At 40.6% G+C, this 116173-nt stretch overlaps 9 protein-coding genes across 14 annotated transcripts; 3 read left to right on the top strand and 6 right to left on the bottom strand.

The window, feature by feature from the left end:
* Positions 1 to 802: 802 nt before the first annotated feature.
* Positions 803 to 7357, bottom strand: f11r.1 (F11 receptor, tandem duplicate 1). Of its 2 annotated transcripts, XM_034551184.1 has the most exons (11): positions 7225 to 7357; positions 6981 to 7089; positions 4120 to 4179; positions 3421 to 3537; positions 2856 to 2999; positions 2517 to 2719; positions 2324 to 2426; positions 1962 to 2069; positions 1507 to 1519; positions 1285 to 1351; positions 803 to 1123 (listed from the first exon to the last, which is right to left on the bottom strand). In XM_034551184.1, exons 2-11 carry the CDS (start codon positions 7030 to 7032, stop codon positions 1088 to 1090), a joined length of 903 nt encoding a protein of 300 aa, XP_034407075.1. In that variant the 5' UTR covers positions 7033 to 7089; positions 7225 to 7357; the 3' UTR covers positions 803 to 1087. The 2 variants fall into 2 exon arrangements, with proteins under 2 accessions (XP_034407075.1, XP_034407074.1); XM_034551183.1 differs by having other exon boundaries at positions 6981 to 7226.
* A 10256-nt stretch (positions 7358 to 17613) lies between these two features.
* si:ch211-215c18.3 lies at positions 17614 to 20627 on the top strand. 3 transcript variants are annotated; one of them, XM_034550584.1, is made up of 5 exons: positions 17618 to 17701; positions 17849 to 17998; positions 18107 to 18221; positions 19155 to 19502; positions 19602 to 20627. In XM_034550584.1, exons 3-5 carry the CDS (start codon positions 18152 to 18154, stop codon positions 19706 to 19708), a joined length of 525 nt encoding a protein of 174 aa, XP_034406475.1. In that variant the 5' UTR covers positions 17618 to 17701; positions 17849 to 17998; positions 18107 to 18151; the 3' UTR covers positions 19709 to 20627. The 3 variants fall into 3 exon arrangements, with proteins under 3 accessions (XP_034406473.1, XP_034406475.1, XP_034406476.1); XM_034550582.1 differs by lacking the exon at positions 17849 to 17998 and having other exon boundaries at positions 17614 to 17701; XM_034550585.1 differs by lacking the exon at positions 17849 to 17998 and having other exon boundaries at positions 17672 to 17701; positions 18059 to 18221.
* Positions 20628 to 25944: 5317 nt separating this feature from the next.
* LOC117742401 (forkhead box protein O1-A-like) lies at positions 25945 to 40477 on the bottom strand. Its single transcript, XM_034549707.1, has 4 exons — positions 39630 to 40477; positions 30284 to 30475; positions 28729 to 29914; positions 25945 to 28620 (listed from the first exon to the last, which is right to left on the bottom strand). Exons 1-3 carry the CDS (start codon positions 40224 to 40226, stop codon positions 28751 to 28753), a joined length of 1953 nt encoding a protein of 650 aa, XP_034405598.1. The 5' UTR covers positions 40227 to 40477; the 3' UTR covers positions 25945 to 28620; positions 28729 to 28750.
* Positions 40478 to 42431: 1954 nt separating this feature from the next.
* Positions 42432 to 44539, bottom strand: mrps31 (mitochondrial ribosomal protein S31). The gene is given in 10 exon segments (XM_034550519.1): positions 42432 to 42682; positions 42762 to 42902; positions 43138 to 43214; positions 43293 to 43307; positions 43309 to 43437; positions 43582 to 43734; positions 44012 to 44094; positions 44096 to 44277; positions 44280 to 44307; positions 44309 to 44539. Coding segments are annotated over 10 exon segments (1086 nt in total). The 3' UTR covers positions 42432 to 42635.
* Positions 44540 to 45306: 767 nt separating this feature from the next.
* On the top strand, positions 45307 to 51035 carry taf6 (TAF6 RNA polymerase II, TATA box binding protein (TBP)-associated factor). Its single transcript, XM_034549763.1, is given in 17 exon segments — positions 45307 to 45541; positions 46889 to 47046; positions 47196 to 47282; positions 47421 to 47574; positions 47664 to 47720; positions 47822 to 47941; positions 48074 to 48195; positions 48426 to 48503; positions 48608 to 48709; positions 48792 to 48950; positions 48952 to 48975; positions 49070 to 49144; positions 49235 to 49360; positions 49547 to 49592; positions 49595 to 49719; positions 49925 to 50116; positions 50469 to 51035. Coding segments are annotated over 16 exon segments (1914 nt in total). The 5' UTR covers positions 45307 to 45541; positions 46889 to 46890; the 3' UTR covers positions 50760 to 51035.
* Positions 51036 to 52049: 1014 nt separating this feature from the next.
* sat2b (spermidine/spermine N1-acetyltransferase family member 2b) lies at positions 52050 to 55850 on the top strand. The gene is made up of 6 exons (XM_034549766.1): positions 52050 to 52204; positions 53164 to 53215; positions 53420 to 53503; positions 54064 to 54165; positions 54297 to 54337; positions 54435 to 55850. The coding sequence occupies exons 1-6, from the start codon at positions 52142 to 52144 to the stop codon at positions 54612 to 54614; spliced, it is 522 nt and encodes a 173-aa protein (XP_034405657.1). The 5' UTR covers positions 52050 to 52141; the 3' UTR covers positions 54615 to 55850.
* Positions 55851 to 56504: 654 nt separating this feature from the next.
* Positions 56505 to 59213, bottom strand: LOC117742427 (claudin-15-like). The gene is made up of 5 exons (XM_034549765.1): positions 58997 to 59213; positions 57393 to 57557; positions 56949 to 57030; positions 56699 to 56809; positions 56505 to 56604 (listed from the first exon to the last, which is right to left on the bottom strand). Exons 1-5 carry the CDS (start codon positions 59211 to 59213, stop codon positions 56505 to 56507), a joined length of 675 nt encoding a protein of 224 aa, XP_034405656.1.
* Positions 59214 to 65066: 5853 nt separating this feature from the next.
* grk1b (G protein-coupled receptor kinase 1 b) lies at positions 65067 to 68337 on the bottom strand. Its single transcript, XM_034549764.1, has 7 exons — positions 67639 to 68337; positions 66848 to 66975; positions 66468 to 66625; positions 66109 to 66192; positions 65892 to 66016; positions 65568 to 65769; positions 65067 to 65480 (listed from the first exon to the last, which is right to left on the bottom strand). Exons 1-7 carry the CDS (start codon positions 68335 to 68337, stop codon positions 65197 to 65199), a joined length of 1680 nt encoding a protein of 559 aa, XP_034405655.1. The 3' UTR covers positions 65067 to 65196.
* A 3692-nt stretch (positions 68338 to 72029) lies between these two features.
* Positions 72030 to 100911, bottom strand: LOC117742424 (cytoplasmic polyadenylation element-binding protein 4). Of its 3 annotated transcripts, XR_004611030.1 has the most exons (11): positions 100407 to 100911; positions 98357 to 99594; positions 91165 to 91255; positions 85861 to 85911; positions 81169 to 81339; positions 80859 to 80948; positions 80341 to 80459; positions 80120 to 80234; positions 78998 to 79179; positions 76620 to 76899; positions 72030 to 73101 (listed from the first exon to the last, which is right to left on the bottom strand). XR_004611030.1 is itself a non-coding variant. In XM_034549761.1 (10 exons), exons 2-10 carry the CDS (start codon positions 99545 to 99547, stop codon positions 76672 to 76674), a joined length of 2238 nt encoding a protein of 745 aa, XP_034405652.1. In that variant the 5' UTR covers positions 99548 to 99594; positions 100407 to 100911; the 3' UTR covers positions 74267 to 76671. The 3 variants fall into 3 exon arrangements, 2 of the variants coding, with proteins under 2 accessions (XP_034405652.1, XP_034405653.1); XM_034549761.1 differs by lacking the exon at positions 72030 to 73101 and having other exon boundaries at positions 74267 to 76899; XM_034549762.1 differs by lacking the exons at positions 72030 to 73101; positions 98357 to 99594; positions 100407 to 100911 and adding an exon at positions 97375 to 97482 and having other exon boundaries at positions 74267 to 76899.
* Positions 100912 to 116173: the final 15262 nt, after the last annotated feature.

The following is a 116173-nucleotide window of genomic DNA, read 5'->3' as shown; positions in this document are numbered from 1 at the left end:
ATTGTACCCAATAAGATTATATTAAGCCATGATTGACATCTGACCTTATCAAACCACTTAAATACACGGCCTGAGCATGTGTAGATGCCAAGGGAAACAAATGAATAACTTTAGTCTCTGGGGAGGTAGAATTACTTCATATTAGGACCATCATGTCACAACAGTGTGGGTAATTAATCATCAACGATAAGGCTACACACACACACACACACACACAACGGTTTATGAACGGGCTGGTAATCATTTAAAAACTTGTTTTGCACATTAACTCGCAACCCCTCTTCCAATTCATGAAAAAGGTGCAGCATCATAGCAGACGTCAGTGAGTTCCATCAGGACTTTTACTGATCCTCAGTCTTCGCGGTGTTAAACACCAATGTGCTTCGCTGTGTGGTTCAGAGGTTTAAACGCATGTCCAGGCTACCAGATAAATACATTACTAGTTCAACTAGAAATGATGTGTCAAAGAGAATGTGCACCTAAAATGCAGGAGTAGAGTATTAAATAACAAATCTATAAACAGTATTGTATTTACAAAAAAAACAAACTTTATTAGAAATAAAGAAATATTGTACATGACGAGCATTTTGTGGTTTGTTTAAAAAGAAAAATACCTTTGAGAAGCTAATGAGTACATTTTCCTTCTAAGAATTTACCTAGATTCCCTATACTACTAGTACTGGGAGTATCTGTACTTCATTTGATTTGATATGTTTACATGCAGATGCGTATTTGGACAAAATAAAAAATTAAATAAAGTCAGCACAGAAAATCAGAAGCTCACAGAAACACACACTGCAAACATGAAGATGGAAACCCGTCGGAGGCTAAAGGGGGTCTCCCGTAGCCACATCTCATGCTATTAAAATAACCTATCAACATATGAAAGAGATCTCATAACCTGCCTGTTGTAAATGTATCCTAGAACCTTTTTGCAATGGAGACAATAAAGTAGACAATTCAGGTCAACAATCACACTGGTCTATAAAAACTGCAACTTGGGAGCAAATAAAAAGAAAGACGTCAATAAAAACTATCACGCCAAGAGACATTTTAAACCAAGGTGATCTCCTGTCGTTGATGAAGACTATACCACAAACGATGACTTCTGTTTGAATTCCCCCTGAAAGCAAACATATCAAACATCAAGTCCAACATTTTTTTCCTCCAGCTCTCAGTCTGAAGTAAAAACACTAAACTGAGTATTTTAGACTCCTTAACTAACAGAAAACATGCCTGAGTATGATATAAATATCTTGGAATAACATCACCACTCATACTTACATCTTCATCTTCACCACCATACAATGATGATCCTGCTTGCTGGTAGACCACGCTGGGCTTTGGTTTTCTGCAGGGAGAATAAAAAGAACGCGTTGAGCTCATCGCAGAGAGAGAGCGCAGACCAATTAAACCTCCATTTCACAGAGGAAACAGTGCAAAGTCCATCTAAAGATGACCTGCTGAAGTCTAGAAAGTATTAAAAAGAAAAGAAAATCCTCTCACCTTTCAGTCTTCTCTGTAAAGGAAAGAAAAGAAACAACGTTAGAGGGATAAAGTACTTGGAACATATTAATAATGTGCAACTGACATGCAAACGTCTGCCCTTTTTTGCAACTGACGGGTAGTGTATTAGGTTTCTATTATATTCTGTTGATCTTGGGATGCATAGCGGGGGTCATTTTACATTTGCATTTTATCAGCGGTAGTTAGTGTAGTTATGAAGTTTGTGATTTTAATTGTTTTGGTCGTTTCAGCTTGTAGTCAGTAGAATAAAGATGTTGCATCATAGTGAGTTTACGACCAAAATGTTGCTTTTTAAATAAACCTTTTGCCGACAACACGTGGGAGTTGACAACTTTCTCTGACTTAAGAATATACTAAAGTGTCTGGTAATGTCAACTATGAATATTGAAGATCACAGTAAATGCAATGATTTTAATGTAATGTGGAAAACTCACTGGGCAGATATCCTTTCTTGTGGGCATACCAAATGCCAAATACCAGCAGGACCACTAGCAGCAGAGCCACTATTACCCCAGCAACAATTCCTCCAGTGTTCACGTCACCTTGAAGGAAACATCACAATTTGAGGTTCATTAGCTGAATTACAGTCAACCACCATGGTGTGGCAAAAAACTGTTGCAACGCCCAACTGAAACCAAAGTAGTATCTTAATGAAGAGCATATTGGCTCCTTCAAAGCTGCCAAACCTGTTTACTATCCTTTAAGTGTTGGCATGCAGCGGCTGAAACTGGTTCTTGACAGTCTCTTGAATTTGAAGCTCAGGCTAAAGCATGTTTTAAAAGAGAAGAGTACTTACGGACTTCCATTTTCATGACTTTAGAGCGCTGAGGAGGCCCAGCATCATTGAAAGCCTCACAGAAGTATTGACCGGAGTCCATCTTGGTTGCAGCGGGAAATACCTAAAAAGACAGACGCGGTATATTTTTAAAGGCCATGGGGACAATAACTGTCACAGCAGAGGTGGTGCAAAGTCATAGGTTGAAGCTGACCAGGTCTCCATTATCTGTGTTTAGCTTGTAGGTTGCATTTTTGAAATCAGTTGTCTTGCTGGGCTCAGGCGGCAGAAGGACGCTGTTTTTGAACCACTTGTATTTGGGCGGAGGGGAGCCGACTTTGTCGTGGCAGGTCAGCGTGACCTTCCGGCCCGTCGTCACCGAGGTGGGGATCCTACACAAGGGTGCAGATGGAGGCACTGTGGGACATGACATTGAGTTTTCAGCTGGTGTCCACATGTCCAGTTGTACACAACCTCCATCACAATACACAAACATACAACGTATGGTCGGGACATAATAGAGACGTGTTTGATCATTACAAAGGATCCTTACCCAGAGCAGTCATCGTCACTTGCACTTTCCCAGACTGGCCGTTGGTGTTGGCCACCTCACAGTCGTACACTCCATTATCCTTACTGGTCACTTTGGAGAATCTCAGAGAACTACCGTACATCGTCACTCGGTTGGCATATGGTGCTGTGGAATAGTGGCAGCATTAAAAACCCAACTCAAAAGCATTCAGAGCACACATTTAGGAATTGTATGTCATATGATGTTATGTGATACAGTATGGGACACAATAACTAAAGAAACCCTCTTGTGGAGATATGTAGTTTGTGTTTGATTTTTCAAATCATTCAAAAATATGTACATATATGTATGGGTAGTTCCCTTGTGGATACTGTGTTGGACTGGGCAGAAATAGAGGAGAGATATTCTTTTTCCACATCTCATCGCTCAGTAGTATTTCAAAATGCTTTAGAAATGGTGAGACTGCTGTTGGTTCTGTCTTGATCCAGTTTTCCACCAAATGTCATTCAAATCAAGAAAAGTACTTCTCTAAATAATATTCTGACAGAGCGACGGGCAGACAGGATCAAAAAGTGCATCTACTTACTTGTTGGTTTATTATCCAAATCACTAACAATCTGTGAGCCCTTCAGGTTCGTAAATTTCCACACAACTATGGGATCTGCACCAAAGTCGGCTGAATACGAGCACGTAAGGTCAGCGTCTGAAATAACAAAGTTCTTATTACAACCAAAATCAACACATGACTACTGTGAAGGTTTCCCCTTAAATTGTGTAATATGACATAAAAAAAACTAAATATTACAAAAAGTAAAATTAAATTCTTTTTCCATCTCAAATGTCAGCCTTACTGCATGCTTTTAAAAACAACTTCTCATTAAACACTTAAGTAAAATCACAAGTATTCTTTAGTTCACTGACAAGATATGGTAAAGAAACTTAACTTTGTTTAACAGGTCATATGAATGTTGCGACGGAGCCGATGCATTCGCCGTAGCTGATGTGCTCCTCTTTAAAAAACATTGAGGCTATGGCAGCTACATTTTTTTTTAATACATACGTAAGCTACGGACATCATGAAAACATATGACCCGTTCGAAGGCTCAATCTGGTTCTCCCTTTAAAAGCAACACAATTATCAAAGTCTTTCCAGTGCAACGGTTCACCATCACAGAGAGCATAAAAGGCCGTGAGCAGGAGTGCTGCACGGCACTGGTCTCTTACGGAGTACCGAGACCAGCCAACCGTCCCATCTTTGCTCTTTAAGACACGGCTAATGACTCACCGTCATTCTCCTTCACCCGCACATTTGGGTTACTGGTGGTGACTGTTAGGCTACTCGCACCTGGACATAGAGTGAAAGAAAACGCGTAAGAACACTTTGGAGTTACATAACATGCTGCTACTTCAATACATCCCTGTGATTTGCATTGGTGAACAGATAGTACAGTAGACTATACAAACTTTATGAGCACATATTCATTATTTTTACACATTTTAAAATGTATTACTTATTTTCATGAGGGTGTAACGTTGCATCAAATTAAAGACTAATGTGTATTCCATAAGTAGGAAAACTGAGGAATGCCTGATTTTTAAAGTGGAATTGTTATAAGAACAGCGGGAAGCCTGTTTTTGATCTCCCTCATTTGAGGTTAGGGCTGATTGAGGAGGAAGATAAAAGGCCTCTGTTGAAATATTCAGAAGCATGAACACATGAAGCTGCAGCAGACATGAGGACTGGTTGGGCTGAGGCGTATTTAGTTAGGATGGAGAGCAGCATCAGTTCTACATTTAGTTTCTTCACGAGAGAACAACACCTGAGGTCGGAGCTATGATTTGAAAAGTGGAGACACGTATTCTCGTCAATTCCCTGGAAGAGCTTTATGTCAAAAGATGATTGAGAGGAGAAACAGGTGGCCATCATGCTTCATCAAGAGCATCCGTTTCAGACCTGAATATGTGCAGTACTACATAAAGTGTTTTGATAAATCAATTAGTTGTTTTCAAAATGCCAAAGATTCACTGGTTCCAGCTCCTAAAATGTAAACATGTATTAGATTTCTTTATCTTTCATGATGGTGAACTAAATATCTGAATGAATAATAACCATTTCAATTTGTAAAACTATTTTAGTTTTGGACGGTTTCTTGGATAAAATTAGCAACTTGAATGAATCAATTTGCCAATCAGAAAATTGCAGTTCACTACTTTTTTTATAAACTTAATTAATTGATTGAGGAAATAATGGGCAGATGAATTAATAGTGAGCAGATCATTATGTCAACGATCACACTCCATAAACACAAGCCATCAGGGTGTGGGCCACAATAACAGGTCTCATTCCTGTCCGCTGAGTCAGAAAACTCCCAGTGAAACTCTCAATGATCCGTCTGAAACTATCTTTTCAGTCACAGCAGTTCTGCTATATTATATGACAGTCGTATAATATATGCATCTATGGCAGCACTTTACATTACACCACACTGACATTACTTTAAGTGTCGGGATTTACACCATTTAACGACTACATTGTTGTCTGACAAGCCTGTGTTGTACGAGAAGCTTTAACTACAGGGAACAGCAGCAGGAGCCAGTTAACCATTAACTAAGTGCAAAGTCACTCATTCTACACATCACCCACATTTACTACAAGACAAAATATACAAATAGCGAAACTTTAAATTAATGTCTGTATCCACATCACGACTGTTTACTAATATTTACAAATGGATATTTGTATTGCTTAAATGACAATCAGACTTCCTCAACACCTTGCAGAGGTTTCTCATTGGCCCTCTCAGCTGAGATAAGGCAACACAGTCACAGTTTTGGTTTGGAGATAAGCCTAGAGTGTAAAATGAAACTAGAGCACTCCATGACTTCTTTGTTTGCATACTTTGGGAGTTTCGGGGTTGGGGGAAAACTCAATTAAAAAGTAAATTCTTCTGCTCAGCGCAACAATTTGAAAGCATTAGCGTCCGTTTTTATACAGTAGAGTGTGCTGTGGATGCACTGATGAAAGAACAACTTTCAACTTGTTTTAATTATTATTAAACCCACCAGGTATGTTAACTATAATCGAACCATTTTGTCTCAAGGCATGCAAGAGTCCTGTGATGTCGGTCGTTTATGCAAAATGTTTGTTGTTCAAAAAGTGTTTTGCATTAGCACCGAGTAAGGGAACTAAATATGCTGTAGATTTCTTGATGTTTATGGAAACGCTTACACGTCAAGATTGTGATTGTAATGTTGCAAATTTATAGTTACCACATAGTTTTGTCTTAAGAATTATTGATTCAGAGGATACTCACTGGAAATAAGGGTCCATCCACCCACAAATAAAAATGCAAATACCTTGATCACATGATGAGTGACTATTTACTGTGTTCACAAATCAAAGTTAAATTTGGACACAAATGTATAGAGCTGGGATATATTCACACACACACACCAATAGTACTGTATGATTCTCTTCAGGGGCCTTCGGTGTGCTCATTGTTGATCCAACGTGGACCTCAGTGAACCTTGTTCTGTAATAAAATGAGGCTACTCTAATATTCTACCCGTATAAAAGGCCATCAATTACAGGAACTGAAATGTGGAAGCACAGGTTGTATTTGTAGAGCATTCTTCCTAAATTCGTCATACACTTACAATACAAATTGTTACTGAACCTAACCATTTGTATTACAAGGAACTACTAGGTATTATTTAGTGTGGTGCGTTCAGGGCAGAAGCAGGCCTGCTCTATTGCTGTCATTTTATTCTAAGGAGACATTATTAAAATGTTTTTAAAAGTAAATATCCTGCAAATTGTGCACTTCAAAAAGGCAGCTTCGCCTTGTCACCCTGAGCGGAGAAAAACAGGCCAACATTTTGTTTGCAGGACCAGGCCCGAGAATTATTGGAGGATGATGAGCGACAACAAAGCTCACAACATTTCGTGTGACGTTTAGGGACCTCGTATAGCTACTACTGTTGTGTTTTTCAGTTACACTGCGCAACAAGATATACTTTTAAGCGACTTTCTTTCAACTTAAAACAATATATATATATATATATATATATATATATATATTATATATATATATATATATATATATATATATATATATATATATATATATATATAAATTTCCTCACCTGTCGCTGCGATCAAGAACAAAGCCACCGAAACCAACCAGCTGACACGCATGTTGACCAGTTGGCTCGTGTTTGTGCCACACGACGACGTCCCTTCTTAACTTTACTCCTGGGGGGGGGAAAGGTCACAGATATTCGTGAAAACACCTTTCTCGAACCGATTAAACAACCGGGCGATGATACTTCGCAACTATTAAGTCACCGCGTCGACGTTTCTGTCTGCAATAACCGTGTGCGCGCTCACCTGAGGAGTCCGCCCAGGTGACAACAAGCTCGGTAACTTCCGGTAACAGGATCCTCTCAGGTGCTGCTCGTGACGACAGAGTGGAGAAACAGGTTTGAGTCGAAGGAAGCAGGAAGGCGAGAAGACGGTGACAGGTCTGTCGTTTATGAGCCGGAAGGTCTTTGAACCCTCCGCCACTGTGACACGCATCATAAAAGGCCTTCAGCTCTTTCTTGACCCTTGGTTAACATTTTTTCCACGATGAGTCAGATGAATTATGTGCTGAAAGATATGTTTTCTATCGTGTGCGCACCACATTATAATATGTTAACTGTCCTGCATCAAGAAGAGATTTCAATGATGTGACTTTCTTTAAATGTTTTTAAAAAAAATCAAAATTAATCTGCGATAAGTAAGATCATATCTGTTGGAAACGACAAAGATAAGTCAATATATCATAATGACTGCTGTGAGCTGAGATTAAAAAATAATAATTTATCAGTGTATACCAATTATGTGACATTAATGGCAATGCAACTATTATTAGACTATCATTTATATTCTTAATTAACCATTATTGGGTTAAATTGCCATAGCGTATGGTATTATAGTATACATCTATCATAGTTACACAGCACTATACATTGATGAAGAATGTGTGATACAGTGGATACATGCAAAATAAAACGTTTTTTATGAAGGTTCAATAAACTTCAAGGAAGTAAATGTGATGCATTTCGACTGTTGCATGACATTTGATTTAAACTTTAAAGTGTTCCACATACATCAGAATCAACCACAAGGGGAATACAAACCTGACCTGATGTGAACACTTTTACAGTTGGTCTGTTCACTCCTCAGCAATAAGTAGTGTCACTCCATCTTATGACTCTGTAAGTGTAGATTACACCATGTGTCAAAAATGAAGAGACACCGAGACACGTATACTTTTGAGTGCTTTTTATTTATTTATCTGTGACTGTTTATCAGCTGTTCCCACTAAATCTTAACATGACAATGCCCCCGAAGAGAAAACTATTCAGAAAAGCTTCTCTGAGTTTGTTGAAGAACTTGGCTGGCCTGCACAGAGCCCTCGACCCCAGCCAACATATCCTTATCACCCAATCACGAATGCCTAAAGCTCACTCGAGTGCTCTTTGGGAGTAAATCTCAACAGCCGAAGTGCGGAGGATGTTTTAGCAGCACAATAATGCTCATAGTTGTAAATGAGTTGCAACATTCTGGCGTTCACACTGCATTTAACTGTCCACATATTTTTAGTCATATGGTTTATGAAACCGTGATACAGTAACAGTAACCAGTCATGAGACTGAACACGTGGACAAAACATTTGCTCTTCACAGAGAATTCTACACATATATTGTACATTTTAGGATAGTTGTGGTAATGCAGCGCTCACATGAAGGTGAATTGTTTTCAGGATTTTGTAAAAACACAGACCAGTTCTTTTAGCCTGTATGTGCAATTAAGTGGATTTCTCGCTGTTAATCCCTAAACGTCCTGCTCAGACACGATACTCTACTTTGCATATATTTTAAATTTGTTATTTCCTCATGATTGTTATCCCTGTAATGGTGATACTTTCAAGTACAATTCAATTCGACCCAGTGCTTCCCCCTACAGGATACCACGGGCACCTTCACCACAATACACACTAACTGTGGACATTCATGCTACAGCTCAAACACATGTAATTGGAGAGAAAGACCGATTACTGACAGTGGCAAGTCTGTGGCAGGTCTGTGGCAGGTCTGTGGCAGGTCTGTGGCAGGTCTGTGGCAGGTCTGTGGCAGGTCTGTGGCAGGCGTCAGTAAAACACAGTAAAGCAGCAGGAAAGCGGCAGGAAAGCGGCAAGTGAACGGCACTCGTTCGGCACTCCTGGCTTGTTAGTTTAAATATATTTAAATATATTTTGCTACCACTTATTGACACTATATGAACTTGTATATGTGCAATTGTTGATTTAAAGAATACAAAATAGTAGCCACCAGTAGTCAGAGACGTGCCACCAGTAGTCAGAGATGTGCCACCAGTAGTCAGAGACGTGCCACCAGTAGTCAGAGATGTGTCACCATGTGCGAATATCAGAACAAAAGTCCTCTATTCACATTAGGTAAACCATAAATGATCTCACCAAAGAGTAAAATTGTGGCAAAGAGCACTTCTCTCCTGCTCTCTCTCCTCAAGGCAACTCTAGAGGTGCGTTGAGTTCCTCTCACAGAAATGTATAAATATTACTTTAAGTACAATAGAGGGAGTAAAATGAGTCATCTCTGAATTATTAAGGCAGTAATATTAAGAGTATCAGGAAACTGCTGGTCATTAATTGTTACCGCTCGTCTGCTCTCCAGCTCGTCCTGTGTTTGATTGCTATTGCAAAACAGAAGCTCATACTTACTTTTTTCATCCAGAGTAAGATGAGTTAAGTGAGAACAAATGGTTAGTAGGGCAAACCATCTTTGACGTATTGAATATTACTAATAATTATTTATTTTATATACTTTGCCTTTTTTGGCCACATTAGGCCAGTTGAACCTGTGGAGAAAGACGTTCTGGAGGAAGATCTAACAACCAAAGAGACAAACCTGGCAACGTATGTTAACATGAGCTTTAACAGGGGAGCAGGAGCAGCATGAGGAGCAGCTTGAGGGAAAGATTGAGGAGCAGCAGGTGGGGAGTCAATCCCACCTCGGCCTCTTCACGACAGGCTCCTCCCCGTCACTCTTCCATGCAAGGAGGAAAAGCAGGAGGAGCAGCCAAATGATGATCAGAGGATTGGTGGTTCGATCCCCGGCTTGCCTAGTCGATGTGTCCTTGAGCAAGACACTTAACCCTGAATTCCTCCCCGTAGCTGTGTCTACGGTGTATGATTGTAAGTCGCTTTGGATAAAAGCGTCATCTAAATGAAATGTAATGTAATGATGAGGAGCAGCATGTGGGAAAGCAGGAGGAAAAGCAAGAGGAGCAGCCAAAGGAGGAGGAGCAACCAGAGGAAAAGCATAAGGGGTAGCGAAAGGAGGAGGAGCAGCATGTGGGGAAGCAGGAGGAGCAGACAAAGGATGAGGAGCAGCAAGTGGGAAAGTAAGTGGAAACGCAGAAGGAGGAGGAGCAAAAAGTGGGGAAGCAGGAGGAGCAGCCAAAGAATGAGGAGCAGCAGGAGGAAAAGGAGGAGGAGCAGCCAAAGGAGGATGAACTAGCAAAGTATATCTCAATGTTATGACACAACCAACATGCCAAGTGAGCTCCGAGAGATGACTAATTTAATCATCTGGCATCTCCTTCAACCAAGCTTTGACTCTGTTGATGCCTGTTCAATATGCTACTAATGTCAATAAATACTTGACAAAACGCTCTTGTTTTTGTGGTGGAGCAACATTTCCTGGGAACACCTATTGTTGTTACGACAGGTCAGCTGCCGTAAATCATATTTATGCTTTTAGTTGAGTCAACTGAGCCTGTACATCTCTGTATACATCCTGGTGTACTGTATACGTCCTTCGAGCAACCTCGTTGTACTTTTTTGGTTTCTCATTCATTTTGATGAATGATTTTGCTGGTTTTGAAACCAAAAGGAGCAAAATATTCCATTCCATTCGATTATAGACAGACAACCATACACGCTCACATTCACATGATGACATGATATGGTGAAAATTGTAAAAATAACATAAAAAAGGCTGGTACATTATAAATATTATGGTATATAAGTGTTATATAATATGAAGTGAAATGTACAGTACAGCAGTATTGTATATTGTAATTATTAAGTCTACAATAAGGCCAACATCTATCTATCTAGCCATCCATCTATCTGTACACGTGGGTATATTGACAAAAGAAAGAAACGCAGCTCCTCCTTGACTGAACTAAAATCCATACGATAATCATAAAACTGATTTACGGCAGCTCACCTGTCGTAACAAGAATGGGTGTTGAGGCTCCACCCACTCAGCTTCTTGACGGGTGTTGAACGAGTGCACGCCGCCCGCTCGCCACCGTCCTGAAGCCTGCCACTCGCTTGCCACTGCCGTGCCAGTGTCACAAGGAGGATCTCGGCCTTGCTGTGTAATTGGTTGGTCTTTTTTTTTTTAATGAGCATTATTCTTCTTTGAAGCCATTAAGTTTAAATTCAGTTTATTGTCATTATACAGTACATAGTACAGCAGTGCCTCTTAGTGCAATTAAATGATTGTGCTTTGGCTACACACCCTCTACTCAACTATGATACATTCATACAAGTAAAAATCCTTTACATTATCAGAGAAAACATTGCACCATATGAAGCATATTCAGTGTCCATGTATAAATATACCCATGTGCATCTGACTAAACTATAGCACTTAATGTATATGTGTGACAACAAGCCTCGGCTGAACATGGATCATGTGTTTCAGGCACAAGTGAAAGGCAAAGAAAAAACAGAGTTTGTGTTTTGGTTTTTCTTTGTCACAATAATCAAGGGACTTTATACATCCTCTCCTCCGAATAGAATAGAATAGAGACTTTATTGCTCATGCATCCATAAGTGGTAAGTCAAAAACTGTTTTAAAGTTTTTGTTTCTCGGCTTGTCATTAGATTAAACCCTGCCAAAGCTATCGCTGTTGCCCCGCCCAGTTTTTATAGACTAAGAAAACGCAATCTTCCACCTGTGGGGCACAAGGTCACCTCTGTCTGCCCTCGTCGTCTGGCCATGAGAAGAAGACACAGGGGACAGATTTCAGTCAGGCGAAATAGATTGCTTACCTTCATGATACTCAGCAGTAATGTCACATTGTCAACGTTGCATCCCTTTTGAGCTGAGAAAATTGTAATTGCTTGATGGTTAAGCAGTGTTCATGTTTCTATAAAGTCTCTCTTATTATTTGCTGATAGTTCCCCCTTTCTTGTTATTAAGACTGAATATCTTTCATTACATTTAATGAAATCACTAAAATGACTGAATGTAAATATGAAATATTACAGAATATAGACTTTTAGTTGAAGACTCAGTCACATTCATGCGTTTCGCTCGTCACCCAGTTAAACATGTCTGTCAGAAATCAACACGGATCCAACAGATGTCTAATGCATTTCAATAACTGTTTATATGTGAGAGTACTGTAGAATATAAAGTGTATGTAGTAGTATGTGTGCTTAGTATTGAGTGCATGATGCAGAGTTCGCAGGCCTGTGACATACCAAATATAAATTGTATTAATTTCAACTCTGTGCACTTTGTGCATACACACAACTTCAGGAGCGTCTCACAGCCGTCGCCCATGGCGACGGGGCGCAGTGTTAATGTATGCAGCAGTTTGGCGCCTTGTTCACAGCCAGTGAATTTCCAGTAGCATGGGAAGTGTCATCAAGGTCAACAGTAGGCCACTGCAGCTTTGTAATAGGACACTCCACCCTGAGCACGGGAGGAGGAGCTCTGCAATCAGACACAAATCATGCAGGTTCAGGAGGAGGAACATTTAGTCTAGCAGTCACTCAAATGATGAAACAAAGGACGTGCACAGCTGAGGTAAACAATGACCATGAGCACAAGCAGCTTACTTTTCTCAACCACTGAGGTTTTGGATGACGTAGCTGAGTCAGCTAGTTTGATGTTGCAGGTGAAGTTGGACTTGCCTTTGGGCAAGTTTTTAAACAGCAGGCGACAGTTGTTGCCGGGGAAGATGCGGACTCTGGCCCGCTTCTTGAAGGGAGCGTGCTGCTCCTCGTCTGGGTCGGTGGTGTCAAAGAGCCTTTCGCCGTTTGTATACTTGCAAAACGGTTCTGGTGACTCAGCGGGAATCGCATATTTGCAGTCCATTCTGAGTGTATGTTCATCTATTGAGCAGTAGTTCAACTGAATCACCTTCTGGGCTGATGCAGAGCCTATGAGAAGTATAAGAGAGAGGATTAGGTATTTAACAAACACACTAATAAAAACTAACTCAGATGAGAAATTCATTCATTATGTAATTTTGTTTTTAAACGTGCGAATATCAGAACAAAAGTCCTCTATTCACATTAGGTAAACCATAAATGATCTCACCAAAGAGTAAAATTGTGGCAAGGAAGAACATTCTCCTAAGTTTCCTGCACAAAAAGAAGAGATATTGAATAAAACAGTCAGATCAGATATTACTAATTTACTATACATCAGAAGTAAACCGCTAGCCTATTTATTTAGCTGTCATGTCTTTACATTATTGAGGTTCAAATCTAATAAAGCTGACTGTTCCGAGTGGGGTCAGATTTCACAGACATTAGTGCCACACTTCTGCAGAGGTTACTGGAGAAAAGTCGCTGGACCGTAATACTGAACACACTATAGCTCCACTGTTGTTAGGCTGCAAAGAGATGAACTGCAAACTTCACTGGTAAATTGCCAACAATGACACATTTCGGTGCAAACCTTTGTCGAGTGCACATGCTGATTGTTTGCCTATATATGCTTAATATGCCAATAAAATACATAAAGCAGTTCAGCTCTATTTTGTTTCTCTCGATGCAAAGCCACTCTCGCCTTCATTCAAATATTTGCTTTAGTGCTGACTCCAGTGTTAAACCTAATATTTCATCCAGACTAAAAGAAAAGCATTGTGCAGAGCGCAGCTCAATATTTTACCACAGCTCATATGCAGCAAGTAATAGTGCATGAATCATTCTCACCTTGTCTGATGCAGTTTGAGCTTTCCTCAGTGCTCTGCAGTGTGATGCCAGGGGTAGATACAGTAGAGGTCGGCTTATAGAAGAAACAGAAGAGGGAGGGATGGGAGGAGAGGGGAGGGGAGTGGGACAGAGAGAAAGGGGAGTGGGGAGAGAGAAGGGGGGAGAAAATGCTGCTCCAGTGGACTTTGGGGACATTTATCAGTATTGAATAAGAGTTTTATTGATTTCTATCCTCTGTTTTACCACAGGACAGAGGATCGCATGTCAATACACAAACCTCTGGCCTCATATTGAAAGATTGAATTCTGGCTGAATGAGAAAGAAAAAATAAGTGATGAGGGTTTGATTAGCTGAGACACCTCAGCAGCTGTTCTACATTTCCTCCTCATTCAGTGTGCGGGTACAATACGGATGGCGGCAGTTTCTCAGCTACTTTTGCAAACATATTGTATGTAAAAAATATTTACATATTACACACAAATATGCAGATAATTACATATAACTAAGATGTTGAAGATGTACACTACATTTACGTCTACATAGAATAAAACACAGAACACAGAGGAGGCTATAATATATGTTTGAGTGTGCTGCTATTAGGCTTATCATTTCTAGTATATTAACATTACAATAAACAAGTCAGAGGGACAGAATTAGACTATAAAGAGGGCTATGTAAAAGCTACCACTGATCTCGAGTATGTTCACACTAACGTTGCCTGTTAAGCACAGTGTTATTGTTTGTGACTAAGATAGGATGATTAGGAGATCTGATGTGTTTTAGTGTGTATTATTTTTTACATATCTATGTTTTTAGTGTGTATTCTTTTTTATATCTAACACGCTTTGCAGTTGTTTGCCTCCACCGATCAGCCAAGTTGCAGTTAACATCCATGCCTGTCCAAGATGTCATCCTTTTATCATTTATTTACTATCAGGAAAAGAAGATTTCGTAATTAGCATATTCTTGTGTGACAAAAACGTGTTTGTTAGGTCACAGTGACTAACATTTAATTAGTTTATCCTTCAGTCGAGGTTGAAGTTTGTGCCAAGTTTGAAAAAAGATATTTAAGTACAATATTTGTTGGGACATTTCACTCAGAATCCCACACCAGAGTCAACAGCATTCGTCCTCTGGAGATCATTCCTCTCTCAATGACATAATCCATCCAATAGCTGTTGAGATGTTTCAGTCTGGACCAACGATGCCACACCACTAGAATGGCTCGGTAGCTCGTCGCTGCTCGGCCAGTGCTAGTAAATGAGAGGTATATAGTCTACATGTAACGTGGCAAAATGTTTCTCCATATGTTAAAGGACATGGATAAAATTATATAGTATTGTTAATGTTTCCTAAAACAACAACCAGAATTCCATCTTGTCAAATTTGCTGAGCTAGGCCCACTGGATCCTCTGTATCCTCTCTATCCTCTGCAGCCTATCCTCTTCTTACTCCTCATCCATTTTGTCAAGGTCCTTCTTGGACAGTTGCTGAACAACTGCCATCCTGAAGCAGTCTCCCAGGACACTCACAGAAGTGTTGCAGAGGTCTCTAAAAGACACAGTCCACAGCAAACACCAAAGGCAGAGGATATCTGTCCCTTTGCACTGTACTCTATTTAATATGTCAACACTGTATTCTTTTACAATGTTGTCTCCTCTCTTTTCACTATAAAAAGCAGATAAAGCAGGTGTAGTGATCACTGCCAAAAGTATTCATTAAAGATTCTGGAGCTGTGATCCCTGCTGCTCCTCTGCTGACGCTGCTGTTGATACACTGCAGATGAAACACAGAGCCTCGGCAATGATGTACACTATACTATACTATAAGTACTATCAAGCTATACTTCTATTTTACTAGCAAACTGCACCAAGTATTGATTTAAAACTGTCTGGTATAGTTGGAATTTCTGTATTTGTAAGAAACATATTTTTAAAATATTAGGGTTGACCGACAAAAACATTAATAATGCTCAATTTTCTGCACTATTGCTTTCCTTATGTAAAAATAAAGCTTCTATTTTGAAGGAAATTACCCATAAGCATCATGCTGCAGCAGACTTTCTGTAATGTTTGTAGAAAGTTTGATGGTCTGGACCGCAGACTAAAATGGTGCACAGAGGTGAGCAATAACTGATATCATTGATCACTTATCCTAATGTGTGTGTGTTTGCATTGTAGCCAACACAACTAATGTCCTTTAAGTACCACGACTGCACTGTTTCGCACAGTTTGTCCTTGTACTGTTTATCCCTGTCAGAGCTCATTAACAGCACACTTCATTTACCGTAAGCAGGGACACTGGAAACGTAGAATACTGTCCCATTGTTACACATTACTACTATATACGGTATCCATCAGACATGTCTTACACATGAACAGAGAGCACACAGCTGGGTCCTTGACATTCAGCTTCAATCTGCACAGCAGACTTCCCGAGCCTCCACACACAACAGCTGGGATGCTTATTTAAGGAGCATCAATAAATTACTGTTGAAATGAAACGCTACAGACCATCTTTCCTGTTTTTCAAAATATGCATGTTTTGATTCATCTTCCCTTTTAAAGGATAATATAATGTTCCTCAATAGCAATACCATCCTATTCATTCTTCTTTAAATATGTATACTGAGTATTGTTATCCAGGTATATGCTTAAAACGTCAGCATATACATACCAACTGTATAACAATACCAACACATATTGTATGATATATGAATATAAAAAGTTATTTTCTTTTCCAATAGCTTGTTATACGTCCCACTGACCCAGTACACAGGATAAAGACACAGCGTGGGTGTAGTCTCATCTGCAGCACACAGGCCTGCTGTACTGCACCAGTTGGACACAGAAACATTCTGTGTGGTGTAGTTTGCACTCTGGAGCAAACAGACACTTACTTCGTGTCTCCATGTGGATTGTAAGCATCTTGTGTTTTTCCTTCTTTAATCATGCTATTTTAGTGCTGCATGTCCAACAGTGTCACGATGTCCCATGTTGCACATTACAGATCATTGCAGGGCTATGAAATTCATTCACATTTGAAGGGAAATCCCCCCCTGCCGCTGCTACAGCAGATATTAAATAAACTGCAATGCATTTGTGTGCAGCTACTGGACAAAAACAACAGTAACATGTGTGTTATTGCAGTGGAGAAACGAGCCAACTGCAGAGGTACAGGTTATAACTGTGTTACCTTTTAAGAAGCTAAAACCCCCCACAGGCCTGGAGTGAATGAGTATCAACACATTTAGAATAAAGTTAACTCTCAAACACTGTGCTGTTGAATCAATAGGAGGCTTTAGTGTTCTCCATTCGTTGACCATATTAAATGTGAGGTGGTGTTCCAATGTCTGTCCTGCAGAGGGAACTATTCTGCTGCATCGAGATACGACAGCTTCCCAAAACGAGTGATGTAGCGTTAGGAGCACTATGACATCTAAATTAGTTGCCATCATGTCTAAAGTTTCAGCTCATTCACTTTTTAATGTCAGAACTGCAAAGACTTCACCTCTTCGTCAAGCACGAGTCACACGTGGAGAACTAATGAGAGCATCATTAAATCTCTGAACAGAGCTCCCCGATGAAAGGAATATTAAAGTGAAATGAATTTCCCTGCTCCTGGATCCCTACTGTGAAATGACGATTTGGTATTTTTAGGATGACAACCGATCTATGTATGAGTGCACGTCTGAGTGACTACGTAGAGACCACAGAGCAATACCAGTGTCCTCATTCCAACAGTGAGCGCCGCTGTGCTGATGCGGATGCTGCTGCTGCGCCGCATATCGCCACATCGGCGCAGCTCAAATCCGGGACGAGGACCACATCCCAGGTAAGACCGATTGTCTCCTCTGCAAAGAGTAGAAATAGTGTTCAGACATTTTATTTTTGTGATCGGTTTGGCGTGTGTGTGGAGCACGTCTTGCATGGCCGTCGGGTTTCTCCACCCGCAGTGAAGACCCAATATGCGCATAAACAGTGAGGGGAGATCGGCCGCTTGCTGCAAAGGGGAGACACCGCATGGGCGTAGTCCGGTATCTGCATGAGGGCTGCAGGCAGAACCGCACATCCAGGCCCGCAATCACTGCGCTAGAAGATACAGTGTGCTGCAGCTGGAGGCTACTGAGAGGTTGCGTGTTTACTTTGTGTCTCGAAAGGGTTGCGCTAAGCATCGTGTGTGGTTTTCTAGGGTTGCATGCGCAACTTCCTCATGCTGTCCCATGTTGAACTTTGCCAGGCCCTGAGGTGGTGTGAAGGTTATTGATCTGACCATCCAGTCGCCATGGAGCTGCACCTGTTCGCCACGGCCTGTCTCCTCTTTGGCAGGATAATGATAACTCATCAAACTCACAGTATGTGTCCGTTTTGTTTTTGTATTTGTCCATTTTTCAGATCGTTACATCGAGGCTGGACTCGTTGTAACCAAAGATAGTTTGACGTTGGGCACTCATCCATTTGAAGTTGGCTTTATAAAGGCCTATAATGATTATGACAACAAAGATTAATACAGTTGCAAAAGAAAAATCTAGTTGCTAAACTGAAAAGTTATACAATGCATGTTTTGAAGTAGGCCTAAGTCAATTTGAGATCGTGTCCATATTGTTCACGACAGACGGACAAAACAAATCAATTTAAAAAATGTCACCACAGAGATCAGTAAAGTTTCATTAGGATGATTTTTATCTTAATGCAGACGTTTAAATAGTCTCCTGACTTTATTACAAACACAAGTTATACTTTGAAACTGAATCAGAAGATGGGAGGGGTTTAAAATGCCTCTTTATAACAGTGACATCATCCCCTTGGACCTTTCATGTCCGCAGCAGAGACCTACATTAACATTACCATATATATGCAATAGTGCTACAGAGCCTCAAAGTGTTCAATATTCAATAAACACATAAATAGTGTTACATTTTTAATGAGTCAGCATCAACGGGAAGGGCCAGTATTAACAGCAGCAGCTAATGTTTTAAAGATGTTCAAGATGAAACAGAAGAAACAAACTGAGGACAAATTAGACACAGGTTGAACCAATCAGGGCGAGGCAAGTGATCACAAGGACGGGAACAGAAAGACAGGAAGTAAAGCCAGACAAGACCCAAAAGGAGACAACTTTCAAACTAAGGAAACAAGCAAAGGACCATAACAATGACCACATACATCATTTACATGGTATAAAAATGAGTTGCATTTTAGTTATTGCTTCCTTTAATTTGATACATTATGCTTTACACACTCTATTCATATGTTTATTCATTTCATAATGTGTGCATCTCTTTCAGTGAACTCAGTGTCCACGTTTCTGTTCACTCCTCGCGGGCCCCAGATGTTTCCGTGTCTAACATACCTGGAGCGAAACGTCAGGGTGGACTGTGAGTTTCCACCTACCTACCAGGTCCCCGGCCCCTACTGTGAGTATCGGCAGGACAGCCGCCTGGTGGGCAGCACCTTCCCCAACACCGTCATCTACGTGTCCACAGAGGACCGCAGGAGGAGCAACGTCAGCCTGGTCACTCCGAATCTGTGCCGTCTCACCTGGGCCCCGCTGGCTGATGAGAAGCCTTTCACCTACACCTGCAGGGTTTACCAGGGCAGCAGCTGGAAGGAGAACAGCATGGCGGTCCATCACAGTGAGTAGAGTTTGGATCTTTCAGGGTTATTTGGGTCTTCGTTTGTCCTCTAAACATCAACCGAAACAATATCTCAATTTAAATTCTGCTCTATTACAGGGATTCTTCCAATCTGCTCTGCAATCAGTGTGATGTTCAAATCAGCGCCATGGTTCTTGTCTCTGGTCATGTCACTCCCCATGGCTGTGGGTCTCCTGAGTCCGTGAACTCTCACTTTCACACGGTACCGACTCAATGGACCTTTCTTACATGATTTGTGACTCACTGTGATTTGATGGTTGGTGGTTGACTCTGTGTGGGATGATTTTATTTTCTCTTATTTTATTTATTCAGGCTCGGTGTCGAAGCCTTGAAACCCCCTCTAAATAAATCAGACTGGATGAAATCAACCTTCAATTGAGCATTGGGCTATTCTTTAAAAACATACCTTTTGTGGTGTGAAAGATTTTATATAACATGTCAAAAATCATTTTCACCACTGTACCTTGAACACCATTGTTTCATAATGATTTCAAAATGGGAAATAAATCATGACAATATAAATTGAAAGACATTGAGAACAAATGCAACAGTGAATGAACACGTTTTTAATCCGTCGTGTTGATCGGGTTACCTTTGTAAATAAGATGAACTGGGACTTATTCATTAAAACAATCATCAAAGTCGTCAATGGCCGAATAAATATACATTTTGTGTTTTTTGTAGAAAAAAAGAAAAACAGATGCTTCCTATAGATTTATATTGCGTCGTATATTAATGCTCTGGACACAAATGGGTTTGATTATATACACTGGCATTAAAAGTGGAGACCTTCCCTCAAACACTAAAGGAACACAGAGCTTTTTGATTGGATTTATTAAGATACCGACTCATGAAAACGTGTCGGTCAGTTCACCCACTTCAAAAAAAAAAGTGGTTTGCTCAACTATAGATATATACTATGCAACCCTGACAGGTATTCAGGTGTCTGACGTGGCTATTGAGTAAAAGTAATGGATATCCCCTCAAACACTGTCTTTCCTGCTAGCGATGCTAATCTCTGATACCTTCAGTACCTTTAAGTAGAATTAAGACATCTGTATACTGGACCCCCCCTGGAGGGGGGGTTCACCTTGTCATAGTCTCTTGTCTACTCCCCCTGGACAGCAATAAGGCAAATACCTGATTGGGAAGAGCTTCGGGGAAAAGACTCTAATGTCAGCGCTCCATGTTTCAGTCAGTGCTTTGATGCTAATCTGCCATGCAGCTTCAAAAGACATGCAGATGTGTGACAGTTTAAATTGCTAGTTTGCAAAGTTTGTTTAATGATGTGGACGATGTGGAGGTGCGCAAGCTGCAGTCTCGTACTTATAGTGATACTGCGGCTGAATAACAAAGTTGTTTCTTATGCAGCTTAAGTAATAAACCGGTTGACAGACATCGCCAAGATGGTGTGTGGTGAAAACAGGTGCGATGTTTCGCACAGCAAATATGATTTGTTTAAATTAGACATCGCTCACCTACTGTATAAGTACGCATGTATTAATGTACACAGAATATGTGTTGTGTGACAGAATATTGAAGCTTCACGTCTTTTTTTCAAAGCTGCTACCATTTTAATATGTTATGTTTACAGGGCATACACACACAAACACACACACACATTCAATTATGGCCTTTGTGGGCTCTCTTTATGCTGCCAATTTAATTTGAATGCTATTTTATCTTTTACTTTTGATATCACACTTTTAACAATAATTGTATCCGCACTGCCTTTTTGTTTTATGTATTATTTGCCAACTAGTCCTTGCAATAAAGATGTCTTTATATTTTTTTAAATAGATAAGTCAGCTTGTTTTGTTTATTTTCTTCTACCACCCAATGCTATAGCAAAACTATGGTAACTAACTATAGTAACTAATAAAGGGTATGCACAATAAAAGTGTACTCTATTCTCTCTGCACAAGTCACTATTTCTATATAGAATACATTCATGCTGATAATACAATTACTTGTTATGGCTTAAGATGATCAACAAGATCTCCACACCCAATCAGCATAAGAAATGGACTGAATTAAGAGGTCTGAAGCTCTGATTGTGTATCAAGCACAGCTCACCTCCCTCTTGCACTTGATTTACTCAAAGCATGTGTAGTTGCTGTTTTATTATTTGACCGTTTTGGTTACAGCCTTTGGCCTGCAGGGGGCGCCCTTGTTTAGCACTAACGTTTGACAGCCCCTGAGAACACACAGTATGTTCACGGTGTTGAAGTTGAGCCCCGACATATACTTCATGATCGAGTGATCTTTTTAAAAGAAATTGATCATCTTTGTCATTAGTGAATAATGAAAATGGTTTTGTTCTATTCAGCACGGTGTTTGTACCGGGACATTTAAAACTGAACGGAGCCATCATTACATGTCATACACATAAACCGACCTTTCAGAGGACAAATGTGTACTTTTTACCTCACTAGATACCTACAGTAATTACTGGTTACTTTGGACAATTTAAAACATGTGTTGCATTGTCATTTATCAATCAGCCAGCAGTATATAAAGACATTAAAATAGATCAACACACGGTTGTATTGCTGCTTTTAATTTCAGTAAAAGATCTCCACACTTCTTCCACCAGTGCACAAAAGTAGAACGATCTATTGTGAAACGCCTATTCCTGAATAACATTGTGTGATATCAATTTCTGGATGACTTTGATGATAAATAAGCATGTCATGTTGAAACCCCCGAGTTATGCAGTGCTTGATATTTTCCAAAAGAACACAGTCTCACGCTGTCTTCCATACGTTGTCTCTCATGTGTTCATGAAAAGAGGCACGAGCCAAAAACTATAATCGTGGCCATCAAATCCCACAGTTGGTTTATACATATCTAACTTTAATGTGGGACATGTTTCAATTGTTGAGGGACTCAGTGTGCATAAAAAGGCAAATACTATGTGGACTATGGAGTAACATTTTATTTATTTTTTAGTTGTTGTAGTGTTGGGAAAGAGTCTAAAAGGACAAAAGTTGAAGACATGTTGCCCTTCAGTAAGAAGAAGCATTTCGTCCCTTGAAGACGTCGTCTCAAAACTGTGCTGCGAAAAACAACAGCGTCACTAGCGGTAAAGACAAATAAAAGAATAAGATAAAGCAGCTGCAGCTGATGTCACTTCCTGTGATAATAAGTATCGTGCAGATGAGAGAAACCAGTGGAAAAATTGTCTGCATGGAAATGACATGGGCTCTTCGTACAAAGGAACAAATGAAAATACTACGTTTGGCTTCCTGTCCTTATAAATAACCTTCAACTATCCATCATCAGTCAGTAACAGACAAAAAAGTGCTAAAGTAATGCAAAATGTACAAGCTGCGACCGTAATCGGGGAGTAAATACATTTCCCTTGAAACGTAACTGAGAATGTAGTTTAGTTGTATGAGAACATCATTTTGTTGGAGACATCGATGCAGCTACAACATTCAAAACGGCAAAGGATATGAGTGTAATTAACATCAGTAACAAAAAGATTATGACAGTGGGTTTATAACCCAACAGTAACATGAGAGATGGCACTAACACAATACTCCATTAATGCTAAATTGGGTCAGTATTTCAGATCAGTGTCTTACTTTATGAAAGTGTTACCAAAAGGCTGGAGTGCCCCTTCAACAGAAATAAATAACGCCATCTACATTATTCTCGACCATTTCCTCCTCTCAAAAACACTTACTTGTTACTGACATTGTATTATATTGTGCCTGAAAAATACACTGTAGCATCTTTATGTAGGAGCAGTTTATTGGAGCATTTCTTTTAAATTTTCTATTGCAAGCAACTATGATTCTGTCACCCTGTGCCAAGATGCAGCCAGAGTCGTGTGCCCTCATAGGACCTGCTTCCTGTTCAATTATCATGTGATGGGACTTGATCAGCTGCTGCAAGGTTAATGTCGTCATGAATTCTTCTTCCTCTGAAAGAAACAGGGATGCATTGCAGGTCTGACGCAGGGTGTGCATGTGCATATTGTGTTGTACATTAGCAAAGCTCCAGTGGCCCAGACCACCTAATCACCTGGCTTTGCCTGGGCGACACAGATAAATTAGCCCGGCCCCAGCTCAGGCCACAGAAACATGGCAGGAATAATCAGGATCAGCTCTGAGCATTACACAAGCATTCATCTTCCCCTGCATGCAGATGTTAATAGAGGTTATGCTGCTTTTTCTATGAGTCAATTAAGAGCATCAACCAGGAGTGTTGACGTGACGTGTTAACGCACGCAAGTCCTTCCGTCCATCTGTCCGTGTGTGTGTGTGTGTCCATGTGTGCGTGCGTGCGCCAGGAGGACACCTTTAAACCACATCTGTGTCATGAGGTAATGATTGAGTTGTGTGTGTTGTTCTGTAGAAGAATCTGTGCCTTCAAGAAGTCAAGAAAGACGAATGTTAGTCGTTGTTAAATAAATCATGAGTGATACATTTGTGATAAATTACAGCCACAAGTTACTCACAGACCAATATAAAATGAGAGCAAGAGTACGGATCTTTTTTATTCCATAAATAAACGGAAATGTAAAAAATCAGAAGTTGCTGTCTAAACACCCTCTTGGCAAAAAACTAAACAAAATACTTTTCCTGCAAGTCTTCCATACTTGATCCTTATTGTAACTTTAGAGGTGGGTCATACGTATGTCAGAGAGCATGTTCTGTAACCAATGAGGCTGACAAGACCCAGTCAAACAAATAAATGACAGTGGGTGTCCCTTTAACCCCACTCAGCCACCCACCTTGCTTCTACTAATAAACTTTATTGACCAGTCAGGCAGGAGAGGTGACCCGACGGCTCTGGAAACAACAACCACTTAAGGGGTAGAGGCTTTGTGATCTGCCTCCCTGCTGTTGAATGGCTCTCATTATGGGATACATTGTGTGTGAAGCAGGCTGTGTATGTTAAACTGGCTACTAAGATGTTGGAGGAACAGAGTGATGAAAGAAGTACCTTTTTAGATTACATAAAATTACAATAATGCACGTTTCCTTATGATAACAAGGCCGTTGGGATGTGCTGCTGTGTGCATTGCAACTGATCTTTTTAACTGATTCTACTATCAAAATTGATAAACAAAGTTGGAGACATTAAACAATGCTTTGTATTTTTTGCTGTAACGTGGCTTCATTTAAGGAAACAAGCATGTTATCACCGATGTCAAGTGTGTCACTTTTGACAGAAACCATAGTGTCACAACATCTGCTTTCTGTCCTGCTCCATTTGCTTTATTAATATATGCTTCAATATTTCCCTTCCTCAATGAAACCAGGCTCGAAAGAAACGCTTCAGGTGGCAACAGGAAACAGACCACATGGAAGATGACTAATGATCAATTTGTTTGCTACCATAAAAATCGGTTTCCAGGAAGCAGCCAGTTCATGTGAATGCTCCACAGTTAGCCACCATCTAAGTTTCACAGGTGTTCAGTGACAACCGCAGGATTTCAATCTGGAACTGATTAAGAATCCTTATTAGCACCTGTTGATAAAGAAAAGGTGACAGATTAATCTGCTGATCTACTCCTGTTTTAAGATTGTACCTCAAATGTCTTGAACTTTTTCTTTCTTATAGTTCCGACACATCTTTTGAACACAGCAACCAAAGACTTTTCTTTGGTTGCTGTGTTCCCCAATGGAAGCAACCTTTACTTGAAGAGCTTAGTGACCTGTGCGACCTGGCATGACCTCTGACTATCAGGACGTGGGCTTAGTGACGGGTGTCCATCTTTCTCGAGTCTCACTCCTCACAGCCAGCTTCACTGTTTGAGATGCTCGGGAGTTGCGCAATAACTTCAATTCACGCCGGGTTAGGGTGTCAAAGGTCTCGTCTTCCCTTAACCACTAAGCAATGCAGTAAAGATCATCCAAAACACTTAGACTGAAGTAAGAGTTGATGTCTGTGGGCAGCAACATAAATAAACTAATGTAGATATTAGCTAGATATTAGGCTATTATAGTGAAAACATTTCTGGATACAACCTGTGGGGCACTAACAAAAGGCAGTCAGAGCCGAGGGAACAGAAAGAAGCATCCTGAAATGTTCCAGAAGTCTATAGGAACACTAAAATGCTACACAGGGACCAAACTAATATATATATATATATATATATATATATATATATATATATATATATACAGTATATGAGCAGACAGATTCAACTTAAAATGAATACAGAACATGTAGAAAGTTAGATGCCGTTGATGTACATTAGGTGTCATTATGTTGCCTTAAAATGCTCCTATGAGGAAGACACACAGATCACATTTAGTTTTTCTTCCTTTAATTGCATGTGCACATTTATTCACTGAATGGGTTACATAGATAACTGCATTATTTAAAAAAATACCTGAATGTGGATATCAACGATAAAATATGACTGCATTTCATTTTCCCTTGAAAAATGTGTGCACATAAGTGGGTTTCAACATGTGTTTAATGTCCAAGATTACATTGCACTCTCTCTATTAAATCATAAATCTCATTTGTTCAAGGTAGCATTTTGAGCCATTATAAAAGTTCTCCCGTCACACATTTATTTCTGATAAGCTTTCACAATTGCAGACGTAGTAGCATTATTCTGAGATATAATTATCTTCTGTTTACTGAATTCCTTTCCTTGAGTTTTGTCTGAACAGATGATTTCATGTTTACAAAAAAAACTTTAAAAATGTATAATTTCACACAAATAGATATTCTGATTTAAAATGACTTACTGTCACAAAATATTTACTAGAAAATAATGGCTATAATCCTCCAACACATTAGAAATACCAAGGCAGATGGTGCATTACTCAGGTCTAAACACTATCATTCAAATACATAAAAACAAAACAAAAACTATTTACAAAACAATTTGTCAAAAATGAAGACAAACTCAATACATTACTTACTGAGGAGAATGGCAGGAAAAATCCCTTCAACACTTCAGAGGTAAACTATTTTGAGGTATGAGTGTTCGTATATTTATTGTTATGGTTTGGACTCATATATGTAAACAACCATTTCTGACACAATCATACATACAGTATAATACTTCAATATAATCCGAACAAGTCATTCAAACCCCTCATATATAAAAATGTACGACAAAGGAAAATAATATGTACAGCATTATAAGTCTGTGAGACTGTGTGGGTGCACGGTCTTTACTGTGTGTGGCAGAGTAGAAACTCTTTGGTGCATAAAAACAGCTGCTGGGAGGTACACAGCATCAAATCGTGTGCTGTGTCAGCGAAACTTTGAAGGCCATCATTTCCAGTCAATTTAGGGATCTCTATCTGCTAATTCTCCCACTGTATCATTCATCTTCAGTGAGGTGAAAATCTCTAAATTCTACAAAATGTCCTTTTTTCAGAATGTGACAAAAAACAACTTTGGTTTCAACTTGATCACCGTTTTTTTTTTCCAGTTTTTCATAACTTCCAGTGTAGCAGAATGTCCTAATGTCAAAGACGTTAATGTGAGTTGGGGAGATGTCCCCTGATAGCAACATTGAGTCCCAAAAGGCGAATTAAGATGTTTAGGATTATTCTTGACAGCCACGTTTTCTAAACTGCATGTAGACACTATTAATGTAAAAGGGAGCATTCAAACTTATCTACAATAAAGGATATTGATCTTAAATCTTAATATTTAATTTACTTCTTCAATGTTAGTTTGACATAATAAAACAAATACAGCATATCATGTAACTCAAACACAGTATATACATTGTACACATTTTTGTACAAGCAAAGTACAAAGCAAGAATCCAATTATAAACTACAATTAAAATAAAAACATAAATAAATACCTTCATACAGTGAATGAAAATAAATTTCAGTCAGAGATGCAGCTTGTCTCACGATCTCTAATGAAATCTAATGGTGGGGAGATATGGCTGATATTCAATTTGAGTTGTATTTGATAGCACTGTACCAAGATATCTGTGAATAAACATTTAATCTATGTACACACCGATGAAATGTTCTGGATTTATTGGTGTTTGTGTCATAGTATGCTATGTGATGTTGTCTATTGCTGGACATGTCCTGTTCTCAGTCACCATTTTAGCTATAAAAGTTAAAGGTCCTTGAGCATACAGTCAAATGAGCGCCAAAAGGTTTAAGCTGATGGGTCCAGTAGTATATGAGATCAGCCTTGGAGACACACACACACACACGCACACACATGCACAGGCTTACGCCTGGCGGAGATAATAAAGATGATTAACATGTATCAATATGCAGATGATACACTGATCTTACTAGATTACCACTCATTTGCCAGTATGGGCTTTTCATTCAACCCTCAAAAACTCCCATATCAGACTATATAGAACATATCTAGCAGGCTTTTGCTCCATTAGAATGTAATATCAACTTCTCCTTTAAAGATATGGGTGCCATTTTAGACTTAAAACTTGACATTTTAAGCACTGAAACAAAAAAAAACACTGCTTAATGATTCAGCTCAATATATCCCGATCTGTTGGCCCCAAATTACCCCAAAAGTGGCTCATTTCACTGGGTGGTTGCTAGTAAAGAACTGATTTTAAAACTTCTTGTGTGTGTGTGTGTGTAAATAGCTATAACTGTGTTGTTGTGTCCTTACTGCAATTTCAGGTCCCACAAGTATGCTCAGCTGGGCCGACTGGCTGCTGCAAAGTTCATTCCTAAATCACAAGGTGTTTGTGCAGTGTTGGTCTAATGTTGGACTGGCCACAAATCATACATTTTGAGAAATTAATTTTGCGAGGCACTCTTCTAGGTTTTGTCTTATGTAAAACATTGTAATGTATATGTTTATATGAACACAAATCAGCAATAATAAACAAATATATTCATGTTTAATTATGTTCAGGTAATTGAAAACGAGGCTAGTTTGATAATGCTGGCTTGTCTCTCATTAAACTTCTCTCTGCAGAGCTTATGTTCAATGCAGTTATCAATTAAACTGTATGTATTGTTATACATGGAGCTGCAACTCAAAACAAGTAAAACATTTTTTAATTAGTTTTTGCCAAATGCTCTGCGGAACGTGACGGCTGTGGCTGATTTCCATTTTCCAGTCCCTGAATGAAGGTGAGCGGTGGCGGGATGCTGAGAAAAACCTGTGAGGGAAAATGGAAAATGTTCAGGGATGAGAAACATGGGCAAGAAAACGAGACATTTTATTGGTTATAGTTTATACTCACTGACAGACTACTTGTTAGTCTCACCTGTTGTGATCCACCATGCGTCCTAGCCTGACACCCAGCTATGTGTGGTGGTCTTCACCCTCTGGGGGTACCCATGAGGCCCAGCTGTGGGGTCAAAGTTAAAGTCCAGTGCTCCGCCATCCATGAGGGTGTCATGGAGGACAGTCTCCATGTCGCATTCAAACCTCTCAATGGACACGTTGTCCAGGTCACTGGGCAGCCGCTCCTGGTGATGACTGTGTGGGTGAATAAAGTTGAGTTCCCTGTAGCCGCTGTTGCTGCCGTAGCTCGCCGAAACAGCGTTATTGTGTGTTGGGTGTCCACGCGGGAACTGCACGAATGTCCTCAGGCTGGTCATTCGAGGAGGGGCCCCTGAAAGACTAGTCAGGCTCGTCAGGGGGATCATGTTACAGTTATTCAAATCTTGTGAGGTTGAAGGACCCTGGCTATGTATATCTTGTGGATTTACATGAGGAACTAAATGTCTTTGAGGAGGAGTCATCATTTTTACTCCATTATGACACCCCATGTGGCTCTGGCGGCTGTAAGTGGGCATTAGACAACCTCCCCTCCCCACTTGAGACACCTGTGTATCTCTACTGGCTTCTGCGTCTGAGGTCAGCAGCTCTTTGAGGAGGCCAGCAGGACAAATATACTGGTTTTCATAAACCCTAAAGCCTGGCTTGGTCTCTGGAAGCATCTGCATGGGAGCAGGAGTCAGGGAGTTCATCCTCACCTGGCTGTACATGCACTTACGGTAGTCCTTCTGTGGGTGCGGGGTCAAGCCAGTGGAGCTGTAGGGACTCTGAAGCATGGCAGCATTTGATGAATGTGGGGAGTCAGACCCTAGCTGGGCTTTAGGAGACAGCACGCTCAGGTTGTCCAGCAGACTCTCCATGACTCTCTCGGAGCCATGTTGGCCCATGGATCCAGCGACCTCAGACAGGCTGGGCAGGGTGGAGGTTATCTTGCTCCCCGCTGCCCCAGGGTACATCATGTGACCATCAGACTCCCCCAGGTCATCCTGTTCAGAAGGAAAAGGTGAATGGCAGCTACTCAGCGTGCTGGCGTCAGAGCTGGTGCGCGTCCTGAAGGAGCTCCAGGCTTCAAAGTCCTCGTTACTGTGGGAGTTTGGGCTTCCCAGCCAGTTAGAGTACTGGGATCCAGGGCTGCCTGCTCCTCCCTCATCTGCTTCCTGTAGAGACATCTAAGGACAGAAAAACATTAAAGGTTACACCGGCTGACATAAGAATTACCAGTGTATTATTAACTTACATCAAAATGATGGGAATAGTTTGACATTTTGGGGAATGCGCTTATTCGTTCGCTTGCCAAGAGTTAGATGAGAACACCGACACCACTCTCATATCTGAAGTTACCACCACTGATTGGTTAGCCTAGCTCAATATTATACTGGGAATCTCCTGGCTAGCCGAGCTATGTCCAAAGGTGACAAAATGTCCGCAGTAACTTAACATAAATTAAATGTTAAAAATGAGAAGAAAATATTGCCAACCTTTATACCGATTGATTGTTTGAGTAAGTGAGTGTAGTGGTAATACAAGGGAAAGTTTACCTTTTTCTTTGTGGCCCTTCCTCTGCTCTTGGTGAACTTACTGTTGTTGTCCATGGAGGCAGCTCTGCGGCGAGGTGACTTTCCGCTCTTACCCCCCTCCGGGTTCAGCATCCACCAGGAGCTTTTCCCCGTTCCCTCGTTTTGGATGCGCACAAAGCGGCTGTGCAAGGAAAGGTTGTGTCTGATGGAGTTCTGGGTGGGACACAAGGGCATCATGTGTAAGGTGTGTGGAGGCTACAATGCAGCTAGAAGCATCAACATAACTCCACAACTATTTTCCAAAGATGAAGTCTTTCTTTTCAAAGGTTATTATTTTTCTCATGAATTATTCTAGTCTATAAATGATGTTGTTGTTTAAATATTACATACGGACCCTTTGGTGCAACAATGAGCAACTGTGAGTGAAATAAGGTGTATTGCTGCAGAGGAAATGTTTGTCATTTTTCATACTGAATGGAGAAGAAGATGGTAGTCAAAGCCAGCAGATGAACAGGAAGTATGCATATGTCCATATCCTCCGTCAGCAGTATTATGTCTACTGAGCCTTTTCCAATCCCTCTTCACGATCTCCAGCAAAATGCATTAGTTACTTTGGCATGAGGGAGCGAGGGATGGACGGGATGTGTGGTGTCATTTATTTTACACTAAATAAACATCTGTTATTTAGTACAGCTGGAGTACAATATATCCGTTTCTGAACTTGATGGCGAACCAACAAAGTAAAAGATGGCATCACACTTAATGCGCAATAATAGAACTGAAAAGATCTTTCTCCAAACAAAAGATATATATTGAAAAAATATTTACACAAAGTATAAACAGTATGCCATGATCAGCTAGGCAAGGTTTATTCAAAATTAGCGTTAGAGCATTTTCACTAATATATATATATTTATATACATACTTTTAAAGTCGATGTTGTTTAGCTTTTGTCCTTACATACTTTTAGTTGAAGCTGTGAATTTATTATTTAATAGTGGTCATCCTACTCCTTCCTCACTGTCGGCCATAATCATATGTTTCCTGTGATTTACAACAAGCAGATTATTTTTACTGAAAGAGCAGATTAAAAAAAAACTCATCCTAAATAAGAAAGGCTGTATTACTTTGGGTTTAACCAACTTTTGTATGCGGTCACATTTGTCCTTGTGCCAACATGTATACACCTAAAGCCTCATTCAGTACATTTTCTCTAATGCTATGTTATGAACTCTGAAAGAGACGCAGAGGCGCCTCCTGCGGTACTTCTCTCAGAAAGAAAAACAACGATAGAGAGACGGTCACTCTCACACAGGACACAGATGTACTGTCTAGCCTGGTCTCTCTGGACAAAACATGTTGGTTTGGGGTTGAGGGCATTCAGTGCATATTAATCATCCGAATGTGACACATTCAAGCATATTAATAGGATTTATTATATATTGAAGATGGCTCTATAAAGTAATCTAAATAAATAAATGTGACAAATGTAGCTGCTTACTTAGACCGGAAGGACACTTCAAATAATTGTAAGAATAGAACAAGCTGAAGAATATTGTTTTGGCTAACTATCCCTATACGAAGGCACTGAACCAGAGCAACTTCAACCTCAAACTATACATCCACTTGTAAAGCCCGAGCCTCAGAGTGGAGGCAGCGGGCTGTGCATGAATGAGACATTTTTCCTGAAAAAGAACTCGAGGGAGGTTACAGGGTTCGAAGTGAGGATGGGGAGGGCCTGACAGAGGGAGAGGATTTTTGCCGGCAGAGCTGGGGTCAATGAGTTCACTGTGTACTGAACACAAACTCTTTAGCTGGCGCTGACAGAGACATGCAAACAGGTTGGATGGAGTAGGAACAGAGAGTGGAGGAGAAGCATCAGATGTGACGTGCTGCCGGGTCGGTGTGTTGCCCCCCCCCTTGTGAACCGGACTCCTCCACCGACTGTTTTAAATAAGGCTTCCTGCATCCTGCACATGCAGACTGGCGCTCACTGCATGGCCTCAAAATGCAACGCTCAATCTGACTCGTGTTCATTTGATTCGTGACCTTTTCTCTTCCTTTTTTTTGTAAGAGGAAGACAGGAAATGAGTCATTAGCAGAGAACCTGAGATCTGAGCAGGGTGCTGCACAGACTCTGTCTGTGAACCAACTTATATTCCACCAACTAAAATGACATGTCTTGCTCACACACAGTTGAGATCACTAGTGATATGCAAATGTCTGTAGCCTCTGATTAGTGCCTACAAAGAATCATGGACTGCATGACTGGGCCCTGGGAAGGGGAATTCTCTACTCCGCCAGAGATAATCCTTGTCTGAGACAGACCTCACCTCAGCCCAAAGAGAACAAAAGACATCCCTGCCTCACTAATTCAGGAGGTGCCCCATTCACACATTATGTCTGTGAAAGCCAGACCCATGGTGGCCTATATGTTTCATTGTTGCTAAAGTTATTTATAAAACATAATGTTAAGGCCCTCATCTTTTAACTTAGCTTTGAAGGAGGGAAATTTGTGCACCTGTAACTGCATGGCAGCTCATGTGAATTAATTGCATTAAGAAATCTAGACGCTCTCTATTGACCTTCCATGGCAACCAGGGGAGTTCCCATGCACAGATTATGAAGGCCTCTAAGTGACATCAATGTGTAAGAGAGTAGATGTATTGAGTAATGTCAGCAGGAATCCAACACAAGCTGGTGCACAAGTTAAGATGCATTACATACAGTGTATCTCATTTTAAAGTATTTTAATATAATGCTAATTGGCAATTAGCCAATCTTGAGTTGAGGTACACATATATTGCATTGTGTTTGTGTATGGCAATTGATTTGTATGTGCTTAAAATGTATTTTCAAAACCAATTCTGCATCATACTTTGCTTTATAGTGACCGAAAATCTATTGGCCTTCAATTAATCTTATGTGCTAAGAAGAAATATATTATAGACTATATTAGTTTATATCAAGCTTTGTGAAGGAGACGCAACAAAAGGAAACAAACTGTCTCTCCACTGAAGAACACTTGAGCGTTACCCTCACACTGACCCCAGGTCAGCCGGTGCAGGGAAGCCTGACCTGGGAATGCTCTTCTTGCTTCTGACGCAATCTATTTTCAGTTTGTCCACGCTGTAAATGCAGTGCAGCGGAAAGCAGTTGTCTCTCAGCAGACTGAGTCCACCTGCCGCTACTGATAAAATAAATGCTTATATATTGTTAGAATGTTATGCTTTTGTCAGGCCTACTCAAATTCAGAATAACACATAGGGTGAAATTTGTGTCTGGGAATGTGCGGCTGTCTCGTCTTGGAAACAACACACCCGAATTGACTAGTCTCATCGAAATGTTGACTGGCCTTGCATGGCGCAGTCCTGTGAGATGAAATCAACGATCTCTACATCATCTGTGATCAATGACCCCGAGACAAGCTGCATGAAGCAACTCCACAACAATCCAATTGACACAGCTGCTGTGTCTTGTGCAGTGAAGCATGAGGCTTGCAGTAACGGTCTCGGGATAAGTAAACAAACAAGGGCCAGTTGCAGGGACAGGTGCAGCCGCAGTGAAAGTGGCCTCACTTGCAACTGGTCCCAACGTTTTACATACAGTGCAGCGCCAGACACAACCACAGCAGAGAGGATCCCCCAGGAGACCCACTGCTGGGGACCAGATGCTGCCTAATTCAGTAACTCAGTATTATATAAATGATGAGGCCTGATATTGAGTTTGAGATGAACAACTGTAGGGAAAAAGAGAATCACTTCCCATCTACGTGCATGTGGCGGCATCATGCCGCTACAGTTAACACGACAATAGTGAAGTGAGATGATGTGACTTTGATATGACATCATTGTTCTTACTTCTAATCAGAGCTTCAGTGACCCTCAATTCCATTGTTTTTGTGGTTGCTTCTGCCCAAAGGTTTTGAAACAAAAGTTATGGTGAATGAGGAAGCACGTGAAACAATTGCACATAAATCAACATCACATTAACAGTGAAATAAGGAAGTATGCGGATCTCTTTGGGTGCCATTGACTACAAAGGGTTCAGCTGTGGTACACTTCATGAGCGGTTTGTTGGAGTCCCCTGAGACGTCCAACTAGTTGATTGTGTAGATCACAATGTCAATGCACAGATTGACTTCCTATTAGTGATAATAAGTTGATATATTTGAACTCAGTACAATATAATGTGTTTTTTAAGGTGATAGATAACACATTATGGGACAAATTAAGCTCATGTTCATTGTGTTCCCATTCACATATGTAAAAAATGTTAATTCATATTTTAAATTGGTTGGACTCAAAATTATGAAACAATATGTTGGTATCATACCGATACAATTCTGCTAAAAGATAGTACTGCAGCCATATTTCTTATTCCTGTAAAATGACAATGCAAGACAGGCACACGAGGTATTCTGTTTAGAAGCAGCTATATCTGTAAAGAAAAAAAGAAGGGGAAAAAAAAATCATATTAGTAAAAAAGGCAAATAATTATCTGGTGAGACAAGAGTTGACACTGCCTGACCTAAAATGAGTATGGTTAACGTACTGCTTCTTGATCTTATACCGTGTGATGCTCTGGGTGCAACAATACAATTGCAGAAGACAATTAATCAATGCTGTTATCTTTAATAACTGCCGTCATATCACTACCTCCCCAAAGCAAGTCAGGGGGTGTAAATAAGAATAGGAGAGCAAAGCACTTGCAGAGATTGCAGTAAAAGGGCAAGCCACTTCCTGGCAGTGTCTTCCTGTGCACCCCTCCCCCCCTTTCCCCTTTGACCCAGGAAGTACAAAAATGAGCATGCGGGACCTGAGTTTTTCTGTGACAGGGCGGTAAAAAGGCATGCGCTGCTGCAGAAGGAGAAGAGCCCTCCAGCTCGGCGTGGAGACCACGTCGCCTCTTCGTGGCTCCCAGCACAATGCAGGCTACTTCATTAACACTGAGCATCAAACTGAGTGACCTACTTCTGCGATGGCTTCAAAGTGGGACTATGAAAAGGAATGGGGAGCTTTGTGTTATACGCTCAGCGTTAGATAAACAAGGAGAGGGGGGCAAATGAGAATAAAACAGTTAAACGTCCTCACGTGACGCGCGATTGATTAAGAAACAACCTCCTACTAAATATTCAGACATACTAAGCTTATTGGAAATTTGATCTCTAATCTTTCCCAGCCTAATCTTGAGTGACACACATTCTTTGCACACTTTACCGTGTAAAAAGGCCAACTGTTACTTCTACAGGATCTGACACTAATCTCAGCTACCTCTGATCCCGTTTCTCTTTCTTCACACTATATTTCTTCGCCTCCCTCGGCACCCGTGAATATTACCCTGCGCAGGACTGCAAGACAATGCAGAAACCCAAATGCCACAGATTCCACAGGCTCAAACACGTGTAGACAGCAGACTGTACTCAGGCCTCAGCCCACAGCCAGCAAGTCAGCTGACTGCTTCCCTCCTTCCCTCAAGCCACGGTGGCTCCTCTTCGAAAGCCCCTGCCCCGAGCCTCCCTTTCTTCATGGGGTTACTTGAAGCTTTCAGTGGGCCTATTAAGTTAAGGACAGTCCTCCCTTTTTAACCTTGTGATCCCAAAACAAATAGCTGGCAGCGATTCGGTTCCCACCCGCCTCCTGTTAGCCGCCTATTTTCAGGCCTGTGTCCCCAATTATAGCTCATAAACCAACCATTAAACTCCTGATTGATTAACAAAAAATTACCCTTTGCTCAACAAGAAATGGAAACTCAAGAATTTCCTTTCTCTGATTTGATAGACCACTGTGAATAATCTACAGCCGTACTTAAAGGCACAGTGGTGCTTTGAGCTAGAGGTCAGCATGATGACACAAGTCTAAGTCTGGAAACCGTGTTAAATATCTTAAATTACTGCATGAGCATACTAACATTTGCTACAGTAATTAGAAACTAAACACAGAGTCTTTTGAGGCTGATGTCATTGGTTTTCAAGTATTTGGTCATAAATCAGTGTTCATAAATCAAGTGTAGGACAAACTGACATTTTGACCTCATCATAGCACTCGATGAGAAGTACATTTCACACTGAGGGGAACACACATTTTATTAATCCATAAAGCACTGGTCCATAAATATCCAAACTGCCTTATATGTGTGCAGCACTACAAACCAATGGCTTGTACACACTTCATAACCTTTCAAAAGTTCAAGTAACTGTTGGTAAAATACTTACAACCTCCGCTTCAGTTAAACTCAGGAGTGCGACTTCCTGTTCCATTATTTAAGGTCACAGTTCACTGAGAAAAACAGTGGCACTGCCAGTAAGATGGTAAAGTACCGTGTATGCTGCACACTGCACTCATAGACCCAACAATATCCCAGGGGAACCACGTCTGCCAGTTGGCAGGGGCTCTCTCTTGTGGTAAAGGCGTGATGAGCACCACACCATTTTTAGAGGGAAAACAAAAAAGAATCTCCATGCCATGAGGGAGACAGGAAGCTCTCGCTGCGGCAGCAGCGTCGCCCTCGTCCTGCCCTCCACCCACCTTCAGTTTTCTAGGTGGAGCTGTATAATCACTGAGATTCAAACACAACGCCCTCCACCCACCATGAGGTCTCTGGCTTATCTCTAACTGTCATTACAATCACGGAACCTCATGCATGTGGATCCCAAAGTCAATACACGGGCCAGGATGTGGCACAACACAGAACACCAAGCAGGCTGAATATTTATTTACGCCTGTGGCAGGAACGTTGAAATGGAATAAAATGACTTTGCGTAGAATTAGATGCACAAACATGATCCATGTACGGTCTGTCCCATTAGTTCCTTCTCTTTTTCCAGCCCTGACCCTCATGTTTTGCAAGGCGGGGATGTTAACACATGGCACTGTTTTCCATCCACTCCGCAGGAAATGCATCATAGTTCATTGTGAGGGGACCGTCATGTTTTTTTAACAGGAAAGTGTAAAAATAACTATAAGCCGGTGGATCCAAGGCCCAGCCAAGCATGCCAACATTTAGGAATGCAGAGGTTGAAGTGGTGATGTGTTGGTTTAATATCAAAGATAAACAGGCTGGTGCTATTGTTATTGAGGCATTGCTGCTGCTGTGATTGGCACACAATGAAAAAAGGGGCTACAGTAAAAAAATATATGTTGTTGATTGTTGTAGCTATAGAGAGTTTATAGACATTTAAAAAAAAAAATTAAAAAAAAGTAAGAAAGACTATTATTTACAGATATTGGTGCTGAAAGGACAGTTTGGCTATGAAAACTCTCTGAGCCCCTTCAGCTGAAGGCCTGAAAGAGGGCAGGGAAGGAAGTGTAAGGATAAAGAGCAGCAATCCCTTTCTCCAAGCTGCAGCATCCGCTGAGGAAACTCTAGAAGACAAGGACACAAAGATATGAGCGCACAACTCAGGAATGGAGGAAGTTTGACGTTGTTCCCAGCATTCCCTTCTCCCGAGCCCCTTCCCCTCTGACACACTCCCCAACACTGATTGAGCTGTTTGCGTCGCCTCCTGTTATTGTTGGGGGGGCTCCGAACACTTTACTCCACGCCGCTTCTTGGCAAAAACCAGTGCATTCCCACTAGCCAGTGCGCCCGCTTATCCATGGGACCGAGTGCAGTTGAAGAACTGCAGAAAGACTCAGAAAAGGAGGAAAGGGAGGTTTAGCAGAGCCATAAAATCATTATGGAAGCTGCGATCAAGCTGCAATCAAGCTTTTCACAAGCGGGTGTTAGACAATGTGTCTTCACAAAGGCATTTCTTGACATAACTTTAAAATGATGTCTCATGGGGATACCGGGGTTACAAGAAGGGCTGCAAATATTAAATATGAATTGGACTCAAATTGTGTGAGCGTGTGCAGGTTTTAATTAGCATCTACTTTACTTTCTCTGTCTGCTTTTCCCCGCTTAATTTCTATCCCTCACGGGTGAGTAACCTCCTCACTCGGCGAGACAATATTAGGAACTGGATTAGCATGTTTGTACAGGCATTAGGCTACCGCTTTTCCCTTGTGCTAAATATTTCCAATACATTTCCAAGCCACAAAGCACAGCTTTGTAAACTGTACCAGTTTTTCCATGGGAGTGGAAAAGCTGCCTAGACCATGAGTCAGCATGTTTTGTGGTTATACTGGGTTGAGTGTTGCCCACGGAAGTTATTTCTCTGGAATAGCAAAATGTATAATCTGAAATCTGTGTTGATCCACATTGTTGTCGCACATTAATCTCATCCGTCAAACCAGATTTCAACCGTTGCTCAGTGAAGCCAGCATCTAGTCTCAAACCCCTCGTTGACAGGTGTATAATAAAACCTAAGATTGCTTTTTTTGTGTGCATTTTCTGATGTACCCAGTATTCTCTATACTAAACAAGTCCAATATTGTTGCACTGTTGGACTCCGGGATTGTACAGAGAAAAACATCCTCGAGCTCATGCGGGGTGTCAGTCAGGCTTGCTGGCTGGTCCTCTGCTGCCTCGGAGCTGTGTGTTTCCTCACTGACACAGCAGAGAGGCGTGCAGTGCACTGACAGAGGAAACCGCTCCACAACTTCAAAGGTTACTGACGTACCAAAGTTCAGCAGACAAACTCAAGAATAACTATTCAGCATTTTGAAACCCTGTTCATGGATTGTATAATCTTTTTCAACAAGGAAGACATATTTTACTCTAGGAGATGGGAGATAGTATAGTTTTCCAATTACTAATCTTTTCTGATGAATGACCATCACTGCCACTGAATGTGCACTCAATATTGGCCAGTTAGTGCCCTCTTTCTCTCTGTGGGTTCAATCGCTCAGTCATGTCCAACTGACTTGAGGACATCAGTGATGTCACACAAGGTATATTTGGCTGACGGTAGCAGAGAGAGTTGTTTAGTCGGTAAAACACAGGGGAAATATAAAAAGTCCAGCCATTATTTATTTTAATTATTGTGAGTATCAAATTGTTTTTAAAAATGCCTTCCTATATTTCCTATAATACAACAGTATGCAGCAGAATAGGATGGAGCCTGTTTGTATGCTGTGTTGAGGATTGAAGTGATTTAAGAGACCTTATGTTCAACTAAAGACTCAAAGAAATACAGCTTCTATAGAACGTTGCTCTCTCTGCTCACTTTAATAAAAAGTGATAAATCACAGCAGTCAGCCATCACAATGTTTGCCTGCTGGTTTCTACACGTTCAGATTAGGCTCTGGATAATATTCTGCTGCTGCCAAACGCATCGAATTACACTTGTCGTTATTTTATGTTGGTGTTTATATTTTGGGATTTGCGTTAAAGGGGTTAATGGTCACATCTCGACCATCAAACCATCCCAAGTGCATCCCCCTGTCAACGTGATGCTTGTATTCACGTGCACGCATGCACTCACCTTCCAGCCCGCGGAGCTGTTACTGTCTCCTTTATCCTTGAAGTAAGGCACATTCTTCACCATCCAGTCGTAAATCTGAGACAGTGTCAGTCTCTTCTCGGGTGAGCTGTCTATCGCTTTGGTGATCAGGTCCGCGTACGACATGTTGCCCCAGGCGTTGCGACGGGACGAGCTGCTCTTCCTCTGGCCGGAGTTGCCCAGGGGTGCGACACCCGGAGGAGGCACCTGTTGCTGCGGGCCGGGGAGCTGAAGAGGAGGAGGAGGAGGAGGAGGAGGAGGAGGAGGATGGTGGTGGTGGTGGTGATGATGATGTGGCTGCACACAGTTTCCCTCCCGACACTGGAACTCATTGCCGGGCACAGGCGGTTTCTGGTCGGCATACTCTTCGTAGTCCTCCTCTAACAAGCCGAGGTTGCTGATGAACTCGGAGTTTCCTCCCGGCTCCTGCTGCAAAGACGGAGCCGGGGACGACGTGTTGGAGCTGGCCGGGTCGCTGAGCTCCGGCCGGGGCAGCGGCCAGGTGCAGGACCGCGGGCGGGAGAGAGGCTCAAATTCCGGGTCTATTTCGACCGGCTGTGGTGGCGGTACCTCAGCCATGTCTGAGTCGCTCTCACTTTCACACAGACACTCACATACACAAAATAAATAATGAATGGGAAATCAACAGGTACAAAAAAAGAAAGAAAGAAATCTGGCGTTATCACACCAGATTCCAGTTCTAAGGTAGAAGATATAAAGAGAGGGTTGCAATGTCAGAGAACTGTTCAAGGTCTTCACTGAAGTTCAAACCATCCCGCACCGACTATCGCAACTCTCAAGTGTGCCGCTCTGTCAATAATGACACTCGTCCAGAGTCTGATGCTGCATTCAGGGTCCACTAACAGACTCGGTCTTTTGGGTTATACAACTTCACGGTGCGTTTGAGTGCTTTTTTGGTTGGTAATTCCTATATGGACCCGGTTTCAGATTAAATGTGTATTTTATGTGCAATGTATTTCTTTATCATTTTAAGTTTAAGTAGAAACTCATTAATTAGTGGTCTAGTCTTCATGGCTTCTCAGATTCACAAGAAGCTGTGGATTCTGGAGAAACGGGAGATTCAGGAGTTGAACATTACCAGACATTTGAGTTACTGTGAGATGCTGCCACGGTGACCGGCATTACAACCATAACACAAATTAAAGTTTGTATCGGCTCAGCAGTGAGTGAAAATACAGTAGGTATCCTTGTTATTAACACCAGGTTTTGAAACATATAATAAAAGTTGATCGATCATTATAGCTGCTTTTCAATCACTACATCGTGTTCAACGCTGTCATTGCACATTCTTGGATTATGTATTTACACATTTTGAAGGCACCTAAATGCACCATACTGGCACAGGAACATGCAGAGTCCCTCTAGTGCTTTGAGAGATATTGTGCCCACCTGATCACAGGGAGCAGTTTCCCCCTGAATAGCACACTCGACCCCTTGTGGTTTTGACAGTAAAATATAATTACACATGTGCTAGTTTAAGAACAATGAAAGGTTTATAATGTGGAGTTTCCCCTCAAATGGTCTTGTTTTCTTAAACAGGCCAAATACTTATGATTCTGATATCAGAAACTCTGCCATTACATCACAACACGTTTACACCATATCCAGTTTTATCATACTGGTTAAAACAATAAATGCAGCACATTTACTGCACTGCAGAGGCAGCTTTTTGTTGAAATATCTAGTTCTAGGGTCTCAGAGGGAGCAGAGATGTGAGTAGTGCCATCTAGTGGTGTATTTGCATACAAGTTGTTTCAGAGCAGAACAAAAACACTTAGGAGGGAAGTGTTGCCAAAATCTTATCGTGACAATCATGTGTTTAAGGAAAAGTGAACAAAATGTGGAAATGAGGCACTCAACTGCCAAGCTCTCATTTTCCACACTTTCTCAGACAATAGCTTGCAGAGTGTTTTTAGACCAAAAGGAATCCAAGTGGCACATTGTTAACATGTTTTTTTTGTTTTAAAAGCACTTCCCTTCCAAAGGTCACCCGGTTCATGGTCTCGTACCCTCCTACTGTAAACCTGATCTGAGGTCCCAGATGCTGCACATAAGTTAAATTTGCCTTGGAAAACACTATTCATCACTATCACAGGTGTTTGGGTGACCTTTTACACAAAAAGAATAGAACAATGTTTTCATCAACCTGTTTTCTTTGAATGTGAAGGTCTTCAACCATCCATCCAACTAAACAGTCCACTGATGTTCTTTAATGCAACCTGATATTCAAACCTGCCTCGTTACAAAACTAAACCATTTATTCATAATTATAGTATAATATGATGCTTGCATATCACTTAATACTTAATACCATCTGCGTATCACAACAAACATTGGATTTGATATGACAGCTATTTCTGGGACAAATTTGGTAACTGAATCCAACTGTCTTTTTCATGTATTTGTGTCACTATTGAGACATTTATTCAGTAAATAGTCTGCATTGGATTAAGCAAAAAAAAAGGTTCAAAGAATTAAATGATCCAACAGCCAAGCCTTTGTTGTTTTATACTGTCTGTATTCTTTGTACAAGCAACTTTTCAACAGTTGTTCTGTAGTCAGATCAACATTTTAGAGACAGGACATACTGTTCAATGTTTGACACCAGGACACAGATTGATGCCAGTCCACTCCAACAGACTGCCGGGAAGACTTAAGAAATCCAACCTGCACGAGTAAAGATTATCACAGATGCAAAGTCCCACTGAGTAAACAGGACTTAGTTTAATGTGTCCACATTCAACAAATGTTGAAAACTTATGCAATTGTCTTTTGCTCAGTTGAGGTAGACTTCAGCCTCCTTGAGGGACTTCCTCTTTCTGGTGGAAGTAGTCTCTGAACCAGGAAATGTGTTCCCTCTTCTGATGGACAGTCAGATAGGGGGTTTCTGGACAGACCAGCCACCACGAGCTCCATGAAGTGACGCACTGGTCCCTGACGGGCAAAACCCTCCTCCAAGTGTTTCTTCTAAGAAGATATGCTCATGGAACGGGACACTGGCTTCCTCTCAAGGCCTAACAGAGCAAGGAGACTGTCAGAGGGTATTTTGTTCTTCTCTCTACATGTAGCTAAAATATAGCATGCTTTACTCACCAGCTTCATTGTTGACTGGGTATTGCCACATTTTCCCCTCTTTGGTCCACTGGATCATTTCCTCAAGCCCATTGCGGGGTGTTTGGTTGGTCGACAGAGACAACTGATTTGCAAAGTCCATGTCCCATAGGGTTGGCCGTGCTGAAAATATGACAGTGGCATTATGAGCAGATGTCCTGATGAAGTTAAAAACAAGAGCTTTTGCAATGTCACATGAAGGAGAGAGAGCGTCCGCCTACTTGACAACATTTCATGACAATAAGCGATAACGAAGGCCAAAAAGGTATCTATCCAAATAACACCATACGTCAGCCACTGTAAGCAAACCGTCAATAAATACAAGTTGGCTTATTACAAAATCCAAATTCCTTATTACCAAGTGTTAAATCAACTCCAGCTTCATCAGTAGTCGGAGAGAAGATGTTAAGTCTTTTTCCTGAGAACAAGTTCCTCCTAAAAAAATGAAAGGCATATTAAATACATTGTCAATCTCAAAACCTATACGAGTAAAAACATGAAGGAAGTATTTACCTCCTCCGAATACCGGTCCAGCTCAGCGGTGATTCCTCTGTCATGCGTGTATCCTCGCCCGTCGTCATCAAAGCGGATCTGATTAGCTGGCCGAGCATTCTGTCGGTTGGGATTCTTTCCTACTTTCATGTCAGCGATTATTACTCTGAGAAAATATTGTTGGATTAACGTTTATTACATGTGAATTGTTTTTTTAAATCTTTCCATGATACAGAATGAAAAAGCAGATAAAAACATCACAGTCTCGTTAAATATCCAGCCCATTAACATTCCTTTATTTGACACATACCCAAGGTTGTTCACGTCTCCTTTCTTCTGGGCCTCGGTGATGTCTCGTGCTGCCATCAGCTGCCTGAGCAGCTCTGACTCAGCCTGGCTGCGGTCAGGCAGAGTGGAGGCAGCAGCCGACGCAGCTTCAACTAGTTTAGGATCCAGTGTCTCTCTAAAGAAAACACAGTGGATGAAGACAGACGGGGCTTCAGACATCCTCTCAAGATTAAGGTGTAAAGTGAGTAACAGGTGTACAGGCACAAACTACAGGTGAAACATCAAACTCGCAACAGTAATCAATGGCAGCAGTAACCGTGTGGTCATCTCATCATGTTTGTGATGAAAGTCAGCATTTCTTTGCTAATGTTGTGATACAGAATACAACAACAAAAAAACTGCTCATTAACAATGCAATGCAGGCTGATGAATAACTCCACACCGCCTCTCACCTCTGTGATGAAGCCTCCACTGTAGCCTTCTGAAACATGCTGATAGTGCTCTCCATCGCTGCTGGCTTTGACTTGGGTGTAGACCTCATAACTTGGCTTCATGATGTTTTTGAGCTTCCTCTTATTAGTTACTTCTACCTTCATGGCTCCAAGAAGGTTGAGGAGACTCTCTTTCCCACTCTTGGCTGCGTTAGTTTTCACTTGTTTTGGCGTTGCCACGACCTGCTCAATTTTAAAATCCAGCTGCGGCTGTGTGGTACTTCCTCATCTGTCTTTAACACCACTGGCTCCTCCTCCTCTATGTTCAGTCATCTTGATAATGTTGCTGTCATCTTCAGCTCTTTGTGTAACCACAGTTGGAGTTTCTGTTGGCTCACCGTCTTTATCTGCATTTGTTTTCTCAACTTGATGAGAATTGTCAACATCGTTTTTCTTTTCACATAGTCTCACTGAACTTGTGCTGAGGGCTTTGACTCCACCTCCATTGACAATCCTATGTTGATAGAAGACAACAGAGTTAGTAGTCATAGGGGTCGGACCCAGAAGGGATCCTAGAAGCTTGAATAATAATTATAACACTATTATTACAAAATCAAATACAAAAACACAAGAATCAGTTTTAGAGGTGGGCAGAAACTACTTGCTCGTGATGCACCTGAATCTCTCAAAGAAATGTCAATCACGATGTCCCACCGCATACGTGCAGGTTAAGAAGGCTAATAGCCAACATTAGCTGTCCCCAGTTTTTAATGGAAACAACATATTTTCGAGCTATCTCGAACGTGCATTGTTGCACTATACACACTTTGTATTCACCACAAATACACCCACAATTTCAGCCCAGTGAGTAGCTGACGTTACCATCGTCACTTTGTGCTTCATGTGTCCACTCACAGACAAACTCACCTTAAACGGGAACTGCAGCTTTGTCACATCTAGCTGGAAACACACACGACTCAAATACACCGACTGAAGAATGTCGCGCCGTGCACACTGTCCGTAATAAAAAACCTATACATGGATTGCTTCTTGAAACGTCCTTCCACGCTCCTGACATTTGTATCCGTTGCTACATCATAAGGTCCCCCGCAGAAACTCGAGGATGACATTGGTTCCGGACGCATCCATGGTCTAAAGAGTAGCTAACTGGCATTTAATGAAGTTATACTGTCAAACTATTTAATTGTGGTATTGGCTATTTTGCCATTTAAAACACATATTCCGTAATTGATTTTGGATAAGTTACTTTTCGATAAACGACTGCTCTGTCTAGATGTCTCAATTATAGTCTCGCGATAGCTCAACCGAACGTGACTCAAAATGGCGACGGAACATAAGCGCTAATTCACGAAAGGAGGTCCCAGCTGCAATCCGTGAATTAGTTAAGCTAGTTGTTTATACCGAAAGATGGATATTCACAGAGAAGAATTAGCTTTGCGAAATAATTATTGTTGCAAATCTCAACATTGACGGTTTTTATTCGCGTAAGTTCCTGTTCAAACTCAGAAAGGAGAGGACAACTTCACACAGGTAAAATGTCATCGGAAGCTAGTTACTAGCATGCAAGCTAAACCACATCATATGTATTCACATGTAAGTTAATGTTAAAGAACTCTGCAGTCGTTAAGCGGCTTTAAATCCTCACTGTTAGTTTTATAATATGAAGTCGCTGCACGTGCATGGATATACCGGTACTTAGAAGTGGCTCGAGTAGTGTATGTTGCTGGTTGATCGTTTTTTCGGTCAGTGGAGAGCCCGCTTTCTGTGCAGCTCGGTGTGTTTATTTACGAACATGAAGTATACAACCTTTTTTAAAGTGTCTATTCATGGAATTTGTCTCGTGTGGCGTTGTAAACAAGATTGAACCTTACGATCAAAGTTGAGGTAATCAGGATTATAAGTACGGTATTAAATATCGTAGCGTAACGAAGTCAAGTCGATAACGTTATTTCCTGAGGCATCTGCAGCAGAATGACTGCCTCCGTCTGAGACCTGGATGCACGTCCTAACACTCCCCGATATGATTACTTTTTTTTTTTTTAAAAGCGTGCATAATGATAATGAACTGCACTTGTTAAGGTCTGCCAGCTTATTGTTGTTTTGCCAAAAGCAATTCACGTTATTTCTGGACTTCTGCTTTATGTTTGCGGTCGTTTTTTCGTTGCATTCGCGTTACCACGTTAAACATTTGTTTGGCTTATGGCGAATGTAACATTTGTTTTATACAAGTGTAAACTAGTTTTATTCTCATAGACCATAGAGCCTTCTTGCACTTCGTGTTGAGTTTCCCCTCTCAGGCAAACACTAGCTGAGATGTCATAAGTCCTTCGTTCTTAACATTGACTTTGTAATCATCCCACATAAGCTGCATTGAAACACCCAGTGTTATGCACATTGTCTCACATTGCAGCCCTAGATACCTGTAACTTCTTGAGTGGTGTGATTAGCCTACTGAAGTGGTTGTTTTTTATCATGTACTCCCCAAGGCAGACAAATAGTAAAGTCCTTTTTGTCGAAAATATCTAAATGATGAGCTGCAATTCTCCATTCTAATATTTACATTTGGGGAATTAGAGTAATGATGCAATATAAGTAAACTGTTGGCGGTATACCATGTTTGCTGAATCATCACACAACTGTATCAAGACTGCCTTGTTAAATAATATATCAAGATTGCTGTGTTTGTGGCTTTAGACCCATTGAGTGGTTATTACTGGCGGTGAACCATTCACATTTTTTTAGAACTGAAATGTTTTTTACCCGCCAAAGATAGGATGCAAAACCAGTGTCCCCTGAATAAGAGGAGTACATCTGTTCGAGTTACATTTTAATTGTGTATGTGAGGGGTTATATTCACAGACCTGTGTTCTTTGTTAGCCATGGCGGAGGAACGTCGACAGAAGCAGTGTTCGGTCACCCTGCCCACAGAGTCCATGAAGGCCATGGCAGAGTCTGTGGGAGTGGGGCAGTTACAGGAGGAAAGCTGCGCAGCCTTAAGTGAAGAAGTCAGCTACAGAATAAAAGAAATTGCACAGGTAAATCATGGCTGATAGATGAAGATATTTTCATTGTGGGTCTGTAAATTGCACTGAAACTACATTCTTGATTGTCGTTGGCATAACTGATAAATTATCTTTATATTTGTATTTTCTGTTTGGCCTCTTTCCTTTCTCCCTTTACTTAGGATGCTCTCAAATTCATGCATCATGGGAAGAGACGTAAATTAACCACCAGTGACCTAGATAATGCTCTCAAACTAAAAAACGTGGAGGTAAGGGAAAACTTTCATTCTTTTTAGCTTTTATTATAGCACTTGATAGATGTTGTTTAAAGGAAAAGCTCAAAGTGGATCTTTAGCTCTGGTTTCTTTGTATCTTCTGTGTTCCAAGTAAGTTTCCTTTTGTTACAGCCCCTGTATGGGTTCCAGTCGCAAGACTTTATCCCTTTTCGCTTTGCAAGTGGTGGTGGAAGAGAGCTTCATTTCTATGAGGAAAAGGAAGTCGACCTCAGTGACATTATTAACACACCGCTTCCCAGAGTTCCACTAGATGTGTCTCTCAAAGGTACGCAGATGATCAGTATTACATGCCGTCATACTCCAGCATGTTGTTTTGACCCTAAGCTCATACACAATGTTTGTTTAAATCCACAGCCCACTGGTTAAGCATTGAGGGGGTACAGCCTTCTATTCCAGAAAATCCACCACCAGGCGAGCCTTGTTTAGATTTTTTTTCTTTTCTTTAAAGACCCAAACGTATATACAGTTGCAGAAAAAAATGTAATATTGGGTTTTATTTACTGTTTTTTCAGCACCAAAAGAACAGCAAAAGGTTGAATCGACAGAGCCCCTCAAAATCGTCAAACCTGGTCAGGAGGAGGAAAGTACGATTCCAGGCAAGAGTCAGGGGGCAATCACTGCTGATGGCAAAGGTCAGTATCTTGTGTTAGAATCAAACATTTCTCTATTGAACATTCCTGTCCCCCTGCCTTCCTCCTTCTCTCCCTAATCCTTTATGATTAGGTGTGCCTCCATCATACTATGTTTACATCTGTCTCTTTCAGGAAAGGAGAAGGGTCTCATAAGGTTGAAGCCGCGCAGCACTCATGAGCTGTCTGTGGAACAGCAGCTCTATTACAAGGAAATTACAGAAGCGTGTGTGGGCTCCTGTGAGGCTAAAAGAGCTGTGAGTCTTGCTTTCCTGTCCTTATATATGGTTTATTTTCTACATGCTGAGTAACAACCTGATTTATTTTTATCTTGAATCATTTTGACTAGAAATTACATTGTGTTTCATTAATTGGCTAACAAGTAAAGAAATGGCGAAACATTGTAGCCAACATAGAATTTAATGTGTCCTTCTGAAAAATGATCCAATGGTAGTTTAAAACTTTTTTTGATTAATGTCTCCTTCAGGAAGCTTTACAGAGTATTGCCACAGATCCTGGACTGTATCAGATGCTTCCAAGATTCAGCACATTCATTTCTGAAGGAGTGAGCATCTTTTCCATCATCTCCTAATGTTCTGAAACATTACTCACCTTATTAAAAAAAAAAAGCACTTGTGCTGAAATACTGACTTCATGTTCTCCTCAAAGGTTCGTGTGAATGTGGTGCAAAACAACTTGGCACTGCTGATTTATTTAATGCGGATGGTCAAAGCTCTAATGGACAACCCCACCCTGTATTTGGAGAAATACGTGAGTGAAGGAAACAAACAAACCGTATATTATTTTTTGAAGGGTTATCTCAATGTTTACGTTTCTCTATCTGTATTTGCAGCTGCATGAGCTCATCCCAGCTGTGGTGACATGTATTGTGAGTAAGCAGCTGTGTTTGCGACCAGATGTTGACAACCACTGGGCTTTACGAGACTTTGCTGCTCGCCTCATGGCCCAAAGTTGTAAAACCTTCAGTACTACGACCAACAACATCCAGTCCCCGTATTACCAAGACCTTTACTAAGGTGATCACTTTTAGATTGCCTTATTGAATTTAACATTACGTCACCCTTTTTAAAAACACTTCACATACTAAATCAGACTTTCATGCGTCTTCAGAGCTGGTTGGATGAGAAAACGCAGTGGACGACACGTTATGGCTGCATCGCTGGTCTTTCTGAGCTAGGACCTGATGTGAGTGTGACTCTGTTTTCTTTATATAGGTCTTTTATAATTGTGATCTTAACTATCGGCACCAACCTCCTGATTTCTTTCCCCCCGCAGGTGATTAAGACATTGATCCTTCCTCGGCTTACTATAGAGGGTGCTCGCATCAAAGCAGTGATGGAAGGACCAGTAGTCTCCAATATTGATAAGATAGGAGCTGACCATGTCCAAAGCCTGTTACTGGTAACACGTTTGTGATTTATTATGCACTGAAAAGTAGACGACTTTACCACAGAATACTAACTTTGTTTACCATTACGGTCAACGCATTTCACTAAAACAACATGACATTTATCAGTAATTGTTTCTTACTTTGTATTAAACCAGAACATATGTTTAGTATTAATAAAATGCTTTTTGTTTTTCAAGAAACACTGTGCAAGTGTTATTGCCAAGATCCGCCCTCAGCCTGACAACGTGAACAGTATCGGATCGACTACGGTTACCTTGGACCCATGCTGTGCTCCCATGTAATGAAGGCCAGGACCCAAGCAGCACTGCAAGCTCAACAAGTCAACAGAACCACATTAACAATCACACAGGTACATTTAATCCATTATTTTTTGATATAAATATATTATGTTTCATGAAGTAAATTGTTTGTTAGAAAGCTGGAAGGATGTCAAAAAAAACATTGCTATATTATGTCTCTTATTTACGTTGCACTCACAGTCCAGAGTTGATGTGAGGCGTTGCAGAAGGACGTGTAACTAACCGGCTGTTCCATGATGAATTGTTTTCTTGCAGCCTCGTCCCACGCTTACTGTGTCACAAAGTGGGTTATGTGGGTCGGTGGGGCAGCGCACTCCCAGCATCATTAAGGTCCCAAGCTCCCTCACTCTGATGTCTCCACGACCAGGGACCCCGTCGCAGCCATCTCCCCCGGCAACAAAATACATCGTCATGGCAACCAGTGCTGGAGCTTCCTCAACTCAGCAGGTACTTTGTTTTTTTATTCAGTTTTACACAGCGCCGCCACCACAGGAAATCTCTGCACGGTACCTTCTCTTGCCTATATTGATAAGATAGCAGCTGCAATAACAATGTAAGCATCATGAGTGATGACATTTTATAACAACATATATCTACTGTTACATTATAAAGACAACAAACACAAGTAGTATTCAAATGTATATACAGCCATGAAACATTCATATATTTTAAAGTAATGAGTAATGTGAGTGGTGTGAAACTTAACAGGTCCTAAAAATTGAAAGGGGTTTTACTGAAACCCTTTTCTTTAAAATCATAAGAGTGTGAATTTATATCTGTCTTTTTGTCTTCCCTCCAGGTAATCACCCTCAGCTCTTCCCAGTCAGCCTCACCAGTCACTAGCACTGTTCCCAGTGCCACTTCGACCTTGCAGCCTTTGGTAAAACTGGAGTCTGGCAGTGGCCCTGGACTGACAGGTTCACGACCTATGCAGAAGTACATAGTTGTATCTCTGCCCTCGTCTGCTTCTTCCTCTTTGGAGACGAAGAGCTCCGTGCTACCAACTTCAATTTCTTCAAACCCACTCGAAGCGGTGATGAAGCTCGACCGGTCCGAGTCTCCTGGAGCAAGCACGCAGTCGCCACACTGAGACTTGTATAGATAGTGGATATCTTTACCATGTTGATGCAGCTGAACACACAAAGTGAATTGTTTGGGCTGAACATAAAGGGGTAAACTCTGGCATGGTATGAAGGGGAATATCTGAACTCTTGGTGGATAAGAGCAAATGTGACTAGACATTGTAAATATGTTAATGCCCAATGAAAACTCAGGTCCAGTTGTGAGATCTGTAATGTTTCAGCTTATATTCTAATTGATTCCATGTTCTTTTTTTACTCTAAAATAAATCAGATTTTGTATGAAATCCTTGTCTGAATGTGTTTTTCTTTTGTTTTGTTTTTTAAATGTCCATTATGTTTTTCTGCCATCAAAAATGTCCATGGTCCAAACAGCTTTTCAGCCCACTCGGCACGTTTTCGAAACTAGCAACCCGTAGCTCGGTGCCATCAGAAAAAGCCAGATAGCAAAAAGCAAGAGGATTTAACACCGATTCTAAATATTTTCAAAATCCTTCTGCACCAAAGCATCACCGAGATATGAGCCAAAGAACACAGCGACATGAAACGCTTTAGTGCTTTACAGTCACAAATGTTGCTTATCTTTGGCTTTTTAAAAAAAAAAAAACATTTTTCTTCTACTCAACAAAGACTGCTGTATTTGTATGTATTGAACACCATAAGTAATATACAAGTGAAATATATGGTTTGGTACATGAGAAAATTCAAATTGCACGGCCTAATTAATCTGTACTAAAACCTCTCTAACGTTGTTCTGCTTCACTTTTTCAAAGTCAAACTTTGCAGAGAGACTGTTCACATATGTTGCTATGATCTCTGTGGTTTCTGACCTTTGCTCTGCATCCTTCCAAGAGATAATCGTCCTGAAAATTCAACTTTGGCTGTCTTTCATCTTTATTTACTCTTAACCAGTAATAAATATACTAATATTTACACATCTGAACAAAAGCACACATGGGTTGCCTTTATTGTAACACCAACATTATTCAAATAGCCTTTGTGATTGCTGAGATACACCTTTTTTAGTTTGGGTATGTTATTTTCAAAAGGTTAAAGAAACTATTATTCTCTGCAATGGGCTTTGGTGTCAGCACTGAGTTTTACTTGAGTAAAAGTAACACTACATGATAAAAGCTCTTTAGATTTATGTCGCTGAGTAAAACTGAATACATGGCATACCAATAAGATTTTTCCTAGTAGGCCTACAAGCATACAATAATGAACTACGACTCCCACTTAGCATTGCGGCCGTGGAGAATAGATGTCTTTTATTTTGGAGGCAACATTTCAAAACTGGAACCACTTCCTGTGAATTCATCGTCGTCAACAACGCGGTTATCTGACTGGAAGACGGCCTCAGAGTCAAGTGCGGACTGTGGTGCTTTCTGCAATCATGCTTTTCAAAGTGCGGCCCGCAGCGAAGGAAGACTGCAAAGAAATATCGAGAATGATATTGGCGAGTCTCAACTTCATTAACCTAAAACATGTGCTTCTCTTTACAAATACCGCATGTGATAGCATTACTGTGAGGTTATGTTGTAATATTTGCATTTGTCAAATGACTGTTAAGTTCAACCGAAATTCTGAGCTTCCCGAGCTTTGAAAGACGTCCTGAGACCAGTAATTTAAAATATAAAAGTATTTAATAAAAGAATAGGGATCATAAGCATATATTTCTGTCCCAGCCGGGCGCGCTCACGTGTCGTTGGGTCCACAGGCTATAATAACGATTTATATGAATAACAATCAGTTAAAATAGTTAACTGTCTACCGCCTTCACGTGAGAGGACAAACGCCTTACAGAGTTTCGAAATGTTAAATACAATCCATACACTGAGCATAAAGCTTCTCCATTGGTTAGTATCAGGTATGCATGCTTATACCTCAACTACACAGCATGCTATTTGCCTAACAGTACAAGGAGGCGGACTTCTCTAAGCAATAAACCACAATGCTACTTCCCTTATCTCTTCCCTTTCGGCCCTAAACAGTAAGATGGGCTCCTTCCAAATAAATGCCTCTCTTCCAGTCTCTTAGGGAGACCACTACTTTGACTACGCCTCCTTGGATCATTACATTCCATTCATACCTGAGTCATCTTTATAGTTATGATAACTATAAAACATAAAACAATCAGCATACAGTTACAATAATACTTATTCAGTGATTACACCTTTACAGTAACATACTTATACAGTGACAGTGACTTTTCTCCCATGTTTCCCAAACACATTCCTTCAGAATATTCTTTATAATATCCCTTATTGATTATCACATCTTTCTTATGTATTAATTTAAAACATGGACTTTCCTATTTACATGTGCAAGTATATATAAAAAAACATTACAACTCTACATGACACAGGTTAAATGATACATTCACACATAACGAAATAACACCCCCCTTTCCTTCAGGAGTTGGCGAGTTATGAAAACATGACGGATCAAGTGAAGATAACTCATGAAGGTAATTCTGTACTTAACCAATTACTCCTTTTCCTGCCATCGATCTTAGTTGTTAAAATCAAATAAGAGCAGGGAAAAGTAATGAATTCATCTTCCAATGTTTCAATGTTTCTTGCACTTGTGTGCTGAGGAATACAACTGTTACTTAACATGTGAACATGTAATGCTGCCATTTGGGTAAATGGTCTGTCTTGCTTTACTTTAGAACTGGAGCGGGACGGTTTCTGCCCCAATCCTTTCTTTGAATGCCTCGTTGCTGAAGTGCCAGAGGAGCATCAATCTAAAGAAGGTAACTTGTTTTTATTGCACCCCTCCCTGTCAGACCCAAGGGCGTAGGTTTGCATATGGTCCATAGGGACTAGTCGCGACCAAAGTTTTGAGAAAGACACAATTACAATTGTCCCCACCAATATTTTGTTAATTTGAAAAAATAATTGTGCACAATATATTTGCAAACTCATTCGTATTATTATCTATATTATGTTCGTCGCCCAGAAGAGTGACACGTTTCCAGTGTCCCTACCAATGCTGAGACCACACCTACGCCCAGGTTTGGTCTCAGACTGAGGGGCACCTCTAACAGGGAGGGGCATCTCTGGCTGTGAGTGGCACCTCATACATCAACGGTGTCAGATGTTGTTTATCGGTTCCTTTTCAGAGCTGAAACTGAAGGGACGTAAAGGGGCGTTGCACAATAACTGAGCATCCACAGACTTAAAATCAATTCACCATTTTTTTTTATGCAAGACACACAATTCAATATTCCTTTTATATTTGTAGGGATTTAATTTGTGTTGTGGTATTCTGCCTGTTTGTCATTTTGATTGCTTGTACCTTTTGTCCATGTAGGAGTCACAATTGTCGGATACGCCCTTTACTTTTACACCTACAGTACATGGAAGGGGCGCTCAGTGTATCTGGAGGACCTGTATGTGATGACAGAATTCAGGGGTAAATTAAATATGGATTGAGTTGTTGCGTGGTTGTGCAAATCAATATTTCTTAACGTTTCTGTTGCATCTTTTTCTGTAAATGTTTTGTCCCCAAGTAAAAATATTTATTTTATTCATTTTCCTTTGCAGGAAAGGGCATTGGCAAGGGTTTACTGAGCAAAGTTGCTGAGGTAAGCATGTCTTTCTTGACCACTAAATCACAGTTTTCTAGGAGAGATGTCCCGTGTGGCGAAGAGGCAGCAGTGCGTGTCCGTTTTGGCTCCTCAGGTGGGGAAGAAGAAGCAGTGTGTGCGGCTGCAGTTGTCTGTGTTGGACTGGAACGCCCCGTCTCGAGACTTCTACGCTGCTAAAGGAGCTCAGGACCTCACCGACAGCGAAGGCTGGCACATTCTACGTTTTGACGGACGAGACCTGGACAATTTAGCAAATGAAGCTCCTGAAGATTAGACGTGTGTCTTACTGTGCATAAATATGGCTGTTAACATTCAACCTGAAGACGGCGCTATAATATGCTTCAGTGTACCCAATTCCTCACTAGCTTTTTTAAGCATCATTCATTTTGCCGGCATGCATGCATCTTGTTCAGCTTTGTCAGTGCAGCGTGGACATTAATTTCATCTTGTACATCGACATTTGTAAATCTATAAAGAAACATAAGATTGTCTTTATTAGGAAATTAAACACAGTCCAGCCCATGATGATTTTATTTTTTGCAATATCTGACGATTTTTGGTGAAGATGTTGGCAAATTTACCAGCAACACAATAAGATTTGACCTGATTCAACCAATCCCAGATGTGATACCATATTATTCCAGTAGGTGACATATTTAACCAACTGAAAATGAGCTCTGAGTGGCCAGTCAGGCAACACGGCTAAATGCACCAAACGTTATGCTGTTTGTTCTTGACTGAAATGTAAACTGAGTATTTGTGGTTTCTGGTTAAAGAGTCAGAGGAGAGGATGACTTGGAAACTAGTTCTGTAACTAAAACCCTATTCATGGAATTATGTTTGTTATGTTCGTTATGTTGATAATCAAAATCCCTCATCAACACTTCAGTCGGTGGAAAGAATATTTATTTTTTGTATAAAACATACTGAAATTCAAAGGACAATGTACAATCAGCCGAAAAAGAAAGTGTGACATTACATTTGAAATACACACGTGTGCTAAAAAAGATTTTTAACACACACAACTTACAAAGGCAATGTTTATATGAGTTTTAACCCTTTACTCAAGTGTGCTGGTTCAAAGATGAGCGTCAACAACAATCACAGTGTGTGAAAGTCCTGGTGTAGATATTACTGGTTACGGTTGAAAGTTAAAGTAACACATTTCCTCCATGACTTTTGCACCGTCAAGTTACATAATCAGATTTACTCTGTTACTGATATATTTTGATAGACATTAGATCATTCATTAGAGCTGTATTTACTTAAAGACCAGCCAGATTATTGATTCAGCAGATTTCAGACATTTCTGGAATTGACATTTCATTTCTGATTGGGAAGAGCTTTTGAGCTTTTAATATTTTGCAGACAAATTATTCTGAATTTGTAGCACAGCCCCAAGAAGTGATGGTTTTTGTGGAAGTGAAGCAGCTCTCATCTTTCTTGACCATTACACCTGATGGCAGGTTTAATATACAAGATACACAGATATTACAAAGGATTACCACACTTTATATACGAACACAAACTTCATAGACTTTAACTCAATTTTAAAACAGTTGAAGGTGATCTGAGGATTATACATTTCTGATTGTCGCATTCCAAGTCCTAGTGAAAGTGATAGAGAAGATTTTTTTTTTTTATAATCTTAAAACCTTCAAAATAATGTCGAAGTAGCACACCCTCTATGGTCAGAGGATCCACACTTTCATGGAATATTCAACAGCTTTCTTTATGATCAAGTCACCCTGTAGCAATCATTAACATAGAGGAAAGGAAAAGTGATTTGGTGTATATGTGTGCTTATTTAAGGCTGTTATACTTATAGTGGTATCGCCACCACACTCATGTAGTCTATCATATAATATGTTATATGTGATCAGCTTGTAACAAATGTTTATGTTCACCCTGTCACCGTTTTCATTATGTTGCAGTTTCTCTTGGTAAGGCGACAGCAAGCTAGTAAGGTCAATTGCATATATATATATATATATATATCAAAAGGTTTAGATTGGTTAAAGTCTGAATAAATCAAATCAAGCATGCTGCTCCTAAACTACTAGAAAGTGATCATGAGGATTTGTAATGGTTTCCATGGTAAATCCTGCCTTCTTTAATCTAGTGACTTGACTTCAAGTTGGCTTTCCCTTCGACACATCTCCTCTCAGACATATGCGTTTCGACCATAGTTACCGGGGACAGACTGGGACATTGCCACAGGCGACTGCACATGTCCTCTGGAGGACGGTTGGTATGGATATGGACTGGAACACAAATGACTCCTTTCAGTTTAGAGATTGTGCAGCATATACCAAATACTAAACCCAATGATCAAACGTTTCAGCAACACATACTCACATTTTTTCCTCGGGTGTGTTGACTTTGCAAGCGCACATCAGACATGCACCTCCACACATGGCGAGTGTGGCTGAAGACCAGCCGATATACAAACCCTCTCCGATCTCATACCTGTGACACAATGACATTGAACATATATGTTCCGGTGTATTAATAATTAATCCATAACAGCAATGCTGCTCTGTGCCATTCGGCTCTTGTTCTGTCACTTTTCAACCCGGTGACCTCCTGATGCAGAGTATTGACTCACTTTGTCCCCGGATAAAACTGGTCAAAGAACTGCTGTGTGATGTTGGCAGCATACCACGATATAGCAATCATGGTGGACATCCCTGCAAAACACAAAACATTGTTTACTTTAGACAAAGTGGGATGTTTTTTTCAATGCAAACAACACACACACAGTAACAAGCTAAGATCACATGAACAAGGTCAAAATGGGGTTTTATAGGCCGGAATAATAACTAGTATTTTGTTTGTGGACACAAAAGGTCCCTGAGATTACCAGCGTCCGCTCACCGCAACGCGCCTCGTGTTTTACATCTTGAGACATATTCTCACAATGCAAATACACCTTATGCAACGGCAGGTTTGTGAGACTAAGGATAACCTTTTGTGCCAGATGTGATTTAGCTTTCTTTGTGTTTTGTGTTGTGTGATTGTGAGGCCATGACATCCATCTTCAAGTCTTTACCCTGCAGTAAAAAGAACACTCCTCCAATGGCAGCGATCCTTCCCTTCAGGATGTAGTTTTCTCCTCCTATTTTTGAGCACTTTATTCCAGCGAGAGTCGCCACGAGCCCGAACGTCCCGAACACAATGGCAGCGATCATGAGCGCCCGGGAGGCCTGGATGTACCCTGTGTGAAAAACATGAACGAAATACCAGGATGAATGCACTTGGAGTTAGCATACAGGATTATATAGCTCACAATAGGTTGAATGTGGGGAATTTCTATTATCGGGATAATCAGAATAATCGGGAATATTGTTGAAAAAGCTGTCTCGCCCTGTATTACGGTAGTTAATTGGAAACATATAGCTTGAATAAAAGAAATAATCAAGAATTACTATGTAGGAAAGAACAGATGTGTTGCTTGATCTATGCAGGGGGGCCTTTTATGATTATCTCATTTAAGATTGTTTGATTGTTTGTTTTTCACTAAAAACATTAACCATTCAAAAAATAGTCATATTCTATGATAAATGGGATACTATTGTGAATCATAATTATTTTGGCCCGGATAATTGTGAAATCAAATGTTCGTATGGTCCCATGCCTACTTGTCAGATCATGTTACACATCAATCTATAGATGTAACACATACACAAATCAAATGCATAGTTGCATTATAGAAAGCAAGCATCAGATGTTCTGCACGCTTTAGCCACAGAGAGGACATCCAGTGTAGGTGGGGGGCCCCTAGAGGCCCCCTGGCCCCTAGAGCGCAGCAGGGCCCCCTCAGACAACGTTAGAGGGCCAATCCGGTGCCAGATTAACACTTAACACAAGATACTTTCTTCAACTGATCCAAACATCCAGCATTTTCCAACAGATGAACCGCAGTCTTAGTTGAAGATACCTCTGTAGCTTCAGTTGGCTGAAGGAGAGCCACACAGGTTTGATTCCTCACTAACACGCCAACCTTTTCAATCCCTCTCTTGACGAAACAGAAATGTAAATGTATGTGTGAACTGGAAAGCGTGTTTATGCTGTGATGGGTTGAGGGCATGTTATACCTCAGGGCTCCAGACTAGGGCGTGTTTCATGCGCTATGCAGCGCTTCACTTGATGCCGTAACAGTAGTTTTGACCAAAGCAGTCTACAACACTGGCCATCTTAAAAAGGATTATTTATTATTTTATGGGTATTGAGTTTGTCTGGGTTCACTGTGGTTGTGCTTATCATATCTCATATTCCCCGCCTTTAATACAGATTATTATTATTAGTACAGTAGATTGCTCCTGATATGCTTTTAAAGGTACACTAAGATTATGTCTAAATCAGAGTAAACGATAAGAACAGCCATTTCTTCCAGTGGTATAAGATTTCAAGGAGAATTATTTTGAGTCAAACAGTTTTATTGTACATAACATTCTCACCTTTTTAGACATTGGAGATGAATTACAATGTATTGTTTGTTTCTCCCACATAACGTTTATACTATAATGCTTGAGGAATAAAGTGTTTGCTTGTTGCCGTCTCCAAAGTCCTGATTCCTTAAGTGGGTGGATTAGCGTTTAACCCAGATGAGAAGTAATCAACACAAATACAACTATTTCTGTGTTGGCTACGTACCATTAAGTGCGAGCAAAGATGGAAAATCCCGGCAGTTGTGAACTCCTGTAGAGTCAGTTGCACAGGACATCCATAGGTTTTCATAGATGGTTGATGTGGTGATAACGTTACCGTCCACTGTAGAGACCTTCCAGTAGCGATTTGGAATGGCGATCCCAACCATCAGCCAGGCCAGAAACCCCAGAAGGAAGGCCAAAGCTTCCACTGTTGCATTCATGCTCCCTTGTTTCGTCTGTCCAACCGTGCAGTTTTATCCAGAGAGAGAAACGCTTAATTCAGACGCTGATTCCAAGCTATCGTCCAGCGCATACGTGTGGATTTGTTGGCCCCAAATTCTCAGTTTGACAGACTAATTCCAAGCAACCAGAGCGAAAACGTTACAAAAACCTCACAAATTAATGATTCATTCCAAATAGTCCACTTATGATGGCATCTTTTATTCTCAACTCTATTGAACCTTTTCAAAGACTCCAAATGTTTACCCAACTTAAGGGACCAACCTTCAAGCCTGCCTGTAAGCGACTATAGACCTAAAGCTATTTGTCACCGTTTGACGTTTTTCTTTGAACACTGTGTCAATAATATCAAACCGTTATTGATGGGATCCGAGTCACGTTTTGGCTGCTCACTTCACCCGGTGCATGATGGGTATGTGCGAGGCATTTAGGGGTGACATACCGAGCTGCAGACGCCCTGGTCTGTGGCCCGGCAGATGAATCAGTTTGCTTGTCTGACAACTGAGCCCAACAGTCTTGTTTTCCTTTGTTTTGAAAATGTAGTGCCGTTATCAGACCACCATCATCATCATCATCATCATCATCATCATGGTGATGAAGTACCACTGAGGCCTTTGGGTCACACATGAAGAAACCCTTTGACTCGACTATTACACATTCGTTACAACCTGAACACAAGAACTGCTTTACGGCAAAACTTTGTGGACACGTCTCAAGACAGTTTCAGTGGTTTTGTAATGAATGTCCTAATATCACGAGGAGTAAACTGTCTCAACAAGAACACAGTTTCACAAGAACTAAGAACAACTTGGTTTGACTGCTTATGAATGCAGTTCCCACTGCACACTGTATTTACTGTATTTAAAATGACTTCCACTTATGTTGATTTCTTTGGCTCGATGATTATGAAAAACTTGAGTTGTGCTTCAGGAAAGGAACCTTTTTTGTAACAGATTTTATTTTGTAATTGAATGAAACTTAATAAAACGTGTGTTCACTGCAACTGTATTTGTGGTGTCATATAAACCCATGAGGTTTGGGCACATTATGTGCATAACATGAAAATAAAGATATCTATCTATCTGTCGTTCCCACTCGTCAGTGCTCACTGGCACCTGTACAATGTAAGGATACTCTTTTAATGCTATAGTGATGTGTGTAAGGTTTATGAGGTTATTTTGTTTTATTGACAATGTTCACCTCAAAATATAATGCAGTCCAGTACAATATGTTGTCATAAATGTTCATAAAGTGGATATAAATTCTTTATGTACAACTTCAACTATCAGCTTTACCGAGCTATTGTGTTGGATTGCACAGCTGCTGCTGCTGATTACAGCACGGGCATTACATTACATATGTTTATTATTTCATTTATTTGTCTGATTATGTGTGTGAAGCTCATATTAAGTTTCTAAGAAGAAGACAAAGACAAGCCATAATCAGATACCGATTTCTCTCAGTCTGACAGAGATTATAAAATGTGTCAGCTGTTAAATAAAGCAGGATCATCAGAGAAAATCTGAAAGCATATATGGTAATGTCCAACACAATATTAATAGAATTACCAGTCACGGTCACATTTAATTTATTTTTACAGCAGCTACAAAAATAAGTGACTTTTCTAAGATCTTGTACTGTGACAATCACGACTTCTACTTGAACTTACCTGGGAGAGCAAAAAGAGACGGAAAGTCCCGACAGTTATAGATCCCTGTTGAGTCACTTGCACAAGACATCCAGAGGTTCTCATAGATTGTGGAGGTTGTAATTACGCTGCCTTCTGTGGTGGATTCTTTCCAATACTGATCTTGTAGTGATATGAAAATCAATATCCATCCTGAAAAACCTAGGAAAAGTGCTATAACCTCGATGATCTCTTTCATCTTGAAAGTAATCTTTGATTAATAATTAGCAGAACTAATAGATAATACCTCTGTGAGGACCTCTATTCCCAACTTCTGTATCTGATATACATTTTGGGAGCGTGAGAACTGAACAGATTTTTTTTTTACCCTCATGCACTCAAACCTGGACTAATTTGAACATTGATTTGTTGGCTGTAGGTACATTACAAGTCTGCTATTCCCGCCCAAAATTCACGACATTTCACGTGTCTGGCATGTGTACCATAGAAATGTAAGTATACAATGAGCTGTTTTTTTTTTTTTTTTTTCCCTCTTTTGATTGGCAGTGGAGTTATAGAGAATCTCTTGTAAAATAGATATCACGGTTTCAAATCCATAGGCCAAATGTCTGAAGTCATTTGGCACTGATTGCCTTGATGTGCCTTTGAAGCTTCTCCAGGAGGCAGTAAACAGGACAATCTATTGTTTTATCAGTAGTAGTGTTTTAAGAAGCATTGCCGCCATAATTGCAAGGTATATTGTAACTATATGATCAGGACGATCAGAGGAAAGTATAATGATGTGATCTGTGAAGTGATAGTCTTATTGTGTTTAAGGTTTATCACTCTGTGGGTATTGTTCATCTGCTTTTTGGTGTTTGCTCACATCATCTCCTATTCCCCTTTTGAGGAATTGGGAGCTTGTGGTTTTAGTGAGGTCATTTAAGGTTCTTTAAGCAAACACTAATGTGAAACACTGAATAGAGAGCAAAGCAAACAATGAAAGCGGGGCAAGGTGGGTGATTTATTGGAGGCAGAAAGTGTCTATTTTAGTACTGGTTAAGCATTAACGAGTCTGCTACGGGACAAAAGATGCATTGAAATTCTTGCTCTTTGTCAGTACATTTTTTGAAGTGTAGTATATAAATGTAACCCTGTTGAAACGTTGTGTTGACATCATACAGTGCTGTCGTCTATAGAAGACCAAACCTCTGCTCTGACGCACCCTTATAATGAATTGGTTGTTTCTATACATTAAGCAACATAATATGGAAGGAAGCAAACAGTCAAGATCTGACGTAATTATGTTCAGTCTTTACAAAACTTTTAAAAGATGACTTTAGTCAACGCTGATTTTTACCGTTTGGAAGTCGAGCTACTCTTTGTATACGAGAAACTTCACGTCAGCATCTTATCAAATATGAATTCTCTTTTGCCAACTAGTAATTAGAAGCACAGGTCAAAGTACTGTCATATACTTATAGTATTGAATAGACATGCAGCCTTTAAATCATAATCTTATGTCTGTTAATATTTGATTTCCTCGCCCTTCCCTCAGTCAGCTGAAAGATTTATATAGTTTTGTCCGCATTGACCTCCCGGCTTAAAGGGAAAGTTCAATGAAACCTGAAGGTTCGTCAGGTTGTCACATCAACTACTTTACCGAGAACACTACGTGTTTCTATCGGGGTCAGGATCATTTGATTTTGAACATTTGAACAAGTCAATTGTTGAAAATTGGCGTCGATAATCTTTCAGTTTTAAATGCTAAACTGCATTAAAAATGATTACCATTTGTTATAACAATTTAACTTTCATTAATTTGTATTCTTTGTCTGCTGTGAATCCCCTGGTTGTAAATAACTACTGTATTCTCACCGAGAGGTTTGATCTTGGAAAAAAGTTTAAATCTGTCCCATTGTATTTAATAGAAAAATGTATTGTCGAGACAGTGAATACACATTTGTTTTCCCAAACACATAAACACACTAGTGCTGTGCTTTAACATTGTAAACGATTTTTCCTTAAATCTCAACTGAAAATATGTAATAGCAGTTTGAATAATGTGATATTGCCATGTACCTGTTTCATTACCTGGTTTTATTGATTAATATGACCATGAACTCTCTGTGTCTCCGTCTCTCTCTCAAACACACACATGCACAAAGAAGCTGGACAGGTGTTCGGTGTGGAGGGCAGAGCGCAGGAGGTCCTAGTTTGTGGTTGCTGGGATGTGGAAAGGAACATTTCATCTGATTTACAAGAATAGCTTTCAGACTCATCTTGGATATGAATTGAAATGTCGGTCTGTCTCTCTTGACCACCAATTTGGTTGAGACTGGAATATCTCAACAGCCATTAGATGGATTAATGGTCCCAAGAGGGTGAACCCTTATCATCTGACTTTTCCTCCAGTGCCAGCAGGTTTACATTAGTTTCTTTGTGTGTGTTTAAGAACAAATACTTGTAAAACTAATGACATTCCCTTTGTCTACTTTGAGTTGTTGGTGCAAATGAACAAGCTAAACTAATGTGGTGACTTGCTACAGATTGCATCCCTGCATCAGCATGTGAGCATCCTGATGTTAGAGCTGTGCATGGCTGTACACTCATAGTCTGGTTCATAACTGTTTTCATAAGTAAAGTCTGAACTCACAGTTAATAGTAATCATTGATGCATTTCACTGTATTATTTCAATCTTCATAAAAAAAAGAAGAAATGTGCTGGCAGTAATTAGAGCAAAATTCGTTGTGAAATGGTGTTATAGTTTGACCATTCTTTACAGTAGACCTGACAATGGTATGTAATAAAATGTAATCCCACAGTCACTTTTACTGCTGAAGTGTTAATTTAAGATTAACTTTTGAAGTGAGACCTGAAATGCTCTTTGGATTAATAATTTACCGCGAGTGTAACCCAGGAGATTGAGACAATTTAAATAAACAAGTGTGCTGGAGATTTATTGTTTGACCAAATATGAAACTTTGGTTTAGTGTTATCTAAAATAGAGCATCATAGACTTAAACCCTAGCCCATCACGTATGTATGTATATATTAAAAAGTGGTTTGATCCTCAAACTGGATATGTAGTCTTAGTCACTTAATAATATGATAATGAAGATAATGGTTAATATTAAGAACATGAGGTAAATCCTCAAAACAGTGCCATATTAACATTTTGTGTCATTTTCAAATGAATAATAATTACTCATTAATTTTGCTGATATTTAGAAACAATAAACCATCTGTATAAAATACAACACATGATACGTGTAAGATCCATTATGACATTTTTAATATGGCTGGATGTGATGAACAGTCCACTATCATGGTACCACTATCTGGGGTTGTCATGGAAACACATGAGACACAAGACAGACAAGCACCGGGCGAGGGGAGAGCGGGTCGTCTGCTGGTGCGATCTCGGCTCCTCTAGTCCACATGTTAAAGTGTCCTCGGGCAAGATACCGAAGTCCATAATGGCTCACGAAGGTGTGAGTGAATGTACATGAGTTGTGTTAATGTGTGTGAGAATCGGTTAACGTTGACATGTAGTGAACAGCACTTTGAGTAGTCAGAAGACTAGCAAGTCCATTTACCATTTACCACTATTCTAATATACATTAATGGTCAAAATATTGATTGGTCAAACTCAAAGAAGTAAATTACTAGTAACATTTAGAAGGTCTGTGTAATATTAACGTCCAAATATAGATATTTAATTTATAATTGTTCTTCTCTCTCGTCTGGTCGTCATTAGCGTCAGACAAACACACGGATGAGGACAGTAACGCCGGGAAAAGAAGACAGAACACATTTGTTTGTGTTTTGCAAGATTTTATTGATTGCTTTAACTCCTCGTTCTACAATGTTTGCCATGATAATAACTTAAATACTATTTGTGATATAGTGAAAAAATAAAGAATGATGTAATGTTAATAATATGTTCATAATAATAATAATAATAACAACAACAACAATTTCAATACTTTCTTGTATGTAACATTGTATGTAGTTTCTACTTTTATTCAATTAGTTTGTAATTACTAAACAAAAATATTGACGTGTGTAGTACGTCATTATTTGTGCATCCATATTTACATTTTGTATTCCATATGTTATTGCACCATAAAATATATGTTTACCATGCTTCCACCTTTACTTTAACACTATACATATTACAATATATGATAATAATATATAAATACGCATTCATTACAACAATGACAGATTATTGTACAAATGACAGATAACACAGATTACGATTAAGTGGCACCGAATGAGCACAAAATATGTTTAATTTAAGATATCCTTTGCTCTTTCCATCTGTTTCTGCTCAGAGGAGCACACATCCTCCGCCTTTGGCCTCGACATAGTTAGGATCGAGGTCATTGGGCAGCTTGCCGTTGTCTCCCCAGATATTCATCTCTCCAAACACACCTGTTTCGATCATCTCGTCCTGCCAAGGGATCGGCACGTTACCAGAAGAAAAGTCATTGTAGAACTCGGTGTCCTTGTTGTCCAGGACGAGGCCTTTGATCGAGCTGAAGGCGCCCACGTCATCGATGTCTTTGGCGTAGACCATCTTAGGATCGGGGACAAATGGCGGCGGGAGCATACCTTCAGATGGAACACATGAAACAAATTCAATACCTGTTCTAGTTCACCACGGTTTGTGCCATCTGTATCCAACGTTTCCCTCTGTACCTGCTTCCAGACGGCCCCAGTTTATTTCTTTAAAGAATGGCTGATTCTTGAGCTCTTCACACTCATTGTTTTTGAACCCGAGGCGTTTTGATGGGTCCTTTTGCATCAGGCCTTCACAAAGATCCTTGCATGCTGCGCTGAAGTTTGGTGTATATGAAACTGGATCGTTCAAGATTCTGCGAGCGACCTCGTCGTTCTCAACCTGAAGAAAGAGACCATTGCATGTGTATGATTTAGCATCAGAGAATTGGCACTGGACGAGAGCAACCAGGGGAATTGAGGATATTATTTTCCATAAAAGTCTGTTCTCCACGTGTTCAGTACCTTCTCTCCTCGTACCCTAAAGGGCCCTTTGGCGGCGATCATCTCAAAAACGGTGACTCCCAGCGTAAAATAGTCCACCGAGTAGTCATACTGCTTCTTTTCCAGCAGCTCAGGAGCCATGAAGCCTATATTTATGGACAATATTATTTCACACACAATCGACTGCTGAGAGAAACATGCTCTTCATTTCACTTAATATCAATCTGTTGTTACTCACCTGGAGTTCCTGCATATCCAGTCGTTGTGTCTGTTCCAGGTGGAAGTTCAACAGCCAGACCCAAATCTGACAGGCGGACGTGTCCTGAGTGAAAACAGTGGTAAATCATTAAAAAAAGTATTAAAAAAGTTATATGTTAAAAAATAGTTATTATAGTATGTCAAAAAAAGTCATGAGAAAATCAGTTTAGTAAGATTAAAAAAGTAATAACAATGGCATAATATAAAAACAAAAAAAGCCAATATAAAATGTAATGTAATAAAAAAAAAAGAGGAATAAAGTACGTTGTAAATAAGTAATGAAAAATAATATTAAAGAAGTGGTAGTATGGCATGTCATGTGGGGACAGCTGGGCTCACCTGCGTCATCCAGCAGCACGTTCTCTGGTTTCAGGTCTCTGTAGACGATCCTGTGCTGGTGGAGGTGCTCCAGCCCACAGATGATCTGAGCTGTGTAGAAACATGTTCTCTTCTCATCAAAGCCAGGATTCTTCTCATCCACATTGTACATATGAAACCTGGAAGAGAGGATGTTATGTTAACAAGCTACCACGCCTAGAGGAAGCCTCTGAAAAAAGTACAGACGGAGCTGCGTGTCAGTTTATCTCCTTTAGGCTGATTAGATGAGATGAGGGGAGCGAAACACTGTTCCCATGGTGTGAAGTACAGACATCAGTGCTATAGAGGTGCAGTGATGAGGTCAGTGTGGGTGTATATAAAGCTGGATTCAGATAGAGCACCTGAGGTCTCCACCATTCATGATGGTCATGACTAGGCAGAGGTCAGTCTTGGTCTGGAAGGCGTAAGCCAGCGTCACAATAAAGCGGCTGTGAACTTTTGCGAGGATGCGTTTCTCCACAATTGCTCCCTGAACACAAATCAAACATCAGAACATGATCAATCCAACAAAAGCAATAATTAACAATGTCAACTATTAGGAATATTTAAGGAACTGATACACTTACTGTCCAGACACACAGGCGTTATTTGCCTGTTTACACTGACATGTCATTTAATGTCATTGTATTTTAAACGCTGTCTCTACTTGAAGCGAAGCTAATCAGGTGTCTTTAGTTTTAGTTTAACAGGATTAACGGATTCGTGAGTAGTCACACCTGTGCTTTCTTTCTTTTACAAGTCAAAATGTCTATTTTTAAAAGATGTCTACAAACCCAAAGGGAACAGAGACTAAACTGATGCTACTATTTACGTCTGTGCTACGAGAAATGGTCGACTCTTGTTAGACTTTAACATACTGTAGCATGTTTAACTGAGTGGACGAACCTGAAGATCTTTGTCAGAAGCAGTAGGCTCCAGTGTGTATTGTCTCTGAGCTGCTCAGCGAGGTCTTAAAGAGACTCACAAGCTTCTTTGCATTGAGCCTTTTTCACCAAAACAAAACCTCTGGGTTTAATTATGTCTATTTCCTGCTGTAGTTCGGTACGTGGTTGCTAGGAGAATGGCTTCACGTTGTGTTGTTACTCTTTTTATTCACACTAGGTGGGACACAGATGCCACATCCTCGCTTTACCTCGTAGCCTTTGCGCTTCTTCAGCCTCTTTTTTTCCAACTTCTTGTTGGCGTACATTTTGCCCGTTGCCTTCGCCTGACAAGCAAACACTTCCCCAAAGCCTCCTTTCCCCAGGACCCTGAAGTCCATGAACCACTCCTCGTCAAAGGGCTGGCTCTCCAGCCACTTGAACTGAACGAAACGCAGGAAGAACACGCTGTCCTTGAAGCCATCGGTGGCCTTCTCCTCCAGGTGCTTGAGAAGCTGCTGCTCGCTCTCTTTAAACAGGTCACCACGGGCGTTCTTGAAGTCCTCAACCACTCGAGCGACGGCCTTCTCTTCCAAGAAGCTGCACAAACTCTTTGAAGTTGACTTATAGTATTTATTGACAACATTCTGAGCCTTCTGCACCCTCTCTGTTTCTTGACATATGGTGTAGTCTTCGATGTCTTTCCACAACTCTACAGCATTTTTATGGCTCGGGTCACTCTCCAGAAACTGCTGGAACAGGCGCTTGCCGACGGGCTGTTTGACACACATGCTGTCAAAAGTGGCGTCGACAGATGTTTTCATATGTTCACAATCTCTGATGTGTGGGAGCTTCACCCTGGCACGCATCTTCTTGTCCCGCATGGACGCCGCTGCCGTTCCGTCCAAGCTGCCGCGAGCCGAAACGTAGGCCGAGTTTGCCACCACCGTCTCCAAACCACCGATGTCCATGACGGCGCCTTTGTCTGGCACACACAAATCCAGGAAGGAAGTTAACCAGAGTGATTTGAAAAATGCCTTGTCTTGACATTTCTTATGCTAAAAAAAAAGGTATTTTTGATTAAATCCGCTGTGATATTCTATTCTTGAAGTTGCTACTCTGATTTGATTTCATCTGTCTTGTACGGTTAAACGCTTTTTTGTCCACCATGTTATAATCTTATTACATTTTCATAGTATCATTAAAATGCTTTTTTTTACAACATACATAAGAAGAGGCACGGATTTGTATTTATTTTTTCGTAGTTAAATATAACATTAAAGTATTATAATGTATGGCCTCAGCCATCCATAGTGAATATAATCCACACAGATTATTTCAGAATACTAATTCCCCCAGTGTCTTCCTCATACACAGAGCCTGCTCCAGGGCATCATAACAATAACCATTACTTTTCCCAGGTAAGAGGACATTGAAGTTGTGATATGCTGCACCCTGCTGTCTGAAAGGCACAAGTCACGGAAGAGGACTTTCTATTTCAGATGCTCCAGACAGGAAACGGAGCTCAGCTTGCACTTGCATCTGCAATGAAGCATCATTTTTATATCCTGAATACTGCGCCCTTCATGTGCAACATGTAGAACAAGACATGCAGCAACATGGGACAGGACATGTACAGTGGATCACTGGATCAGTGTGTTAAGTCTTTCTGGGTGTGTATTTCATGTAAACTGCTCTTGAACTGGTACATGTAGTACATAAGTGATACTGTTGGCTGTGGTGCTTTCCTGGCTTTACATAATCCAATTATGAATGACTGCTGATACCAGGGTAATTGGACAGGTAATTGTCCTCCTTGTTAATTAACCTACTTTTATCGATGGGTTCCTAAATGTGTTTAAACAGGAGGAAGACTTAACAGCTTAATGCAGATACAATGTCATTATTGGTCCTGTAAAAGTTTGTACATACTACCAACCATCTTTCACTAGTAAAAGCACTTATTGTGCCAGTGTGATATTTTTTAAATTATTATTACTGCAACACATTCATATCAAACCAAAACAAGGATTGTGCACTTGGAGGGCAAGAGAAGTTCAGCTATGCTCGTGATGTAAATATATTACTATTGTATTAAATCAGGCTTTATAGTCCAAGAGGTTTTCAAATAGTTTATTTAGTTTAGGATGAAGGAAAGTGTTCTCAACCTCTAAAAGAAGAACACTACTAAGTAAAGGACTTCAAACTTCACTACAGTACTTGATTAAATGTCCTTAGTGACATATCATCTCTGATTAGTACTTAGGAAATGTAATTGATGTCAGGGTTTAGTTTTCAATTTTGAATTCTGAAATATAATTGATTATAAAACATCTTTAATGAGGGAACATTTAATGTATAGTATGTTATGGCAAAACCAATTAATAATGCCTTCAAGAGACAGTATTTCACACAATCCATATAGCAGCACTCACCGTGTACTTATTTGCACATGCAGGGAGTCAAAAGAGTATGAAATCCAGTCGTGTCCAACGTGTATTTTCCTTCTTCCTCTTATCGTCCATCAACCAGAACAATGACAAATCATCTCCGTGCTGTTGGACCCTGAACACATTTCCTTTCCTTCACGTCTCTGAGCATCCTTTCCTCGCCCTCGTCCCTACAGTGTGGTGTGTTGGAAAGGTCGGGGCCTCAGGTCGAGGTTTACTCACCTGAAATCCTACTCGGTTGTTCATTAGCTGTAAAGGCTTACCACCTGACATTGTTGGAGGGAGCAACTGGACAGAAGCTATTAGTGTAACTCAGAAGCTGAAGTGATTACTGATAAGGGGCTCACAAAATACAAACCACGGCCCTTAATTGATACTATTCTTGATTGATAAGTGGCCTATTTTCCTTGTAAAAATCAATATGTTTTGAAACATACATATGAAGAAAAATAAAAGCTGAGATGCAAAGCAAAATCAACACATTTTGACTTGTCGAGTCAGACTGCAGATCCTAAGTGGATTGTTGGCCGAAGGAATCTGAGAACGCAACGAGGCCACTTTGCATAATCTTTGCACTATGCTCTAAGCCTGTATGAGATTCTCTGTATGAGAACACACAGTTTCTATTCAGTGTAGACGCTGCACGTGAAGCCAGATATTTACTACAGTATTCAGACGCGATTGAGCCGGTGACAGAGAAATGATGAGGGTATGTTTCAGGTTAAGAGGATTTAGGAAAGAGAGAAGAGGGATTTAGATCATGCGGTTAAAGAGGACAACAACTATGTCAAACATCAGAGAAGCTGCAGAGCACCTGTTTGAGATTCAATTATAGTAAGAAATGGTCATTTCTGATTAGAAACACAAAGCGGCTTGCATTTATGTACTGCTGAAAGCAGGCCATTCCACGATGAGGAAGGGGCAGAAATACACAGGGTAAGCAGCTGCGACGTCAAACAGTGTTTTCAGATTAACACATAATGAGCCCGCTTCCAGTTTCAATTTGCTAACACCAAAAAGTATATGTTTATTATAGCAAATCCTACTTACCTTCTTACAAAGTACGCATAGTGTGGCAGTTCATCACTGCATCAGTTTACTTTTTCAGTTCCGCATCGACCACAATCTGAACAATAACACTCCACAGTTTAAAGTAATATGAGGCGTCTGTTTTCTAAGGAGTGAGCATGTGATTTAGGGTTTGTGATTTTTGCATTAAAGTTCAGCATTTTGTGTATAAATATGAGAATTTAGCAACTTTGCATGAAGATTTTGGCACATCAAAACTCCCCACACAATTAGACTGTGGTGTATATTTAAATAACTGGGTTCAGCCTTCTAAGGACTTCCGGTGTAGCATTTTATTTTACATATTTTACATTTAGAAGCTAAAAAGAAAACAGTTCACGGTCGGACTTGCATCCACATTTTGGAAAGAAAACAGGTTACAGTACAAACAGGTGGATCAATAGCCAACACACTTAACCAAACAGTTCTATTTGTCTATTTAGGTCAGTTTAAACCCACTTCCTGTCCTGTGCTTCAGGCACTGAGCACAAATCCTATTTAATAGGGAGTAAAGGTGAAGCAGATTTGACGTTCATGTCTAATCTAGCTCAGTGACGGGGAACGACCCATCAAGAAAGAGTTCAGGCTAACACACACAGACCTGCATCGATCTAACCACTGCTCTGGCATTTGTCAAGTCAAACACGAGCGTGCGTTTCCACACCTTTACACACCCAAAGATATCTATATCAAACATTGTCTGGGTTCAAATAATTCTGTGTAAAATCTCAATTACATGTGCATGCACGTTGGAAACGGCCGTGATCCTCAGGCTGCGTCAGCTGATTAAACAGATGTGGTGAAGAATAATTCAAAGTCCCACAGACAATAATGCCTAATGGATGTTTGAATGGCTTTCAGTAGTTCCCCTCAGTGCTGCAGTGATGTAGAAGGAACTGCAGGGTGCGGCCCGTACACCATGACATCTCTGCTGGGTGTGGTCAGCGGGCTGAGGCAGTGAAGTCCCACCTTAAGCTTGTTGCTCAGTTACCATTAGACTGACTTATTATACCACGAGGAGAGCCAAGCTGGGATTAAACACGGAGAGATGTGACCAGATGTTGTAGGGTTGTTGAGTAGTTAGCGAGACGATCCCAGACCAGCTTCAAATAATACTTAATACAAATAAGCACACTGGGCGCATATTTTCATCACAGTTAAGATTTATTTCATTCAACATTTCACATTACAAATATTTAAAAATTATGCATACTGTTATAAATAGTTGGCTGCAAACAATTAAATAACATTAGATTTTTCTTTTTCGTTTCACTAGCACTTCTACAGACCAACTCCTAGAAATATGGACATATCCGTATTACATAACTTAATTAGAAAGGAAAATACAAAAATAGGAACTTATAAAGTGAAATGACAATAAAAATTAAGGTGATATCTTAAGTAAAAAAATGCTATTAATAAATACAACAACCTTCCCATACAGTTAAAAACTATTGAAATCTTGCCATTAAGTAACATCATTAACAGACAAATATTTAAATATTTATTTTCCTTCAGAAAATGTGAACCATATATTGTGGAGCACAATATAGCAATTAGTAAAAACTAGACACTTTAACATATTAAAAGCTTCACCTCAAAAATATAACAAAAATCTGATCAAAATTATAAAAATCAATTATACATTCCAATTAAAAATATACCAATAAACAGCTAAATACATTGTTGACCTAATAATTACAATGCAATCAATCACAGTAGCTTAAAAATAAACAAAATAAGCAAATGAGCACAAAACCTTTAATGTTTTAAAAATAACTTCAATTATTTATATTAGTACAAATAGTTTGATTTCTTTTCTTTTTTACAAACACCAGCATGAAAAGGATTACAATAACAGTAGAAAATGACTGTGAAAAACATATTAACATCTTCTTTAATTAAATGTCTGCAATTAAAAATGGCATTAAAGAATTACATTGCAAAGAGTCTTTATCTGGAAAAAGGTTCAAAAGAAGTATTGCACATAACAACTTGAAGTTAACTTGCAACATTTACCACATTCAAGTCTTTAAGCTCCCCTTCCTCCAGATAGGTCTACATAAGATCCCTCGACAGACAGCGGGAATGAGCTCTCCAGTCTTTTTAAACAGTGTCGCTCTAAAGGATGCTCAAAGTCCTGCACTGCCCGATCCATTCAAAGTTACGTTTCTGTCTTGTGTCTCGTCTTATCTGTCATGTGCATCCTGCAGAGGTCTGCAAATGGGGAAGCGAGGAGGTCAACACGAGGGCAGGGGAGAGGAGAGGGGGGTGAGGTGAGAGCGGGTTTGGGGTGTCCTTAACAACTTAATAGTTGAGAAACATTTGGTGCACACCACAACAATTAATTGTAATAGCTAATTCATGTACTTGTCATTTTCTCTTTTTTTTTTTGTCATGCATGCTAAGGATTACAATAGGTGCTAGTTGGCAAGTTCAAGAATATATATATATATATATATATATATATATATATACACATATATATATATACATACATATATATATATATATATATATACACATATATATATACATATATATATATATATATATATATACATATATATATATATATATATATATACATATATATATATATACACACACACACACACTTTATATATATATATATATATATATATATATATATATATATATATATATATATATATATATATATATATATATATATACATACTTTTTTTGAAATATTAAAATATCTAAACACCAAACATCCATTCTTGTGATACGAGATTCAGCGTTAAGCATGAACCAAATTTTGCATTCTCCGTATAATAAGTTATACTCCATCTATGGAGAGGAAACCAAGACAGAAGTTACCATTTTCCAACTAGTATAGCCATGTTTAGAGACATTAACATCAATTTCAAATTACAACTGTTTTTTTTTCTTTTATTATTCTCGCCATGCTGTTATTGACCAGATTGACTGGAAATATCTAGTGTACGAAAAGCTAAGACCAAGAGAGCAATACACTTTGGTCTCTCCTCTGCAGATCTGAAGCCGCATCAACAGAAGTGCGCACTTAGTTGTAAAGTTTCCTCAGCACTGAAATGTATAAAAAGCATAATTGAAAATAATATATATTGAAATCACCCAACTTTTTTTCTTAAAATGAACATTTCCATATATGCAGATCTCTCAGTAACAAAAGTACAAAAGCTACCTTTCACAATGTGAAAAATTGAGGTATTGCAAAAAGGAGTTTCCCCATTTGTGAAAAATGTGCCTAAAATGACTGTTGGAAAAAGAAAAAATATTTAGAAAAGTAGTGCATAATAAATGTTTATATGTGCATGACAAAATAATTTAGCTAGAAAACACTGTACCAAAAATCAGCAGGCCATGTATAAAATAATTTTTTTTCATCTCATTTAACAGCAAATTCTTCACAAAGTGTTTTAACTTCTAAAATGCTCACCCACCACACCCACACAACTAATGTCCAGGGTGCAAAACTGGTGCAACGACGGCGATATGAGGATACGTTTCTCACTAGTGTGTATAATCAAGTTTCTGTACTAACTCCCTGACATATTTAAATGCTCGGCTAAGTAGGTTACCACTGAGTGACTGAACACGTCAAACAAATGTAAGGATAAGTTTGACTTTCGCTGTGTGAATGTGCACTTTATGTTAAACTTCCCGCAGACCTATTTGAGATAAAAAGAACCGTGCCTACAAGCGTGCACCTTTATTTTGAGCTTTGATGCCTTGTGTGTGTGTGTGTGTGTGTGTGTGTGTGTGTGTCTACAAGCCCTGTTGTTTTTCCAGTGGTGTTCTAATGTGTTTTGACTGCACTGTCAAATATATATATATAAATATATTATGTTCAAGGCCAATCTTTGGTTTGCTGGGCTTGACAGATGAGCAAAACTGGGTAGAAGTGACAGAATTAAAAAAATATATATGAGAAAACATCCTTGAAGAAATGAGAAAGAAAATGAGAATAAAGACCTAAATAAGAAATGAGCTACAGTATGACCCACTACTGCACAGCCATCTTTGGTTCCCAAAAAACCACTGGGTACAACCGACTGCTATCAAGAGCAAACTGCATGTGGGTCACAAGTGTGTAGTAGTAGAGCACACTGCAGAGACTATCTTCATTTATGCTTCAAAAACACTGGATGCTGAGTTGGATTAGCTTAGCTTAGCAGGAGAAAGGATAGCGGGTTCGCCGAAAGGGCAGAGACCCCTCCGTGACTCAAATGTGTGCTGACGATTGGGAAATCAGACAGACTTGAATTGCTTCTTTCGTTAAATGTAGCTGACTCTCGGATGCAAAGTAGAACTTTTTCATTAAAGACTGGGGAGAACTGCACAAAAGCATTGAAAGAAAAATTGAAATTAAAATAAAAAGACACTAACAAAAGGACAGGCGTTTCCCGTTTGGTGGTAGCCCCGTAGAAACTGCAATAAAAAAAGGTGGCCACTCGACCCGCCTTCTCTCTAGGAGTTACCATAACTGCAGTCCTGAAGGATCTGGATCTGAACCCGACACACAGAAAGCAGGGTTCGGTCCATGAGGCCCGCCCCTTTGTTAGCTGCTAGCTTAGCAGCAGAGGCCGCAGGCAGACATGAGGAGGGGGAGTGGGGCTGGACTTAACTCTCTTTCCCAGTAGGCCTGTCTGTCTCTCCTGTAGCCTACCTACTCCATACATTCCCCTAATACACTGTATACTGTATGATGCTCTGCTCTGTCCCGAGCACAACCCTGGGTTTGATTATAAAAATAAGGAGGTGATGAAGCAAGCGAGTACAAAACGGTGCCAGTCACATCACACTCTGCCTGTTGCATCACTTCCCTTTGATTATAGTTCTAAGGAAAGGAGAAAACAAGCAGGTGATGATGTTCTCTTTCTTGCTTTTTTTCCTTTCTTTTTAACTGTATTCGGCACATTAGCAGCTGAGTTTGAGGTATTAGTTTTTGCATGTCAAAATGCAGATCAAAACCCGAATATGTGTTGCTAAAATTTTGTTGCAATTTTCAAGTAACATCAAAACATTTGAATGATGTTGGAAATCATAAAAAGAAAGGTTCAAACATTTTGATATGGGAGGGAAAGGAATCCATTTCGTTCTGCAGTGGGCCCTCTGTTCCTCAAAGTTAATTCAAGATTCAGCTTTGGTAAACTACGAAGGGTGTAATATACTTTTTAGAATTGGAAATAAGTGCACTCTTCTTTAGCAACACCTTTTTCAATTCACATTTGTTCTGGAGCCTCTGGTATCGATAGAGAACTGAATCACACCTCTCAGAAATAAATAGCCTCTGGAGACCTCGGTACACAATAAAAAGCAATAGCTCTGCTACAAAACAAGTCAATCAAATATCAAATGAAGTGTATTGTTTTGGGGCCTCTTGTATCAAAATTAAAATCAAATACATTTAGAAAAAAAATTGCCAATTGAATAGCAGAGTACCATATCAAACTTCAAACTTTCCTATATATGTATTTTTTGAGAACTAATAAAATATAAAAAAAAAAAAATTTAAAAAAAGAACGCATAAATAAAATTATGTTACACATCTTTTTTCCTTGCTGGACATATTTGGATACAATTCCAGTTTTTCTTTTCTATCTTCAAAATATAGATATATATTAACTTAAAAAAATTAGGAAAAAGGTTCAGTGAAATTGGAACAAAAAGGAACCAGCAACAGAAAAGTGCATTATTTGTACAATGATTTGCGACTCCTGCACTACCTGCCCTCCTGCTCCCCTGTTGCCTCTCCCTCTCTGCCTCTCTGCCGCCCGCTCAGTTCCAGCGGAAGGAGATGTGACGGGGTCGGTCGCCTCCTTCCTTCACCAGCGGTTTGTGAAACTCCCGTCCAGCGCGCGAGTGGATGGCCGCCCAGCAGTACTCGCAGTAGTACTGCAGGCAGGTGACGTTGGCGCAGAAGAACGGCGCAAACTTCCCGCCGCAGCGAGTTCCCTGGCACTCATCGCACAGCTGGTCGTCCAGCACGTATGGCTTCACTTCCACCTGCAAGCAGAGGTGGAAAGCATTTGGATTTAGTGATGTTTCTCTTCCAGATGTTTTTCTGCAAGCTTGCAGGAAATGAAAACCAACTGGCACCTGGTTTGTTTGGAAACGGGTGCACAACTGGTTTCATGCCAGTAAAGCACATAGCTGTCCAATTAAACCTTTCTTCATACCATTTATGGTCTGTGTTTGTTCAGCAACAGGCATGTAGCTTATGTAAGAAGATCTCGAAATAGTATCTTTCATTATTAGTGGCGCGGTCGGTGGATGAGCTTTAAATATTGCAGTAATGGAACCAGGAGGACCAGCGAGAAGGAGCTGCAGAGCTCTGACAGCCCACCGATGTTCAAGTCTGTGGATTTCAAACTCCTTTTCTAGACCATCCTTGCTTTTCCCCAACTGGTTCAGGATGAGGGATTGTCCCATGCTGTCTACAACATTTACCAATTACAATTGTGCATTGTGCGAACCAGAGAGCAGCATGATATTATTGCAGTATTTCACATGATGACACCACCTCTGCAATAGATATTTGTTGTATTTCTGTTCACACTAACTTCACTCGCCTCTGTTGTGCAACTGCGACTAATGTTTGAGTAAATTACAAAGTTGTTGGCTGCTGACCATAGCGGTCAAGTCACTGCCTGAGCTCGAAGGTGTAAACGCGTCACACAACTGTAAACTGGTGCCTTTTGGACGGTTTGTTGCAGAACAGAGTGATCAACTTTTAATGTTGCTGCAGTGGCGTCATAAAATAATCTGACGTCTAAAATGTCTCTCTAACCTCAACACTTTACTCATAAACCGCTCTCCAAATAAATAATAAATAAGCACGCATGCTCATCAAACCAACCCTGTACTGTAGAGAGAAAGGTTTTTAATAACTTGAGGATTGCAGAGTTCCCAGAAGGAGTTGAAAGTAGCGACGCCATTGGAACAATGGTTACTGTCAATAGTGCAGAGTGCAGCGAAAGCTTCAGAGGAAGCTGCAGGAGAGTGCAACGCCCTGAGCTTTAGTCATCAAGTTCCTCCGCTACAAAGACACGGACCATCCAAATACTGGAAGCTGCGCAGAAGAAAAGGGAGCTCATCTATGGCAACTCCAAAATAATGACATTTCCCAACCTTTCGCCCGCTCCACAGAAGAAGCAGATGGCTGTCAATGCACCAAAGAGCCGGCTTGGTCAACATGAGGTATGCGATTATTTATAATGCAGCCTTGAAAGTGAATACCTGTATTGATGTAGAAGCAGCAGTTAAACATATATCTCTACTTTTATTTTTTAAATAGTTTCTTAAACTACTACAATCCTTTCAACACATTTCCAGGATTGAAACCTGGAAGCGTTTCTTTCGTCAGGCTTGATCTTCCTGCACTACTAGAATATGATAAGGAGACACTAGAGGGCAGTCTTACAACAGAGGAGGTGATGAAAGATTCAACCTATTTGTCTCAGGAAAATCAGCAGGCCAATAGCTACAAGAGCTTTAACCAAAAACTGATAAAACAACTCTTTTCACAATTTCGGATTATGCCAGAATCACGAGCAGGCACTGATTATTGTCCGAAACGTTGGAGCTCATACTGGCCTCTTTCAATTTTACCTCCTTGATATAAACATTGCTCTACAACCTGAAATGATTCTTCCGGACATAATCAACAAGCGAATCATCGATTGATAATCTAAGAAGATTTTTCAATATTATCCATAGCTCCAAATATGACCCGAGCCAATGTGTTGCAGCGTTGCTCGACGTGGGAAAGGCATTCGACAATGTCGAGTGGCAATAAGTGCTCGAGGCAATTGATAGAACGAATATAGATCTTGAAGCTTGGAGTCATGACAAGTAATGCGATATGCACTGATCTTCTAAACACCTTCTCCACTAATAAGCAAACACATTATGTGTACAGTGCTGCACTTTACAAGCTCTAGCTAAGACTTTCTCTCTTCTAGCACAATTTAGAAGAGGGGGTCAGGCGAGGAGAGTTTGAGAGAAACGGAACAGGAAGGGAGGTGTGTGGAGACAAAGGAAGAACGAAGAGGCTGGAGAGGGTAGACCGAAAAACCCTGAGCTCTCCTTTACTTCCACTCACCCGTTTATCGATTTCTCCGTGCTGCAGCTGGACAAAGCGAGCACTGATAGCAGCAATGTAGCTCTGCTGATTAGAGAAGGCGACCCGCCCTGCTCCCTTGGGGTACTTCAGCTCGGGGTCTGTGTCGATGCCGGCGTAGCAAACGCCACCATACAGGCGGTCCATGATCATGGCCAGCTCCACTGCAGAGGGGGAAAAGACACGTCGAACGAGCTGAACAAAACATTCCCAAAAACAAGTTTGACGCACAGAAGCAAAAGACCTGAATAAAATGAGACGCAGGCTTTATACATTAACTCAGGTCCAATGTAAACACACCATATTGATGGAGGTTGTTGATCAGAGTTTAAAGCCACGACAGATTCATTTAAGTCAAGAACAAGTCTATTTATAGTCTTTATTGTGTGTTTCCTAACAGCAGTTGACAAACGTGCAGATTAAGGGGCGATAAACTTGCAAATTAAATAGGTAGCCTTACTGGCCGGTGTTTTGTTTATGTGAATATTTTATTTTATATTTTATACGTGTAAATTTAGACCCCAAATTACACAGGGACATAAAACATTTGATGCACCACAGGGACGTATGACCGTGGTCATTTCCATAACTACAGCGAAGAAGTCAAAAACACAGCTACCAACGGTGCAGAAAACATGAACACACAGTGCACACAGCATTGCCATCAGGATAAAAAGAGATTCAATATTCTTCACAGCACAGTGTGCCACAGAGGGAACTTCCTGTGTAGGTCGTAGTCGACCTGACGCACTGTGACTCTTAGCTCTACCGTCTGAGCAGGTACAATGTTACTTATGAACACAAGCTGATCACTTTGCAGTCTTACAGAAAGTCTAAAATAGTTTACAGCTGGCATGTCAACGATTGGGATGAAATGAAGAATGAGAAATGAAGGATGCTACGGAGTGTGGTTTAGTGTGATATACAGTATAATCATAAGCAGAGATGGATTGAAAATGTATCAAAGATTTTTGGATAAATGACAGATAATATGAGATTCAACCCATATGCACAGTATACTCCAAAACGTATAAAGTTTGTCATTATAAATGCCGATTTGTTGTCGATTCACTTAGTGGAAAGACTTATAAAAAGGAAATATACCTGCACGGAGCGGACGAGGGACACCTCCAACAAAGATGGTCTTCCTCGGGTCCAGAGGCTGAGATCCATCCATCACAAAATCACTGTCGTTCAGGTTCCACGGGCGGATCTGGACCTGTCACACCCAAAGCCAACAGGTTTTCAGGACGCAAGTTTCACTGAGTTCAGTGGAAACGGCATAAGATTTGTGTGTGTGTGTGTGTGTGTGTGTTCCTACTGACCGGCTTGTCTTTGATGGTGGGGCTGGACACGCAGAGGTACAGCTTGCCGTCCTCTTCGATGCAGGCGTCAATCAACGCCTGCACTGAGCTCTCATCCTGGAACAGCAGGAAGGCGTAGCCTACACGAAGCACAGCAGATTATTCAGACGGCCGGGGACACGATGTACATGTTGGAATTTTGCGCCGCGATTACTGTGACTGAACACAACATACTGCATTCACAGCAAGAAGGCACAAGCTTTTGCAAACGGACAGCAAAACGGACAAACAGTCCACACATGAATAGTGGTAGTGCACAGATACAAGGCTAAAGATGCTGGACTGAAGGATACTTCAATCCGTTACCAAAAATGTAGACAAATCTGTCTTTTTCTCATGCAGACACACAAAGACACTGAAGCAATAATGGAAACCTATTTCTTGGAGTAAGAAATTGGTTCAGGAATTAGTATTGATAAAAAGGTCAAAAGGGTACAGTTACTCTTACAAAACGGCACAAAATTAATAATTTAACAAACCTTTGGGTGGGAAATAGGATTTGCTCTCCGCTTTGTGAGGCCAGTCCACAAACAGGTGTCCAAAACGCCGGAAACTGGCGGTGATCTCATCTGAAATTAAGCAGACAGAAGGCATGACTCGTTGGCAGCTTGCAATTAAAAAAAATAATTAAAAAAAACGTTAGAAAATGTACAGGAACGGTCCTGCGTCAGAAGGTATCCTTAATGTACAGTAAGATGCTTGTGATGCAGGTGTAATTCTCCAATGATGTCTTATGATGATGGTATAACTAGAAATGAAATCTCTTTGATCCTAATGCAACTATTTTACCTTCATCTATGTCCGGGGGCAGTCCTCCCACAAAGACCTTGCGTGAGTAACGTTCGACACGCTCTCCGTTCTGGTGTGGAAAGCAGTGTGGGGAGCCCAGGCCTGCAAGACCCTGATCACTGCGCTCGTCGTCAGGGAAACCATCCTCCATTGGGAAGAGAGAGGAGTGGCCTGAGGGAGAGCGAGAAAAGGAAAAGTTTATTTCTTGAGGAGAGATGTTGGTGTAAAGGTTCAGGGGGCGTCTATGTTTTTACTGCATTAAATGGTCCACCTGGTGCTGGGTGGAAGGGTAAGAAGCTAAATATTTCGTATTAACGTCACCTACCACATCATTTGGGCAAGTTAGTAGCATGCAATGCTTATGAATGGATAACATATATTTTAATTTCGTCAGACAGGACTTTTACACCCTCTGATGAGAGTGAAATGTTGAAAACCACTTTACCATGAAGATGTTCACATGTGAAAGTAGAGCAGAGTCATTTCCAAAAGAATTGGGCTGAACAATAAACAACAAAGTAAGAAATGATGAAGTATTAGTTGCTATGTATAGGAAGGTTCTCTGTAACTAACACAGTAGCCCCCCTAAGCAAGTCTACATAGTTTCACAGAAGACTGTGCATGCTGCGAGAGTCTTAGGCTGTGTTGGAGAGACTAAGCCCTCCCCGGCCTGTTCCTATACAACCTGTCCTGAGCTGCTTTATAAAGATTTATGCAACGGAGTTAGCCGCAGCTTACAGTAGGTGCTGTGTGTGAGAGGATGTGTGTGTGTGTGTGTCCTGCCATGTGCCTTTCTTTGCTTCTGCTGCAGTGTGTGTAAATCGCATATTAAAATGTGTGTGTCTCTGCCTCGTTCATTAACTTTTAGCTAAATGTGACAATAAATACTATTGTTTGACTTAACAATCTTGCAAAATGTGTAAGAAAATGAGTAATTAAAAAGCAAGCAGAGTCGAGCATAATGAGAGAAAAGCAAACTAAACAATGAACAACGCATAAGATCATTTCTCAAACTTACGACGACGTTCGGCACTTACAACAACCATGCAGACGAACATGTGACTTCACTGTACTGATACAAAGCGCAGAGTCATCCAACACATTTTGGCGCATACATCTAACAAACAACCAACGCCCTCTAACCAATAAAATCATAACAGCAGCTTCAGTCAATATATTGAGACCTAGAGTTGCTTTATGCAGGACACAATATACCCATGGTTATATTTTACCTCGTCTCCTGCTATAATTCCTGGCTGCATGTGGAATAAGGACAAATAAAAGAAGAGGGTGATTATAAAAGATGCATAATACACTGTACCAGTAAAAGTGCCAGGTGCTTCATGACAACAAAGGGATGGTTCATTGTCTGCCTGCCTGCCCTCAGCTGTGAATGATAGTTTGCCTGTGCAACTGTCACCACAGGACGAGTACAAGTCTTTATTTCGAACACTTCGGGGAAGAAAGGTACTGACTTGTAGCTTGATTATGTCAACACAATGTTATCTCAGTGTATGATGACAATGAATGGAAATGTTTGGCATCTTGACACGTGGCTTTTTATACACTACTATAAAAAGTTCTCTCATTATCAATGCAATAAAAAATACAATCAGCGACAACGGAAAGATCAATACATCAGTAACAAAGTCCTATAGCAACATAAATGAATATAAAACAAGTAAATACAGGCACCAGGATTTCGACATCAGAACAGAGGCTAAACAGTTGTGTAACTGTATTATAATGGTAACAGTGGAGGGCGGTTTCCTGCCTTCTAATTAAGGATCATTTCAGGGAAAGAAGAACACGTCTACGAGGACTGAACCTTGAGACAGACCATAGTAGGCACAGTGATAAGAACATAAGATAGTTTAGTTTATCAACTTCAGCCATATCAGGTACCATATTCAAAATGTCGTTGATCTAAAAGAAAAAATATATATATTATTGGTACCAGATTTAGCTTATAGCTCATTTTCATCTGCAGTTCCTGGGCAGGTGAGAGGAAACAATAAAACGCAGGGCAACGCCCATCGTCGACCAACAAAGTCGTTTTGTTTAGAGTCTGTTACTGATACAAGTGGAGAGGAAGTGCGGCGAACGATGGTGAGAGTACAACTTTCTTCCAATATAAATCAAATGAAACGGCCAGAGTTAATAACTGTTACCATCAAGTGTCAAGCGGTTACCGTTACAACCTTCATTGTTTACAATTTCAACACAAAAGCAGCCGTGCGGCCAAGGAAGGCAACAGCGGCACCAAAGAGTGGCTATCTGCCTCTCTTGCTAGCTGACAATGGTTAAACGTATGTGTCCATGGCAACCGCAGTTGTTAGATTGAGGGACACAACAGTGTTAAACCACTCACTCATGGATTCTTCTAAAACCAGATAGCATTTAATCTGAGGGCACACATATTATCAACCTGTGGCTATGATAACTGGGTACTGCTTTAAAAATTAATGTTTCACATTTTAAATAATTCTGTGGAGAATATATAAATATAAAAAGGTCACACTGTCTTATTTTTTGACTGATTTTACAGCTCCATCAGCCCACAATGCTTTCATATGTGTCGTCAAGACGATGCTCTTTTAACTCATTCGATTTAATACGCTCACAGGGACATGATGTTTCTTTACGAAGGGCTGAAGCAAAACAAATAAAAATGTGGAGAGACTAAAGCATCGACCCATCTAAAACTGTAAGGACATGAAGACAATGAAGAAGTGGCCAGAACACGCAAGCAATAATCCTTCAGTGGACTTTACCAACACAGATGGACATTAACTCTGGGCGGGGGGAGGTCAAAGAGAGAGGGCAGAGAGAAACAGGAAAGCAGATTGAGCGAGAGCAGAGTGTGCTATAAAGGTGCATGTGTGAATATGTGTGTGTGTGTGTGTGTGTGTGTTAGAGAAAGAGAGAGAGAGAGAGAAATAGATGGGAAGAGATGGAGAAACGAGTGTGGGGGTGAGAGAAAAGGAGAGCGTGCGAGAGAGAATCAAAAAATGCAATCTGTGTATGCTTATGTCTCCTAACACACACAGACACAGACACAGACACACACACACACACACACACACACACACACACACACACACACACACACACACACACACACACACACACACACACACACACACACACACACACACACACACACACACACACACACACACGAAAGAGAGACAGAGAGAGACAGAGAGAGACAGAGAGAGACAGAGAGAGACAGAGAGAGAGTGAAAGAGAGACAGAGAGCGAGATCTGGTGTGCAACCTCTGAATCCTGCCTATCCGCTGGCACCATCTGTCTCGGGGCTTGATGACAGCTCTTGACCATGTGATCGCACCATGTGACCCAGCGATCTTGTGAAGACACTACTGGCCTCTCGTGTTTTACATGTTGGCCCAAGACCAGAAGGCAAAAGCTACAACAACACAATTACATAATGATGCAGGGAATGGGGCAAAGAAGAGGTAACTGAATATTAAACTGCAGTTGTGGAAACTGTGGCATGTCAAAGGGATTTGACAGATTGTATTCAACCATTCGAGAGAGGTAAAGTTATCTATATACAGTTTAAAGGCATTCTTTACCATATCTGGAAATCAAATGACCTTTATATCTTTATGGACAAATATTTTTAACTACAAAAGAACGGCATGGATTGCATTAAAAACCTAAAATCAGGGGTGACGCCGCTAGTTTGGTAAAGTAGAACATACAAACAATCACTGCTCATCAATTTAGTAAAGTCCAATCAAAGTAAAGACAGTGCTACTCAAATATGAATCTGCATTGCCTATTTGTTGCCTCAAATGTTTGCAGAAACACATTTTTAGTGTATCATTTAGCTTCAGAATGTGATCCAGCTTCCATGTTGAAAACATTGGAGCCAAAACCAAACAACGCCCAATGGATCATTGTTGTGAAACGGACTGCAGTGGAATATTAATCCGTACGGGAACAGCAAATGAATTGCATAGTTTAGCCATCACAGTGTGAAATAAAGTTTTACTGTAGATCGTATCGGCTGATTCAGTAAAAATATGCAATCAGGAGATCAACATTGATCCCTGATAATGCTCCATTGTGAACAACAGATACGTGTTGAAAACAGCAGGAGGAGAGCGAGTAACGTTGGCAGTTACGGAGCCAACAGCCAGCATAACATTTAGTTACATGTGGCATTCAGGCTCTGTTCAGAATAATGTAGTATTGGGCCCAGTTAAATTATGACATTATCATGTGTTCAAATGTAGAAGGAGTTGTTTTCACAGCAATATAAAATAGAAATTAGAGAGGATATTGTGCCCCTTTTCATCCATTTAGGGATCCGAGGGAAAACGCAGTATCAACAGTCAAAGGAAAGGACCCGACAGGTGAAAGGTCATAACTAGGTGAAAGGTCACCAACAGAGCTGCTTTACTTTTTATTTAACCGGCCAGATGGGTGCATATTTTTTCAGATGAAAGACCGAGAGCTGGATTCAAACACTATTTATAATGTGATAATCTCTTGTAAAATGAATGACAGCTTGACATTTCATCAAATATGTTTGAAAAGATCGGATATTTTTTTATGTACTCCAAATAATGTATTAGTTGTGTATCAAATAATTAGGCATCGCACTTTTCACACAAAATCCTTTATGATTTATAGTTGAATCCCTGGTGGGCCGATACGTACCATTGAGGGGTAACGGGTTGTCTCCTCCTGGATGGGGGAACCCCAGACGACCTGCACAGGGAAACACAGAGCAGAAATATATGGAGCTCACGCCTGAGATATATATATATATATATATATATATATATATATATATATATATATATATATATATATATGCTATTATTCATTATTCTAAACAACAACCTATGTTTCAGCACAACGTACAGAAGGATCTCTTTTGATTAATGAATAGCCTCTAAATAATATCACATTATTTAAGGTGATTGAGATTGAACAGAAAAATACACACACACGATCTGAGGAAATATAGCACTCCTATCAGTTAAGCAGTTTGAAAGTTGGCAAAAGGCTGTGGCCACGATAATGTTCTAGATTATTGCTGCATGTGCAGAGATTTACTTTGCTGCTAATCAATATTTGAACAATTCTGCACACAATGTAGGACATATTCCTGGGTGTCACCCGTGGAACGCCACCCATCTCTCCCCCTCTAATCAACCTCAATTTCCCTATTTGTGCCTCCCTCTCGCTTTCTGAGCCACATATCATACATTTCACATCGAGCCATTTGCCAGGCTCGTCTCGCACGCGAACACACACGCGCACCCACACAAATACATGTTATGATTCCAAACAAGATTCAAAGTTATGCAAGGCCCGCTTGCTGCAGAGGGATAATGAGATGAAAGAGCTGAAATAGTGCAACCATTGTTGTATGGGTACAAACCACCCTGTGATTGGTGCATTCCGATGGCACATGGAAATCTGCTGGCCCCTCCCCCACACCTTGCTTATCGAGTCCCCCAGTACTCAGATGTGGTGCGTACAACGAGAACTAGACCACCCGTGGCTACAGAGGCTAAAGTACCTCACTACAGCTTTCCATACGTTAAAGCGCATTCATCATAGTCATGAAATTATGAACATCATAATCCAAATTCACTTTCTCTACAAAACACTCAGTTTAATCAAACTAAAATTAGAAGTGCCAACCAAAACCAGATTACGCAGACAAGCTCAATTCCTCTAGACTGCAGTTTATCCCTCTCTGTAATTTAGCCTAGTAATATATGTGCTGATAGGTGCACAACCCAAAATCAAAGTCCATCGGAGCACAACCCGTCATATTGGGAGTTTAAGAGCCTTTAATAGCCCCTGAGGAGCAAGTGCGCTGGGACGTACGCACACCACATCCCAGTGTCTGCAGGGTTCTCTGTACCCGCTCTGTGAACCTTATTTGCAAGTGGCCGGCTGCGGACATGTACAAAGCAGTACAAGTTTAAACACATGCGCGCGCGTGCGTGCATGCGTGTTTGTGTGTGTGTTGTCTGAACAGAGAGATCCTTTCTGTCAGTCAGAACAATGCTGGACACGATTCAAAGTCACTTCTACTGTAGACGTTTTGTCTCGCCTGTTCCCTTGCTTCATTGCGTTTACTTTGTTCAATATGTTCTGTGGGAACAAGAGATTTGTGCTCCGGTTATGTGTATCTAAATGTGCCTGTGTATGCACACTCTGTGATTATTTTTACTTTGAGTGCGTGCATGCTTGTATGCATGTGACAAGAGAGCAGAAAGAAGCAAGAGGCATCTGTCGGGAGAACGGTCCGTGCTGAAGAAATTGTGCTCTAATTACGTTTCTCTTTTTACTTTGCTGCAAGGAAAAAGGAAAGGACTCACTTAAGTCACTGCTACACTTGGAATAGCAGTTTACAAGCTGGGACTACACTTATGAAAAGAAGGAATAAACAGATAACATTTTGTAGCAGGCCGAAGGCTACAAGCCGAAAAAACAAAAAGGAGTATGGGATGAGATATGTCGTGACGCATCATGTGAAAGCAGTAAAGAACGGGGCACTGAACACCATCAAGTCTGAAGAAAGCCAAGGTCGAATAAGAGGGTAGAAAAGACAATATATTGGACAAAGCATCACTTGAATTGTAAAGATGGAGGATTAAATTGCTATATAACCAATATAAAACATACAAACTGTGTGTCTTTCCTAAACCAAAATAAACAGAGCTGCGACACAAATGGACAAAGCAATCACAATCAACTACTATAGGAAGTTAGGTCAACAATACCTCATAACAAAAATAAATTTAAAAAAACACCTTTGTGGTTCAATTCATAATGAAGCAGAAGCGTGTGGGTTTTCAATTTAGAAGAAAACGTGTAGTTGCCAAACTGTGGGATCTAATCTAGTTGCAGGAATCTGTGCCAGCGTGGCTGGAGCTAAGACACCAGCACATGGCTAATGAGGTAACCTTCCAGTCTTCCACTATTAATATTGAGAGAAGATTCACTAAGATTTGACAGCAGAACATTAGATCACAGCTGGATGTGGCTGCCGGTGTGTGTGAGGCTGAAATAAATACTAGGTGATAGTGAAGTGTCTGGAGCGCAGAGTTTTCACTCATCTTGTTATTCTGGTAGTGAAACTGGTATTTACTGGGCTCCTTCTTCCTTTTAAGAATATACGGGATTATATACGTTCAATATAATGAGATACATCTTGTGAATGGATTTTGTAGATCTTTTGAACTGAGGTTTAAGCTCAAGCAGAACAAAACAGTACAATTCATTTCTGTTACTCTTCCCATTAGATTTCAATGACGTAAACAAATATAACAAATTAAATAAGATGGTTGTACAGTAGTCATTGTCCAGGGTGAGGCCTGGCTAACAACTTAAACTTTACACACTTAACTTCCACTAAAGTCTTGAAAAAAAACGGTGTTTCCTTTCAATCTTTCATTGCCAGAACTAGTCCTACAAGCTACTCCCTCTCGGCAAAGTGAACGTCTCATTATTTTTCATTTCCTTTCATTCGTTTAAGAAACACAATGTGCACTAGCCCTCCATTTAAGCTTCAATGTTATAAGTAGGCTACACTTATCAGAACAACACCAACAGTCAGGCTCCCTCATGTGGCAATTTATACTGCAGATATGAATGCAAAATAACAAACACAAAAAGATTACGGAAGAAAGCCTGCAGGTTTATTTGGCAACCCAACTGTGGGTCCAGACCAAGTTTCTGTGAATGACTCTAAAACAATAATCAACACTGGCCACCTGTCGTATTCAATAACCGTTCTGGGTTACCATTTTGCCAATGTTGCCCAACATCATTCAGCCAAAAACAGACATCCCCTCGTCTCTATTAATCAATAATCCAAAATAGTTAAAGTCAAATTTCCAATGGATGATTCTCTTTTTCAGCTAATTCCAACTGTTAGTGCATACTTTGAAATTTATAGAATATGTATTTACATGCCAATGTATTAACCTACTAGCTAAAACTACTAGCTTTAATAAGGTGTAGCTATTTTTGGTATGCCAATTTATATCAATAAGGATAGGCTACTGTAAATAACAGCAATACATCTCAGTACAACGTAATACAGTTACAAACTACAGCCTCCCAAACAATCACAAAGTTGAATCACCAACTCTTCACCAGAATATTATAACCTTTAAGATACGGTTGATTGCAGAGCCGTTGCATGAGACCAAGTTAGTAATCAAGGGATTTACACAGACCCAGAAATGAAACAGTGTAACATCTCTTTAAAACAGGTTCTCCGAATGCCTACATCGGTTTATATGCACCGTTTGCCAACAAGCAAACAAATGTTTGCTTTTCACACTTGTGGAAAATTTGTTGATTCTGATTTGACTCGTTAATAGATAAACGACGGCCAAACGTCACACTACGGGTAACAGCAACATTCATTTGTATCCATCACAAATGTGCCAGAACTTTTGCATGACAACAACTGTGCATCATTGTGTCATGAATTCTTTGTATTATTTAATTTTGATCACCCTTCAAAATGGGAGGCTTTGCAGCAGTGATTATTAGAAACTAGTGATAGCCAACAACTTCAGTTCAGATCAGTGGGAGTCCTTCCATCTCTCTCACAAATCCCTCTTAAATACAAAGCCTAAGCTTCCATCCGCCCCGTATTCTCACCGCGTCTCCTTGTATGAGAAAAAGACAGCAGACTCATTGCATTGAATTTTATCAAAAGAAAATAAATATATAAAAATGTTATTCCGTATGGGAAGGGGAGAAAAGGAAGACAGGGGTGCGAGTTGACCCCTCTTATTATTGTCGATCACAACACTAATAGATGACAAAAGGTCTAGACATCTGATGTGTGGAGAAGGGAAACCTTTCTGCTAAGAATTGGTGCTGAATTGTGAATAAGTGTGTGAGCAGTTATCAGCTCTACCTTGAAGTGAAACAATCCATCGAATGTTTGGCCAATGTAATTAAATAATTACACATTTACATTGTTTTCTATCTTCATCACATATGTTTAATGTTCATTTATTAAAGAGTAGGATAAAGTTACATTGAATTGAATTAGTATATATTTTGCCATAACATTCTGCTTTGAGTTCAGATCAGTCTTAATATTAATGAGGGCACACAGAAGGATTCACAAATGTATTTCGTGATTTATATATAAATGAAAATAGTTTTTAAATACACATACAAATATTAACATTATATATAAATGTGAACAAAATCCACATTTGAAAAAAAAAATGGTTGCTTTAAATTAATGTAATAAAAACCCACAAAATATATGCATTTAAAATTATTATAAATTGTCAACAAAAACCCATTTGGAAGTTACATTAAACCTGCATTTACAAACTGCTTGTCATGTGTGCACTTAAATGCATTTGTGTTGTGAGCTCCCTTGACATCGCTCTACTAATGACATTAAACATTAACACACTTCACTGAGCTTGCTCTCTTGTCAAAGGTGAAATTATATACCTTTATTATTTAACGTAGCTACACATTGTTTGCCAAAAGATGGTCTTTCAATCCAGTTGCTGATTTTTATATTTTGTGTGCAGTGAAAGTTGTGAATCCTTCTGTGTGCATTCATTAATCTTGAGAGTAATCTGACCACGTGCTCTGCAATCTATTGAAAATAATCTTGGAGCCTTAAACTTTTTTTGAACTTTCAATTTCTATTTTTAATTTCATGAAACAAGTTTTAAATGAGTTTTCACATGGCTAAATATTGTGCCCTGACGTACGAAATGAAGTCATATGTGCATCACACGTTGCTAAAGATACCTCTTTAGTAGAGAAGGACCGCTTAAGTGGGAAAATACACTAGTTTGTCATTAGACAAATGACTTATTGCATATGGATCATCAGTAAATGAAATCCACGCAATATCATGTTAGCTTCTACGCACTGTTAGCGGAGTGTAGAATGAAAACTGTAGTATTGCTGGTTGTAGTCTCTGTTCTTGATTGACATATTTACCTTTCAGAGTGTCCTGCTCGGCCCTCATGATGTCGATCAGGGAGCTCTCCAGCGTGTTCATGTTGAAGCTGTCAAATGACCGGGTGCGTTCCTAAAGAGAGGAGAGAAAGAGCAGAAACACCATTTACTTTTCTCCCTCCTACGAAGACAAGCAGTTTACAAAAGCCAACAGTCTTTATATTGACAACGGAGCAGGTCCAGAGGAGCAACTGGGACATTTAGATTTATCAATATCGTTTATCGACTGCCTCAATTAACCCAAGCCGGCCAAAGAGCACACAAAAGAAGAGGAGACCATCATGCCGACAGCTTCACACTCAACCCAGCCTCAACATTCTGCGCACTATTAATTACAACTAATAAATAAAAATGGGGAGCCACAAGACACTTTCACACTTCATTTTTGCTTGAGCTTATTTCAAAGAAAAATACAAAAGACATGAAGCCTCGCTTCATTTGTGTCAACTCTGTTTTTTACCACCTTGCTTTGAATACATACAATATCAATATAGTGTTGATTTCTGTTATTCATTTCAGCTTCTGACACATAAAATGTGGCTTAAATGACAAACAAAATTAGGAGTGAGTCCGAGTTTTACATTAGTGGAATCTCGAGTGATTCACTAATATATTCTGCGGATTGATGTAAAATCTGAGATAAAAATATTTTATTCAGGATAAACCTGAATAAAAATACTTAGTGAGTTTATATATAATTCTTCAAAACAGAAATATTCCCCTCTTCACGTAGTTATTGTGCGTTTAACAGCGGTTAACTATATATTTTCCTAGTCACGTCGGCAGCAGAAGGAAGTCAACAGTAAAACCACCAGGAGAATGAAACAGAACCGACGGCATCCTTGGCATACTGGAAATGTTTGTATGCACACAGAAATATGTATAAGTACACACAACTGTAATACACAAAATATGCAAACGCGTGTCACACACACACACACGCACGCTGATAAGACTTCTGTTTCGACTCCACCTCAGCCAAACTAAATATGCAGCCTCTGACAACAACTTGTTCACAACTTCTGATAAACCATTTTGGCTTCCTTCTCTACAAAACACCCACATTTCAGGCACATGTCGTTTACATTTATAGTCGGTTCAAAATGTCCCCATGACATTGTGTGATTGTCTGTCTCATTTCGTCCTGGGTGTCTTCCTCATTTTTTCCAGTCATTCTTCAATGCTTTAAAAGCAGAAATACCTATTTTAAATTTCTATTCCTCATTTACGAGTCAGAGTTCTCACACTGCACAGAGCCAATGACTCGTTGTTCAATAAGCTGCACATTGTGACTAAAATGTTTAGTCGTGAATATGTTTTTCTTTACTGTCTGGTCACGACACAAATACACTTGTATACCACTTGGTTATTTAAAAGTACAACAAACTTAAGGAAATACTTGAATATTAATTGAAGAAACCAGTATGTAAACGTTTGCAGAGATAATGTCAAAATAATACTCTATGGCAGGTGTGAGCATTTTATTAAAACAGTGATATATGCTTGCAAGGCAAATTGATATGGCTGTAATCTGCAAAAGCATGGAAATGTTTTTTTCCTTTATATAATAATACATTATGAATATTAACAATAAAGAATATCTACAATAATCTGCCCTCAACCTGATTTATAATGGACGAGCCTCACACAACAAGAATTAACCAACCTGAAAGTAACCTACGTATATATGAAATCACTCTTCTCATTCACAACTTTGTCTTTCCAACAATTGCATCTTAGAATAACATCTCTATCATGTACTCGTTTATTCAGCAGCCAGGTCACACCCCCGCTACAAAGCCTCGTAGCATACTTTGTTACACCACGAACTCCACAGGGGTCAAATGCTAAAGGGTTCAGAAAAACAGACCTGCGTCAGTGAACCACATGACCAACGGCCGGTGCAGGCAGGCAGCTCGTTTTGGGATTTTTTTTTTATCTTCCGTCTGGTGTCGGCAGTGGTTCCCAATATCTAATAGCTACTTTTACAATCTGAACAGCCATAGAGCCGGGCACACACTGGCTGATGAAACCACCCAAACCACCCCAGCTGTAGCCAAAATGTCGCCAGCATTTTGGCTGGTGCAGATTTCCCTCATCGTCTGAGGGAACATACGAACACAGAGAAAACATGATAGAAGAACACACCCAGTGCACACATCTCCCTCAAAACAAACATCAACATAGGGATATAGGCCAGACTAGGTGCACTATTTTCTCATATCCACCTCAGTATCTTATGTGGACTTAGGGTATTGCTTTAGGTCAAATAAAACAAACATTCAAAGACAGAGAAACAAGTGAAGAACTGGTTACTGTAGGAAGTATACACCACTAGTGAGTATATCTGGCAAGCACGTAAACACATCACCCAAGACAAACACAGGTAGGTATAGCAGCATGGAGCCATATTTCTGGGATCTTTTCGGTTATGTATTTATGTGATGCACTATGAACACTGAGCAGAAGCAGTAAGGAGAAGCTCTTCCTGCTTTTTTTGGGTTTCAACAGCTTCAAAACAATTAAATGATTTCCTTGTGCATCATTATTATTTACAGTACCAGCTCACCAATGCAGTAATCCTATTATATTGTTTCAGGACAATAGGAATTAATTTAGTGGCTGAGATGGACGCAGCAAGCGGACATGAGGCCTGGCTGGTGCCTTGCAGTTGCTAAGCATTAGCCTGCATAGGTGCAGAGGGTGATTAATCAGCAGGTTTGTGCATTTGTTTCTCTCAACAACTGTCCAGCTGACCAGCAAAGTACTCATCCCAGACTGATTGCAGGACACGCACGCACACGCCCAGTATACGTGGGTAAGCAGAACAAATCTAATAACCATGACCCAATCTAGTTAAAGCTAAATGGATCAATATGGCAAGACACGCCCCCCCCCCCCCCCTTTTTTTTTACAGTGACTGTCAATAAAAACCTGCATGATGGATCGATTTGCATTATACAGTATGGCTAAGTGCATCTACCAAGCCCTGTCGCCATTTTGGAATCTGGTTTAACAAATCTTGTGAATAGGTGTTCTCATATAAACAAGCTCATCTGAAACAAAATAATATGCGATCATTTAGGGAAAATGCAACTTAGCCAATGCTACTTGAATTCAGAAGAATGCGAGAGCTGCAACGATTGGTCGATTAATCGGTTAGTTGATTGAGATCAAATTTAAAATCAGCAACTGTTTTGATAATCGATTTATCATTTAAGGATTTTTCAAGCAAAAATGCTGAACATTTGTTGGTACCCCAGCGTGATTTGCTGAAGTTCTTTGTCCTCATACCATTTCAAACTGAACGTCCTTGAGTTTTCAACTGCTGGTCCGACAAAACAAAACAATTTGATGACACAAACATGGGCTCTAGGAGATTGTGGTGACCACTTCTCTTTCGTTCTGTTGATTGATTGCTGATTCAGCAATCAATCAAGAACCTAATTTTGTCAGATTAAATGTGTAAATGGACAGGCGAAGCGATTTACAATTTGTACCCAGACCGAGGCACAACTGTGCTCCAGCTTGTTGCTTGATTCACATGCCCCACGTCATATCCATCAGCTGTCACACACATTAACGATAGATGACAGTATTGTGCATCTGTACAAATCAAGACGGAAAAATGCACGTAATTAAAAACACTTTAAAAGCTGCATTTAACAACATGTTAAAATGACCAAATTGATCAGATAGCTCGCAAAGTCAACTCTAGTTGTTTTAATAATAACCACCACAAAACAGCGAGGGCAACCTTCAAAAGATTTTGATGACATATAGGGAAGTTAAGAATGATTAAATACAGCAAGCTGTTGGTGATTAACTCCAACAGTAATCACCTGCCTGTTAATGAAAAAAATGGAAGTTGAGGGAGGTAGGAAGAGTGGAAAAAGTAATAAGGTAAAGGACATATAAGCATTATGATTTTGAGGTTTTCAGAGGCCTAAGATGTTCCAATTCCAACAGGCTGATGTGTTCCCCCTTATTCCCTTTAATCTAATCACATCCCCGATACAACAGGGCGGGAGAGAGGAAGCCAAAAGCAAAGAAGGGAAGGGGGAAATGGCAGATGGAAGAAAGGGGATGATGGAGAGAAGGAAAGTGAGTAGTGAGGTAAGTCAAAAGAGAAGAAAGGAGGGCAGGAAAGGGAAGCAGGTTGTGCTTTCGGTGCTTGCGATTATGTTTCTTCCTGGACAAAGTTCTTCAAAGGCCTGCTATGACATTAAATACCCCAAACTGTCAAGAACAAACTATTGCCCAGTGTTGGCTGAATGACGTGTGAGTATTTGGGTTGCAGCAGGGTGACAGAGGTTGGGGTCTGTTTGGGGATTAGACTGAACGGACTCTTTTATTGTATGCTATAAACTCGGTCTACGCTAAATACAATATGACACTTTAGCATAGACTCTGCTTTGTCGTCTTCCTTTGCACACACACACACACACACACACACACACACACACACACACACACACAAATAAGGGAAGGGAGGCTACCTGAAAAGAATGACGCCTCGTCCTCATCATGGAGGTCTCATGCTAAACCCGAGGCACCGAGGTACTTGCCTAAAGACCTGCCATATTCATTAGGTTGCCTTTCCAACAATCAGAGGTTAAAAGGAGGCAGAATCCTCAAGCCAGACAACAGGTGTTCAACATTTGTTTCCACTACAGGCCGAAGAGGCAGTTTAATAATGAACATTCATATAACAGCACGGTATACGGCTGCAGTATATCTAAGCTGCACAAACAGTGAGGAGGGAGCTGTAACCAGCAGTTACCCTGGTAGAGACAATATCCTGTCCTGGCTTACTCGCCTTCAGGCACTGCAGGTCTTGATCTGGTCCCAGGCCAAATGTACCAGTGTAAATGAGCCCAGAACACCTGACACAGCAGAAGGCCTCTGAATTTGAATTTCACAGGTGAGGAATTATGGAGCCAGGAAAGAAGGAAAATTCATATGGATTTTCTCCAGGTGCTCTGATTTCCTCCAACAAACCAAAGAGGTGAGGTTCATTTGCGAGTCGAAATTTGCCTGTAGCTTTGAATATGAGCATGTCTCTTTGATTGACTGGCGACCTGTCTGCGGTGTACCCTGCCTCTTCACCAATGTCAGCTTGGATTGGCTTCAGTCCCTTCTGCAGGATAAGCAGGAATAGTGGACGGATTGATGGAAAAGCAAGAGAGAATAAAAAAGAAAATAAAGAGGGCTTTCCTGGCATTTAAAACACACTAATTTCTGGCCTCAGGCTAGTTACGAGCTGATCAGTGTATTAGCAGTGAGCAGCAGTGGGTCTGGTCTGGAGCCCATCCCAAATACTAAAGCTGCAGCCACAGTACTGGAACATTTTTCTTTGTGTGCCATGGTGCTGAACAACACTTTGGGTGAAATATGAAATATGTGTATATGATGATTTCACACAGGCTGAAAAACTATGTGACTTCTGAAATAAAAGCAACTCATCCTTCATCTGTTGCGTGAGGAGTAAAATGGAGACAGTTGGAGAGGGCTTATAGTGAAACTGTGTGACAACAGTTCCTCATGGCGTCTGTTTAGTTGTGTAAGGTAAGATGTGTCATCAGTCCTCGAAACAGTTCATGATCTCGACAAGCCCTGACATATTTAAAGAAATGCACAAGTTTGGGCTATACCAATCAGCAAAAGCAATCAAATGGGAGTGAATTGGAATAAAGTGGCCTTATTTTCTTTAGATCTTATAAACTATATGACACATGTTCCAATTTAGAAAAAACACATTCAATATTGGCCCAATTTGATATGCTTAAAATATTCTTTTATTCACATCCCAGAAAAAACTATTATTGTTGTCACAGCAAATATCACTGCTGTGAGTCAGAACTGGTCCATCACCTCCTAAAATTGTACACACACACACACACATGCACGCACGCGCACACATCTGGCATGAGGAGGAACTCTTCCCTAATTGCATAGCCTTTTTATGTAGCATCTACCACCATTTTCTGTTGCTATGACGAACATTGGGAATTTGCATTAAAATATGCTGCTCGGAAGAGTAAATCTGACCTCTGAAACCATGACTCCATAATATTAACGTGGATTCGGCCCTAATGTTTTGGAACAGGCCAGATATGAAAGTGACCCCATTGCAGATACGAAGTCTTCAGCAAAAATACATGTCAAGACATGTCAGCACAACATCCTTACCGTTTGACCCGCGGTGCACTGTGAGTCATTAATTGCAAGTAGAGATAAGGAAGCACATGGAAAGGTCACAGCACGCGTTCATGACGTAGACCTGATGGCAAAGGATAAGTATAGTGCTTAAAGAAGCCTTTTACCGGGTCACTTGGCCTAGCTGGCGCTGTTGCAACCTCCCTCCCCCCCCTCAATCAATCATGAGCTAGATCAATAAAATGAATTTGCCTCCATGCTCCCATTACCTGTTTCCATCAATCCAACCATCTGTTTTCTCCATGCGATTATACAGTTATGCAAGCCATCTTCATTGTGAGTGGACTCGGCTATCTAAATTACACTATGAATAGGCTGGCATTTTGAAAACTAGTTGCTAGGCTATGGCAGCCACGATCTGATTAATAATTAGTAAACCTGAAAAATCATTGGCCATTATGCCTGGGCCTTGAATCCTCAGTATTGTGGGGCCTTTTTAAAATTGCTGTTGGCCGGAATAAAATAAACCCCATGATGACGTCTTCTTGTTCACAGGTGAATCTTCTTTCTTTACATCTCAGTCATTCCTGGTCATCCATTGCTGCGATTGTTCTCTTCGCAACCGATTTGCTTTCCCCATTTTTACCTTCCTCTCCCCATCTTTTTCTCTACATCCATGAGGCCTCCCCCCACTCCCTCACTCTAACCCCCCAGCTTGTACACGTGGCACACACCACTGCAGTGACAGAGCCACATTAGTCATCAGAGACATACAGCTGTGGAAGTGCACAGCCCAACGACTAAGCTAACATGGTATTCATACCCCCCATGTCTAAAAATATAAACATACTCCATCAACAGCTAACATAATTACATATAGATGTTTAATCATTTAGGTAAGCACACACTCACAAAAGCATGAACACACATGCTTCAGTACATAACCACAGAAATATATATAGTATGCCAGAATTATTGCTGAATCATACAATAAGACTAACGCAGCAAAACTAACCTGAAAGGGGAAGATGTTATCACTGCGGCCGACTCCATCATCCATCCAGGACTTGGGGTTGAAGCCTGCGGGACTGTTTCGAGGGTACTTCTGGGATGCCACATGGTTGTTAGGAAAGGTCTTCTTCAGAGGAGAGATAGAGTTGATGGGGGTCATTCCGCCGTTCAGCCCTCTGCGATAATCTCTGCCCTGAGACCCTCCCCAGCCGCCGCTACCACTACCATAGCCTCCTCCAGGACTCCAGGAGGTAGAGGAGCCGGGGGAGGGAGAGGGGCTCTGGTAACTGGCTGGACCCCAAGGGGACGGGGGCTTGTTCAGGCTGTTAGACAAATGCGGCAACTGGCTGAAAGCCGGATTCCTGTGGGGAAAGGGCGGCGGAGGGTGTGGCGAGGCCGGGGAGCGCCGATGCTGCTGGTGTTGGTTGTGGGGATGTTGGAAGTGAGGGTGTGGTGGGGGAGCCGGGTGGTGCTGGGACAAGGCCGCCGCTGGTCCAATCTGGGGAGAGAAGTTTCCGCCAAACCCTGGGCTGACATGGTGTGAGAAGTTCTGGAACAGCAGGGGCCCATTGTTGGCAGATGCCGGGTTGAAGAAGCTGACGTCCTCATTGATGATAGTTGATGGTGCTGGCGGGATAGCAGCTGACCAGTTGTTGAAGCCAGTAAGTGATGATGAGGTTGTACTGGACTGGACCTGGCCAGTTCCCCCAAGACCAGACGTCTCCTGGTAATCGAAGCCTGTCAAGACAGGAGACTCAAGACGTAACTGCTTCTCCTTTCCGTTACTTCCTTCAGACGTGCCGTTGTCTGTCTTGGCTTCATCTGACCGGGCCTTTTCCAGTTCTGAAATGATCCCACCACCACCCCCACCCTCCTGGTGACTCCCAGGGGACAACTGCTGCTGCTTTTCTTGCGTTTCTTGCATTTCCTGTTGCTGCTGCGCTTTGGGCTTCTCTGGGCCCCCCAGGATTTCGTCTTGCACGCTGTTGTGGGTGGCTGATGCAGGAAAGAGCCAGGGAGAGCCTCCCGTGGTGCCATTCCCTGCGGCTGTGGTGCTGTTTATGAAAGCAGCAGGGCTCTGCGACACATTTTGGTGGTGGTGTGGGGGCTGCAGATGCGGGTGGATTCGAACTGGGAATGCAGACTTGTTGCCAGTGTTGTTTTGAACTAGGACTCCAAACCCGTAATCCCCCATTTGTTTTCTCCCCCCCACACACAAAAGCTATCCCGTGATCGTTTGTCCTATTGAGAGAAGAGCACACAGGATGGCATGCACTGAGTTAGCAGTCAGCCCCTCTCATTCTATTAAACATCAAGGGATTTAGAAAACAACTGATGGCAATAGACAATTTATTGTGACATAAAAGGTCTTTTTTTTGTTTGATTTTTAGGTTTGTTTTACTCCCTCAGAGAATTCCTAAACATATGACAATCATACACCACTGTCATGAATGAGCTCATTATGTGCTGAACAATCTGTTAACCTTATTATTACTCTGAGCAGTTTGAAAAACGCCACCCAGTTAACATTACATCTTTAGCTAATTATAACCCCGTGACGTTGCCAGCTTGTAAGTCTTCAGCTGAGCTGCTGGCAGCCACCAGCACCTAGCTGGAGCGCTGCTGTGTCAGTCGACACGAATCTCCATTTGGAGACGTTTTCTCAGCACAAAACCAACTGTCAGATAATCACGTGCCCGCGGCGGCACCTTAAAAGGTACCCCCGCTGCGCGAAGTTAAACTGAATGTTGATCATATTCACTATAAACCGTCTTAAACCCACTCGACCTTGTTTGACAGCTGTCACCAGTCTGTGGAGTCCAACCCTCGAAATGTATCGGATAAAAGTCACACAATGCACAATGTCACACACCGTTGCTCGTTGTTACACTCGCACACGTCAAGTAACAGCCGGTTAGAATAAACGAGACCTGTAAACTGGCTAATTATCATCCGTTGCTAACGTTAGCTAGCTAGCAGGCTATACCGGCCGCTAGCATAGACGCTAGCTAGCCGGACAGGCTCGAATACGGGCGAATAAAATGTCGTATCACCTTCTGATCACCACCTTCGACCTCGGCGACGTCTTTGTCGAGATCCTTTCCTCTGTTTGAAAGCAAGGTGGTGTCCTTGAAAAAAAAATAACCGAGTGCGTCAGGCAAAAGCTTTTCAGAGGCGATTTGATAGCTGACTCGTAACAGTGCAGTCGGTCAGCTCTTTTTTTTCTCTCTCTCTCTCTCTCGCTCTCTCTCTCTCTCTCTCTTCTCCTGACGTGTCCTGCCTGCTCAATGACACAGCTCTCTATCTGCTGCCCCTGATCTGGACTGGGTGATCAACGAGCTTTGTTAACGTGGCAATGACTGAAATATATCCGGCCGCGGTTCTCTCACAAGCCTTATTCGATCGGTGTCATTTTTTTCTCTTTGATTTTAAGGATATTCTCTCGCTAACTGTCTTTTCTACAGAGCCGGCCGATTCCTGTGTGCGCTTCCTTGGCTGCCCCTCTCTCCTGAAACCGACCGTGGCCGAATGACAGCGACTGTCAGCGAGAAATCAGCCGAGACACACTTCCGCTTCTAGCACCACCCTCTCCGCCGTGACCACGCCCACCGAGAACCACACCTCGGTACGCGATTGGTCGGACGACCGGCAGCCTCGCCTGATTTCTTCCACATTTAAAGGCCATGCACCAATACACCCATGCCATCCATAAGAACTGCCCACTGAGGTCAGATATGATTTTTTTTAAAGAGCGAGAGAAGAAGAAGAAGAAGAAAAAAAATCCTCGCAACACGTTCCTCTCTTTTTAAGATGTGGCCGGTATCAGGTCGTGAGAAAACCGAGATAGCCAACCCCCCTCTTCGAAATGATGGCAATGCCTCAGAAAAAAGAGTAGCTTTTTGATCTCATGCTCTTTCATTGTAAATGTGGAAATGAAACAGGAAGATATGATACATTTCAGGAGCTGTTTTTTGTTCCATTTTTGTTCCCAAATTTGGATATATTTACTTCATAATGCTTGTAATGTTCAGTTTTTTTGTTGGCATATAAATTGTAATCAAATTATATATATAAATATATATTTTTTTAGCATTGATGTCATAGTTGGTGGTGGCTATGTGCTGGACTGAATTATATTCAGAGATGTTTCTAATATTCTGCCTCTTTAATGTCAGGAAATGTGAAGGACAAAGGATTAGAAACAACTCACACAGCTTCAACACCACCTTTAACCATGACCTCAATAATAAACATATTATATTTTACACATTTTAAACAATGCCAACAGAAACTGGACATACAAGCTTGAAACATGTTGTGGCAGGACTATATTATTGGATTGAATGAGATTGAAGGACCTCTTCTTGTATTTAAAAAGTATACCAATTTCAACTATTCCCTGCATGCACCGTATTCTCTTATATAATAGTGTTAATCTTAATCTGTTTCAGTTCGTGCAGTTTCTGTCCAGTATATCACACTATAGCCCATGTGTCTGCTGTTCTCTACTCTGCCAGATGTCTGGCAATCCAACCCTTTTTCCCTCATCACCCGCCCACACCATTCCCCATGTCTCTTTTCCCCTCTCGGTGTCCTTCTCTCCTGTACGGTCATTATCACCTCGAGGTCATCAAACGGCTTTGACTCCATCAGTCTCGCTGACCCTCAACTGGCAGTGTTACCTGCAGCAGCAAATGGCTATCTAATAAATCTGTCATTTCAAGTCCAGCTGGGAACGAGTGATACATTAGTGAATCCGTAGTGTTGTGCATTATTAAGAATGTACAGAAAGAATGAGCCGGCGCTGGGAGGTGAATGATGGCAAGTATTGGCAGGGTTGGAGAGTGACCAGCTTAAAGTAATCCGATTTAAAAAAATTGATTACAGATGTCTGATAGTAACACTATTCACATTAAGCTTTCAAACTGGTGAGACCTGTGTAAATACCCTCACACGATAGAATTGGGAAGTCTCAAAAGTAAATTCAATTATTTTGTTATAACTTGATGCTAACAAATATTAAATGCAAGCTCTCCGTGTACCTAAAAGAGAAGACAAATGTCAAACTCTCCCTATTTGTACGATTCACCGAGACCATTATCTTACCCTCAGCAAGAAATTAAAACTTTTGAAAATGTTTCCACAACCACATTTTTTTACATTTTAGAATCGAGGAGCAGCTCAAATTATTTCCAGAAAAACACTCTCAAACTCCCATTGTGTCATTGAATTGTTCAGTTCCTTTTAATTGTAACGTGAGGCACACGTCATTAATGTCCTGCATCAGAATATATTGAATTTAGATTAATATTCTGCACTCTCTTCTGGAATAACATGATTGGTCCTCCAATATTAAGCAATGGGATCTCTCTGTCGGTGTGTTCTTCACATATCTCGAAAACCGTTCATCGGATCTCATTCACACTTGGTGGGTGTATTGCTGGGCACCCAGGGGAGTGCATTGTAGAATTTAGACATGCAACACTTTCAAAACAAGCGGATAGCCGACAGAAACAGCACCACTGTGCCATTGCAACTCAAAGTGTGTAAATCTTTCTCATACTAACTTATAACACTAATAATGTTACTGCTAGCAAAATAATTCGGGGCCCAGCCGCCTGTGAGTCCCTTGGTTATGTTTGAAATCGCATACGTAGGCCTACTGCAAACGAGTTAATCAGTGAGTCCTGCATTAATGAATGATTAAGTAGGATTTTACCAGCAGACTGTTCATACCACGGCTTCACTAACGTATGCAAAGTGACGATGCTGGTTTCAGGGCACCTGTAGTTCATCTCCCATAGTCGATAACGATTCCTGAGAGACGTTATTTGGATAAATTGACCGTATTGGAAATCTAAATGGTTACTTTACTAGTAACTAGTAAAACTATTAATACTGCAATTTTGAAGTGAAAGTGGCATTGTCGGCACAATGCATTTAATTGTACTTAACGTCTGTTCAAGGTGGAGCTTTCAATTTATAACGCTGGATAATTACATGAATAAATAATTAATCATATATTAATTATTATATACTTTGTAAGTCAAATCTGAATCTAGAATGTAACCAGTCTATCTGTCGGGCAATTGTATTACTAAAATGTTTTCTTACACAGTAAGTATCGAGTTGAGTTTTTTGACAGTGCTTTGGGGGCCTTTTGTATGTTCATTTTGTTTCAATTAGTTAGAATATGAGGATTCAATATTTTTCCTATCTAAACATCATAATAAATGTATAACTGCGAGGGGCCCATTGAGCCTTCTGCCGTATACTTAACGTATAAGTCTGCTCCTGGTGTTTCCTGCTGAACTAGAGTGCCAGCAGTGTTTCTGAATGTGAATAGACACAAATTGGCTTTATGATCGAAGTCATGGCAGGTGTATTGTTCAGGACTCAAGGAAGCACAGTGTTTAGTTCTCTGAGAAAGCTGAGAGCAGCAGTATCCCTGCATTGCTTTTTAATCAATGTAAGTTCAACGGCAGCCAAACACTTGCCGCATGCATTTCTATTATATATTGCCATTACTATCTGTGACCTCCACTCCCTTTTCTCATTTTCTAATCTCCATTTCCAACGAAAGTGTTCAAGTGAAATCTTAATCATACGCTGGAGGGCAAGAATCAGCAGGGGGAAGGAGTAATGTTTGATTGTTGTAAATGTGCTCCAGCTTTACATTTCTCTTGCGTAGGGCAGAGTATTCCTCTCACAGCGGGGTGGATGTTTAAGGGAGCGAGCTCGGCACGGCAAAAGGGTTTCTACAGAATAACCGGTCTTACAGGCCGCACTCGGGAGACAACACCCTCTCCTCCTTGTTTCCCTTTCTCTGTCTGTCGTTCACTCTCTATCACATCATTATCAAATTCCCCATGTCCAAAGCAACACAAAAACAAAGCATGCATATTTGTCTCCAGTTTCAGCCCAAAATATGACTGTGTACAAAGCTACTGAGCCGTGCGATTCATCTACTGTATGAAATAGCTAATAGACAGTTTCTCTGGCAGAGGTTTTGTGTGTTCTCGGCCATATCCATGACTGGATAGGTGCTATGAATAAAACATTGACTCCATTAAAAAATTAATCGCCTTTTACCTTAGGCATAATTATGGTGCAATTCCTCCCTGAGTTCATGTGAATGTGTGTGCATGTGTGTGCGTGTGAGCACAAGTGCTCATTTGTATGTGTGCACAGAAGGGCTGAGTTCAAATGTGCACATGCTAATTTCATAACCTCAATGTTGATTATTTATATCTTAGGATCACATTTTGAAACAGCTTCCTTCTACTATGATGGCAGAGGAAAATCTTTTCCCTTTAGCATGTTTTCCAAGTTGACATTTGGGAAACAGGGACTTCTTGTACTGCTTTTGTCGGGAGTGGGGACTTGTGATGAAAAATATCACAAGTATCCATTTTTTAAATTTGATTTAGTGTCAGGATCCATTGATATGGACAAAAGGATGCCTGCTGTGGAAGACATTGAGCTGTGGTACCACAGTGTGTGAACAATCTAACATGACCAGCTATATCAGTTCCAATATACCACTATTTATACATAATACTCATGACCTATTGTGCTTTTTTATCATTAACAGTAGAATAGAGACTGCATCTGTTGACATGGGAAACACAATCTATGTCGTTTCAGAGAGAATAGTGAACTAAGCCGGAGTCAGACTGACATAGTAAAGCTATAATTACGTGTCTCATATCTATAGTAGGTTGTGAACTTTAGTGGGCTAATCATGAGGTATGGACCTCCGGAGCAGAACATTAGTCCCCATCAGGCCCTGTTGGGTAATTCAAGGTTTTGTATTTGTGTTTGATATGTTTGATAGATAGATGGTCTTTGGATGATGTAACAAAGCCTCTTGATGTGCTGTCGTATACGGTTGTGTTTGTGTCCTATAAATATTCAGTGAGTGTTCATGTTGCTAACAAAAAGGTGTGGACGTGCTCCTGGGTGGCTTTGGGACACAGCAAGGACCTCTGGGTAAAGGGCAAGTGGACGGGCGAGGTGGGGCAAATACAAGAGAGACTGCAGAATCAAACCATATGTGCGTATAAACAAGGATTGTAGTTGCATTGCATTGGTTTTGAACCTCACAGCGACTTGATAGATGTAGCAGAGCCTCAGACCGTTTTCCAATTTTCTGCCAAAGTCATATTGAATTGGTTTAACCAATCATTCATTATCATTGATAAAATAATTTGAAATTTAAATAAAAAGCATCAATGTTCTTCATTTTTTATATTAAAGAGCTCCTCACTGTTTTTTGTCTGACAGCCTGAGACCTTTCACATCCATTCAGTGTATTTTGCCCTGTCGTTCCCTCCCTGAGGACTCAATACTAATTAAGCCAAAAGGGTCTCTGCTGGGTATACGCCACGACGACTGTTTGAAAAAGACACATGGACTGAGTGAGTGAGTGAGTGAGTGAGTGAGTGAGTGAGTGAGTGAGTTTGTGTGTGTGCGCGTGTGTGTGTGTGTGTGTTGCTAAGGCCAGGCTGATTTCATGACTCCACTGGGTACAGATGGGATAATAAATTACAACAGAGCAGCAGCTTGGGGTCTGTGATGTGATTGTCAATGTGTGTGTGTGTGTGTGTGTGTGTGTGTGTGTGTGTGTGTGTGTGTCTGTGTGTGTCTTCGGGCATACTAGATTGAACAAATATGTAGTTATGTTAAGACACATCTCAAAAATATGCAGTTTGACTAATCTTTAATTCCTCCTTTTTATCTGATCATGCTGTTGCTTTCCATATTAATAATGGAAAAATAAGTATTTTCTTATTTTAAAAAGTGCTTCATAAATTTATGAATTGCAAAAGAAGAAGAGAAAAGAATGTGAAGAATTAGCATAATTATATATAAAAATGAGTAGCAGGTGGATTACCTGTTTTTCCCTGGTGGTAGTTGTATTAATCAAATGAGGATTGTGCATTATAATGCCAAAAGGTTTCACAGAGAAGGGACTGCACACAGTGTCTTGGTTTAGCGAAAGTGTTCTTGATCCTTGTGGATAAATTGGGTCAACGATGTACTGAAAAGTTATAATTGTATATCTTTCACTACATCTCTGTATCTTGAGTGATGCATGTACTATATGTGGCAGTCTGCAATGTGTGAATGTGTTGTTGCCATGGAAATGTCGAATTTTGGCTACTTGTTTTTTTATTCATTCACTGTTAGTGACACATAAAAGGGATTCAGATGCTGCTTCTTTTTTTTTTAATGAAGTAATAAGAAAAACAATTTAGAAACAAGTATCAGTCTGTCATAGTGTTGTGCCTGTGTGTGTGTGTGTGTGTGTGTGTGTGTGTGTGTGTGTGTGTGTGTGTGTGTGAGAGAGAGAGTCGTGCACAGATGTGTGTGAAATCAATCGAAGGAGTAGTTTCATTTACCTTCTGGGAACTTCTCCATGGCTGATGAGTCTGGCTGGGTGACCGGCCGAAAGGAGCCAGGACAACAGACGCTGAATGAATGTAGCGGCCAGCTTCAAGTAAGAATCGCCCAATTTGGTCATTTCCCATGGTTTCTTTTAATCACATGATGTTCAGTTCACAGATCAAGTCTCTGAGTTGTTTTTTTAGGAAGATTACAAAATAATCCAGATTATATGGCATTATGCATAATCATGTTTCCTCAAATTTCTAAATGTATCCAGCACTTTGGTTTATAACCAAATGCCGGCAAAAGTAATGGTATTCCCATTATTACTATAAATAAAACTTGCCTTGCCTATCCGCAGCTGTACTTTATGTTTAGTGCAATTAGCCAGTGTTAGCATGCTAGACTAAGATGGTGAACTTGGTAAACATTATACCTGACACGCATCAACACCTTAGCATCATCATTGTGAGCATGTTAGCATTCTGAAGTTAGCATCGAAGAATAGGGAATAGTGAAATTAATATTGGTAGAAGTTCAAAAATAAGAGTGTAGCTAATTTTTTATCAACTCACTCAATTCTATATGTAAGTGAAACATCAGATTATATTTAAGTCTAACTGCCAGTATTTTTTACACAATTACTATGTAATTTATTTTTTTTGTCAAGCAGGATGTCGACATTGTTGCCCTCAGATATTCTCCAACTCTCCAACTGGAAATAACAACTAGGCTGCTGCCATTCCCACTGAGCTGCTGGCCAACTTGTTTGTCATAGCAATGGTTGCAGCTCCTTCTCTCACTCAAAACAACATGGTTTGTTTGAGGTTAGAGGATGGAGTTGGTATCCCGTCTGTTGAAAAGTCTGTTTGTTGTCCACTGACCTGCGAGTTGTACCCGACTCTGGCTGTGCCCCTTGTAAGGTCTGTCTGCAATGGGTTCATTGTGTGTGTTTGTCTTTCCCTTGTTTTCTATTTCCTGTGTGTGTGTGTGTGTGTGTGTGTGTGTGTGTGTGTCTACACACACATACACAGTGCTGACAGAGGCTAAAAGAAAGACCAATGGACAGAGGAATGCTGAGTCAAGCAGACCTGAGCCACTCACTGCCCCAATAAAGGTACAGAGCATGTGGCCTCATCAATAATGAAAAAGACCTCCTTAAAGCCCTGAAAGTAACTGATATGTATGTGTGTGTGTGTGTGTGTGTGTGTGTTTGTGTGTGTGTATGTCTGTGTGTGTCGGTCTGTCGGTTTGAGTAACGTTTGGTTATTAAGACATCAGGCTAGTCCATGTGTCTCTGTGGTCAGGAGAGGGACATGGTTTGGTTCATGGTATTTCCAGATCACTTTAACTGCGAGGTGGAGCTCCATGTGTCTCTTATCAGTTGGCACAGCTGTACCTCCGAGGATACTGTGATGTACTGTGATGTGTGTCAGCCAGCAGATGTAGTGAAAGCCGGTCTGAAGGATGTGCACACTTTGACTACCAGCCGAAGGTTTCCAGACATGAACACACATAGTTCCCTCCGGCAACTCTGTAATCCCACAAATCTCCGTTCCCTTAACTCAGAATTTAGAATTAAGACGTTTTTGGTTAAAGTTCCTAAAGGCTGAACCTCATTGCACTTTGAATTGCTTTGATCTTAAGTCCTCACTTACATTAGTTGGGTGTGTTTTGTGTGCCTCTAAGTATCTGGGTCAATTTAGTATTTATCTGTAACATATTCTAATTAAAATATATTCTGCATTTTTATTTGTCCAAACGCTATTTTAAAGCATACAAATAAGGAGCCACACAAACAAAGTAACAGGCAGATGGGGCAGAGAAGGACGTCCCAGTGAGATGACTTATGGGAGGAGAGCTTTGATCATAAGGAAAATGTATTTCTTCAAGGCTGTAGATGAGATCTCAAGCATGCAATGTTTTCATTTAAAAACTGTAAACGCTATTAGAGTATTCTCAGTGGACTGGTGTCAACCCAAAAAATAGACAATATGCCATTTTGTGGATTGGACCGGTTCCCAGACAATCATTGGAGACTCCATAATATCCTCATAATTATATCACATACTATTGAACTATTTCTTTAATGCACCTCACACTTAACTACTTTTATTTGACCCTGTCTATTTGTTCTATTAAATAAAGCTAATTGCCCGCATGCCCCCTATCGCATGAGGATATCCTGAATGTCAATTTAAGTTACTGCTATCTATGCAATGCACTACCGATAATATCAATGCTGATGAATTCACAGATGCATATTGCAGTTATTGCAAGCCTGCTGAGAAATATTATTGTGATGGTGGTCTTCTATATTAGGAATCAGTGGGAGTTGGGAGCCTTCAAATGAATAAGTGATTCCTCCCTGTTATTGATTTATATTCTTATATTCGGATACTTCATGATTACTCCTACAAATGTTTCTATCATGTGGTCCTTTTAGACCTAAAAACGTTCCCAGCCAAAAGCTAATAGTGTACTGGGACCTCGTTCTCCTTCATCTCAACTTTCTCTGAAATTTTGTTTGGAAAATCAAACGTTTTAAACCACAGTTCAATTCATTGTTTTGGCCTGAGCTTGCACCAAAAAGGAAGTACTTACTTATGCTTTAGTGGTTGTATATGTACGGGAAGAGTTACATAACATGACATGCTCCTTGATTTCTTAATCTACAATAAAAAAAATCTGATTTGAAGCAACATCTCAAGACTTTGAGGTTTCAAACGGATCCGAGGAAGGACGACTGTAAAAGGAAGGTCACCGATGCACAGGGGGTCGCAGGAGTTTACAGGATTTCACAAATCTTTTTTTAATGTCTGGGCGGGTTATGATTGCTGTACGAGCTGCGTTATTATCAAGCAGAAAGACTTTGTGACCTTTCCAGTGCAAGAAAGGGTCCTTCAGTAAAGCGATTGATCCCTCCCGCCCCAAACCCTCAGGGACCCCAGGAACTGTTGTGTTTATTAACCTCAGTTTGCAGAGTTCACAATCTGGCCCTTTGGTAGTTAGAGCCATTGATTGGAGTACAACACATAGATGATCAATCTGTTAAAATCGCACTGGCTGGGAGCTCAGCCAGTCAGCAGCCTCTGGGGTCACGGGAGGCACACAGCAACGTGACTGGTCATGGGAGTTCTGCGTGCATGCAAACAAAAAAGCATTTTGTGTGCATTCATGCATATCTGTTCATCATACTTCTATAGAGATGTGTGCACTGTGTAAACATACATTATTCATGAACATTATACACTGTCTACACACATAAAGGTAATGGGGCCCAACATGCAATCCCTCAAAAGATTCATAACAAACGTTTTACAATATAGGGTATTCTTTGATCATCTGCAGTGCTGCTCCCAGAACAACCTTTCAAAGCAGATACATGGATGGCGAATATCACAGTATTCTTTCTACTAAACTCAGAATAACAACTGCTCTTGCATGGTACTTAGTACTAATTAGCTAATGTTAGCATGCTAACACACTCATGATTGGCTCCATAAGGTGAGTTGTACTTTAAATGAGTACATAATAATGATATTCAATGGTGCAAAAGGAGAGTTTGATAGGTGCATTTGGGTATTTACTCTGTCACTGCTATTTATATTGCACTTTACCAAAGGGTTTTACATAATGCATGCAATATTATGTTATGTTTGGCAGACCATATACAGGTCTACCATACTAAATCTTAATTCAACCACACATTCAATGACCAGGGGTCAGTTCTCTGTAATGCTGCTTGCACAATGGCGTGCCAACATTTTGATCTTTTTCTTTTTACCGTTGTCTGTGTTCGTGCTGTCTACTGTGACCCAGCCTCACTGTGTCTCTCTTCCTCTTAGCCAGCAGTAGTGGACAGATGGTAGGATCAAAACCCATCAAACATTTACAACCTCACAGACACAAGCCTCATCACACTCCCTCCCTGACATCAGAGAGATTCACCCATACCACCCCCACATGTACATACACATACCTGCCCCAGCCTCAAGCTTGCTATTATTTTCAAACTAAGAGTTTGATGGACGCTTTGACACAAGTCTGAGTGGTACAGTTGCTCTTCCGCCCTCTGACCAATTCAATGATTTAGCAAAAAGGATCCTATATGCTCTGCTTTACTTCAGCTTAATGCATTTGTTATGTTGTTGACATTTTTCATTAGGACATATTGAACCCATCAGACTTGTTTTACTGCAGCCTTGAGTCCCCAGGGTCCTGTATCTCAAACAAAAGGAGAAGGACGGTAGAGAGGCAGAGAGGACAAGGATGATGAGTCAAGGTAGAGAGAAAGAGAGGAGGAGGAGGAGGAGGAGGAGTATGACTGTGTTTAGGAGGATGGGAAGAGAGAAACAGATGATTAGCAGGCGGGGAGATAGAGGAGGAGTGGTGGAGGTGGAGGAGGAGGCACAGGAACTAAAATGGATAGCTGCATTGCTGTCATGCTACAATGTCCTTCAGGCTTTCACTGAAACAACAAGCACCCACTGACTGATGACGATAACGTGCAGCAAACTCTCTCACACAGAAGAACTCAAGCTGACATGACTTGCAGAACCACGGATGTATGTTGGGGTACGAGTCCAGCATCGTAACCATAGTTTCCTATATGCTGCGCTGCACTGAATAATGTTATTTAGCCTATACATATATTGCAGCCATTCCTCTGGTCAAAAGAAATATATAATTGTGTGACTGCAGTCCTTGCAGAGACGCATATTCAAACAAACATAATGTATACTTACATGGAGACAAACACATGAGTTAAAATTGTGTAATAATGATCGGTCTGTTTCTGTCCCAACAACCCCACAGAGATTTGGTTGCCAAGTCAACCACGGCCACCTCGATGATAACCAATCATCAGCAGTAGTCAGCTTGTCTTTACCTCTATTCTATATTCATCTGAATCACTCATGCTGCTTTTCATATCATTCATTTGTATTTTGCCTCTCATGCTTTAGGGATCATGACACGTTGGCATGTTTAAGTCACAGGTGTTCGTCATGAGATTAAACTGCATGTCCAGTCTTCATTGTACCGTTTGTGACAGGAAGTCAAATCCCTCACTCTCAGTTTGGCTTAATCTGCTGAGGAGCTTTCAAGAATCTGGTACACAATGACTACCGGGTCGAGGGGAGCTCTCCAAACTCCAGTAACATACTGGTCTCACCATGCAACTAGAACAGCACTGGATGGTGCAGTGAATTGGCTGAGTAGTGAACATCATCAAAACAAAGAAAGCTCAATGTCATCTTAATCCAAAGTTTTTGGGATGGGCTGTAGGAAAGAGCAAGCAAACCAGGAAGAGAGAAAACCTTCTTGGCACACGCACTGGGTGAGCAACTTCCACTGTAATGAATGAGCGGCATCTTGGAAAAACACTTTTGCAATCAATCTATGTGTCTAACTGATCACTGTAATACAATAACAGCGAGAGCCACAGTAATTATGGCGCATCACAAGAAGGCTGTGATATTGTGGGAATGTCTGCTGACTGAATATTTAACAGGATTTTGATAAGATGCACCATGGCGAAGAAAATCTGCCATAGAATTCAGCACTACTGGAGCAATGCCTAGCCGAGCTTACTCTGGGATAGTAACACATACTACCAAATGAGGGTAGCTGGAAAATCAAACACTAAATTAACGAGGATGTGTGTGCAGCAATATAAGTGGAGATTCTACTAGAAAAATTCCATATGATGTCAGAAATGTTTGATATGTTACACACTTAAAGAGACTCATGGTATGTTACGAACACATCTGTTAGGATTTAGACCGATAAGGAGAAGGTATATTTACACTAAAGTCAAAAAAGCATTAATTGATAATTGATTGCCCTGAGTCTCTGAAAGTGAACTATTTAAGTCATAAAAGGTGTTCCACTAGGAGTAACACACATTGGTATACAGTCGGGCTGCTGCATGATCTGCAACATAAACAGAGATAAAATGATTGCATGAAGGGTTACACGTGATTCTCTGTGTACAGGCTGTACGAGTTTGAAGAGCTTTAGCAGAGCGCAGTGAAACAGTAATGGCATGAGCATACCCAAGTCATGCATAAACTACAGAGAAAACATTTGCCTGCTCATATTTGCATGGATTCACTCACTCACTGACCCACAGACAGCTTCGCTGTCTATGCTGCCTCTTGTCACACCTTGGTCTATAATAAGCCGTGTGAGTCATGCCATTTTACACAGGCAATTACCCATAATCACTCTAGACATGCTGGCCACCAGAAAGACATAGGCGCAGAATAACACAAAGGTCACGATAACACAATAGCCGTAATTCCAGTCAGTGCGTCATTAGGCACGCTGTGCATATTCCGTCCATCTATAATTTGAGGTGAGTTATAAATAAACAATATATTTATGTCTCTCTTTCTCTCTCACATGCGCGTACACACACACACACACACACACACGCACACACGCACATGCACGCACACACACACACACACACAAACACACACACAGAAACCCAGAGCCAGAGCCAGTGATGAGTCTGAAAGCTCTCCCAGTGTTGACAGTGCTTGACTCATTCTGCAGTGTGCCTGCAGTCATTGAGATGCATAGCGAGGTCTAAACAGAGTTCTGCCAAGTTGTAGGCAGCTATTTCACCACCATAAACACACACACACACACACACACACAACATGCTGACATGCAGACACAGATGCACAGGAAGGAAGAGACACAGCCAGGATCACGTGAAAAGGCAATTAACTACAACCCTTAATTTCTGTGGTGTAAATTCAGAAAATAGAATATATGTTGGATGGATTTTTTTAAAGAGGAAATCATTTAATTGTGTTATCATGAACGTTGCAGAGGTCTTGTATTGTGCCGAGTCCCCACCAACATTGGTAGACATGAAAGCTACAGCTCCGTGATGTTCGTACTCAGGAAAAGATGATCTTTGAGCTCAACGCTAATGTCACAATGCTAACATGTTTAGCAAGATATAATGTTACCATGTTCCCCAACTTAGTCAATATTAGTCGAGAAGTATTAGCACTACAAAGCAGTATTTCCTGTGCTGCTGCTTTGAAAAGATGACTGGTGCTGCACCTGCAAGAAGAGCATCACTCAAGGTTGATCTGGAGATGACGAAATAATGCCGAAACCCTTCAACACGCTTCTTTAAAGTGCAGGTTAAAAAAAGGGCCATAAGGAGCTGTATGAGTGTTGTCAATGTGTCTGCTATTCAGGTTGATGCTGCATGTTCTTTTGTTCACCTCCAATGTAAATGTCTGTCAATTGATCTGGCCTAAAATACCTCAACAACTATTGGATGCATTACCATGAAATTTGGTACAGATATTCTTGGTTCCATCAATTAATTTGATGGAAACGAAAATGTTCTAATATGATCTAATACATCTAATAACTATTGAAAATATAAAACTACATTCTCATCAACCTCAGCTGTACTTAGTAAATAATGCTTTTTAGCTTATATTAGCAAGCTAAAATACAAAACTATGTGAAACCTGTTAAATACAATTAGGTAGACATGCTACCACTGCCACTGTCAGTGTGTGTAGTCGCCAACTGATTAGGATTTGATTGTATTTATTTTCATTCAAATCCGGACAGTATTTCCTCCGTAATCCTGCTGACAAACCAAAAAAACAAACAGAAAACATAACCTCCTCTGCAAAGATAATTACCCCTGTTTGGCCATTTCTTGCTCAAACGACCCAAAAAAAGAGTACATTCATGAAATGTACCATTGATCTTTCTATTTTCAAATTTTCTATTGATATCCCTGCCCTCTAATCAGCAGATGCAGTTAGCTTTTCGTCACACCTCAGATGTTGCTGTTCAAGCTGCTGTTGAACTCAGGGAACTCTCCGTGAAGCCCCACTAATTTAAATCCAACCTGATGTGGCACAAAGAAAGAGAAAGTGTGGACTCAAACACATATTTAGTTGAAAGGCAGGTGCATTTCAAACCAAAAGCACAAAGCAACACCCTGATCTGTAATCTGTAAAGAGCATTTAGTGGAACAAAGGTCACAAGGCAGCAGTTTATCTGCATGTTTGGGGGAAGGGTTGGCACGGTGAAGGGATGATCAGCCAGCCAGCAGAAGGTGATTTAAACTGATCATTTACTCAGCTACGTTTTCATAGTGTTTCAATTACATGTCAGAATGTTTAAAGAGGAACAATAGTCCACTGTGAATATAGCACAATAATTTATGATGTCAGTCTCCCTGCATGATGTTGCAAAAACTAGCCAGAATACCATGGAATTAGTAGGATTATTTAGGATATTCATGATCCCCAGAGGATGGATTTAAATGTATTGTGAGATCTGAAATTTCGTATCATTGGGTCACATTTTACCCAAAAGTATGCACAAAACATAATGGCCAAATGTACAGCAGATTTGCTGCAGATATTCATGGCCCCTTGATGGTGAGGCAAATTGTTTCAGGTGAAAATAAAAATCTAATGTGCAGGTGTCCATGAAATCTCCATGTTCTTGCTGTGATGAGAAAATCCCTTTTTATTTGAATGCCCATATGTCTTCATATGGGCTCCTTTCCTCTCGCATCATCCTTCGGACACACCACCCCTTGTCAGTATGTTGTTTGTTTAATCCAATAGTTATGGAGTTTCATGTTATGGAGTGTGATGGTCATTGCAGCTGATTTCAGGGCTGTAAAAGATAATATTCGGATTCAATACATTAAAGACAATGGTTTAAAAATGATAACTCATACAAAGAAGGGATCATTTATGAGAAATACTGCCATGTCATCAGTATGAAGGTGTCATTATTATTCAGTCAATTAACATTTATCTCTGCATGCCAACCTCACAGCAGAATAGACATCCAACTCTTTTTTTTAAAGAAAAATGATAATCACCTGATCCTGCTGTTATAATTGGGGTCAAGGAGAACTCATCATTTATGAAGAAATATCATCCCTTTCTCTGCCTGTGACCTTGCTGTTCCACTCCAATTGATATCCAATTGTGTGTGTGAGTGTGTGTGTGTGTGTGTGTGTGTGTGTGTGTGTGTGTGTGTGTGTGTGTGTGGTCATCTAAAAAGGCCTCACAGGAGGTTTTTGTCCCACATCGGTACCTGACAGAAACGTCTCCCTAATAACTAGACCACCACAGACTCACACACATTCATACTTGCACAAAATGAATACACAGACACCTGAGGCCAGAAACAAAGGGAGCAAGAGGTCTGTATCAGAGAGAGAGAACTGCACTGTCAGTATACATCCAGCCTCATTTTCTAGAAAGCTCTACAGTAATTCCTCAATGAAAGGGAAACTGCAGCGTCACTCCGAACAGGGATGCCATTTTGTTTCAGAGGCAGTGCAGCACTGGAGTATCATGACTCGCGTGTTGTACACATGAAGGTTTGTCTCAGCCTGGCTCTCAGTCTCTCT

Source organism: Cyclopterus lumpus, chromosome 14, assembly GCF_009769545.1.
Source record: "Cyclopterus lumpus isolate fCycLum1 chromosome 14, fCycLum1.pri, whole genome shotgun sequence".
In the NCBI taxonomy this organism is placed as follows: domain Eukaryota; kingdom Metazoa; phylum Chordata; class Actinopteri; order Perciformes; family Cyclopteridae; genus Cyclopterus; species Cyclopterus lumpus.
The sequence above is the reverse complement of the archived record's forward strand: the minus strand, read 5'-3'. Positions and strand labels throughout refer to the sequence as shown.

Coding starts and splice junctions, on each gene's coding strand:
- f11r.1 (XM_034551184.1), bottom strand. CDS start 7,032: ATGCGTGTCAGCTGGTTGGTTTCGGTGGCTTTGTTCTTGATCGCAGCG. Junction 2,427..2,516: donor ACACAGATAATGGAGACCTG/GTCAGCTTCAAC, acceptor CTGTCTTTTTAG/GTATTTCCCGCTGCAACCAA. Junction 1,124..1,284: donor ATGGTGGTGAAGATGAAGAT/GTAAGTATGAGT, acceptor GTTTGCTTTCAG/GGGGAATTCAAACAGAAGTC.
- si:ch211-215c18.3 (XM_034550582.1), top strand. CDS start 18,152: ATGGAGCTGCACCTGTTCGCCACGGCCTGTCTCCTCTTTGGCAGGATA. Junction 18,222..19,154: donor GATAACTCATCAAACTCACA/GTATGTGTCCGT, acceptor CATCTCTTTCAG/TGAACTCAGTGTCCACGTTT. Junction 19,503..19,601: donor CAGCATGGCGGTCCATCACA/GTGAGTAGAGTT, acceptor GCTCTATTACAG/GGATTCTTCCAATCTGCTCT.
- LOC117742401 (XM_034549707.1), bottom strand. CDS start 40,226: ATGGCTGAGGTACCGCCACCACAGCCGGTCGAAATAGACCCGGAATTT. Junction 30,476..39,629: donor ACAGCTCCGCGGGCTGGAAG/GTGAGTGCATGC, acceptor TGTCCCACCCAG/AACTCCATCAGACACAACCT. Junction 29,915..30,283: donor GAAGGGCCACAAAGAAAAAG/GTAAACTTTCCC, acceptor TTCTGTCCTTAG/ATGTCTCTACAGGAAGCAGA.
- sat2b (XM_034549766.1), top strand. CDS start 52,142: ATGCTTTTCAAAGTGCGGCCCGCAGCGAAGGAAGACTGCAAAGAAATA. Junction 53,216..53,419: donor AGTGAAGATAACTCATGAAG/GTAATTCTGTAC, acceptor GCTTTACTTTAG/AACTGGAGCGGGACGGTTTC. Junction 54,166..54,296: donor TGTGATGACAGAATTCAGGG/GTAAATTAAATA, acceptor TTTCCTTTGCAG/GAAAGGGCATTGGCAAGGGT.
- LOC117742427 (XM_034549765.1), bottom strand. CDS start 59,213: ATGAATGCAACAGTGGAAGCTTTGGCCTTCCTTCTGGGGTTTCTGGCC. Junction 57,558..58,996: donor ATCTTTGCTCGCACTTAATG/GTACGTAGCCAA, acceptor TTTTTCACACAG/GGTACATCCAGGCCTCCCGG. Junction 57,031..57,392: donor AGTGTTCTTTTTACTGCAGG/GTAAAGACTTGA, acceptor TGTGTTTTGCAG/GGATGTCCACCATGATTGCT.
- grk1b (XM_034549764.1), bottom strand. CDS start 68,337: ATGGACATCGGTGGTTTGGAGACGGTGGTGGCAAACTCGGCCTACGTT. Junction 65,770..65,891: donor TTAGGGTACGAGGAGAGAAG/GTACTGAACACG, acceptor CTCTTTCTTCAG/GTTGAGAACGACGAGGTCGC. Junction 65,481..65,567: donor CTGGGGCCGTCTGGAAGCAG/GTACAGAGGGAA, acceptor TTCCATCTGAAG/GTATGCTCCCGCCGCCATTT.
- LOC117742424 (XM_034549761.1), bottom strand. CDS start 99,547: ATGGGGGATTACGGGTTTGGAGTCCTAGTTCAAAACAACACTGGCAAC. Junction 85,912..91,164: donor CGAGCAGGACACTCTGAAAG/GTAAATATGTCA, acceptor TTCCCTGTGCAG/GTCGTCTGGGGTTCCCCCAT. Junction 79,180..80,119: donor CCCTCGTCCGCTCCGTGCAG/GTATATTTCCTT, acceptor CCCCCTCTGCAG/TGGAGCTGGCCATGATCATG.